The following is a 144,179-nucleotide window of genomic DNA, read 5'->3' on the forward strand; positions in this document are numbered from 1 at the left end:
TGTTCATTTGAAATCGATGCATTCACTCTATAATATTTTTGTTTGCCTGTCTGTCACGCGTAAGCTTAGAATACTATTTTCACTGTCAAACATGCATTTCAATAGATCTAAGCATAACTTTGAGCAGGCTTCTTCAAATGTTGTTGTGAGGTTGAAGGACTGATAATAAATAAAACAACACGGTTGTATATTTAGAAAATGAGTGTTTATAGAAGTACAAATTAGTATATTACAGAAAGATTTTTCTTGTTTATTATCCCCCCCCCCCAAAAAAGCAATATTAATTATGCCAAATTATTTAAATTGACTGAACAAAAGACTTTTTTCATTAAATTAATAGAATTGTCTACACACTACTGTATGTCAACAGAGGATAAAGATGGTCACCGGGAGGAATAGTGAAACTTAGAGTATAGACTCCGAGCCCAGTATTCTCAACCACTGCCTTGGACTTAGGATTCTGGCTCATGAAGTGCATGCTTTCATTCTCATAATCACCAAGTAAATTCCAGTTTTTACTAAGTTCACTAATTTTTGTCATTTTTCTTCTGAATTTCACACTAATTAGGAATTGAATTGTGTCAACAGTTTTCAAGGAAATTGACAGAATTATCTCCTTTTATGATATTGGCAGCCATTTTGTTGTGGCTTTATTAAACTGTCATTGTACCAATATCCTTCTGAACATTTGGTTCATTGAAATATGTTTCAGTTTAGTTTGTTAGTTGTGAATATAAAAACTGGAATACCTGTTCCAGAAAAATTAGAATACCTGTTCAAGGAAGGACAAAATTTGTAAACTTAAAATTAAGTGCAAGATTTATTAAGTTTGGATCCCCAAATAAAAGCATAAACATTCAACTATGGTGAAAAGTGTGTCCAAATAAAGCTTATCTGGCCGGAGTTATGTGATTAAACCTTTTTTAATTTTGTCAAGTTATCATTATGAGATGGCAAAAGAATGAAACTTTGATTAAATTTTGGGACGCTGTAAAAATATGTTTTTAGAGAGAAGTTCAAATTTCATTAAAATTAGTAATAATAATTAAAATACTGGGGCAGGTTTAGGCTTCTAAAGGGAACACAATATTAAAAAAAATGACCTATGTTACATGCATGGATACTATATCATACTCATGTTTTAAACCTCATAAGGATTGGTTCAATGGTTGTAGTGTTTACTTCAAATTTATATTTCTCTTTAAAAAGAAACAATGGTTATCTTCTGAAAAGTGCCTGCATAATGAGGAGTTTATAGTGAAGCAAAGATTTTACAATTTCCAACTGCACTTCTCCTAGCCTAACATTACTTGAGTCTGGTAACAGGGAAAAATTCAAAATGACTAGGTGCAAGATTTCCTTAGAAACCACTTCATAAGAACAAAGATAAATATATAAAATGCATGTTATCTGCATGAATTAAATTCCTATCCTAAGCCACATAAGGTAGTGAATTATTTGCTTACTGGATAATGCAAACGCCTATTAAATCGGCTGAGTTCAAAGCCTATATATTGTGGTTATTTATTCATCTTTAAGAAAGGTATGAACCCTTAATTTACTGTTAACTATGAGTATAATAAAAATTTTCAATTAATCACACACAGACTCAAAAACATATATATATATATATATATATATATATATATATATATATATATATATATATATATATGAGCAAACAGTTAATAAAATATGTTAAAAAACACTTTGAAATGAGTCAAAAACATATTTAATCTGAAAAGGAAACACTAGATAAATGGATAGTCCTTAATCCGCGGTGTTTCGAAGAAATACTTACCTTCTCATCAGAGGGTAGGAATTAGCAAAATGCGGGATCGGATTTTGCATGCAGAAGTATTTGATGAAACAACAAGTAAGTCAAAGATCTTACTTGAAAACAGAAAAAGTGAAGCAGAGGGAATATGGTGAAGAAAAAGGTGATTATACATGAATGGATAGTCTGGTGGAAGATAAAAAAATCCAGTGATGGTAAAATCCAAATGTAAAACTTCAAGAAAGTTAAAAGAATTTCCATTTGTACAAGTAAAATCCAGGGAAATCTCGTAATTAGAAGAAGATGGTCCATAATAATCCAAAGGCAGAAATCCATGGAATAATTCACAAAAATGTGTACACGGAAAAAAGAAAAGATTCCAATAATATTAATAAAAGAAAAATAAAATATGCTTTTCACTCTACTTCCGAGACATAAGAATATATAATCGAGCCAGAGATGTCTCGTGTCGCGGGGTTCGAATCGTTCGACTGGTAGTAATCGTGACACCCTGCACTGAAGAATCCCGAAAGGATGAAACACTAGTGTCTGTAGGTATTTAATTATTATAGTAAAAAAATAATTATGACAGCCCCTTTAAGAAATTCGTTTCTTATCGTTGAGCACTTTCAGTTGAATTAAAAAGTCGGTCAATTTAGCTCTTATGCGTAGATCATCGTATAACGATTTGATCACTGTCTGTCTGACGTAATGAACATTTAAATTAAAATGTTTAAAATTCAACGCTATTTCACACGGTTAATGGTAGCCGAATGGATATGGCCTCCGCTAATCGAGCCAGAGATGTCCGTGTCGCGGGGTTCGAATCGTTCGACTGGTAGTAATCGTGACACCCTGCACTGAAGAATCCCGAAAGGATGAAACACTAGTGTCTGTAGGTATTTAATTATTATAGTAAAAAAATAATTATATATATATATATATATATATATATATATATATATATATATATATATATATATATATAAAGGAGATTAGAACAATAGTCTAAAGAGCTGAGTGTATTTTAATGTAACAGTGAAATTACTAGTTTAATTAAAATACAGGAAATAGAAAGTGCTCGTTGTAATTTAGATATATAATAAGCTCGATAGTTAAATGTCCTAGAGCTAATTCAATATTAAGTAATGTGATTGATAATTTAAAATTTTAAAATCAAATTTTAATTAAATTAAAAATCCGTTTCATAAGAAGGAACAACAACAAAATCAATTATCTGTACGATCGTTTCGGAAAACAATGCTTTTTATTGTGGTATACATCAAGTTATGTATAATAATTATATATAGTTTTTTGATAAGCAAGGTCTCCTCATCAGCAAATTTTGAAGGGATTTTATTGAATTTAAAAGACACCATAAATAAACCTAGCATTAAAAGTAAGGCAGATGAATCTGAAAAATTGAAATAAAAGGTCTGGATTTAAAATTTATAAGAAAATTAATATGGGTAAGAGATAGAAATAAGTAGAGAAAAATATATTTTTGAATTTACATAATAAATTTGCTTTAAAAATATATAGAGATATTTACCTTTTAATTTTTCGTTTTTTGAAATCAGGAACTGTGGTTAAAATAGTCATTTAGATGTTTGCTATAGCTTTTTATCTTATTGAATGATGAATTTTAAAAGGGGGGGGGGCGCTCGTGCAATAAATTGTTTCCGTTAGCGTATTTTTGATTTAAAGACGCTACGGTTTATATATAGAGAATATTACTATTATATATTTTAAGGGGAGATAATTGTTATGTTTTCTTTACTTTATTTATTTGAAGGGTGTAAGGGAAATAATTAGTCTAACTTAATTTATTAAAAAAAAAAAAAAAATAATAATAATTGTAATCTATTTTTACTAATAAGTAATTTTTAATGATTTAAGGTGGTTTATATTTATTAAATTTAAACCAACGTTTATGACTACATGTCATAAGCTCCTGTCTTGAATTTAATAGTTTGGTTGTATTTTTTATATCTTCATATTTTAAAATTTTTAGGATCTCTTTTGTACATAGTGCACAAAATTTATCTCCTGGTTTATATGATTTGCAAGTCTCAATTATTTGCCATTTTAAGTTGAAAGAAATATTGCTGTTTTTTAGTTGCCAAATATAGTTGGATAGAGTAGTTTGGTTTGACAGAGAGTTATTTTTAAAAGAATGTTTGTGCGTTGAAATTCTATGTTTTATTAGGCCAGATGTGGAACCAAAATATATTACCTCTTGCTTGTTGTGATTATTTTCCGTTATATATATATATAATTTTATTACATAAACATTTAGGTATCACTACACAATCATGAGTATTTTTCAACCAATTAGTTATAGATAACTAGTGACTTCATCAGGAGATACTGATTTTCCAAAAGTTCAGTCCTAAATGAATTTTAGAGAAAAATCACAAAAGTGTTGCTCAAGAGAGCAATCACATGATGTTAAAAATCAAAATAAAATAAAATAACGACTCTTAGTGAGTGAAAAAGAAAAATATAAGACATTCCAATAAGACAAAAACAAAGTATAAAACACAAAAACAACCCTACAGTGGTTGACAGATAGACGAAGGTGGGGTGAAGAAAAAATGGAGAGAAGAAGAGAAAGAGAAAGGGGAATATGAGAGAGAAAGAGAGAGATGATATATTCAAAATCATGAGTACATGCAGAAGTGAGAGGGAGAATTATAATTAACATTAACCTTATCTAGTAGACAGATGGCATGTACAACCGAAGCTAGAGGGAGTAATTTATTTGTTTATTTATTAATTTAATTGTTATGTCTGGCTGGATTAGATTAAGGCTAGAGAAGAATTGGATCTAAAATCAACAAAAACTTGTGATGCGATTGTTTCTAAGATGATTTAGAATATTTTACTTTAAATTTTTGAGAATACAAAAATGTCTCTTCTTACGTGCCCCTAACAACATTACAAATAGAAGTCAAAAACATCAGCATTCTGCTACCTTAAAACATATATCTAATTAGTATAGGATAAAAAATAAGATAAAATATATATCTAATTAGTATAGGATAAAAAATAAGATAAAATATATATCTAATTAGTATAGGATAAAAAATAAGATAAAATATATTTCTAATTAGTATAGGATAAAAAATAAGATAAAACATATATCTAATAAGTATAGGATAAAAAATAAGATAAAATATATTTCTAATTAGTATAGGATAAAAAATAAGATAAAATATATTTCTAATAAGTATAGGATAAAAAATAAGATAAAACATATATCTAATTAGTATAGGATAAAAAATAAGATAAAATATATTTCTAATTAGTATAGGATAAAAAATAAGATAAAATATATATCTAATTAGTATAGGATAAAAAATAAGATAAAACATATATCTAATAAGTATAGGATAAAAAATAAGATAAAATATATTTCTAATTAGTATAGGATAAAAAATAAGTTAAAATATATTTCTAATTAGTATAGGATAAAAAATAAGATAAAATATATTTCTGATTAGTATAGGATAAAAAATAAGTTAAAATATATTTCTAATTTGTATAGGATAAAAAATAAGTTAAAATATATTTCTAATTTGTATAGGATAAAAAATAAGTTAAAATATATTTCTAATTAGTATAGGATAAAAAATAAGATAAAATATATTTCTAATTAGTATAGGATAAAAAATAAGATAAAATATATTTCTAATTAGTATAGGATAAAAAATAAGATAAAACATATATCTAATTAGTATAGGATAAAAAATAAGATAAAATATATTTCTAATTAGTATAGGATAAAAAATAAGATAAAATATATATCTAATTAGTATAGGATAAAAAATAAGATAAAACATATATCTAATAAGTATAGGATAAAAAATAAGATAAAATATATTTCTAATTAGTATAGGATAAAAAATAAGATAAAATATATATCTAATTAGTATAGGATAAAAAATAAGATAAAATATATTTCTAATAAGTATAGGATAAAAAATAAGATAAAATATATTTCTAATTAGTATAGGATAAAAAATAAGATAAAATATATTTCTTATTAGTATAGGATAAAAAATAAGATAAAATATATTTCTAATTAGTATAGGATAAAAAATAAGATAAAATATATTTCTAATTAGTATAGGATAAAAAATAAGATAAAATATATTTCTAATTAGTATAGGATAAAAAATAAGATAAAATATATATCTAATTAGTATAGGATAAAAAATAAGTTAAAATATATTTCTAATTAGTATAGGATAAAAAATAAGTTAAAATATATTTCTAATTTGTATAGGATAAAAAATAAGTTAAAATATATTTCTAATTAGTATAGGATAAAAAATAAGTTAAAATATATTTCTAATTAGTATAGGATAAAAAATAAGATAAAATATATTTCTAATTAGTATAGGATAAAAAATAAGATAAAATATATTTCTTATTAGTATAGGATAAAAAATAAGTTAAAATATATTTCTAATTTGTATAGGATAAAAAATAAGTTAAAATATATTTCTAATTAGTATAGGATAAAAAATAAGTTAAAATATATTTCTAATTAGTATAGGATAAAAAATAAGATAAAATATATTTCTAATTAGTATAGGATAAAAAATAAGATAAAATATATTTCTTATTAGTATAGGATAAAAAATAAGATAAAATATATTTCTAATTAGTATAGGATAAAAAATAAGATAAAATATATTTCTTATTAGTATAGGATAAAAAATAAGTTAAAATATATTTCTAATTAGTATAGGATAAAAAATAAGTTAAAATATATTTCTAATTAGTATAGGATAAAAAATAAGATAAAATATATTTCTAATTAGTATAGGATAAAAAATAAGTTAAAATATATTTCTAATTAGTATAGGATAAAAAATAAGATAAAATATTCTAAATCATTGAACTGATATTAATACATTTGGAGTATAAAAATGCTTGAATTTTGATTTTTTCTTCAGACTTAAAACTCTACTGGCAAGTAATTTAAGTTTTTTATGAATGTAGTAATTTCCATTTCTTGATGACTGACAATCATATTCTCCAACACTTTTCATTCACAAAGACTTTACTTATCCTATGCAAAAGTGTTATTTCCTGTTTCATGCTTATATCTTGACATTTTCAACTGATTTCACCCCTAAAACCTTTATTTATTCTAATCTAAAACATGATTGCTTTTTCCGCGTCAATATTTTGTTTATTTTCCCTTGCTCTTTTCATACTTGTTTTATTATCCTTGTCAGTAAATTATAGACTTTATACAATCTTCTACACCATTGTCGTCTTTTCAGCATATCAAAGCTATAATTCGTAACAATTACTGAAACAATTAAACAAAGCTATAATTCGTAACAATTACAGAAACAATTAAACAAAGCTATAATTCGTAACAAAGCTATAATTCATAACAATTACTGAAACAATTAAACAAAGCTATAATTCGTAACAATTACTGAAATAATTAAACAAAGCTATAATTCGTAACAATTACTGAAACAATTAAACAAAGCTATAATTCGTAACAATTACAGAAACCATTAAACAAAGCTATAATTCATAACAATTACTGAAACAATTAAACAAAGCTTCTATTGGTAACAATTACTGAAACAATTAAACAGAGCTATAAGAATTATTGAAACAATTAAACAAAGCTATTGTCCGATTATGTTTGTTTCATTATATGATATGGGATGAACCTTATTAAAAAAGACACCAGAAGACAAGATACATTTAAGCGTGATAAGCCATGGAGCAAGTCCATGTATTTTTTTTTACTAACCACAAGGGACGCAACTCTTGTATTGTTTTATATTATAGGACATAACTCATAATATGACATCCCTCTTTTTCAAAGAAAAATAAAACAAAAACAATAAAAATTACATAAGGAAGGAACCTTGACACTAGTACAATAGTGTGAGTGTCCAACTAAGGGCTGTTCTCATCATAAGAACATTTTTTGGGTAGTCTTATTATACGACTAGATCTGGATACTTTCTGAGTTCCAGGATGAGTGTTCAGTGTTTTGTGGGGTGCATTTGTACTGGGTCTGTCATTGGTTGTGTTGGGGCTGGTATGCTCCATGGGTATACAATCCGTTGACGAATCGTTCGATTCTGGGGTCATCATGGGTGTGGCTGCATACGTTTTGGAGTTCAGCCTTGTTGCAGACTTATCTGTTCTCAGATGTCTGCGGTTCCTGTGAAATGACTTCCCCGATGGAGTCTGCACCGCATATGATCTTGGTTTGACATATCTCTGTGTGACGACTGCTGGAGACCATTTGCTGGAGTCTGGATCATATACGCGGATGTGTTGTCCTTCCTGTATCTCTGGTAACTCTCAGGTGTGTTAGTCATAGTGAGACTTTTGGTAGGATTGCCTTTGATAAAGGCGAGTTGCTGTTTTTTCTTTTTGGGTCAAATTGTTGGGGCACTTCACTGGTAAGTTTCCCACCAGCTTTCAGTTCTATAGCAATTCACCCGGTGACGGAATTGCATGGTCGATTGGGGTTGACCATAAACACAGCAATACCATGTCTGCATCACGACTACTTGAGGCAGCCTTTTGCATCACTGATTTTATGGCTTGTATACAGCGCTCGGCCAGACCGTTTGATTGGGGGTATCTAGGGGATGATGTGACGTGGTCAAATCCCCATTCGCTTGCAAATTGTTTGAAAAGACTGGAGCTATAGTGAGGACCATTGTTGCTGATGACTCTTTCTGGGATCCCTTGTTCACCGAATATCTGCTTTATTAGTTTGACTACTTCCTGACTGTAAAATTCCTTTAATTTCCTCACAAAGGGAAACTGAGTAATAGTCCACCATCACCAGGTAATTGTGACCTTCACTGTGGAACAGTTTAGTGGCCACTACTTGCCAGGGCCTTACAGGAATCTCATGTGGCATCAGAGGTTCTGCACTCTGGGCTTTTTGGTGCTGTTGACATATGGTACATTGTTGTGTGATGCTGTCTATATCTTTATTAATGTTGTGCCAAAAGACACAACTTTTTGCCCGCAATTTGCATTTTTCCATACCCTGATGACCATAATGGATTTTTTGTAGGATTTCTTGCTGCATCACTTTGGGTATAATTATCCGATTACTCTTCATCAAAATTCCATTTTCGATGGCCAGTTCATCCCGATACGACCAATATGGCTGCACGTTTTTGCTTATTTCCCTGGATGTATTGGGCCAGCCATGCAGGATGGGTTCCTTAAGTTCACAGAGTATAGGGTCGGCTTTCGTTGCTAGCTTTATCTGTGTTACTTTTTTAGCAGAAAATTGGACAAAGTCAACTCGGATATTAAGGTCGATCTCCTCGTTACTCCTTCTGTTGGGTAGTCGCGAGAATCCATCCGCCAGAGTAATTTCCTTACCTGGGCGATACATGATGGCCATGTCATATCCTTGTAGGCGCAGCAGCATGTGTTGCAAATGAGGTGAAGCAGCAATTAGATTTTTTAAGCTGATCATTTCCAACGGCTTGTGATCGCTTTCTACTTGGAATTTGCTTCCATATAGATATGTTTTGAAGCACTCACAGCCAAAAACTACAGCTAAAAGCTCTCTCTCTCAATTTTGCATACCTTTGTTCTGTTGCTGTTAGAGCTTTTGATGCAAATGCAATGGGCTTTCCTTCTTGCAAGAGTATTGCACCTAGATCCTTGTTTGAGGCGTCTACCTGTAGGCTTGTCTCTTTCATTGGATCGAAGTAAGCGAGAGACATTTCTTTGCAGATCTCATCCTTTATTTTCTGCATAGCCTTCTGGTGACTGGCAGTCCACTGGTACTTTGCTTCTTTTTTTAACAGATCTCTCATGGGCGCAGTTAAGTCTGATAGGCGCGGAATGAATGGTGACAAGTAAGTGATGATTCCCAACACTTTTTGCAATTCTTTGACGTTGGTAGGGCTGGGAAGCTGCTTTATAGCTTCTACCTTACTAGGATCTGGTTTAATGCCGTTCTTGTCATAGATAGCCCCAAAAAAGCTTATCTGCTTTTGATCTATCTCACATTTATCACCATTAAAACACAATCCTTCCGTTTGTGCTACTTCCATAAGCCGGTGGAAGTTGTTGTCGTGCTCCACCTTAGTCTTTCCGAAGGCGATAACATCATCTATTAGTCCAATTGTACCAGGGCATTTTTCCAGTATCATGTCCATTCTCTGCATAAATACATCCTGTGACATTACCAGACCAAAGGGCATTCTTTGGAAACAGTATCTCCCAAACGGTGAATTGAAGGTCGTTAGTAATTGGGATTCTGCGTCAAGAGGTATGGACCAATATCCGTTTTTGGCATCTAGCTTGGAGAAGTGTTGAGCACCTGATAGCTTGTGTGCTAGCTCTTCCATGGTGGGAGTCTTGTAATGACATCTCATTATTGCCCGGTTCAGATCCTTTGGGTCAAGGCATAAGCGAAGTTGTCCATTCGTCTTTCGAACATATACTATGCTGCTGACCCATTCAGTCGGTTCGGTGACCTTTCTGATGATGCCTTGGGCTTCCATGGACTTCAACTCCTCTTCTATTTCTTCTCTAAGATGGATAGGGCATTTCCTCGGTGCATGTATTACTGGAGGATGATCAGGTTTTAGGACGATGTGGTAGTCACTTTTAAAATGTCCTATGTGATCGAACTGACTTGCATATGCATTTTTTAATTCGCTGACGGAGTTAATCGGATCTTTCTTTTGTTGAATGGTGCAGTGGAGGCTTATCAGCCCCAAGTCTCTGAGAGAAGGTAATCCTATGATTGTAGGCCTTTCTGTTGTGACAACAAAGAATTTTAAAGTCTTCCACTTGTCTTTGTGTCCGCATTGTATGTAGATCGATCCATCTATCATGTTTGAGCCGTTGTATGCCGTCAGAATCGTGTGCTCTTTCTTTGTGGAGCCTGGAATGGGTTGTCCTAAGTCATCAACTCTGTTGGGAAACATGTTTCGAAAAGTTCGTAGAGGAAGCGTATTCCCTTCTGCACCTGTGCCCACCTTTGCTTTGAGTATATGAGTGCCTGGTCTATTGAGAAGCTTTATTTTAAGTTCCGTTATTATTTCAGTACGATCGTCTTTTGGCTGATGAATCGCATTAAAGTTTAACTGCTCAAATTCTCTATACATCTCCTTGGGCTCAGATTTTACTGAGAGATTTTACTGTTCCGCTTTCTGTATCTGTTTTCTTGCGGCTGCTTTTGGCTGTTCATCGTTTTTGTTTGGCTGTATTTTCTTGTGCCCTCCTTTTTGTTAGTGCAGACTTTCAACAGTGGTTCTTTTTGCCACACGCTGGTCGCTGAGCATGTGGTGCCCCAGGCCGGACATTTTTCTTCTTCATGTTTATTTCCACAACGTCGACACTGGCTTGTTTTTATTGCACTAAAATAATTAAACAAAGCTATAATTCGTAACAATTACTGAAACAATTAAACAAGGCTATAATTCGTAACAATTACTGAAACAATTAAACAAAGCTATAATTCGTAACAATTACTGAAACAATTAAACAAAGCTATAATTCGTAACAATTACTGAAACAATTAAACAAAGCTATAATTCGTAACAATTACTGAAACAATTAAACAAAGCTATAATTCGTAACAATTACTGAAACAAACAAAGCTATAATTCGTAACCATTACTGAAACAATTAAACAAAGTTATAATTCGTAACAATTACTGAAACAATTAAACAAAGCTATAATTGGTAACAATTACTGAAACAATTAAACAAAGCTATAATTCGTAACAATTACAGAAACAATTATAATTGGTAAGAATTACTGAAACAATTAAACAAAGCTATAATTCGTAACAATTATTGAAACAATTAAACAGAGCTATAATTGGTAAGAATTACTGAAACAATTAAACAATGATATAATTCGTAACAATTACTGAAACAATTAAACAAAGCTATAATTCGTAACAATTACTCAAACAATTAAACAAAGTTATAATTCGTAACAATTGCTGAAACAATTAAACAAAGCTATAATTGGTAAGAATTACTGGAACAATTAAACAAAGCTATAATTTGTAACAATTATTGAAACAATTAAACAGAGCTATAATTCGTAACAATTACTGGAACAATTAAACAAAGCTATAATTCGTAACAATTACTGAACCAATTAAACAAAGCTATAATTCGTAACAATTACTGAAACAATTAAACAAAGCTATAATTCGTAACAATTACTGAAACAATTAAACAAAGCTATAATTCGTAACAATTACTGAAACAATTAAACAATGCTATAATTGGTAAGAATTATTGAAACAATTAAACAAAGCTATAATTCGTAACAATCACTGAAACAATTAAACAAAGCTATAATTCGTAACAATTACTGAAACAATTAAACAAAGCTATAATTCGTAACAATTACTGAAACAATTAAACAAAGCTATAATTCGTAACAATTACTGAAACAATTAAACAATGCTATAATTCGTAACAATTACTGAAACAATTAAACAATGCTATAATTCGTAACAATTACTGAAACAATTAAACAAAGCTATAATTCGTAACAATTACTCAAACAATTAAACAAAGTTATAATTCGTAACAATTGCTGAAACAATTAAACAAAGCTATAATTGGTAAGAATTACTGGAACAATTAAACAAAGCTATAATTCGTAACAATTATTGAAACAATTAAACAGAGCTATAATTCGTAACAATTACTGGAACAATTAAACAAAGCTATAATTCGTAACAATTACTGAACCAATTAAACAAAGCTATAATTCGTAACAATTACTGAAACAATTAAACAAAGCTATAATTCGTAACAATTACTGAAACAATTAAACAAAGCTATAATTCGTAACAATTACTGAAACAATTAAACAATGCTATAATTGGTAAGAATTATTGAAACAATTAAACAAAGCTATAATTCGTAACAATTACTGAAACAATTAAACAAAGCTATAATTCGTAACAATTACTGAAACAATTAAACAAAGCTATAATTCGTAACAATTACTGAAACAATTAAACAAAGCTATAATTCGTAACAATTACTGAAACAATTAAACAATGCTATAATTCGTAACAATTACTGAAACAATTAAACAATGCTATAATTCGTAACAATTACTGAAACAATTAAACAAAGCATCTTCATTTTAATGACGAAATCTAATTGACATAAAAATCACTTTTAGTCCACAGTCTTTTCAAATAAACATGTTAAGGAGTCAAATGAAAAAATAATGTGTTTTCACTTACTATTTTGGCATATTATTAAAATATTCATATAAAAGCATAGAATTATGTTGTAATTTCATTTTTCATATATTATCATTTCTGATGACCTAAAGAAAAAACATATTGTCATAATATAGGCTAAGAGACTATTAGTCGCCTAGAGTTATGCCCCTTGGCCCGTGACGTATGAATCTCGTCCGCCATTGTTTCTCAGTGCAACGTTTACTACTAGACAATAAAGAACGCATTTTACACCACCTTCGAGTCTGTTTATCAATGCTTCCAAAGTATGTATTATCACGACATGGTGTCTGAAGTGGGATCCTCTAAAGAATCAAAGGAATAGTAACAATATTACACCAAAAAAAAAAAAAAAAAAAAAAAAAACGAACATTTTCGGGATCAAAAAAAAAAATTAATACAAAACACACGTGGTGTCGGTATTTTTCTCGCAATCGACGATGAATACATATTCGCAACTACCACCTCCAACAATCGATTGGAACACTTCAAATTTGGCCAAATCAATGGACCGATTTATCAGGCAAGTTCATTTATATTTCGACGGCCCAATGAAAGACGTAGATTCAGACACAAAGTTAAATTACTTGCTAATATGGTCTGGTATCGAGGGCCAGGAAATAAGTGACACTTTTCCCTTTCGACAGGGAGAAGAAAGGACATTGGATAAATATATCCAATTTTTTAAGGAATATGCGAATCCGCGATCGAACTTTCGTGTAGCTAGACACAACCTACTAAAATGTAAACAAAACGCGGATAAATCGGCACACGCATTTCTAAGTCGGCTGCGTCAGACAGCCAAACAGTGTGAATACGGTCGGACGGTAGAAGAGACCATTGTGTTGGACCTATTCATATTCGGTATTTATTTACAGTCTGCACAAAAGTCCCTAATAAGAGAAGGAAGCGATCTCACGATCGAGAAAGCACTCGGAATCGTCGAGACAGAAGAAGCCACGTGTAAACAAATGGAAGCATTACGTACAACAGCAGTAGAAGACAGCTCTACACTCGCAGTTAGAGCCAGACAGCCCAGTGGACCTACCACATGTGGTAATTGTGGCACAAAACACCATCAATATAAATGCCCAGCTAAAGGCAAATACTGCCTAAAATGCAATAAAAAGGGACACTTTGCTAAAGTTTGCCACTCTAAAATGGGAGACGAGGGGCACACACACAGACAGTCATTCCAGCCACAGAGGAAATATAATAAGAATAAAATCCACATGGCAGCAGCACATATGGGTAGCAACGACGACAGTTCCACAGAGGAGCTGTACTTTCACACAGTAAAGGAATTACCGTTAGCGACCACAGAAGCTTTCACAAAACTGAAGATAGGCAACAGCAAAGCCCAAATAGAGGTTGACGCGAAAATCGACACAGGTGCAATGAGCAACCTGTTACCTAAACAGGTATTCAAGGAACTGAAAGGAGTACCACTGGAAAAATCAGCTATAAGGCTAATTGCGTTTGGAGGCTCAACGATAGACCAAGAAGGGACCTGTCGTTTAGGGGTCAGATCCCGCGACAAGTTCGTTAAAGCGACCTTTCACGTGGTGAAATCAAGAGACCCTATACTAATAGGACTCCAAACATCAAGAGAATTAGGGCTAGTCACCCTCAACTTGGCTATAAAAACGGACACAACTCATGTGACGGACAAAGCATCCCGGCCTACTCCCCCGCACGACATGAAACCGGTCCCCGTGCAGGAACCATGTACGATGGGAAACCTTGGAGAAAGGAGGAAAATCATTGAGGAATTTCCAGACGTATTCGACTCCATTGGTTGTCTGCCAGGTGAACACACCATCCATTTAAACCCCGAAGTACCACCAGTTGTCCACCCACCACGTCGAGTCCCAATATCCCTAAAAGGAAAGTTGAAATTGGAGTTGGACTCCTTAGAGGCCCAGGGAATAATTTCCCCTGTAAAGGACCCGACGCCCTGGGTAAACTCATTCGTCTGTACCACTAAAAGGAACGGATCGGTCAGGCTATGCCTCGACTCCCGAGACTTAAATAAAGCAGTGCACAGACCACACTATGCGACTCCGACATTCGAAGACATCACTGCGGAACTAGACAACGCTAGATGGTTCACAAAAGTTGATATCAAGTCCGGCTACTGGCATTTGAAACTGGACGAAAAGTCGAGACGTCTCACAACATTCATTACCCCACATGGCAGATACATGTACAACAGGTACCCCATGGGAGTCAAATCTGCCCAAGATGAGTTCCAAAGAGCCATGCAGGAAAACTTTGGAGACCTCGAAAATGTCCTATCCATATGCGACGACATAGTAGTGTACGGATTCGAGGAAGACGGCAGTGACCATGACAAGGCACTGAGGCAGCTAATGTTTAGAGCAAGGGAAAGAAACTGCAGGTTTAATTCAGAGAAATTTGTGGTGAAAACCTCCGAAATCCCTTTCTACGGCCACATAATCTCAAGAGACGGTGTCAAGCCAGATCCCCGGAAAATAGAGGCGATCACACAGATGCAACCCCCCCGAGGATGCAAAGCAGCTCACCAGCTTCCTAGGCCTGGTGAACTACTGGAACAAATTCTCTCCACGACTCGCGACACTGACAAAACCCCTACGTGAGTTAACATCGAAGAAGAATGACTTCACATGGTCTTCACAGGAGCAACAGGCATTCGAAGAAATCAAAAAAGAGATCGGAAATCATACGACACTCCGATACTTCGACCCTAAAGAACCAATAGTGCTACAGGTAGATGCGTCTTCAATGGGTATAGGCGCGGCTCTGCTACAAAACGACAGACCAGTAGCATTCGCGAGCAAAGCACTTTCCGGACCAGAAACACGCTACTCAAACATAGAGAGGGAGATGTTGGCTATCGTCTTTGGCCTGGAGAAATTTCACAGTTACGTTTGGGGCCACAAAACGACAATTCATATGGATCACAAGCCATTGGAGTCGATAGCATTGAAAAATCTAGCACAAGCACCCCCAAGACTAGCTAGAATGTTATTGAAGGTCGAGGGATATGACTTTACTGTAAAATATACCCCAGGAAAAACAGTTCCAATTGCAGACTGCTTGTCACGAGTAGCACCCAGACCCAGTGGGCACATTGAAGGGATCGATCTCAACGTCCATAGCATGATCTCATACCTCAACTTTGCGCCGACGAGAGTTGAAGATATAAGAGTGGAAACATCCCAGGATCCACTCCTAAAGCAACTTGTAAGCATGGTATTGACCGGCTGGCCTTCCAACCGGGCTGACTGCCCAGGAATTCTCCTGCCATTCTGGAATTTCAGAGATGAGATTGGGGTCCAGGATGGAATTCTACTCAAGAGCCAGAGAATCATTATCCCAGCCTCGTTGCAAAGAGGCATACTGGAAGAGCTGCATGCTTCACACCAAGGAGTAGAGAGAACGAGGTTACGAGCACGTTCAGCGGTGTACTGGATAGGGTTAAATAAGGACATAGAAGATATAGTCCGAGAGTGCCACACATGCCAGAAATACCAAGCCAGTATCCCGCCCGAATCAATACTCCAGCACGAAACCTCTACGTATCCCTGGCAGTACGTCAGCACAGACTTGTTCACATTGGCAGGGAAAGAATATCTGCTTGTGCCAGATCAGTACAGCCGAAACCCCTTCGTACGACGCCTTCCGTCCGCCTCATCAATATCCGTTATTAGAAGTATTAAGACGATATTTGAGGAACAAGGAGTGCCGGAAATCTTGTACTCGGACAATGGTCCACAATTTACAAGTAAAGATTTCAAGGTTTTCGCCAGGACGTACAGCTTCCAACACAGGACATCGTCCCCACATTACCCCAAGTCTAATGGATTCGCCGAAAGAATGGTGGGAACATGCAAGAAAATTTTGACGAAGGCAGGGGAAACTGGTCAAGACAGCTACCTAGCAATGATGGCTTACAGAGCCACGCCACTGTCATCAGACATTAAGTCCCCGGCAGAGTTACTCAACGGACGAAAAATACGGACACCCCTAGTATCCAAGCAACAACTTGGCGATGAGCAGACTAGGACAGCCATACAGAAACAGAAAGATCAGTCTAAGGTCTGCTATGACAGGAAACATAACAGACACCACTCCCACCTACATGCAGGACAGAATGTCTATGTCCAGCAGGAAAAAGCAAAGATATGGGAGCCTGGAAAAATTCAGCGCTCCAGCGTGACACCCAGATCCTACATAGTTGAATCTGAGAACGGTAACATCTATAGAAGGAACAGGCAGTTCCTCAGACCAGCTGGGAGGAGATCAACAACCGCAAATAGATCCGACCAACCTCGCCCCAGCGACTCTCCACCGGATCCCACCCAGAAGGAAGGTCCCCCCCCTAAACAAATCGAACAGCCGACCACCGAACAACACTCCAGCGGCACGCCTCACACCCGAACTGAGAAACTCACCCCCGAATTAAGAAGATCTCAGAGACGAGTGAATGCTCCTCAGAAACTGAACTTATAGGTTACACTATCCTAAAAAAAAAGAGACAATACCATTACCCTAGAACAATGGAGACAAGCTAAATAGTATATTAGAGACTATGTTATCCCTTAATCAGATAAAGGCTAAATATCGCCCTTGGACTATATACATATATATGGAAGGGAAGGGATGTCATAATATAGGCTAAGAGACTATTAGTCGCCTAGAGTTATGCCCCTTGGCCCGTGACGTATGAATCTCGTCCGCCATTGTTTCTCAGTGCAACGTTTACTACTAGACAATAAAGAACGCATTTTACACCACCTTCGAGTCTGTTTATCAATGCTTCCAAAGTATGTATTATCACGACACATATCTAGATCGACTTTTTATTATAATATGGATTAGTATTTATGCGTCGATATGACATATTTTGTTTTGATAAATTTGACTACAAGCAGAAGTTTGGTTTACCTATGGGAAACCCACTGAGTAGAGCTTTGTCATGTCTATTTTTGGAGTTTATGGAGACTGGGCTTCAAAAATATAGATTGCCTAAGGGTACTTTGTACTTTAGGTATATAGACGACATTTTAATTTTTCTCCCTAAATCATCCAAAATAGAATGTATTACTAAAAAATTAAACAAAATTGAACCCACCATCAATTACACATTTGAAACAGAAAACAACAAGTCCATACCTTTTCAATGTCTATTTAATAAATGATAACAATGAATTAAAGTACAAGATCAACCGTAAACAAACCAACAAAAATGTGTTGCGGACCAGGATATAAATATCCTAACTCGCTACAAAAGAAAATAATGAAACGAATGGAAAGAATGAAACAAAACTCAATTGCTGGATAAAATAAACGTGTCGTTTATTTACTGTTGAAGAATGACTGCTTTAGGTGTAACACGTGTTCATGTCTGCGCGTGGAAAAAGGAGTAAGCAATGTAATGGAAATGGGAATGACAGTCCAGCGTGTAGACAAATAAAAAGATAGAGGGTTGACATCAGTAAAGCTGCGTGCCATGTTCGCAGTCAGCTACGCAAAGGTATTCTCAGGCACAAGTTGTATATATATAGAGAGAAAGAGTGAGAATGTCAATCCAGTTCATGGAGAGAGAAAGCGTATAAGGTGTACGTACTGCCTGTTAACTCTTGTTCCACGCATAGTAGCGGGTGGCGTGAGGTGCGCGCCGAAAGGGCACGCTGTTGGTCCATAGACCGTTCAGCTCGGAAGCTGGTCCGAAAAGAAAGAAGCTGCTTATTGCTCTTGTTTTTATAGTTGTTTCTGGTGGTCTTTTGCGCATGTGTGGATTTCCTTTGAAAGGGGAAGTGACGTTGCCCATGTGTGCGTATGTGTGCACGTATGTGAGTACATGTGTGTATGTTAGCGTGTGTGTGTGTATACACGTGAATGTGAGTGTATATACGCGAATGTGAATATATGTACGTGTGTGGACGTGCGCGCGTATGTTTATGTGCGCGTATGTATATGACAAGTAATATAGCTTGAGATGTGAACGCGTGTTTTTGTGTGAGACTAGAAAAGGCTCGCACAAATGACTACTTATCTTTATTCACACCATAATGATAAAGTGAAAAAAGGCACAGTAATCGAATTCTACCTTAGAGCACTAAGAATATGCAGCAATGAACATTTAAAGGAAGAATTCCAATATATAGAATGTTCTTTTAAAGAGTTACAGTACCTGCCATATTTTTTATTTAATGCCAAAAGAAAACCTCTAACATTTTGTTTCTAAACACAGTCAAGACAGCCCCATAACAAACAAAACATTTAACAGAAGTCTAGCTCTAATACCCACTAATATTAAAAACAACTTGATCTGTAAAAGACTAAATAAAATGGGTCTTGAAATATCAGAAATAGCTTCTTTAACAATCAAAGACTTAATCCATAAACCTAAATCTAACACCAATTCCAAGATCAAAGCAGGTGTATATTCAATACCCTGTCGTGATTGTGGAAAAATATACATAGGCGAGACACAATATGACCTCAATAAAAGAATATATGAACACAAAGGAGATATAAAAACTTATAACACTTTAACGCCATTTTTGTTCACATTAGGGAGCATGATCACTAGTTTAATCTATGCTTACTTGAGTCATACCACATAGTGATTTCTAAAAAAGAAATTTTAAACAAAAAGTTTGATGTTATACAAAGCTTTCTTCATAGAAATAATTTCCTGTTATCATGCCTAAGACCTGATTAAAATAATATGTATAAAATATTAAGTAATATGTTGTGAGTGAAATGTATGTGTAGCAAGATAATTTTAAATTTTATATGAGGATTTTAGGATGTTGCAATAAATAAATCATTAGGTCATTAGCTTAACATATAGAAACTAAACTAACTATAACTTAAATAAGGGATATAGAATTAAATTTAAATTGAATAATTGTTATTACTAATGAACTAACACCTGAAACATTAAAAAAAAATAAGTAAATGCAAAATATTGAGATGAACAGAATATGATGGATTAAAAAAGACTAAATCAGAGTGAAGTAAACTAAGTGAGAAATTGAACCAAGATTGCTATAAAGAGAGTAATGTGAAAACTACAAGTTTAAAATTAAGCAGAGGAGAAAAAATAGGGTGTAGATTAGGATTTGGGGAGTAAATCAATTAAATAAATAAATCAGAGAGGAAAAAATAATTAGAAAAATTAGAAAAAACATTAAAAGATTAAATGAATATAAAAATAGGAAATTGTAGAATTATCATCTAACAATAAGAAATGCGAAAGTAGGATACTTACTCAATTCGAAGGTATTAAAAAAATAAATAAAAAACAGAGGAAGGAACTTTATCGCTAATTTTTTAATTTATTGGTAATTTGTTTACTTTCAGTATTTATTATATCTATGTAGTCAAATTCGTTTGTATCCAGTTTTTTATAGTTTTTTGTAATGTTTTCTATGATTAGTTTGTTATATCCTTGTTTATCTATTTTATAAAAGTTTCTAGTTTTATCTGCTTTTACAAAGATTTTATTAGAGTTGTTTATGTTTCTAACGATTTTGTGTAGTTTCCGTTGGAAATTGTTAGGCTGATTGTTGAATTCTAAGTTAATAATAAATACTGAAAGTAAAAAAATACCGATAAATTAAAAATTGGCGATAAAGTCGGCAAATTGAAACCTAGAGAGGCATGCATTCTGCTCAAAGACCACAAATGTGACTTCAATAATAATCCCAGCACCCGCTTGATAAACCCAACTAAACCAGAAATAGGTAGAATTAACAAAGCAATACTTTCTAGAGTAAACAAACAGATCAAAGAAGACCTAGAATTAAACTAGTGGGCAAATACTGCCGAAGCAATCACTTGGTTTAAAAATATAGAAAATAAAAATAAATGTGTGTTTATACAGTTCGACATCATAGATTTCTATTCCTCGATATCTGAAGAACTTTTGAACATTGCCCTAGAATTTGCCGAGGCATACACTGATATATCCTCGGAAGAAATCAACATCATTAAAAAATGTACAAAATCGGTTCTAATAAATAATAATAACCAATGGATAAAAACTAAAATGACAAATTAGTTTGATTTGGCGATTGGTGCCCGGGATTCTGCAGAGGCATCAGATCTTGTGGGATTATTCATTCTATATACCCTCACAAGCATATTTGATACTACGGATATCGGCCTATATAGAAATGATGGACTCTAACAAAGTCAAGGGAGATAACTTAAAGAAAATCATACATAAGGAAATGAAAAAATTAGGCCCAAAAGTAGACGTATTAGATAACATAAAAATAACAAACTTCCTGGACGTCATGTTAAATTTAAATAAAAACACATATGAACCCTACTTAAAAGATAACGCTAATCCAATATGCGTAAACCCTAAGTCCAATCACCCACCATCAATTATAAAACAGATTCCTAACTCAATCATAAGTAGACTCAGCAATAACTCAAGTGATGAAAATGTATTTAACAGGTCAAGCAATATCTATGAAACAGCCCTAAAAATAGTGGATACAAAAATATTGATATCAAATATAAGCAACAAAACACCAATAACTATAATAAAATTAAAAATAGAAGAAAAAGAAATATAATCTGGTATACAGCGCCATATAATCAAATATTAAAAACAAAGCTTGGCAAGAAATATCGAAATCTTATCGAAAAGCACTTTCCTGCAACCAATCCCTTACACAAAATTTTCAGTAAAAATACCCTAAAGTTATCCTACAGCTGCTTCGAAAATTTAGAGATTATAATTAAAGCACATAATAACAAAATATTAAATCAAAGCAATGAAAACAACAACAAAATAAACAATAAAAAAGTGGACATCATGACAAAAATAAAACTAACACAAAAGACACATATGTAATTAGTAGAAATAATAATAATAATAATAATGATAATAATAATAATAATAATAATAATAATAATAAAACAACTCCAAACAACAACAAACATACTAGAAATAAAAATAAAAATGCTAATAACAAACAAGATAAATGAAACTGCAGATACTGCACACTCTGCCCACTTCAAAGTAAATGTCTAACCAAAAGCATAGTTTATCAGGCCACAATATTTGTGAAAGAAAACCCGAATAACAAGAAATATTATGTAGGTATGATTCCTTAGATTTCAAAACTCGATATTACGACCACAAAAATACATTCAATAATAAAAAAAAACACTGTATGAAAACAACTCTAGCAAGCAAATACTGGGAACTCAAGGAAAGCGGACATTCGCCGGTAGTTGAATGGAAAATAGTAAGACAAGCAAACACATGTATAGACCTAGACGATCTATGTAGATTATGCCTTCATAAAAAATTTGCTATCGTATACTTTAAAGAACCCCAACATCTATTAAACTGTAGGAGAGAAATAGCAAACAACTGTGCTCACAGGATAAAATTTACTCTAGGATAGAGATACAAAATAATTTTAAAACTAACAATAACAATAGAAAATAAACAAATAAAAAAATGAATAAATAAATAAACATGCATATACATAAACTATCACACATATGTATGTATATATATATATATATATATATATATATACATATATATATATATATATATATATATAAACTAACATATATAAAAAAAAATTTAACTTATATTTAAAACAGGTCAAGACACTAGATATCTATGCTAAATAGCACACACAAAGGAACAGGTCAACTGCAGGTCAACTGGGTGTTTGTCCTGTAAGTGCCTGCTCATTGACTGATTATGAAGGGTGGAGTGGATACTAGAAAGCTGATTGGCTAACTAAAAACTCAATAAAAGGTGCATATATAAAAACGTGAGACAAACACAAAATCCTCCCATAAGTCTGAAGAATCCTAGCGTGGATGAAACGCGGAATATTCAATGTAGCTTAATCGCCATATGTATTTTATAACTTACTAACTAGCTCTAGCTATGTATTGAGCACTGTTGAAGTAAAGACTTAAAGTTTACGCATAAATTTATACTTTTATGTATTAATTTATGTGAATAAATGAAGTAGTTATATATATATATATATATATATATATATATATATATATATATATATATATATATTATAATTTAGGAATTTAAAATTTATGATTTGAAAAAGTTAATTTTCAAATATAGAAATTTTATTGCATGCAAGACAAAGAATACAGTATAGTAAAATATATTTCCTTAACCCATTAGTTTTCGATGTTTATACATCTCCTCGGAGGAAAAATATTAGCAAATATTATAAAAGGTTTGCACCTGATTTTCTAAAGGTAATAAACATAGAAAATTAAATAAAATGTTTTTAAAGTTTTTAAATCATTTTAGCTACATAGAATAAGGGAAATTGGATATTGATGGAGCAAAAAAAAAAAAGGATATTGAACTTCAACTCGAGAGTGTATGCTAAATCCTGTAATGGAAGCTCTTCATATTCGGCAGGTAAAAAGATCCAACACGTATTGTAATAAATCCAAGGAAGCTGGTAACAATCCAATATATACATATTTCCACAGTTTTTTGATTGGATATCCGGCAAACCTTTGATTATATCAATCCGGTAAAAAATTGTTTAATTTATCAGTTTCAAAATTCAGTTTAAGTTTTCAATCAATTTGTGAATAAAAACCAAAAAATATCTGTAGACAGGCAAATAAAATTCAATTAAAATTAAATGAAAATGAAAATAATTAAATAAAAGAATTGCTTATCAAAGCAAAATACTCTTTAAAAATTAGATGCAGTTTTTATTATCAAGGTTTTATTTGTAAGCCAGTACAAGTAAAAATGTTATAATGTTATAATATTATTATTAAAATCGCAAAATTTAAATTCTCTCTTCTAAAAATAAGGAAGTGGTAGGAGAATTTAACTTGGAGAGAGGGGGAGAAAGAAAAATAAAATAAAAATAAAAGTAAAATAAAATAAAGGGAGCGTCTAACTTATTAATCTTGAATATGAAATGTCTAGACAGGATTTGACATGATTCAAAAAATGGATCAAGGTTCATGCTAAGAGTTAAAAGGCGAGAAAGAAAAGAAAAGAAAAGAAAAAGAAAAGGAAAGAAAAAGCCTAGTAATGTTAAAGAAAGAAATGGAGAAAAAGGAAAAATAAAAGCCCTACTTGTTTGCTTGCTCTTAACATATAATGCTGAAATTTATAATTCTAATATCTAAAGTAAACTCCAACATGATAATAATTTAATCGAAATCTTAGAGTTCAATTAATCTGTGAAAATATTGCATATATTAACAAGGTGTATAACATAAAAAGATATAATAATAATAATAATAATAATAATAATAATAATAATAATAATAATAATAATAATAATAGCATTAATAATAACAATAATAATAATGATTATTTTAATAATGATATTAAAAAACGATGGTAATAATATCAATGAATATGATGATAATAATATTAATGACAATATAATTAATAATAATGATAATAATAATAATAATCATTACAATAAGTATTACGTCTGTATAATAGCACCACTACTACCAATAACAATAATAAAATAATAATAACAATAATAATAAGAAGATATAATAGTATTAATAATAATAATGGTAAAAAACAATAACGATAATGATGATAATAATATTAATGATAATATAAATAATAATAATAATAATAATAATAATAATAATAATAATAATAATAATAATAATTACTAGCGGGATCTGTGGAAATTCCACAGTGGACTCTTTCATATGTAATATATTGATGTTGGCATTTTTATGGATGTTCAGCGTAAATGGAGACACGCTGATATTATTGTAGTTCTTTTGTTAAAACAGCAAAAGTATATATCTAAGCTAGCAGGGACGCCCGGCATAGCCTGGTCGTAAAATATGCTTAAATATGATATTTTAATTTATGCAGATTCCGTATATATTACTATAAGAGTCAATTTTCGATCCATTCTTATATATTATAAAGCTGTGATTTAAAAAATAAAAAAATATATCCACATGGCTTGGGTGCATCAGCTTAAACCGAAATCAAAACTTATGAAGAGAAAAAGAATGTATGTATGTATAACTTGAGTTCTTTCAGCTCTAATCGAAACCAAAACCAAAACTGATGAAGAATTCTTGGTAAAATTATTTATTACAAGAAATGGAAAGCATAACAATTAAATGACAGACACTCGGAAGAAAAAAAATAAATGTGATATAGAAAATAACACACACACTATCGTATTAATATATAGATTAAAATATGGTAGTCATGCAGAGAGTGATCCAGACATAACTCAGCGCACGCGCATGCCCGGCTTTCCTCGGAACATGACATCAACAGCCGGAGTAAGCTGAGCGTCGCTGAGGAAATTAAGCTGTCTGACGTAACATAAAGCTGAGCCAATGACAATGTAGCACGAGGGTTTTCAACGCGAGGCGCGTTTGCGCAAGTTGAAAATTCAAAGCAGCAGACGACAATTTGGAAGAGGAAGAAAAGAAAACAAATAAATAAATAAAAATTTAAAAAAAAAGCTCACCATTTCGTACTTTCACGTCAGGAAAAAAAAAAAAAAAACAGAAAAAAAAAACATGAATTTTACAGCCTTAAGTGGCACAGACGAAAACATGTGCACCATGTGAACACAGGTGCATTGTGCAATCTTACTATAAGAGGAAAGGTAAGCGATGGCTATGCCTGAAGGTGTCAGGCTACCAAATGTCGAACCTTTACATCATCCCGACTGGTAACTCTTTTGGCAAGTCTAGGCTGACAATTGCATCATAATTAAAATCATCCACTTGTGGGCGTTCGAGCGAGCAACACAATAAGACCTCCAGCGCAAATGCGGAGTACAATCTACGCACACACACACACCATTAATAAAACAACGGTCTGAGGTAACAACAACATCTGTTTTAATATGGAAAAAAAAACAAAAAAAAAAAAAAACATCCCACCCAGTTTTGTTTCAACTTTTCTAGTTCTCATGTTTTTCTTGGAAAAAAAAAAATAAATAAATAAATAAAAAATAATAACACCCAAAAAAACAAAAATAAAAAAAATGTTTTAAATTTTCCTTGAAAAAAAAAAAAATCCTTGAAAGTATTTATTTTACTTACCTCTAAACCTTTTCTTGAACAAAAAAATCTTTGACATTATTTATTTTAAAATATATATACATAGCAAAAAAAAAAAAAAAAAAGAAAAAATATTGTTATAATACTTTTCTTTACAGTTAATAAAACTTAAAATTTAAGGTAAGTTTTCTTTTCTTGTTATGCTTTCATTGGCGACGCTCGGCTTAATTTCCTCGGCCACGCTTGGCTTACTTCGGCTGTTGACGTCATGTTCCGGAGCAGGTGGACTCTGAGTTACGTCTGGATCACTCTCTGCATGAGTACCTAAAATATTTTATGTACCAAAACCAGTTTTTCATGAAACTATTTTAGTTAAAACAATGTTGTAATAAAAAATAATTGGGTTTGTATTACTGTACACATAGATTCGAAAAAGTTGTCAAAAAACAAATATATAACAAATAAATGTTTTCAAAGGCAAGATAAGTTACTTTTCTACCAAACTGGATATATTTTTTGTGTTTTTATTCAATGTAACATGTTTATTCAGCTCGAAAAACATGCAGTGTTTACCGATGTATTGGAAAATTCAAAATGGTGCCCGATTCTCTCTTTAACACGGCAAGTTTGGGAAAAGGTGTTATAAATAATAAACTAGATAAAATACTGTTAGAAATTCACTCAATACACACAAAAGAACACACATGCTATCATATTAATATATAGATAATAATAATAATAATAATAATAATAATAATAATAATAATAATAATAATAGCAATAATTAAAGTCATGACGATAAGGATTATATCTGTATAATGCTCCTACTACCACCATCATCAATGCCACCATTAAAACAATCATAAGATAATTATAATATATATACACATATATGCACACACACATACACACACATGTATATACATACACACATACATATATATATACACATATATACCCATATACACACACACACACACACATATATATATATATATATATATATATATATATATATATATATATATATATAGTGCCGGCAAAAAAAAAGTCTGCACTTGTGATTTTTTCAAAAGCTGCAAATTTAAGCTAAATTTAATGTAACTGTTTAAACAAACTATACCTCATTTTATTCGCCTTTTATTCCTCTATAATTTAACCAGTTCATATTTGTCTTTTAATTGAAGTATTCTAGTGTTCACGTCAATTAAAAAAAAATAACTTCAAATTGAGGACCAGTTTAAATTATTGGCCCTAAATTAGTTTAAAATATCCACCAACAGGTAACAAATCATCTCTAATCGTAATTGTTGTTGTTTCAGGTTATACAACATAACATTTAGTCCATATGCCATGACTTCCTCTTAGTGATCGTCAGGAGCTCATTAATCTCCACCTTTCTGGTTTATCCAGTCAAGAAATCAGCCGCAGATTGAAATGTGATGAAAAAACGGTACGAAAGATTGTGAAAAAGCACCAAAACACTGGCAGTGTTCGTGATGCCCCTAAATCTAGTCATACTAGAGTTACTTTTAACAGGGAAGACAATGTTATCAAGATCCGCAGCCTAAGAAACAGATTTGAAACGGCTCCCCAAATCCAACAACAGTGCAATCTTGTTAAAAAGTGCTCTCTTTCTACTGTCAAGAACAGATTAGAGGAATTTAATTTGATGAGCCTCCTTCAAAGAAGAAAACCTGGCAAGAAATTAATACCCGGCTGTGACGAGACAGACTTCTGAAAATTAACTATGTGACTACGGTTTTGCGTGTATTATAGAGGGAGTGAAATTGTTTTAAAGAAAATACCTTTTTACGTGACAAGGAATTTTGGAATCTCCTATCCGGACAAGCAACGAGGTCTTGCTTCTGAAATTCATCTGTGTGTCTACGGTTTCCACACAACATGGAGGGAGAGAAAATTCTAAAAGGACTTTAAACAAAAAAAAAGAAAAAGGCACACGCCTGACTGGCTTTCAATTGTGAGTACGATCCTAAATTTAATTTCATATGCAAGTGTGATTAGGAGATACTATTTTGAATACTATTATTGTATTCATTAATGGATGCACACGACATCTTATAAGAACCAGTGTTATTATTTTTCATAATATGTTACCTTGGCGTTTCTTAAATTTAATGCCCGCAAAGGGAAAAATTTGCAACTTATTGTAAATAAAATTTCTTCTTCATTTCAAATCAAGACCTTTATATTTCATTCTTTACCCCTCCCCTCTTTTATTCCATGCTGTCATTTTTTTTTTTCAGCTTAGTTACTTTAGTGTCGAATTTATCTGGAAGCAGGATAAATTCCGACAATTGTGAAAATAATAGAATTTATTCTAAATAAAATAAGAAATTCAAAAAAATTATTCTGAATGTTGAAAATAAGTACGATAACTCTTATCATAGACCCTTTTATGATTACCTCCCTTTTACGTTGTAATCCCATAATCCTTTTTTTCACTTCCCCGCTTCCTCTTCCTGTCTCAATAAAATATACTTCTCTCTACCCGTCACACACGTGTTCGTGTCCTCTTTCAAATCTTCGTTCCAGTTCCTTTTCTCTTTCCACTGAAGAAAATAAAAGAAACAATTTTGAAATTATGATTATATAGAATAATTCTGTTTAATCATAATTTCAAAATTGTTTCTCTTCTATTGTTTCTAAAAATGGCATTACAACTGAAATATATAATACCACAAATTTATTGTTGGTTTAAAAAAAATATCAGAAAACAAAACAGTTTCAGTTTAGTTTTTTGTAACCAGTATAGATTTCCATAGTTTTAAAAAGCTTGCACTTCAACATGACATTATTACGTTATCGATTCATCTTAAAAAATGGAATTATTTGAAATTATTTAAAATTCAGGTATTAATAGTCTGTAGAAGACCAGGATATATAAATCCTTATCCTGTTACAAAAGAAAATAATGAAACGAATGGAATGAAGGAAACAAAAACTCAATTGCTGATTAAGATAAACGTGTCGTTTATTTACTGTTGAAAGAATGAATATTTTAGATATAACACGTGTTCATGTCCGTGCGGGTGTAACCATCGTTTGTTGCGGGACTGGTAGTATAGAAGGAAAAAGGAAATGTGTGTTCATCTCACGTTCGGGTCATTATCGTTTGTTCGCGCGTGGGAAGATAAGTGAGTAATGTAGTGTAAAATAGGAATGATAGTCCAGCGTGTAGACAAAGAAAAAGATAGAGGGTTGACATCAGTTAAACTGTGTGCCATGTTAGCCGTCAGCTATGTGAAGGTATTCTCAGGGACAAGTTGTATATATAGAGAGAGAAAGAGTGAGAATGTCAATCCAGTTCATGGAAAGAGAAAGCGTATAAAGTGTACATACTGTATGTTAGCTTTTGGCCCCACATACAGTAGGAGGGGACGTGACGTGCACGGGCGCGCGCCTCCCAAAAGGTTTGTCAAACCTCTCAGCTCGAGAGCTGGTCTGAAAAGAAAGATGCTGCTTATTGCTTTTATGATTGTTTCTGATGGTCTTTTGCGCATGTGTGGATTTCCTTTGAAAGGGGAAGTGACGTGGCCAATGTGTGTGTACGTGTGCGCGTATGTGAGTACATTAACGTGTGTGTATACATGTGAATGTGAGTGTATATATGCGAACGTGAATATATGTACGTGTGGACGTGCACGAGTATGTATATGACAAGTAATATAGCTTGAGATGTGAACGCGTGTTTTTGTGTGCGACTAGAAAAGGCTCGCGCAAGTCTAATATTTTTGCATATTCTTAAAGCAAATCATCCTAAATCTTATTTAGACGAATAAAAAATTAAATTGATTCAAAAACATTTTTTTAAATGTTTAGGTTTTGCTTAAAGTTTTGACAAAAAATTGGTACTTGACTATTTTTTGGGAAAAATAAAATTTAAACTTCTATTTAAAACTAGCGGGGGGTACCCGGCGATGCCCGGGTGTCTTGAGGTAAATCAAAACTCGGGGGGTGGGGGTTAAATAATAAAAAAAATGTTTTGGTAGGTAAGTATGAGAATCGAACCCGTACCCTTGAGTTGGAAATTAATGTGTGAAAAAAAAACCCTGCTACGTTAACCATTGACCCACGGCGACGACAGACAATGTTAAGCAGGTTATTTAACTATAAAAAGAGGCCTGCGCAATAAAAGTTAACTCTGCTGCTTCCATTTGACCTAATTAAGAAGGTCAAATAAAAGTCACACAGCGTTTGGGTTTGTTTACCCAAATTTAACTGTTTCTTTCCCCAACAGATGTTGGGGAGGGATGTCTGATCAAAGCTGATTGCTTGTGGATGTTTTTCCCAGCGCAATGCCGAGAAGGTATTTATTTGCTCCCCCACCGAGCAAATTAGGCACAAGGCCGATTTTTAATGTGAGGAGTGAAGGGGAAATGGGGACCAATTCCCCGGGGAGTAGGGGAGCTGGATAGTGACAATTGGTATGAAGGGTTGCCCCTACATTGACCAAGGTCTTATATGTGGGGTCGCCCCCACATATGGTTTTTGCTTGCAGTATCTGCTTAGTTTCACATATTTATACTAAAAAGCCCAATCAACACGCGAGAAGCCAAAATAGCAATAATTTTGTAAAAATCGACGTAAATAAATCTATACGCTACGCGCTTTTCTAATTCCTAGATATTATTATATAGGACCTATATACACAGTTTTAAGCGATAGTAACAACCCCGGGAGCGTGTGCGAAAGAAGCCTTTTGAAGACATACACGAAATGATCACACACATTTTGCCTTTTATATATAATTTTATATATAATTTTATATTATAATTGAAAAATATTATATTATTCTGGATTTTAATAGAGTTTAATTAGTTTAAAAAAAACATCAACTTGATGTTTCTCAGTGTTTTGGCCGTGTCTAGACAATAGAAACGTACTCCTTGTATGAAGTGTTTATATAACAGATGTGAGCAACAAATTGCTACACATTAATTCAAAATAAAAAAGAAAAGATTAAATGAATGTAGAAAGGAATGTTAGATTTGACAAGTCCAGTTTATCTAAATGAAAGGATAATTAAAGGATACTCTAACTTAACATCAAAATGAAAGGATACTCTAACTTAACATCAAAATGAAAAGATACTCTAACTTAACATCAAAATGAAAGGATACTCTAACTTAACATTAAAATGAAAGGATACTCTAACTTAACATCAAAATGAAAGAATACTCTAACTTAACATCAAAATGAAAGGATACTCTTACTTAACATTAAAATGAAAGGATGCTCTAACTTAACATCAAAATGAAAAGATACTCTAACTTAACATCAAAATGAAAGGATACTCTAACTTAACATCAAAATGAAAAGATACTCTAACTTAACATCAAAATGAAAGGATACTCTAACTTAACATCAAAATGAAAAGATACTCTAACTTAACATCAAAATGAAAGGATACTCTAACTTAACATCAAAATCTAAATGAAAAGATACTCTAACTTAACATCAAAATGAAAGGATACTCTAACTTAACATCAAAATCTAAATGAAAGGATACTCTAACTTAACATCTAAATGAAAGGATACTCTAACTTAACATCAAAATGAAAGGATGCTCTAACTTAACATCAAAATGAAAGGATACTCTAACTTAACATCAAAATGAAAGGATACTCTAACTTAACATCAAAATGAAAGGATACTCTAACTTAACATCAAAATGAAAAGATACTCTAACTTAACATGAAAATGAAAGGATACTCTAACTTAACATCAAAATCTGAACCCCAAGATAGCCATGGCATGGAATATGTGCTTACATTAGAGATGGCTTTCCATGTGGTAGAAACATCTCCAGAGAAGACTCTAAATTACCCTATATATTCTTCTAAGTTGCACTTTTTCGCACCACTGGATTTATATTTACCCTATAACGCCCCTACAACAGCAGAGTTACTTAATGAATCTTGCTTTCCTGCCTGCTGGAAAACTGCTTCTGTGGTACCAGTTTTCAAGAATTCTGGTGAAAGAACTGACCCAGTAAATTATCACCCCATTAGTCTCCTCCCACTTTACGCCAAAATATTTGAGTCCTAACCAAGCTCTAGTCCATCACCTTACAGATGCTAAACTTCTGACCGACCAACAATATGGATTTAAGCAAGCCCGTTCCACGACAGACATCATAACTGTAATCTCTGAGCGTATATACCATTCACTTGAAAAAGCAGGGGAGGGTAGAGCGGTAGCTCTAGATATATCTAAGGATTTTGACAGGGTATGGCATGAAGGTCTTCTATGGAAAATCAGATCATACGGTATCACTGGAAGAATCTTTAGCATAATAAAATCCTTCTTAGATAAGAGAAAAATCCAGGTTGTCATTGATGGTTGTACATCTAAACAATATGATGTAAATACGGGAGTGCCCCAGGGGTCTATCCTTGGACCTCTATTATTCTTAATATTCATAAATGATCTCCCTGACAAAATTGTCTGTGAGATGGGTATATATGCTGATGACACCACTCTCTATAACTGACATGACAGGAAAACAAATGAACACGTATCTAGAGAAATGGCAAAAACACTAGCGGATGACCTCTAATCTGTAGTAGAATGGGGACAAAAATGGATGGTCACATTCAATGCTGCTCACACTAAACTTGTTTCCTTCAATAACTACAAGAAACCTTCTCTACCACCAATAGAATCTTTATCTGAAAGTACATCTTTTAAACTCCTCGTTCACAGGAAACATGAGTTGGAAAAATTACATTGAGTGTATTGCCAGATTGCCAGAAACGCTGCGAAAAAGGTAGGTTCTCTCTACTGTGCTAGAAAGCTACTAATGCCCGAAAGTATTCTGTACCTCTATAAGGCCACCATTCACCCATGTATGGAGTATTGTTGCATCTGCTACTAGTCTCTCGCTCCTAGACAAGGTTCAAAAGAGTCGCCAACCTAATAGGTCCTGAACTGTCATCTAAGCTTCAGCCTCTGTCCCATCAACCAAATGTAGCATCCCTCTGTCTGTTCTACAAGTATTTCAATGGGGAACGCTCTGACGAACTGCAAGCACTTGTGCCCCCTCGACGTAAGTACCCCCCGACAAACCCGACAAGCAGCAAAATCCCACCCCTTCACAGTTGTAGTTTCTTCTCCAGAACCGCTGGGCTTTGGAATTCCCTTCCGAGTTCCTACTCCCCCAACTGTACTGACATGCAGTTCAAGTGTAATGTGAACCGACATCTTGCTGCCCAACTCCCTACATAGTACCCCTGTAGATTATGTCCCTGATAATAGCCCCCTACAGCAAAGTGGCAATGTGCCTTGTTTGGGGTGAAATTGCAATTAAAAAAAAACCAAAAAACAACATCCTGTCAAATAGCAAAAAGAGTCCTGAATAGAAGTGTGCGTTCTATCCCAACCATCATCAATGGACCTGAGGTTATCTTGTCATCATCAGACAAAGCCAAACTCTTTGCCAAGAGCTTTGCAGCTAGTTCTACCCTATGCAACCAAGGCTGCCAACCCCTCTGTATTTCCTCCTGTATCTGAAAACGCGGTATATGACATACAAATATCTGTGCATGATGTCGCCAAGCTAATCAAAAATCTTTATTCCAGTAAAGCAACTGGTCGTGACAGCATTCCAATTATAGTGTTGAAAAAGCTTTAATCAGAACTTGCTCCCATACTTACAAAGCTGTTTCAGCATTGTCTTAAGTAGAATTGCTTCCCAACACCCTAGAAAACCTCACCAGTATGCCCTGTATTTAAGAATTCAGGTGATAAGTCATCTCTCTCTCTCAATACAGGCCAATAAATCTGTGCATCATGAGTAAGTTGCTTGAATCTGTGTTAAATAGAGAAGCAGTCAACCACCTCAGCAAAAATAACCTTCTTAGTGACATGCAATATGGTTTCCGTTCTGCTAGATCTACAGCAGATGTGCTAACAGTTATATCTCATAGGATTAGCGAATCTCTCGATGGAGGCTTCCTTTCTAGGGCAATTGCTCTTGACAGATCAAAGCCCATTGATAGAATATGGCATAAATATCTACTTCACAAGATCTCCAGCTATAATATAGCTGGAAAAGTCTTCTCAATTATTAAATTATTTCTCTCTGATAGATTCATAAGAGTAGTAGTTGATGAGCAGAAATCAGAAGCTCACAGTATTAATGCTGGAGTCCCTCAGCTCATCATGGGCCCAACTCTCTTCCTGATCTACATCAATGATCTCTCAAGTCACATCCTAAAATCATTCATAGACATTTATGCTGACGACACTACCATCTTTGGCTACACATCAAAGGCTGTAAACGACCAAGTTCTCTCTGATTTTCTCTCCTCTGATCTTGAGCATGTGGTATAATGGGGGAAAAAGGTGGCTGGTTGATTTTAATGCATCTAGAACTAAGTTTTTATCTTTACATCATCAATGCTCTGATCCCCGTCTAACATCTATTGAAATGAATGGCTCTTGTCTTGGTGAGGCTCCATGTTTTGACAAGCTTTTGGGTCTGACCTTTACTCTTGATCTGAAATGGAACACGTAAATCAAATTGGTTGCCATGGTTGCTGGAAAAATGGTTGGATCCTTCTACTGCTCAAGTAGATATCTCACTGCTAATGCAATTCTCTACCTATATAAGAGTCGGGTACAATTCAAGGATAGAGTACTGTTGCCACATCTGGGCCTTAACAGAGTTTAAAACAGACTTCATAGCCTAGTGAGAAATGCCCTTTCCCTCTTCTCTGCAACTTCTTCACCGCAGAAGAGACATTGTGAGCTTGTCTCTGCTTTATCATTATTTTCATGGCAAGTGCTCATCTGGACTCCAATCTATGGTATTCACTCGCCAAACTTTCATGGAAAACACTTGTCTATCTGAAACCACTGTAGCAGTCACAGAGAACTATTTTCTCTGGTGAATCAATGCCTCCCTCTGAGTTCTCCGGCCACAGGCTGACCAGTCAACTAACAGGGCGCATTGATTCATCTGCTCCCTAAAAGTCTTAAGGGAACATAAGCAGTCCTATCTGGATTGCCAGTGTAGCAACATCGATCCGCTTTTGTTTCCTGTCCACCAGACATCCCACTATAGCATTGACGGTCTATTTGAGACAACTGCTATCCCGCCAGGGACGACACGGTACTGACCAGCCTTAAAAGAACTTTCTTTTTATGCTTCCCTTTTTGCAGCCTGACCTGCCAGTTTCTGCTACAAATAAAATATTCTTCATTGTTATTGTTCAAAAAGGAAGTTTGTGTTTCTTTTGTGCCTTGTTCTTTGCTTTCATTTATTAGAAAGGTAAAACAACTCACGTCTTCCCAAACCACTATCAATAATTTCCCCCACTTTTTATCTGTTCCTAAACCTGAACATAAATTTCATGAACAAAGCTTCTTTCTTAGAACTGCACGCCTGTGGAACTCTGTTCCGTTCCAGCTGACTACATTAGGGTCATCTTCAAGTCCAATGTAAACAAGTACTTGATGAGTCGTCCCTTGAAGTAATTCAATTTACCAAGTTTCCACTGCTAACAAGTACTACGATATTGTCCTAGTGACTGTTGTACACTCATCAACCTTTATCCTCAAGTGGCCTCAGGGCCTTGATAAGTGGTGACTTCTATGTAAAAAAAAAATGTGGAAAGAGCATATTCACTTAAAATAGAATGAATATTAATAAATTCTGAGGAAGAAAACAAATTTGTGGCTGGATGTTTATGAATTTAAGTGCATTTTACCAAATGAACAAGGTTATTTGCTATGATAGTCATCTGTTTCCTCATATCATGGTAGATAAATCTGATTGGTTAGTTTTAAGCATGTTGTGGAACAAATTTTGAAGTTTGGTATTTTAGTTGTTGAGGACGTTTTAGTGGATAAGCATTTAAAATAACACCCGGTTTTCAGCCTGTGTGATATGATTATTAGCATATATGATATCGTTATCTGCTTGGGTGGGTGAAGCCGGCTTTTTCCGATGACTCAAACACATCATGAAATAATCCATCCCAGCCTGATTGATTTCATAACACTCTGTGTGAAGATGTTGAGCGATACTCTCCTTCAACATCTGATTCCATAAATTGTTCATCCACAGATTCTTTTTAGGTCAGTGTTATGTTATTGTGTTGAGTCTAGAGGTAAAACACAGTAACCATATATATTCAAAATAAAAAAAAGAGTACAAGAAAAAGAAAGTGAAGAAAAAATATTATTGAAAACAGAAAAAAAAACTAACAAAAAAACTATTTACAGACATAAATTGGTCAAAGGGAAATAATTCAGTTTTAGATTCTAATCTTGCTTTGAGTCTAATATTTATAATTAACTAGCCTGGGTGCCCGGCGTTGCCCGGGTGTTTGGAGGTGTGTGAAGGTGGGGAAAAAACTTGAAAAAAAGTGACGTCTTTGCCGTTGTATCCATCACCAAAACGAAAGTCGCGATGGTTTACATTAAGGCTAGTCAATTGAAAAGAGGGGATGACTTTCAAAAATATTGGTAAAAAAGCGACCCCTCATTGTAGAAAAGTGTTCAGTTGAGGGTGAAGGAATTAATGTTTTTAGCCAATTTTTCGATATTTGTCGTCCGAAGGGTTGAGCTTCAAAACAATACCGATTTTGTGAGAATTTGTCGCCTCTGTCAAAGTTTTAGGCATGCATGCATACATACATACATACATACATACATACATACATACATATCTCACAAATTGATAAAAGTTCATTATTGGATTTTAATTATAAGGTGAAGCTCGAAGATTCAAACCCGATAGATAAAGCAAAAAAATAAAAAAATAAAATAAAATAAAAATAGACAAAGAAATAAAAATAAATAAATAAAAGCATTATCCCTCCCTCTCCCCAACATACACACACAAGTGCTAGCTTCCCATTTTCGATATGACCTGAAGAAGGGTAGATTGCATTTTCCAGGCTCTTAAGCTAAGGTTCAAAAATGTTTCTATCTAACTTTTTGAAATCTATTTTGTGCTAATTACCGCTAACCGTTTTCTTATTGCAGCTTTAACTTTAAAAACTCGTAACTTAATTTTACCTATCTTGTCTTGCTTTTTTTTTTTTGTTCTGAAATCTTTTTTTGTCAAATATGCTATTAACTAATATTGTCTTGTTACATGTAAAACGAACAGAAAAAAAAAAAGTTACCCATGAAAACGAGAACCTTCCAAATTAAAACCTTGAACTATTATCTAAACTCAAATATAAATTAATACAAAATTAAGCCGATTTCACAAATTGATAAAAGTTTATTATTGGATTTTAATAATAAGGTGAAGCTCGAGTGATTCAAAAACATCCCCACATTAATATGGGAGGGGAGATTATCTTCAAACAGCGTCCTGAATTGATAATTGAGCACCAGACTTATACTAAGTAGATATTAATAAGTCCCTCGTATCTATTCCCCCTTTTTTTTTAATGGAGAGTAGATAATGCAGTGGATGTGTTATCGACAGCTCCAGTAACTCTCGCTTCTCCTTTTTTGTCCCTCAGTCCTCATTCATATGAGTGATTTTTCTAACAAAGGGTGAAGAAAAAGCTGCTTTCCAAGTCGGTAGTACTTGGTGAACAGTAGTCTGAGATGTCTGAAATTTTTCTGTCTCTATGTCTATCCTTGTGGCCATGTCACTAGTAAGGGTGCTTGAGGTAAACGTTTCATCTGGGCTGACGTTATCTGCCTGATAGTCAGGGACCCAAACCTTGGATTAAACACTAAGGAGGCTGTCCTATCAGCAGATGCAAAGTACTGGGACTGCTGTATTGCGATTTTGTGAATGGATTCTGGACCATGCAGTAGTCTCTGATGGGGCCTCTCAATGCCATACTAGTGGGTAATTGCTACGGCTTTACCTTATCATGTGCTACATAAAAAAAAAAATTTCCTGTCCTTTTCTCTCTTACTTTCCCTCTCTATCCTGCTCTAACCAAGTATGCTGACCTGTTCCACAAATCCCAAAACCCCAACATGAAATATCTCCAGAAAAAAAACTTGAATAAACCTAGAATCCCATCCTCCTACGTAGACCCCTACTAACATGTCTCCTTCTCCAACATCAGGGGTATACGTTCCAACCTTCCACAGGTTGAAACCCAATTACAGGAGACGAAACTGGACATATTCTTTCTAAGCGAAACTGGAATAGGGCCAACCACTTCCCTAGATGAGTTCAGAATTAACGGATACTCTAACTTAACATCTAAATCTGACCCCCAAGATCGTCATGGACATGGAATATGTACTTACCTTAAAGATGGCTTCCCGTGTGGCAGGGATATCTCTAGAGAAGATCCTAATTTATCTTATATGTGCTTCCGGGTTGCATTTGCTTACACCACTGCATTTATATTTGCCCTCCTATCGCCCCCACAACAGCGCAGTTACTATCTTTAAGAGTATATCTGAGAAAATAGATCACATCCTGTCTGCACATCCCTCAGCTAACATTCATATCTGTGGTGACTTCAACATCCATAACGTGGAATGGCTGACCCACTCAAATAAGACAGAAGATGAGGGGAGGTTCTGTCATGATTTTGCCATTGCTTATGATCTCACTCAGATTGTTCGCGAGCCCACCCATGTGCCCTATACTACAGGTCAGTATGCAAGCCTTCTAGACCTTTTTCTCTCAACTTCCCCTGAGCTATGTTCATGTTCCGTTCTTTCTCTTCTAGGATCCTCTGACCACTGCGTTGTATCAGTTAAGATAAAAATGAAATGTAATAAGTCCCCAGACGTACCCCTCGACTGTACTGTATACCGATACTCCATGGCTGACTAGGATAGCTTCCGTACATTCATATCTGATCTTCCTCTGCATTCCATGTTTAAAAATTATGTGTTCTCTATAGTATCAGACCTGACTGAATGGTTAATTGTAGGCATAGACCGATTCATACCATCTAAAAAATTCCAACTAAAACCTAACAACCAGCCATGGTTTTCCCCAGAATGTGCTGCTGCCATCATGCACAGAAATCACTTTTTCCATAGCTACCAACGTAATAGATGCACTAAGACTAAAGCTGCTTTCAGGTCTGCCAGAAACCACTGTAAAAGAGTAATAAAAAATGCAAGAGAGCTATATGCTCAGTCCGTTAAATCCAAAGTAGCTGATCAGCGGCTTGGTTTCCACCAGTTTTGGCAAATAACAAATAGGATCCTGAACAGATGTGCGCGTTCTATCCCAACCATTATCGATGGTCCAGAGGTCATCTCGTCAGCTTCAGACAAGGCCAAACTATTTGCCAAGAACTTTGCAGCTAATTCTACCCTATGCGACGAAGGCCATTAACTCCCCATATTTCCTCCTATAACACAGAACACGCTAGGTAACATACAAATATCTGTGCATGAGGTCGCCAAGCTAATAAAGAACCTTGATTCCAGTAAAGCAACTGGCCCTGACGGCATCCCAATTATAGTGTTAAAAAAGCTTCAACCAGAACTTGCTCCCATACTTACAAAACTGTTTAAGCATTGTGTTGCCTTAAGGAGAAGTGCTTTCCTACACCCTGGAAAACCTCATCAGTATGCCCTGTATTTCAGAATTCAGGTGATAAGTCATCTCCCTCTCAGTACAGACCAATAAGTTTCCTGTGTGTCATGAGTAAGTTGCTGGAATCCTTATATATTAGAGAAATAGTCAATCACCTTAGCAGAAATAACCTTCTTAGTGACACGCAATATGGTTTCCGTTCTGCAAGATCTACAGCAGATGTGCTAACGGTTATATCTCATAGGATTAGTGAATCTCTTGACAAAGGCTTCCTTTCTAGGGCAATTGCTCTTGACATATCAAAGGCCTTTGACAAGGTATGGCATAAAGGCCTACTTCACAAGATTTCCAGCTATGGTATAACTGGAAATGTTTTCTCTATCATTAAATCATTTCTCTCTGATAGGCTCATAAGAGTAGTGGTTGATGGACAAAAATCAGAAGCCTGCAGTATTGGAGTCCCTCAGAGGTTCATCGTGGGCCCAACTCTCTTCCTGATCTACATCAATGATCTCCATAAACACATACTTAAATCATTCGTTGACATCTATGCTGATGACACGACCATCTATGGCAACACATCAAAGGCTGTAAATGACAAAGTTCTCTCTGATTCTCTCTCCTCTGATCTCGAGCGCCTGGTTCAGTGGGGGAAGACGTGGCTGGTCCTTTAATGTATCTAAAACCAAACTGCTATCTTTACATCATCAACGCTCTGATCCCCATCTGGCATCAATTGAAATGGATGGCTCTCGTCTAGGAGAAGCCCCGTGTTTTGACAAGCTTCTGGACTTGACCTTCACTCCTAATCTGAAATGGAACACGTACATCAAGTCTGTTGCTAAGGTCGCTGGAAAGATGGTGGGATCCTTCTACCACTCCAGAAGATATCTCACTACTGATGCAATTCTCTATCTATATGAAAGCCAAGTAGGTCCAAGGATGGAATACTGCTGCCATATCTGGACAAGAGCTGCTAAAAACAGCCTATCCTGCCTTAACAGAGTACAAAATAGACTTTGTGGCTTAGTAGGGGATGCCCTTTTCTCTTCCCTGCAACCTCTCTCCCACAGAAGAGACGTTGCGAGTCTATCTTTGTTTTATCGTTATTTCCATGGCAGGTGCTCGTCTGAGCTCCAATCTCTATTCTCCCCTCGCCAATCTTTTACAAAAAACACTCGTCTAGCTGAAACCACTGTCAAAAATTTTCCCCACTCTTTATCTGTGCCTAAATCAAAACGAAGATTCCATGAATAAAGCTTCTTTCTTAGAACTGCACGCCTGTAGAACTCTGTTCTGTCTGCCTGTTTCCCACCTGACTACAACTTGGATGTCTTCAAGTCCAACATAAACAAATTCCTGATGAACCACCACCTTAAGTAGATTCTTTATTAAATCTCCATACTTACTGTACATGCAATGACCTTTATCCATGAGTGGCATCTGGGCCTTTATAAGTGGTGACCACTTTGTAAAAAAAAAAAAAAAAAAATTAAAAAAAAAAAAAGATTTATATAATAGATAATATTTGAAGATATAATGCCTTTAGTCAAACTAAGATTCAGAAAATCTGTATTTACTATGAATTGTCAATTTTCTTGGTGAAGAAGGTTTACATAGGCTTGTGATTTCAGATTTTCTTGGGAGTTTTTATTTTGCTTTTGCCTTCGGTTGGAGTTACGACTGTGTTTTAAGGTCGCCCAGATTTGCGTGCCTTCTCACAGCAATTCCTGTATATAACTGAGAAACAGAAGTATTTGACAATTATCTATAACTGTCGCTGAAGAAGGTTCCAGAAACCAACAAAAAAGAATACTTTGTCTGTTCTATTTTTAGACATCTCCAAAAATGCTTAAAACCACATTTTTATATTAAAATTTCAAAGTAATATTTTTGTATTGTATTATATATTTTATTATTTTAATTTATTAGATTATTAATTATTTTTATTATATTTTATATTATTATATATTTTAAGTACTATTATAATATTTTATTATATTAATAAATATTTTTATTATATTTTATATTTATTTGGATAACCATATTATTTGTGTAAGAAATCATAATTTCTTATTTTAAGTGGAAAATATGTCCTCATATGACAGCTATCGCAGGGATTAGCCACATTTTCACCTAGTCATCAGTTTTGCTAAAAAGGACAATGCTGTACTTTATCCAGATTTTGTTAGGCAATGTGTGTTGTGTCTAAATCAGGTGTTTATTAATAAATATTGCCTCTTCTTTCGTGGCTTTCTATTAAGTTGGTGTAAAAATAATGTCATTTTTTGACATTCAACTTCATGTAAAACAAAAAAAAAAAATTTTTGCACAAAACTAATAGATGGAATGGGTTGTATGGTGATGGTTTTGGAAAACTAATCAATTGGCTGAACTACATGACATAAGAAAGGTTTCAAGTTGGATACAATTGTTGCTAGAATTTTAGCATAACTAGATTATCAATTAAATCTCTGTGGTGGGTGGAAGTAAGAATTGATCCAAAAAGAACTAATTAACTAATATTGAACCTCAATTACATGAAGCTATTTTCAAGTTAAAATAGTTGTTTTTTTATGTATATACTGACCTTCCAAGAAAAGGATCAAGAAAATATTTACAGCCCTGGCAATACCAGCCAACTTCCTGAACATTTTTTTTCTTTTTACAATCCGAATATTTGAGTTCTACCACAGACAACTAAATTTACGAGACAGAAACATTTTATTTGTTAATAATTTCCTGTTCCTATGAGTGATAACTTAAATGTGATAAGTCTCATAATTTTTTTTTTTTTTTTTTTTTTTCTATTCAGTTTTACAATTCATCTTTACGAAAGAATTTTCTTTTCTTAAATTATTGTCTGAAGCAAATGATAGTTTTTGTTAAGTTTGAGAACTCTTTATGAAATCATCTAAGGATCAGTAAGGGATCTACATTGGAAGTTAGAGTTCTGGGTTTACTTCTGTGTAGTTTGTTGAAACTTTTCATGTTGACTTTGAAGAATTTGTGGATTAGGTCAACAGAATTGTTTAGAGCAGGGCAAAGAGAGATAGAGAGAGAGAGAGAGAGAGAGAGAGAGAATGAGTAAAGATTTTATTTAGGACCAAGAAACCATAACAGTTCCCACTAATATGGCATTGAGCGGACCCACCAAAAGTTACTACATGGTCCATCCTTCATTCATAAAATGGCAATACAGTAGCCACAAATTGGTTTAAAAATTTAAACTTATGTTCACTAGTCAAGGGAAATATATACAGAGTCCTTACAGCAGAGTGGGATGTATCCAGTCATGTCAAAGCGATTAGAGGAGATTAGAGAGTGTTGATTAATTTCACTTACTGCTAAGATATCCAGAGTAGTTTACGAAAAGAAATGATTCTATCATAATCAAAGTTAATTCAAAACCTTCAGATATTTGTAAATGTGAGCATCAAGGAGGCAAATTGGTTGCTTTTAAGTAGGCATCTGGGTTAAAATTATTTTTGGTTTGAAACATCATTTTGTTATGTTTTTGGATAGAGTGGGTTTGTTTGATGCTAGTAAGCTCACACAAGTAAAGAGTCTTCATCTATAAGGTCGTGACTTTTTGGAAAGTCAACCCAAGATAAGTACAATGTCCTTTTCTGTGTACCATATGGCACTGCAGTCATTCCAATATAATAAAGTTAATAGAGAAGCTGCTCTTAGTGCTACCTAAGAGTTAGGGCTTCTGTACTACCAGTCAGAAACAGTAAACAGAAATTCTCAAACCTGTAAAAACAAGAGTGACCAAAACTAGTCATGTAAAACTGAGTGAAATGAAATTCTACTCAAGTTGACCATTTAGATAAATAGAGTTGAATGAGATGGCATTTATTGTTTTAATAAAGAAACAAGCACAAGAACTAGGTGCCTTGATATGTCCCTGTGAATAAATTTTGGCACCTGATAAAGGAATAAAAAGCTGGGTGGTAGGGAGGGCCTCATACTCTTTAAGCAATTAGTACCCCTTCTCTCTATAACAACGTCCTCCAGTGAGTGACATCCGTTGGTCACTTTGTATCTGGCGGTCATTTTGGCAAAGGCCCTGGTTATTGAAAGTTTCTGTCGAATGAATTACTACTTCCTCCACATTATGAAAAGATTGAAGAGTAAATTGTGTCGCACGGGTCACCAAAGTCGGTATCACAGGTCATTTCAAGCCAAAAAAGAAAGAATAACAATTAAACAACTTTTGGGATAAAGTAACAATATTTAGTCATTGAAAGATTGTACACCGATTCTTTGCAAGTTTCTGACTTAACCTCTTAATATTTGTGTCTGGCTGACTTTTTTAATTTAGCCATGTCAACCATAAGACCGAAGGTAGAGTCTATTAACAGCATGGAGTCAGCGAGTGTGTAGAGCAGACTCACTGAAGTTTACTTATGCACCGACTTATATTAAGAATCAAAGGGGTATAACTCCCCCTTTGATTCTCAATAGACCCTAATTCATAATAATACATTATCAGTAGTATTCTACAATTCCTAACTCGAGAGAATACATTATCAGACCATGGATCAAGACTTAGGTTCATGCCTTTCTTTTCTTCTCCATCGATTTTTCATCTCCCTGCTACCATGAATGGGAGATTCTTCCTCCCCTAAAATCACAAATGCATTTCCTTAATTTGCATTTAACATAATCTTCCTTTGTTTAATTTGTCAACTTCAATCACAGGCAAAGATCCTTTGGCAGACAATTTAATTATCAATGACAAGCAATTCACCACTTTACATATTTCAGGAAACTCGGTCATCAGTGTCTTGTTTCAGATATTGGTCAAAATCCTAATATTCTGAATATGACAATAAATTAAAAAAAGCCAAATCTTCCCCTGCTGTCATGATAGGACTACCTTAATTGGAAGATGTTTAATGCAACTGAATAAAGGGCCATTACTTTTTTATCAAAACATCAGTCAATTTTTATTTTACAAATCCTTGGAGACTTGAATCCTTTCATTATCAAATCATTTCCCATTTATTACCCCCAAATAATTAAAAAATTTTCTTTGAAAAAATTCTCTATCAATCCTTTTTATGACCCTTATTAGCATTTGACACAGTTACAATTTTTCTTTCTTTCCCTGTCTGTTTTTTTTTTTTTTTTCAACCATCTGAATTTCAACATATGTCTATGGCATATCAACCCTTTTTAAGCTGACAACATTGTCAAAAATTATAGGTTTGCAAAACAGATATTTTATTCAAGTCTCTAGCTCTAGGAAGGTTTTTTTGATCAGGACTGAGGAAATCTCCCTACAGCAGATGGTTTTATCCACAAAATAATTTAAATTTGAACAAAAAGATTTTAAAATTGACTTATTGAATGGAGGTCTGTGTTCTAAAAGTGTTGGTTTTAAAATTTTATAATTTTTTAGTCCAGATCTTTTTCCATGAAATGTGGCTCCAACGTTTCCTTATATTTGTAATATCACAGATCATCAAATAACTTTGAAAAGATTATGCAAAAAGAATGCAAGAGTCCCCAAAAATTAATTGTTCTAAAGTCAGAATTGAACCTGTCAAAATTTCAAAAGTTTGAATCAAAGCCATTGGGGATACAAATTTCAAAGCCTTGTGTCCATCATAAAACAATTGAATCTACAGATTACATTAATTCAAAACAAACATTAATTTCTGGGTCAAAAGAAAATTTCTCATCCCCTTTAAATTCAAAATAACATAGAATTAAACATATACACACAAGAAGTTATGAAAGTCAATCTCCACCTAGGACGAGCAAAATAAATTCTTCAAACTGAACAGTTTTGCATCATTTTTATGCCCCCTAACAAAAATTTTAACATCAAGATATGATATTCATGTCTGGAATCCTTATTCCAATTTTGATCAAAAGTCATATGATTCTGATTCTAGAAAATCTAAAATTTAAGGTTCAAGCTTAAGAAACCTTAAGAAAGTGAAATTCAGAAAATCTATTTTTATTGATGCCTAATGACTATGGATTAAATTCAATGCAAATTTGAATATTCAAAATGGGAGATTAGACTCATTATGCTGCTAAAAACAATTTTAAAAATCTCTAAAGAAACTGAAAATTTGGAAATATTTATTAATTGATGTCCATATATATATATATATATATATATATATATATATATATATCTTCTCTATATAAATAAAATGAACTCATTTTTTCCCGTCGGATTTTGACCTTAATAGGATTAAAAATCAAGATATTTCATGCAAATATAATATGCATAAACGGCAAAACAATATCTGAGGTGTGTTATAGGCTTATTATTTCTCAAATTCCTCGATAATCTTAGATTTCTATACTTTTTCTGCTGAGAAGTCACGGCCAAAATCGGTTAAGATCAATGGAAGTGGTAAAATATTTTCTCTCTAATAAATTCCTCCTCCCCCTGCCACCACTTAACACCGTTTGGGGATCGTTCACAAGGAACAGTTGAGAAGAGAACACCGGTTTGGCTTCGTAGTTCTTTCATGTGAAGTTATTTAAAATCACTAAACTAAGCTGCAGTGCTCTGTGGCGTAGTGGTTAGCGTGCTGGACAATTCACATTATATTTTCACGTTCGCGCCGACCTACCGTAGTCGTTTTTTTTTTTTTTTTTTTTTCCTAAACAACTGGAATGGACTTTTCTTGGTGGCCGAACTGTTAACGTTGCAGATGTTTTTTTTGTTTTTTTTTCACACACTTTATTTTCCAACTTTTACTCATGACTCCGGGTTTGATCCTTCCTACTTACCTACCATAACATTTTTTAAAACTCCCCCCCCCCCCGTCCCGGAAACAAACACTCGGGCAACGCCGGGTACCCCCGCTAGTATATATATATATTAATAAAATTTCATTAAAAGGTATCTGAATTACTACGGAAGGGCTGCCATCTCCTCTTTGCCTTATTTGCATAAGACTAAATACCCTTATTATAACTAGTAGCTATGTTCGAAAATTCATAATCAGTTAATTACATGAGGGAATTCTGTACATACAAATATGTAAACATTTCTAATTTTATATATAGATAGAGATAAAATATTATTATTGCTAACGGAAAACCATTCATTCATTAGTCAAGAGTCAGAAGAAATAAGGGTTGAAGTATGAAGTACCAAACAATTTATTGCAGTTTCAGTTGTTGACTACAGAGTCCTGCATAGAATACATTTATTTTTGCAAAATTCATATACTAACAAGAAAATATTAATAAATAACTCAAAAAGCCTGTATAAGGTATGTAGCTATTTTGATTTTATTTTGATAAATATTTATTTAGAAAAGAGTTATGATTAGTGTCAGGTCAGTGGCGTCCATGTTGGATGCTGGTAAAGAGATGGTAATGTGGACAAAATTTTAAGAATTTTTCTTTGTTGTCTTTTAGAGTCTTAAAAGAGTTTACAAATAAGCAAGCATCTTGTTTCATCTTATTACAGAAGAAAAAAAAGAAGCTACTTGATATTATCATCAGAGTATAAAAACATTGTTAATTTGACTTTTGGTCATGATTCTTAGCGGAGACAAAAAGTCTCAGAATTTGAAGACAACAGTTTAAAAAAAGAAAAAAAAAGAGGGGGGGGGGGTGAATAAAAGAAAGAAAAATTTCTTAAGGAAGCATCTGACATAAGGCCTCCAAATCCGATCCAATATTACAATAGTTAACTATTGGAGATAGATTCACTGTAGCCACAAAAAACCTTTTTGATTTTGTGCAGGTGATTATATATATAAAAAAAAAATCTAGTGAATAAAAATAGATGTTACTTATAAAACTCTACGGTTAAACTTATTCTTGTACACCATTGTTTATTAATAAAACAAGCATTAGAAAACTTTGTCAAAACAAAACAATAGAATTGACTGTGCTGAGCAGGAATCAAATGAAAAGTAGTAATCGAAGACAATTTTTGTCAAATTTAATTATAGAACAGAAAATACAACAAATGTTTTTCCACAAAAAAACTGCATTTACTGCAGTTCAAGTAAATTAAAAATGATTATTGCACTTTTTGTATTTAATAACATAAAAATTAACTTTTTAAACAGCGCAAACATTACATGTGCAATATTTCCTAACAATGTCTACATGTGGTGGCAGATGTAAAAACGATGAGAGTAGGTGAGTGTTTTTTTCTTTAATGTACTTATAAATTGTATATATCTATGAAAAAAGCTTAAAAGAAAAACACTAGCACCAAACACTCAGTTACATATGTTCAAACATGGTTTCATAAAACAAAAAGAATAAACAAAACTCGCGCTTGAGAAGTTCGGCTGACTTTCAAACCGGTTATAAAATTAGTTTTCTCAATAATAAAGTTTACTATTCTCTATTTCCCAATTACAGTGAAGATTTACAAATTCAAATAGTAAAATAGAAAGTGAGATATTAAACTTTTTATGTAATAACTTAAAAACATATATATATGTATATAGTGACAGCCTAACCCTTTTTCTTTTTCTACAAATTTAACATATAACACAAATGCTTCTAAAAGCATTTTAAACAAAACTTTCAATGGAGAACTCTTAATTGTATTAACAATCAAGAAAACCTCTTAAAGATAAAGTATTTTCTTCCATACTATGTAATCTTGCTGGTAATATTTAAATTATGGAAATAAACTGAAAAAAGAAACTAAAGAGTATGGGTGAGGATAGGGGTTATAAAATTTACACCCTTTTAAAATTCACTGTTGATATATTCTTTTTTAAAACGAAATCTGAAAGCAGTCTCTTTAAGTACAATATTTTTAGAAACGTTTTAATGCAAAACAAAATGTCAGAATTTCAAGACAAAAATTCGATAGAAAATCATATTAACAAAAAACATTTTTATAATTTTCTATAGAATTTGCAAAATAATCCAAAAAAATTCCAACTATATTCCTGTCTAAAACAAAATCTCTTTAATTTAATCAGAAAAACTCAAACCTCAAAAAGGCAGATTAATCTTAGGAGGATTAACGATTACTAAACGTAATCATGAAAGATTTTAAAAAACAATGTCTCCAGCACAAAATCAAAGATTAAGTGAATGAAATTTGAGATATTTTCATTTTGTTTTAGAATGAGTATATAGTCAGAATATGTAAATGAATTTCAACGTTCAAGAACGATAACTCATCAAATAAGTCCTTCTTTCAGTTACTTTAAGTGGTAACAAAATCAGACCTCAAGAAAAAAATAGTTATCTCCCTGAAATATATTAGGTAAAAAAAAAAAAAAAAAAATATAAGGTCCAAAGTAATTTTTGATTTTAATTGTTAAAGCTTAGCTCAAGTCATTTTATTATTTATGTTGATACCAACTTTTTTTTCTTTTTTGCACAAGAAGGACATTTGAAACCTGAAGCATTTTGTTTGAAGTTGCACAAAAATGGGTGTGTAAGGTAGTGGGGATAAAACTTATGATAATATTTTTTAAAGTGTCATGAAAATTTTGCCACTGGACCCCAAAGTTTTAAAAAAATTATAAAAAGGCACTGGAAAAAAGATTTTTGTTCTAGACAAAAAAAAAAAAAAAAAAAAAAATGATGAAACGAAGGTGAAAGATTAAAACGAAAAAAAAAAAAAAAAAAAAAAAAAATCAAAATGGCTGCTCATTCAAACTTTAAAGTGATTTCACTAAATCCCACATAAAAAAACCTATACTTATTCTCAAGGTCCACTTAAAGAGTGAAGTTGTGATTACAAAATGGAATATAAATTATTATCAGGGTTTCATCATCTGTTCTCATGTTAATGTGGGGAATATTATTACAAATCAAAATAAAATTATTTTAAGATTACATATAGATGTAGAGATCTGTGGGGAATCAAAAGAAAAAGTAACTTCTCCTGGTTACCAAATAATATAGCTACAGACGAAAGATTTCTACGGGATATATACAGCCAAACACATCAGTTGGCAGGGTTTGAGAGAACCCTTTAAAATGTGTATGCACACAGTGGATATCCACATCAAAAAAGATCCACTTTTTAAAAATATAACAAATAGATATTGCTTTATTTGTCATGTATACGTTTCATTAAGTTCATAAAATTATAGTCTTATACAAATGTCAAGCCAGCATCATCATAGACTTTAAAGATTTTCTCCATTGAAGTAATGTAAGCGGCTGTCCTCAAATCCAGTCCCAAGTTATACTGCTTGGCTGCACGCATTATGTTCTGAAAAAGAAACAAAAGTCAATTTTTTAAAAGAAATACAAAATATTGGCAAACAAATTATTACAAAAAATTAATATAAATTATACATCTGAGATACAAAATTATCTTGTCAAATTTTTCAATTTAGATTAATATAACAAAACATCTAAGAGATAGATATTTGCTTCTGACTAGCCAATCTGCTTTTTGTTGTAGCATGTTATTTAAACTAATAAATAAATAAAAAGTATTGTAGAAAGGTAAGAAGTTTGTTACATAAAAGAAAGGGTTGCTGCATATATATTCATCCTTCTGACTGTGTTGGATATAAAGAAAAACAGGTTGGTAAGTTTTGGTTAAAAAGACAAACTTCTACAATCTAAATCAATTTTATTCATGCACTTTCATCAATATAACAAAATATGGTCCAACAAGTAATCACAAAGAAAAATATGAGAAATCCAAACCATATCTGACATCTTATGCCGGTTTATTTTTACAAAGATGAAGTAGAAATTTATTTGTGAAGAGAAAAAGAGGAATTAGTGAACTGAGTTGATTGTAGGAGGAGTATATTTTTACTTCTTTCCTTTTTTCAATATCTATTAATTCCAAAAAATTAAATGTTTTTATAGTTTTTCTTTGAACTCTTGTTCTCATCAATGATATCTTCTTATAATTGACGTTGAGTTTTTCTGTAATCAAAACTCAATGTTTTCTTTGCCGCTTCAGATGATTTTATTTTAAAAGTTCAATCAAGAAATAATCTATCTGCTATATTTCAATACGCAAATTGAATTTATATAAACAGGAAAATCATGGTTAAAGAATGAATAGCATGGCTCATTAAGATATTGATTTTTAAAACTGATTTCCCTCATATTAAAAACAAAAATAAACAAAAATCTGTCTGATGATACCTGTCACTAAACAAAAATATCATATTCCAAAAATTATGTAAATTGATCAAATATTTTTTTTTTATGAAGAAAATCATTTTTAAGTGATTAATAGGAATTCGTAGGCAATTTTTTTTGGATTGTTTTCAAAATAATGGACAAAATGGTTGCTCTTGTGTTATTCATAAAATTTGAATTTTTTATTTAAAACTACTACAGTGAAGAACTTTCATCCTTTTCATGTTAACATGCAAATCTTTGGATTCAATCTTTTTTTTTCACATGGCAAGGTTCACAAGAAGTTCCTTCAGAGAGTCGGTAATGGTTACAAGATGGTCAGCATAAAGTTATAAACTTTGTCTTATCCGCATTAACGTAAAGACAAATGTCATTTGCAGACTTGTTTAGCTCACGTAACAGCGTTTACGCATCAACAGTGTTATTCGCAAACACCAATATTGTCTGCATAATCTGTGTCATTTATGTGTGGCGTCTGCTTCTGGATTCATTTAAGGTGAAACCCAGTGTGCTGCGTATATCAATAGATGTGCGAAGAACACAAGACAGACAATGAAAAGAAAAGTGGCTTGCTGGTGTGAATGTCAAAGAATGCTAATAGTGGTTGTTTATTTCTGTCATCTCACATCTATATACTACTAAACTAAAAATTCAGTGAATGAATATTTTCTATATTGTGCAGAAATAGTTAGCATTTTGGGTGAAAAAAAAATTTCTTTTTTGCCCTTTCTGGTCAATTTACTCATGGTAATTGTAATTCTTAGTTTACTCAATTTTCCTGAGAAATACTGAACATAGGTCCACTAGTGTATATAAAAGACATTGCTTTAAAAAGTTTTCTCCCCTCTGAAATTTTCTGTTATTTTGGCATTATATTGTCTGGCATTTAGAATTCCAAAGAAATAGAAATTATTGTTTTTGTTATACTTACTCTTGCTGATCTCTCCATAGTGTACTCCAAACCTGAATGTACAATGTCCTTTTCAGAGGCACCCTGCAAAACAAGATGAGAACTTTATAACAAAAATTAAAAAAAAAAAACTTTAAAAGGAATACAATCCATCAAGAACAATAAAAAAAATTCAAGATATAAAATTATTGCAGCTACAAATAAAAAAATAAAATTAACCTTTAAAATAGGAGATAACCCCCCCCCAAAACCAAAACCAAAAAAAAAGTCAATTGATAGGGTGCATTAGTTTTCAGATGAAGAAAAAATCCTTCTAAATGGAATCAATTTTAACTTGTTGACCCAATCCAGACATTGAAATTTATGCTCTCAGTCAGCTTTAACTTCAACACAGATCAATGATTTTAAGGATGTAATAAAAAACATGTTTATTTTTGTAAGATGGAATCTCAGCGATTCTTTCACTGGATGAAAAGGCAATATTCAATAAATGAAACTGAAAAGAAGGCCGCTTATAATTGATCCTCCAGATAAGCAACGAGGATATCATGTTAAAAGTGTTAATTATTAGTTTTCTCGAAGTGTACGGTTCAATCCTTACTGCAAGCAATAAGTAAGAATAACATAATTAACATGTCTAGTTACTCATGGCTGACAGAACAAGAACAATTTACTCTTTTAGACTAGATAAAAAGTTCAGTTTGAAACTTTGTATAGGTTCCCAAGATTGAAATAAAGATTAAGAATTTTTGTTACAACAGAAACACAATTATTCTTTTACTCTAATTCTATTTTTTTTTTAATTCTGTTTTAAATTAATATTTTGCTTCAAAAGGAGGGAGCAGGGGATAAAAGGAAGTCATATTGAATGAAAATATATTCGCAAGGTACTTAAAAGTTTTGTATTAATGAAGGACTATTTTACAATGTATAGCAAACTGAGCACATTTTGTAAAATTTAAACTAAATTTTACACTATTTTTGGGATATGATTATAATTTTGCAGGTCTAATAGTAAAATTAATTTCCTTTTTCAAAAATAAAAAATAAAAAAAATAAAATAACAAACTTTATTCTTTAGTTCATTTTATTTAAAAATTGTTTTGGGCTTCAACAATAATTATCTTTCAGTATTGTGTTAGACAAAACACATTTCTTTGGATCCTGCTGTATTTCATGACACGTTGCTACTCCCCCTCCCCCTATTATGGGCAACACCAGTAAACCTGCTAATGTTTATTATATTGTAATCCCATAAAGTTAATTAAACTCCTCTTTAACAATACCACAATGAACAAGAACAAATCTCAACTTCAATGTTCTCTCTCAGCTGTCAAAAATGTAACCACCCATGTAGTTCTTCTTAAATGCAAATGAATGCTACGTCTAAAAAAAAAAAAAAAATCCAACTATAAACACAAGCTCTTTTTTTCTACTAAAAATTGAGTGCCCAATGTGCAAAACAGTTTGCACATTTCAAATCTGGTAACCTATTATTTTCTTCTCCATTGTTACGGTAGGTAACATTTAATCCCCTTTTATATTTTAAACCATACATATTATAAATCTTATCAGCAGTTCTAGTATTCTGATAAATAAGTTATTTACTTTTGGTGTCTTAAGAAAAAAGGGGGGAGAGGGATGAGAGTTGTTCAAAATATTTGTTATTGCTTAGTTGTATGTGTGAAATTGTTGAATCAAGAAATTAATTTTCAGTTTAAAGACAAAAACTGCAAGAGAAAAAAATACATACAGCGATTCTTGCTTCAAAAGCAGAGGATGGTACAATAGGAATTTTGCCTCCATTTTTGCCAAATTTGCTTTCCAGGGAATTCTGTACACTCTCTGAAAAACAAAAGTCAATACTGAATTATTATACATCATTTTTTTGTTTTTAAAAATTCTTTTTAAAAAGATCATTGCTTTAATCAGTGAGTTTGCATATGAGATTATCATTTCATTATCAACTCATCATTTTTAAAGTATTTTTCTTCCACTTGAAAATAAGTGATCAACAAGCAATCCAAAGACATGTTCAAAGAAAAATTAAGAGAAAATTAATCTTTAAAATGAAAGCATTCCTACTTTCAAATTATTTGTCATACAATTTGATTTTAAGCTTAATGATAAGAACTTTTATTCATTTATTTTTTACTTTGATCTAATTTCTATATTTGTATTATGAAAAGAAATTTACCAAGGAGATGGTAGTTTGAATCTTTTTCATATTTGAATGTTAATCGTCCATAGCTGACATGGTTCAGATTTTTCAACCATTCAAAATAAGATACCGTCACACCACCAGCGTTTACATACATATCCTGGGTAAAAAAAAAAAAAAAAAAAAAAAAAACATTATCAAAAACAAAACATCTTTACACAACGATCTAAGGCAGCACAAAACAAATAAAATCACAAAAATAGGAGACTGTTTGGTGATTAACGCCATGATAATTGCGATTAAACTGTTTATAATACTCACTTATAGATGTTAAGACAACGTTCTATTTTAATGTTCAATAATTATAAAAATAACACAAAACAAAGTCCAAAAACTGTTTTTATGCTAAATGAATAAATGTAAACATATTTGTATCACTACTTTTTTAAACTGTTTATAATAAAATTAATATTTGGAGTTACTCATTTGTAATTTTATTGTCCTATTTATGTGAAATAGTTTGTCGATATTAACAATAATAAAAGTTATTTAAAAAAAAAATATTTTCAATGAAGGTAATTTAAATGAAAATTATTAGTTTTTAAAATCACAATAAATTTATATTAAAAATATTGGTGCTTGTTAAGATATATTCGACAAATCGATTTTTAAAAATATTGTTTCAAGCAAAAACAATATTACGTACTTAATTGTCATGTCGAAAATAGTAATACATCTAAAAATTAGGAAAATTCATCGAGTAGACATGCTATTGTTTTTTTAGTAAAAAAAAACAAAACAAAACCTAAAAGAAACAAAAACAAAAAAATAAAAATAAACGCCTAATCCACTATAGACAACAAATATTGTCGCGCCATGACACAAATAATCTAAAATATTTCTTTCGGAATTATGCACAGTGTTTAGCCTCCTACTGTCAACTTTATAATGTCTAAGAAAAATACAATTTTACACAATTTTTCATAAAAATTACTTTAACTATTAATAAATTTTTACTCGATTGTTTATAATTTTTGGATATATTACTATTTTCGACAACAATTAAGTATGTAATATTGTTTTTGCTTAAAATGACATATTTAAAAAAATCGATCTGTCAACTGTATCTTATACATTTAAAAAGAACATAAAGAGTAAGATTAATAGCCACTGGATGACGAGTAATTCTTTATGCATGTGTGTGTTTGCTTAACCAAATTAACTTGAATCCAATGAAGTGATAACAAAATTGTGATATTTAATGTAATTAGCAAAAAATTACCTCCAAAATAGTCTTTAAACCGGATCAAACAAACAAGTCTTTTACAAAAATGTTGTTTGTAAAAACCTTTGTAAAAATCATCACACAATATAAAATCAATAATTAAAAGGTCAACATTTTCAATTCTGATTAATGAAATTTTTACACCCATAAATTTACCTAACACTTCCACATCACTTATTTCAAGTAATTAAAATAAATTTTTTTCTTATAATTCTAAGGACTTTTATTTGATGTCGTTATTGAAAAAAAAATTAATTTTTATTATGTTGTCTAAAGAATTCAAATTGGTAGTTATTGAACTCATTTCCTAGACAAAGTTTGCTTGATTTCAGGGTTACAATTTTAGTGCCTCAGTTAACTTTGTGCTATATAATTCAATAAGTATTTAGGAGTTTAACTGCCATCAATAAAATCTTTGTCTCACTTATAATTGCTTTCATTGTTTTCTCTAATGTAACAATTTATTAAAAAAACAAATATTGTAGCTAATGTGAAAAAATTAAATTCATTCTTAGTATTAACAAAAATGCTATTATATCAAATATAACTTCTCCATAAATAAATGATTTTAGTCTTATTTATTTTGAAAATTACCTTTTTCTTTTTTTTTTCCAGGCACTTCTAAAAACTTATATGTGGATTTCTCTATCTCTATAAAAACTGGACACAATTGCGAAAAAGATGAGTAAAATATATAAAATAATATTTTCAATGAGAAATAAATATTAATTTTATTCACTAATTTTGTTGCATAATAGTTCTTCATGTAAAAATAGATAAAGCTGGCAGACAATACTGTTATAGATTGTCAAGAAATTGCATTGACAATGGCTTTGTTTTTACAACATTCAAAGTTTATTTTAAATGCACACATATAAAAAGAAATCTTACTGGAATGACAAGTTTTTTAGCTTCCAAGAATTTCTCATAGGCACCAAGTGTGGTGGGTCCATTGGCAGCTTCTGCAATGATCTGAAATTAATAAAAAATAGACAAGATTAGGATTTTTTTTGTGGCACATCAACCCTTTTGGAATCATTTTATGACATACAAAATATTTATAAAATAGTTATTCGATAAGTTCTGGAAAATTGTTTAATTGTATCTATGTTCTATTGGAGATGACAATTTTTTTTTTCTCCAGTAGTCTATTATTCAAGGGGTAGACACATTTTTGCATAACATGCTGAAATTTGGCACGTGATACTTTTTGCAAATATTCCTGTTTTTTTAATCATCAATTCGAATCATCAATATACTTTGTTTAATGTCCATTTTATATACTGGCATGTGTTGGATGGTTTTTAGAAATTGACTTCTAAACTAATTGAACTCTGGCCAAGTTTTTATTAATCCCTCTTTCCATCAAGTTCATCCTATGTTTTCCTTAGTCTTCTCCTACGAACTGACCATGCTACCTCAATGCTAACCTAATCTAAAAACACCGACCTTTCAACATGACTATACCATTGAAGTTTCCTGTTCTGCACACACCTCTCTATACTGTCCAAACGTATGAATCTTTTGGAGTTGTCATCAAATCTAAACTCATATTTAAAACTCATGTTACGCATCCAGTGTATCATTCTCATCATTTCTCTTCATGTAACGCATTTCCTCAATTCTCACTGTCCAGATTTCATTTTCTGTATATCATACTTCGTACACATGCCTGATAGATGCTTTCGTTGACAGTGATAATGCTTTGCTGGTAAATTTGAATGTTTTAAAAATTCTTTTTACCTTGATTTTTGAGGTATGTATGTTTGTGTGTTAGATATCTTTCAATTGGGTAGCTGTTCCATATGTTCTCTTCCAACTGTTGACTGATATTCCAATAATTTGTTTGGAAACATACCATATCGTTTGCCATTTTCTTTTCATGTATTGTACGATTTCAGTTTTGTAGTTTGTATTATGAAGCTTAAAAGTTATTGCTATTTTAGTAGTTTTTATTCGGCCATAACTAGATTTTTTTCTCTAAAGAAAATTCTCCATCAAAATTTGTACTGGAAGTGTAAATAAAGTAAAATAAAACTTTTTTTAAATTTTATTTTTACCTTAGCTTTGATTTTGTGAGCATTTTCTTTTGTAAGTTGTTTCTCCCCAGCAGCAGGGACAAGAATGTCACATTCTTCAAACATGATGGACTCTCCAGTGTAGGCGGATGCCTCAGGGAACCCAACAATCGTTCCATGTTCCTATAAATACAAAAACAGAAGCATGAATTTCAAACATCAAAATGAAAGTCAGTACTTTATATTTTAACCTTCAACATTAGAATATTTTTTTAAAAATCAGCATTTTTAAATATTCCTTTGTTATAAATATTGAGAATTTTAATATGAATAATAAAAACTGGTAATATACATCTAAATGTGCAGATGAGTGCAAACTTTGCATCGATGACAGAAAATAGTGAAAAATCCTCTGTAACATTCAAAAGATTAAATAAAATTTCTATAAAAGTTATTTGGACATAAAAGTTGTATTAATTGAAGAACAAAACTTAATTTTTGATTTCCTTCCAACCTAAAAAACAAGGGGCACCCTTTGAATGATTGTTTTTGCAATAAGTTGTGTAAAGCAAGGGTTACATAATCTTGCAACTCTGATATTATTTTATAACAATTTGGTTCAATTAATTTAGTAGCCCAACAATACCATAAGAATAAAATTTAATTTTCAAAATCTTATTTAATAAAAATAATTTGGTAAAAACAAAAAACTGCATAGTAAAAAAAAAGAAAAATTGAAAGTATTTAAAAGCACTAAGAAAACGATGTCTATGACCTACCAATTTGTAGTCCTCTAGTTTTCTTGGATCAATTCCATTGCCATTATAGATGGCGCCATCAATTTCCATAATGCCAATGCATTTGGCTCCTGCTCTGTGTAAGTATCTCATTGTGTGCAAGCCGACATTACCAAAGCCCTGAAAGAAATCACAGATTGGATAAATGAAACTCATGCAATACTAAAAAATGATAGTCATCAACTTAAAGAATATCTTTAAGTTTCTTTTTGAAAGGAAAGCATCAATAGAATGCTTATGAAATATGAATACTAGCGAAACCCATGAAAGATATGATTGCATCATCACATCGTTATCCATTATGCCATTTCTCTTCCTCCACTTATGTAAGAGGAGATAATCTAATTCTGATTTCATTATCGTAAAACAATTGAGGCAAGGTTATGTTTATGTGCATATTTAAATGCTGCAGTTGTATGCAAGGATTTAACCCCCTCCGCCTTCAATATTTAAGATTCTTTGGTAAATGTCATGCAGAAGCAATACTCATGAAAATAGCTGAAATTGAGATGTATCTCCTCCCTCTCTCCCATGAGCATGGAGAGAGGGAAGCTCAAAAAACAATTTTTTTTCCAAACATAGAACTAAGAAAAATCAAAATTAAGAAAAAGACATCGAGTGTATATGGGTTGGAAAGAAAACAATTATACTTTGATGAAACTAACTCATCTAAGTCCTTTATCTCTATCATGAACCATTTGAAGTCTTAAACTTCATGGCAAAATTAACATTTTCAGTTTTCAAAGAGAACTGCCACAAGAGGGAAAAGGAAAGGAAGGCAAAGAGATAAAGAGAGAAAAAATAGGGAAAGAGAAAGAAAAAGATTCATAGAAAACTTCAGTGATTAAGCAGAAGCTGCTTTTATCTGAATTAAAAAAAAAAAAAAAAAAAAAAACAAACAAAAAAAAAAAAAAACAGAATTCTGCAAAAAAGCAGAAAACTCCAATTCCTGTTGGAGCAACCACTAGGAAATGAGACTGGACTCTTTCTAAGAAGAATAATGGCTAAAATACAATTTAATTTTGTTTTCCTGTAAAATGTCAGTTTGAATTTCATAAAAGACTGGAGATTTATGGTGTGATAACTGGACTTCAGAAAATGGAGAGAATCTAGGTAACTACTAGAAGAGAAGTTTTAGCTGCTGGACTGGACAGGCAATGGAACTCTGAGCAGGAATGAAGATAGTCACTGTTAGAAAAACTATGCTTTGTTTTTTTACTGCTAACCAAATGAGGCAGATTAATATTTTACTAGTATTTTTGAATGTTACAAAATATGAACCAATAGATTGCACCAAGAAATGTCAAAACAAATAATAAAAATTATCATTATGACAACAGTGTTGTCTCTCCATTTGGATAAGAGTTCTTTTGTTGTAGCAGTGGCCTGCACTAAGAGAAAAAAAAAAAGCACTTATTGATCACACATAGGACATATAACAAACACAGTGATCGCAATCAGATACTTGGCAATGGTGCATAGGATATCCTACCTGGATAATGAAAGTCTTGTCTCCCAAACCTGGTGTGCAACCAATCATTCCCATATAAGTTGCATCTTCTGTGAAATTCTGGATGCCATGGAAAACACCCTAAAAGAAAGAAAAAAAAAAAAAAAAAAAAAAAAGATTCAATTTTAATTTAAACCTCAAATTTAAGACAAATATATATTATTTTCTGCTAATAATACACTTCTGTAAAAAACAAATTTTGCAATAAGAATATGAGAGAGAGAGAGAGAGAGAGAGAGAGAGAGAGAGAGAGAGAGAGAGAGAGAGAGAGAGAATGTGAATTCTGGCTCAACGATTATTACATCTTTGAAATGTACCAAGAGGCATGCTGACAGTTAAAACGTAATGCTGAAACTGGATAAAAACATGGATGTTGAATTAAAGAAAAACATAATGAATACTACATAGAAGATTGAAACTTATTTTTGGGAGCAAATTGTCCATTAAAAAGTTGAATCCTTGCTGTAGAAGTTTTAAAGAAGTTAACGAAAGTTATAAGTGTATGCATCTATGTTTTCTGTCACTGTATATTTGTGACTGTGTGCGAAAATGTGTGAGTGACTTCAGTAGACATTGCATGTGTACTGCATCCATTTTTATCTTTATTTCAGTCAATTCAAAGAGATTAAGAGACTCCCTTCTGAAGCTGAAGGGTGAGAGACAGGAATGGGGGCAAAAAGGGGCGAGAGACGGGGGGGAGATGGAAGGGAAGGGTGGGAGACATGGGGGGAGGCGAGTCGGGGAAGAAAGAGAGAGAAAGAAAGAGATTACAAAGAAAAAGACAAAAAAAAAAAGATAAAAAAAAGGTACTTAAAGAGGGAAAGGCAAAATATAAGCAAAGTTTTTCAAACACTGAAGGTCATCAAATGGATTTAAATTTTTCAATTTTCGGACAAACAAATTTGATGCGAAAGAGAAAAACATCTCATATTTCATGGTTTGAAAATTGTTTTGGAAAAATCAGATTCAGCGGAGAGAAACCAAAAAGATGATTGTACGAGGTTAGAAGCAAAAGTTTCTACTAATATAAACGTGAAACCGAATTTTATAGATGGAAATAAATTAAGCGGCTAATGCAGAAACGTTTGTGAAAAGAAAATGAAAAACATTAACAAAACTTACGCGTCCGGTTGCAGATGTTCGGCCGTGGATGCCACCTTGAGTGATTGGTTTACCAGTGACGCATGCATTGGCATTAATGTCATAATGACCTGAAAAGAGAAAAATCAAAAAAGAAATTCAACATACAAATGTTAATATTGGGATATTCCAGTGTCACACATATGACTAATTGACACGGAATAATCTGGGAGCAAGTAAAATTTAATTTTATAAAAAACAAACCACAAGCAAAACACCTTGTTATCTATTTTTCCTTCTTACAACCAAATTTACCTTCTGCTAATTAGCTATATAGATATATTATTATATAGCTATAAATTAGCTATATAGATATATTATTATCTACCTATAAGTTAGCTATATAGATATATTATTATATAGTTATAAATTAGCTATATAGATATATATATCATCTATCTATATAAAAGGCAAAAGTGGCGCGCATGTTTTTATACATCCAGCAAAGGCTTTTTTCACAAAGGTTCTTGGGGGGGGGGTTACTATGTTTTAGAACTTTTTATATACTCCCTAAATTCTAATATCTACGACTTGTGAATGGACATCGTCTGTATATTTATCTTGATCAACCTTTATAAAATTCCTGCTATTCCGTCCTCTCGCATGTTTGTGTTTTTTGTATAAAAGCAAAACTGAATCAAAATAAACGTGATTCGCTCACCTTTATGGCCAGCACGTCTTGAAAGGCAATCAGCTTTGATTTGATCACTGTGGAGAATACCCTTCATATCAGACAATTGCGATTCATTAAGATGCTGCCAGAGCCACCCCGCCCTCTTGGAGGGGGAAGGGAGGAGCTGGTGTGGGAAACAAATACGGCAGAAAACTGAAAACTTAACTGACTTACAGCCAAACTTAAGTGCGCGATTTCATTTCTTTGCCTGCGTGAATTCATTCACTTTCTGCAGGTCAACCTTTTGATCGCTAAATTAGAACGCTTTCCAATCCTTTCCCTTCCTGGCCGAGCGGTAAAATGCCACGTTTTCTTTCACTTTCTTTTCCACCTTCGTGTCAAGGTTTTGGGTTCAAGCCTACTACAACTTTTTTTTTTTTTTTTTACTCAACACACATGTCCAAACACCCCAGCAACACCAGGCACCCCTGCTAGTTTTATTATATAGGAGATAATAACTTAAGACAAAGTTAACCATAATTCAAATGTGAATCTGCATTTGAGTGTATTCACAATCACAGACCATGATCGTCCATTCAACAGAATTTGGTGCTTGATCCAGACACCAGTCACAGGGTCAACTATGTGGTCCCTGTAACAAAAGGATTTTCGTTCTAAACAAATCCACAACTCCAGTTTAAAAACAAGGATGTTTCACATTAATAAGTTACAATGATACTTAGTTTCTTCTATTAAATGACAGATCTGCAAATTAAGGCAGACATATTATTTTCCAGCTGAATACAAGCAGTCCATCCATCTCCGAGATCCTACAGAAATGCAACTAATCCTTCAACTCTGCTAGAATTTCTATAGATACTGGTGTCATTTGAAGTAGATCACACAGTCAGCCCACTTGAAAAGGCTAAGCTCTTTTAAACTCAACATAAAGCATACTGATCGGGGTGGGGAATTATATCTAGGCAGGCATTAATTTTTCTAGGTCTTACATTGCTTATAATCACAGCATGGAACCTTGTATCCAAGAAATCATTACTATTTCAAAGATGTCAACAGATTCCTGCTGTGGGCCTTTCTCTTTGCTAAATACTTTCCACATGCAGGTCTGATTTCTGCGGCTCACTAAACATGCAACATTGCGCATGTTTACAGAAAGAAAAATTGATACTCATAAAAATAAATGAAAAAAAACAATACCCATTTCACTTTATTAGCCTTTCTATTTGTTTCAGCCTGTTCTGAACAAAATTCAATTCTAAGCAAAAGTAGCAAAATAAAACAGTAAATTTGAATGAATCAGGTTGATTCTGTTATTGGCATCGGTTCCTCAGATTCATTCTAGAAAGAATCATCTACTTACAGGACGGACCACATGGAGATTGCCGGCATTGCTAATTGAATTCAAATTTTTCATATTCAGATCGTCAATTTGTGTTGTTAATCACGTGTTAAATTGTTTTGTTGGTTAACTTAAAGTCAGAATATTTGGAAAATGAATTGTGAATTATGCATTGATAGGGAAACAGTAAATGGTTAAGTTTTAAATTCCATGACATTTTTAAAGTTTGACATAAGGCACATAAAGTGGGATAAAAATCGATAGAAACAAGAAACTAGTTGGAAAATTACAAAATCTGAAATTGTAATTGTATCTTTAGTATTGTAACATAAAATCCCCAAAAGATTGTTATTTCTTAGCAATCACATGACCACATAAAACACACTTTTTATCCAGCGATGTCTGATAGAACACAAGCAAGCTACACTCATGGATTAAATAAAGGGTTCTATTTGAAAATTCCATACTGATTCAGGAGGTCTACCAAACGCACATAAAGGTTGGCGGTTAAATTGGCTGAAACGTTGTTAGAATAATATCCAAAACGAGACCAGTAGTTCAAACAACCCAAATTATCAATTCTTATTTAAAAAATTCTGAAAACAAAGATTTTACGTAGCAAAAACTTGTAAGACTGCAATAAATAAGTTTTGAAATCAATAAAATATATTGTTTTTAAGTATAAAGAAAGGTTCTAAATAAAGAAAAGCATGTTTATATTATTTCACTGCTTTTCATTTTGGACGTTATTCTTACAAAGTTTCAGCTGATTTAACCTCTGACCTTTTTCAAGTGCATCTTGTTGAACTTTGGAATCTGTATGAAATTTCGAATGAAACCCTTTATTTAACCCATGAGTTTGCTTTTGTTCCATCAACTGTGACCGTGTAGAAGTCTTAGTAATTCATAACTGTAGTCTCAGTATTGCTCGCTCTCAAGATTGAACCTTCAAACTCCAGAAGATTGTCACTTAGTACTGTCTATTACTTAGCACTTATATCCATTACACCACTGGACAAAGGCTACATCGCCCGAAAAATTGAGAATAACATCCAAGATAAAAACAGTATTTACGAATCATACGAAAAGCATTTTGTTTTCAATGAACACACATTTGGATGTTATATGACAAACTTTTATCTCGGCTGCAAGTATACTTGCATACCCGACTTTTGGAAGCAATCATTTAAATACAATGAAAACAAAAAATTTTTTTTACTTACCTAAAGTTTGGGAGTAAGTGTCAGCAATCCAGCTCATTTCCCTCTCACCAGTTCCCATGTCAGGGGCAGGAACATCAATACCAGGCCCTGAAGAAGAAAAGACAATAAATTTATATATATATATATATATATATATATATATATATATATATATATATATATATATATATATATATATATATCCATCAAAATGTATGGTTATTAAAAGTGAAATGAACATATTAATATATATTAAAAAGGTCCCTTTGACACTTGTTTTAATTTCCCATTTGGTTAATCAGCTCTGAAACTTCTGATCTGCATTTCAGATCAAATTTAGTGCAAATCTGAATCATTTGAATTTTCAAATGAGAGGTTGTACCAATATGCTCCCTAAAATTTTATCATACCCCAAAGAAACAGAGCTGGGGAATATTTATTAATTGATGTCTAATACCTATTGTAAAAATTTGCAAAAATTGAAGGAATTTGAATTTAAAAAAAATATAACCAACATTACGATCCTTTAACCCTAGCAGTTGTGTTCCTGAGTTCATAATGAATGATTATATCAGTTGATGAGTAAGTGTATATAAAGCAAACATATAAGCATATGCCTAGCCCTACACAAAGGTATACATTGTAATCATGTAACAATGAGTTAATTTTACATTTTTTTTTTATTTTCATCAGCAGGAAACAATACTTGCTTTATTGCCAAAACTCACGTATTTCCATTAATTATATCTTTATGATTAGTTGATAAAAGTATTTCACGATTTTTTCAAGGGCATTTTTCACTTTTACTTTTATAGTTACTTAATGAAATGCATTGTTATTTGATTAAGATTAAATAAACAATATGAATAATAAATTTCTATTTTGTTTGCATAACTGTTGAGAAACTACAATAAATAAAATAAGTTTATTGCTATTTGTTTTCTCACTTGTTCGGTTTGGACATGTTTATATAACAATTTGTCAAGATTTTATCAAAACAGAAATTATGAACTAAACTGAACAACTGAAACTCTGTTCAAACTAAGCTGCACACAAGGTTGTGAAAAAAATTAATACAGAAACAAAAAATTAACATAATTAAATCATGAGATTATATACTTCTGATAAAGACAATGTCAAATACGATGCAGGACTTCATTGATCACAATATGAGCCTAGTAGTGAGTCTCTAAACATGTAATAAGCTCAAAAATAAACGTGACTGATATTTTGACCAGGTTTAGTGACAATTGATCAAGTGATGTGAATAAACAGTGACAAACCAACAAGCAAACTGGACAAAAAACATAACCTCCTTGGAAGGAGTTAAATTTTAACATCAGTGAAAGGCTTGAATAGTTACTGACTGGCTGCATTATGTCTAAAGAGACACCCTGAGAGAGAACCTGCACAATCAATCAATCAATAGTAAAGCAAGGATTGCACATTCTCCAACTGTAATTTTCCTGGTCTAGAATTGCTCAAATCCAACAGAAAGGAAAGATCCAAAACAATTGAAAACAATGAGGTAAGTGAGAATATGTTTTGTAGATGCATATTTTGTAAACAAATAGATTCTATTTAATCTAAAGATAGATTCCTAACAAGAACTACCCCTACTAGTAAGAATGGACCTGAAAATAATAGCAACTAAAGAGTGAATCTATATTCACTGAAGCTGTGAAATTGGACCTCACCGCCAGGTAAAATTTAGGTCATATGGAGAGAGAGAGAGAGAGAGAGAGAGAAGTAGTTAATAGGGTTAGGAATTAGGGCAAGCAGAAAAAGAAAACATAGAAAAAGGTGAAGTTGGGGTGATGTGGTGTGGTGGTGAACGTCTTGCCAGAGGTAGATTTTTGTTTCCTTTGGCAGAGAATCTAACTCATAATTGAGACCCTGACAAGCACTATCTCTCCAGGTCAAAGTAAATATAGTAGTAATGGCAACAAGGCTGACCTCGCATTCCCCAAAGCTCCCAAATTGGGAGTCACCATCCAATACACTTTTTAAATCATATTCAAGACCCCATCAAACAAGGGTCAAGACTTAATAAACAGACAGAAAGACAAGTTTTCTGTCCATGAACATGGAAATGAAGATGGTGTGTGGTCAGTTCAATGTTCTAAGAAGATAAATAATTATGATGAACACATGAAAACTGAACATTACAAAACATTGCAATAACAACCATGAAGACGACACCAGTGTGACTGAATAATAATTGAAATATTCAAAAACAAATGTATCATCAATTGCTAAAAGTATCTATTTAGGAAAAGGTAATCAGGCATTTATAGTTATATTTGGCCCAAATAATTCTTGTTCATCTCTCCTGGACACTAGCCTATTATAACAATATTAAACCAGCAGTTACAATGTACAAGATATCAAGTGGAAATTTAACTAATGTTAAGCAGGGCTGTAGACAAGAAAAAAAAACAATGAGCATCAAGAAAAATCTAGCAGAAGAAGGAATGAAGAGAAAAGCTGAATGAAAAGGAATGAGTGAAAGAGACTAGAATATGATATGGAGAATATATGGATTGTTAGTGTTGGTTTGAGCTTCAATCTATGGTACCCCCCCCCCTCGCCAAACTTTCACAAGAAACACTCGTCTAGCTGTAACCACTATCAATAATTTCCCCCACTCTTTATCTGTGCCTACACCTAAACATAGATTCCATGAACAAAACTTCTTTCTTAGAACTGCACGCCTGTGGAACTATCTTCCGTTTTCCTGCTTTCCAGCTGTCTATAATATGGTTGTCTTCAAGTCCAACGTGAACAAGTTTCTGATGAGCCGTTCCACTTAAGTTAACAAATTTACTGAACTTACATTACTATCGATTACTATATTGTCCTTTTGACTGCTGTACATTCTTTAACCCTTATCCTTGAGTGGCCTATCGGCCTTGATAAGTGGCGACGCCTATGTAAAAAAAAAAAAAAAAAAAAAAAAAAAAAATCTATATATTTTATTTACTAAAGAATCACCATCTCTAATCAAGGCTAAAAATTCACTGCTGGACAAGTGTCAACAATATAAATTTTCAGCTGGACAATGAAGAATTTTATGAGAAGATTGAAAATGAATAAATGAAATGAACAAAATTTTATTACTTATGAAAACAGGTTATGATAAGTAGTTTGGTTTTTTTTTTCTAAGTGTTTAAAATTTTCTCATCTTTTGAAGTGTAGTAATGGCCAGTAGTAATCTGAGTGATCTGCAAGAGAAGATAACTGGAATTTACTTGGAGTAATAAGGATGAAAACATGCTCTTCATTATCCCGCACAAAACACCAAGTCTAGGATCAGGATCAATATTCTAAATTTGACCTTGTTTCATGCACAAAACGATGAAGCAAACAAAATGGTAGCCATTTATGGTTTCCTTTGGAAACAAATTCATAAAAAGATCAAATGTGAAAATCCTAGAAAAAAAAGCAAACTTTGTAATATTATTTGGATAAGAAATGTGCATTATAAGTTATTAGGACCTTCTGTTAATAAAAAGGTCTTATTTGCATAAATATAGGGCGTTTTTTTCTTTAAGGTGACGGACTTTAAATTTACAACTATTTTCTTTCAATTGCAACTATTGGTTATTTTGAGTTCAGTTTGGTAATTCATCACAAAGGGTCTGACACTTGAGCAGTATTTGCAAATTGCAAATGATACGATCAATTTAGCCAGAGAAACATTTCATAAATGGATAATTCCATGAAATGGCCCTACCAACTAGCCATCTCATTTGTGTGATTTAACTCTATTAGATTATTTTCCTTGGGAATATCTAAAGTCACATGTTTATGCTGATAAACTAGACGCAATAGATCACTTGGAATACAACATTTGCTACATTATTGCTGAAATACAGCCTAATTTAATGCATAAAGTTTGAAAATTGAACCTCCAGATTACACCATATATATGCACGCCATACAGGCCATATACCTGAAATTGTATTTAATTAAATTATAAATGTCAAAATTAATCTTTGGAATAAACCACATATTTGTATAATAAAAATATTTTTCTGTCATTTATTTGAATTTAAAGCTAAAAAAACTTTACATGCTCACAGAGATGATTCATCTGTAAAGTGTCATCCATGTAAGGAGAAAAATTTTGATGGCAATGAGATATGCATAAAAAACAAAATGTCAAACATTTCTTGATTAGCAAAAAGTGCACCTCTAATATTAATAAGCCTTCTTCACACTACTTGTTTAAACTTCAAGTCATAAATGTTGAAAACAAATGAGGTCAAGATTATGCAACTATTCGCAATAGAGAAGACCGTTTCAAACCCCAGGCACACTTTATTAACCACCACCATACCTATTTTTCGAGACGAATTTTCACATTACAAGTAGTCATATAACCAAGCAATGTTTGAATTATTTATTAGATAACACCCTAAAGTGTCTGGAGTCTCTGTACAAGGATTTGTCAGGACAAACTAGCATGAAGTTACTTCCCCCACTCTGATCTTGAGCACGTGCTACAATGGGGAAAGGAGTGGCTGGTTACTTTTAATGCATCTAAAACCAAACTTTTCTCTTTACATCATCAACGTTCTGATCCACATCTGGCATCAATTGAAATGAATGGCTCTCATCTTGAGGAGGCCTTAAGTTTTGACAAGCTTCTGGGCTTGACCTTTACCCTTGATCTTAAATGGAACATGTACATTAAATCTGTTGCCAAGGCCGCTGGAAAAATGGTGGGATCCTTCTATCGATTCAGTAGATATCTCACTGCTAATGCAATTCTCTATCTATATAAGAGCTAGGTACGTCCAAGGATGGAATACTGTTGCCACATCTGGGCAGGAGCTGCTAGAAAGGACTTGTCCTGCTTTGATAGAGTTCAAAATAGACTTCGTAGCCTCGTAGGAGATGTCCTTTTCTCTTCCCTGCAACCTCACAGAAGAGATGTTGCGAGTTTGTCTCTGCTGTGTCATTATTTTCATGGAAAGTGTTCACCTGAGCTTCAACTTATGGTACCCCCTCGCCAAACTTTCACAAGAAACACTCGTCTAGCTGAAAATACTATCAATAATTCCCCTCACTCTTTATCTGTGCCTAAACCTAAACGTAGATTCCATGAACAAAGCTTCTTTCTTAGAACTGCATGCCTGTGGAATTGTCTTCCGTTTTCCTGCTTTCCAGCTGACTACAATATGGTTGTCTTCAAGTCTAACGTAAACAAATCCTTGATGAGCCGTTCCACTTGTTAACAAATTTACCGAATTTCCATTACTAACGATTACTATATTGTCCAATTTCTACTGTACACTCTTTAACCCTTATCCTCGAGTGGCCTCTTGGCCTTGATAAGTGGTGATGCCTATGTAAAAAAATGAAATAAAAAATAAACCTTGACTGAATATTTAAAATAGCATAGCATTTGAAGCCCAAATGAGATCCTGTTGGTATGGATACCATACATAGGTACATACAAGGAATGGCAGTTTCTTCTAATGATGTTACCACAAGTAACAACACTAAGCTTGATACTACACCAGACTAGATGAATTCTTGTTCTGGAATCCGGTAAGATCAAGAGATTACAAGTAGGATATACTATAACATAATTAACTAGTAAATTGAGAGAAAAATTAATATTCTTCACTAACTCAATATTTGAGAGTTAAAAATAAACATACGGATATCTATGTATCTCATTAAATTCAAGTGTTAGTCTTAAGAATAGACCAACTGGATTTCTGATACTTTATGCTGAAGTAAAAAAAAAAAAAAAAAAAAGAGTACTGATCGTGGCCATCATAAATAGAAGGCAGTTGCACTAAAGTAATGTGACCTGCTGATGTCACAGAATAAAGTATTAAGCTATAGATGATCATTACTGAAGGATGGTCACTATCTGTTTCAATTCTCCATGGAATTGCTAAGGAATTTATAAAACTGGCTCAAAAATGACTAATATCATTTTCCAAAAGATAAATTACTTAAAATTTGGACATGTGCAATTAAAAGGGAGAATTTTTTGCTGGGCAAATACTGTAAAATTTTATATCTTTTAGAAGTGTTAATTATTAAGTCAGACTTTCATGTTAGGTTAAAAATGCACCAGTTTTCATATAATTTTTAAACAAGATATTTAAAAAAATCCTTTTTTGTTGGATTATTTTTTTTTATTAAATAAGGATCTAAAAATGAACTTTTAGTCAGAAAGTTGAAGATTTAAATTCATTTTTTTTAGTTTTTAAACCTGTTAAATAATTCTTACATAATTTTTTTTTTCAATCTGTTCTCTTAATACATTTTTTTATAGAGTACCATTCAAGAACCCCATTTCCATCAATAAGTTTTATAATACTTACAAAATTCATTAACCCTATAGACCCTAATCCAATAAAGTAATAATTAGCAAAGGACAATAGACGATTAGCAAAATTATTTGATAAAGTATTATTAGAAAGCTGAAATATCGGCAGTGTCGTCTTTTTAGCTATGTTGCTAGGGCTGATATATTGACCATGCAGGATTAGGGTTAATTAATCAGTTTTTGATACTTATGCAGAATATGGACTGTACTGAAATAATATTAATTTAGTAGACCCACTCTAAACTAAATTATTCAACATATTTGTCTATATGTTCGATTTCAAAAGAAATATTTGTTTGCATTTAAATTGTTTTACTTTTGCAATTTATCTCTTTTTTAATTTTAAAAAATTATTTATGCTCGACTTTAATTTAGCTTGATTATTGCTTGTTTATTCTAATTCAGTTTTTGTCTCCCGTTTCAAACATATGCAATTTTACATACATAATTCTTGTTTTTTTTTAATTCAATTCAGTTTCAATATAAATCGAATCAGGTTTCTTTTTTGTTTTTTAAAGTAAATAATAATCAAATTTTAGTTTTTAAAATCCGTGAAACAACGAAATGTTTTACTTTTAACGCACAACTTTTCCTTTTGAATTATTTTTCTTTTTGTTAATATCGGATAACTTCAAATTCAATATAAATCGTGTCCCTTATTTTTTTTTTTTTTGCGATGCTTTTTTAAAGTTTTCTTTCATAAAAAGCTCTCATTATCAAAAGTATGACTGTTTGACAAGTTTTGCTTGCTCGCACCTTGTGCATAACATCATTTTTTAGTGGCTAGACTTGTTTTATATTATCCTGGCCACGGTACTGATGTAGGTCAGAACAGTTGCAGAACAAACTGATCTTTCTGCTCAAACTTCTAACAGGATTGGTCTAAACTTGTCGCTTGACTTAGTTAACGGTGTCAAAATATTAAGATCTGTGGGTGGTAATGGAAACACACTTGTATTGTTTGAGAAAAGAAAATGAGGGCAACTCTTACTAAATACTAGATGTATCCAGGAACATTCAATAAAGTTAAGACATCATAATAGGTATCATAAGTAGGGTGTTCAAAGTATTGATATTTAGACAATTTAGAAGAGCGTGTAATATATTTTTGGAGGACAAATCTTTATTTACAGAGACTAGAAAATATGTCATCATTAATAAAAAATGATATATCTAGAATATATAATTATCACGGTTCTAGGAGATTTATTGATGACCTTTAAATCTGCTGAGAACAGCAGGAAACGATGATGTAACAAAATATAAAAAAGTTTTCAAAGTTCATAGCGAAGTGCTAACGTAAGTAAAAATGGGGATATCCGTTTCTCGAGACACCAGTAAAATATAACTAAAACAGAGGAACACACAGAAAAACAAGACGAAGATAGGTGGAAAACTAATAAAACTTTATTCATAAAAAATAAATAAAATTTAGTTGTAACAAAAAAAAAAAAAAAAAAAAAAAAAAAAATTATGCAAGTAAAACAATCTTATATCATTTTCGTTTACCAAGTAAAAAATATCCAACATGCAACAATATACACAAAAAGTCAATATACCCCAAAAGAAATATCAGTCTGATGATATGCGGGGAACATGTAAGAGAGAGATAAAAATTATGAGAACTCCTTTTTTTTTTTTTTTTTTTTAAATGTTTTTTATTCTTTTTTTGTTTGTTTACATGTCCACTCTTCCTTCAATACCATACATAATTTGTGATGATAATTTATTTCATTCTTGTTGTATTTCGTAACATTCGCAGCGATTCACGATGCAGGGTTTTTGTTTCAATGTATTATTCCAAATTATTGTCTGCCTGTATCATCAAGATATAAAATTTCTTCCTTGTCTCTTAAAGTTTAGTTCTTCGTCATTTGCCGAGAAACATTTGTGAAGCTTCTTTTCTTTCATCCATTTTCCTTTTCATCACGAACAGATTTGTTCTTTTGCCATTTTTTCATCTTTTTGTTTTTCTTAACTCGACGGTTTCATATTTCCCTCCACGTTTTCCTAGCAGTTTTTCATAGGTGCGCACCGCTGCTACACCTTCGGCTACTTAGCCGTTTCTGTCTGCTGCTATGCGTCCTGGCTAACTCCCACTCTCTCCATAAGCTCGTTCTCTCCTCCCATTCATAGGTTCTCTCTTTCTCTCTCCTGTTTATCCTTTTTTCTTTAGGCAGACAATCTTTTGTTTACATCTCTTGATTACGCAGAAAATGAATAAATAAAAATAAAACAAGAAACTGGATATATTTTCTTCTCGGTTTAAAATTCAAATAGAAGAACTTATTAATATTATTTTTAAAATATATAACACCTCATCACCAAAAAGAATGAAAAGGATTGGGGGAAGCAATACTTTTCAATACAGGTCGGGGGAGGAGTCATCTCAAATATTTATGTCCTCTTTTATTTGTTTCATTAACTCTTTGATTTATATCTTTTAGAGAAGCAAAGATTTCCAATATTATCCCAATGGATACTATTTATTAAATTTTTATTTGTCTTCCATCAATAAATGAACTGTACAATCTACAGATAATGCCAGATAAAATTAACTTTATTTTTTAATAAATTTGTAATCTTGGGATACTTGAATGACATTGAATTATTTTTTGCAGAAAGAACATTCTTAACTGCCTGTTTGTATTTACCAGACTGACACAATTTACAAAAGGTAGCAACAGCACACAAAGGTTCACTTGCTATATCAATTCATTATAACCAAATCTTAAATGACAGCATCTGTGAGATCTCAAATTTCTAATAGAAACAAACTCAACAAATATTATTCCATATTTCTTGACCATGTCTAGGCAAAAGTTCATAAATATTCTCTCTACTTAAATTATTGATTACTTTATCATCCCACTATAATTAGTGGGAAGAGAGGCTAAATTATTTTTCCAAGGAAGATTCATCTAATAATATTTACTTCAATACAATATTGAATCCCAAAATGTTGTCACTTTATTCAAATCAAAATCCTCTGCAGGATTTTGATTTGAATTTCAAGTTCTCAACACGAGGCACTTTCTTCAAAGTTCCATTAACCGAAGAGTTGTCTAAACTTTAAATAGGATTAAAAAAATGTGAATTTTAGATTTCTTTTTTTTTTTCTTTTGTTTTGTTTTTTACAAGGTTGTCACCACTTATCAAGGCCCGGAAACCACTCGGGGATAAGGGTTATTGTGTGTACAGTACGTTAATGTTGAGATTTGATAAAGTGTCTTAAGTGGGCGGTTCACCAGGAATTTGTTTATGTTGGACTTGAAGACATCCAAATTGTAGACAGGTGGGAAACAGGCAGACGGAACAGAGATCCAACACATAATGTATCACGAGACATTCGCTATAATTTGTTTGACTATAATTTTACCTATGTGATTTATCACTAAAACAATTTACACTATTTAACTTAAAACTTGAAATGTCACCAAAAGGTACTAATCCTTTCGATAACTGGTACACATTCCCTTGAGAACAATTCACTGAACTCATGGGATGTAAAACTTTTAAAGCATCCACACCCAACAATCCATGTACTGGTGTGTTATTATGTATATCAAAATGGTTACCTTGTGTTTGTTCTTAATTAAATTCTTAAAACGAAGATTCAATGTGAAATTTTTTCAAAATTGATGCATTTTTATTTTCACTACTACTCTGCAATTTAGCAGGAAAAACTGTTTTCTTAAAAAGAATAACTATTTTACTAACAGGGAAATGTTTGGTAGTGCATTATTTGGGGGAACTGGTCTTATTTTAGTGTTTGCCGAGAGGTTTGGCTCAATTACCACTCTCGGATGTGACACAAACTTTTTGCCGGTCAAATCATTTCCGAGTAACATCAAGGTGTTTTTCATCGGCAGATTGGCTACTACTCCAACTTTGACTAAACTGCATACTGTGATTGAATCAAGGAAGATTCAGTGGAGAGGGACATTGATAAAATTTCCACCAATTCCCTGAATGATGACAGATTCACCAGTGGCTATTTTTGGTCAGTCTGGCATCTCACTTTCCAAAATCAGAGATTGGGTTGCTACCGTGTCTCTCAGAATATTTATTAGCCACTGGTTTAACAACTACCCACCGGATATACTAGACCAATTGATACAAATGATCTATTCCTTTCTGACATCATTATTGTCATCTCCTGTAGCAAGCTTGTAAGAGGTGACGAAGCCTTGTGGCTTGTAAATTATCTCCTTTTTAGATTTGGGATTTTTCTTTGCCGGGCAGTTCATCATGATGTGCAGCAGTGGCACGTTATGCGTCTCCACCTGTCTGTCTATTGGTAGGTGGGTGGTCGAGTTAAATAGTTCGAGGACCTATTTCTTGGGCTGGGAGGTCGTTTCTTGTTTGGGCCAGTGCCAGCAATTTTCTGAGCATTTATGAAAGTTTCACCCTTGGATGGATTTATGCGTCTGTTTTTGCCTCGCTTATGCCTTAGGGCATACTTATCGGCCAGGGTCACCATTTCATATGCTGTGGCAATCTGACGTTCATCTAGAAGGCTTTCAGGTTGTCAGGGATGCATCTTTTAAAATCTTCCATTAAGGTCATCTGCCAGAGCTTATAATCTGAATTGGCACCTTTAGCTGAACTCCACCTATTAAAAAATAAGTCCCTTTTTGGTGGAAGAATTCTACATAAGTTTGTTTTTCTTCCTTTTGGTGTGATCTAAACCTTTGTCGGTATGCCTCAGGTACTAACTCATAACATTTTAGGATGGCTGATTTTACAGTTATAATCAGAACAATCCCTGATTGAGAGGGAGGCATATATCTACTGTGCTCTCCCTCTCAATGCTGTTTGTAAAAGCATTGCCCATACTTTCTTGGGCCATTTCGCATTTACAGCTATTTTCTCAAAATACTGAAAGTACCCATCAACATTTGCCTCGTGGAACACTGGTACAAGGCAGGCATGTTTAGTGATATCAAACACTTCCTTTCTTTCCTGATGGGGTTCAGGCATACCTTCCGACAACGTCAGTAATACAGCTTCGTCGATCAAGAAATTGTCAATGAGAGGCTCCGTCACTGTTTTGACTAACAGAGCTCTCCATATACCTGGCCTAACATCTAATTCATAGTGTCTTCCTATTGCCAGTATGCTATCCTTCCTAAATTTACACAGGTCCTCGAAAGCAAGAGATTCTAGGAATGCTTGTACTCTTGACATTTTAAAATAGTCTTTGTTATTTAAATGTACTCAACTGTCCAGAATGTCTTTGGAGAAGAATATTCCCAGAACAAGCCCCCAGATCTGTCACGCCCTTGAAATCTGCTGGGAACAGCAGGAAATGATAACAAAAAAAAAGTTCCCAAGGTTTGTAGTGAAGTGCTAATGTAGGAAAGGAAAAAAAAAAAAAAAAAAAAAAAAAAAAAAATGGGGATATCCGTTTCTCGAGACACCAGTAATATATATATATATATATATATATATATATATACACAACAGTGGAACACACAGAAACAAGACAAAGATAGGTGGAAAGCTAATAAAATTTTCTTTATATAAAAAAAAAAAATTCAGTTGAATATATATATATATATATATATATATATATATGCAAGTAAAACAATCTTATATCATTTGTGTTTATTGAGTGAAAAATATCCAACATGCAAGAAAGTCAATATGCATCCAAAGAAATATCAGTCTGATGATATGAGAGGAACATGAAAGAGATAAAAATTATGAGAAATTATGTTTTTTTGTTTTTTTTTGTTTGTTTACATGTCCACTCTTCCTTCAATAATTTGTGATGATTATTTCATTCTTGTTGTATTTCGCAGCAATTCGCGATGCAGGGTTTTGTTTCAATGGATTATTCCAAATTATCATTTGCTCTGACATCAAGATACAAAATTCCTTTTTTTGTCCCTTAAAGTTGACTGTTGAGAAACATTTGTGAAGTTTCTTTTCTTTAATCCATTTTCCTTTTCATCATGAACAGATCTGTTCTTTTGCCGGTTTTTTTATCTTTTTGTTTTCCTTAATAATTTGACTATTTCATATTTCCCTCCAGAATGGGTTTTATTTGGTATAATATGCTATTTGTGTTTTGCATTGTTGTTGCTATTTTACATAAAATAGTTGATTGATTTTGGGTTTAAAGTCAGTGTGTGGAATTATTTCAGGGTTCAGATTTAATTCATCATTCGAACCTGGAATCCGTCTAGTACAAGGAAAAGAGAAAAAGAGAAGAAAGATATGCAAATCATAGTACTGTCGCAATTAAAAGTTTGAATATAAAGACAGTGGTTCTTGTCACATTATTTTGTAACCTCAGTGCTGTTCAGTTCTGCTACAATCTAAGCACAAAGAAATAATTATATGCTGTATCCCAAGTTATATTGGAATAAAAGAACAGACTTAGCAGCCAAATCAGCTCTAAATCTGAACCCTGAAATAATAAACATTCCACATACTTACTTTAAACCCAAAATCAATCAACTATTTCATGCCAAATAGCAACAATGGAACAACATAACAAATTATACCAAATTAAACCCATTCTCGAAGAATGGAAACCAACTTCTATTTACATCTTAGTGGGAGAGTATGCTGATGATTATACCTCGCACACCTTGTTCAATTTCCCGAACTGTCCTGGGCCCACTGTCCAACCTTGCTGCATCGGTAATAATGTGTTTCACGTCTTTGGCAATTTCTTGCTATGTGACTCTTGCAGCCGCATTTGAAGCAATTTACTCCTGTGCCTGAGCTATCCGCGGCAGGAACAGCAGAGTTACAGTTTGATGGACTCACGGCTGCAACTACATGAAGGCTTTCGTTCCTGGTTGACGTCAACACCCTTGCTCTTAAGTCTCCCATGGTTAGGTTTCAATTTTTGGTGCCTGCTGGAGTTCAATGAATATGGCATCAGGGAATCCTGTGACAAACGCCAGTTTGGCAAGTTGTTCTAGTCCGACTCCCTCAAAACCAGCCAGTCCAATTAATCGTCTGATATTGTTCGCATACACGTCTACCTGCTCGCCAACCCATTTCACCATGGTTAACTTTCTGTAAGCTGTGAACACACCATCCATGAATGCCTCCTTCAATAAAGTCTATCTGCTCGACGTCCAGTTGGTCAATCTCGTTCATTTCTAAGAAGGCCAATACATCCCCCTCCAGATACAATGGCAACAGGCTTGCCACATAGCCTATTTTTTGGAGTTTCGCGACCAACCTTAACATTATTAACCATGCTACTATGTCTCCCTCGCCAGTAAATAGCTTCACCATGTCATTGCTTAGTCATATTTTTGCCATGATAATGACCGGAATAGCTTGAAGTGTTGAAATTAATGTTTTAACTCGGCAAATATAAAAAAAAAAAAAATCTGTTGCTCGTACCAACGCGTGCAAAAAATAACTCAGATTGCTTTACGCAATCTTCTTTTGATTTCTCAACTCTTCGTCGTCGTCACAAAATCATGATTACATTCCAACTCTCTCGCAAAAAAAAAAAAAGATCTTTATATACACACTTTTAATTACGACAGTATTACTATTTGCATATACTTTCTTCCCTTCTCCTCTTTTCCTCGTACTAGACGGATTCCAAGTTCGAATTACGGTGGTTCTTGTGCTCATCATTTTGTAACCTCAGTTTTGTTCAGTTCCACTACATAAACAATGAGTCAATTCTGTTTAGTAGTTTGATGATTAGAGGGTTTTCAAGTTTTGTTATTCAGTGATGTTAGAACAGAAAGTGAATCTGAGAGTATTAGGAATTTCTTATGTTTATTTTTTTCTAAAATGTTGAGAGCTAGGTCAATGGCACATGCTTCAGTAGGAAAAACAGAGCTTTCTGGTTGGAAGGGCCTTTTTTTTTTTTTAGGGTTGTTTCATTCAATATGGCAGCACATGCCACTCTACTGTGGTCTTTGAAGCCGTCAGTAAAAATGTGTAAATGGTTATGGTATTTCAGGAGGATATCTCAGGCTTTCTCTTGGTAGGTATTAGGGTGGGTGTTTGCTTTTGGGAGTTCATTTAATCTTACTATTACTTTGGTTTTTTTGAGAATCCAAGGTAAGGTTTCAGTCAGTTTGTATTCTTGGATATTTTCTACAGCCATTTCTGATTCCTGTAGTATCGTTTCCATTCTAAGACTAAAAGGCTTTTCTTTTTGCTTCAAATGACTCTATATCTTGGATTGAATGTACCTTAATATGCTGGATTACTTTGATGGGCTTTTAATTTAGTGTAGTATTGGACACCCAGTTTGTGACTCCTTATATTTGCAAGAATTTTGTTAGCCTTTCAGCTAGGGACATTCTAAAAGCACCAAGTGCTAATCTTAGACCTCCATGGCAGATTGGGTCCAAAGTCTTTAGGTAGGATTTTCTGGCTGATTAGTATATAAAACTACCGCAGTCTAGTTTTGATCTAATCAAAGCCCTTAAAACTTCATTAGTTTCTTGATCGCCCCCACTCCACTCAGTGTGAGCTATTACACGTAGTAGTTGCAGTCTTTTATTGCAACTATTTCTTAGGTTCTTCAGGTGGGGGATGAATGTCAGTTTTTTATCAAATATTACTCCCAGAAATGTGTGTTCTACAGTGGGGATTACTGTTCTTCCGAGTTTCAATTTTGATTAAATGAGTTTTGGGAAAAAGTTTCAGCTAGTAAGTTTGCTATGTTCTTTTTATCAGTTACTCTGGAGTTATTTTTAAGAAGATGATTAATTGGTGTTGTTTGATGTTTACCTGCTATGTTTTTAATCATCTCCTATATTGCTCTCAGATCTATGGAGGAATTTAATTTGCTGACAATTTTTCTAACATTGTTGTTTTAACTGCCTTTGTTTTTGTTACTTTACGAGCTTTAGCTCTGTTTAATTTGTATTTCATCAGATTTGTAGTTGTGGGCTGTTTCTGAAATTTATTCTTGCTTTTTGCAATTTGATGGATTCCCAACATTTATTGTCAAATCAGGATCTGCTGTGTCTGTTAGATGCTGAGGTTTTAGGAATGCATTCATTTGCAATTTCTATGAAAAATTTCTGTGAAAAATTTTATTGAGTCATTGTTTGACTCTTTGTGATTCAACCTATACCTACATTCTTCTTTGTATAGTTGCCAGTTGGCCTTATTTAGTTTCTATCGGAAGTTTTTGACTTTCTATCAATATTGGAAAATGATTACTGCAACAAGTGTCATCATATACTTGAAGCCCATATACAGTGATGAGTCACATCAGCTTAAGTCGATGGCTGAATGATTTGATGTGTATAGGTGCACCATCATTAAGGAAGCATATATCATTTTCATTGATAAACTCTAACCCGTTTTGCCCTTTTTATTAGTGTCAAAGGATGTTATGACTATTGAAGTTTCCTAATAGAATGAAAGGTTTAGGTAATTTTTTAAATTTTTTTCCAATTCGTTTTTATCTATGTCATCATTTGGTGGGATATATAGAAAGCATACCATCATTGTTTTATGTAGAATGGTGTTAATGGCAATTGCTTGGTTATCAGTTATGTTTATTTTGTTATGGAGTATATCATTTCTGAATAGATTAGTTACTCCCCAGGAGGTCCTGCCCTGGGTTACAAGTGTAATTAAATATTTGGTAGTTCTTACTATTGATGCTGTCTTGTTTCAGGGAAATTTCTTGAAGGCAGATTATGGCCGGGTTGAATAGTGAAAGAAGTATAAGGAGTTCGGTATAATTTGATTTTATTCTATGACAATTCCATTGGATGATTTGTTGTTTTTTATTTCTATCCATGAATTGATTATTATTCCTCTACATATTTTGGTGCTTCGATTATCTTTCTTGCTTCTGGGAAGGTTTTGTAGGTGCTTGCGAATGTTCATCCACTTCCATTTTTTGTATTATTTTAGGTTTTTGGTTTGGTACTTTATTTGGTGTTATTTCTGGTTTAGATCTTGATTGAGAGCCTTGACGGCTGGGGGGGGGGCAGATTGAAGCTCAGACGAGTACTTGCCATAAAAATAATGATAGAGCAGAGACAGGCTTGCAATGTCTCTTCTGTAGGAAAGCCGTTGCAGGTAAAAGAAAAGGGCATCTCCTACTAGGCTACAAAGTCTATTTTGAACTCTGTCAAGGCAGGATAGGGTGCTTCGAACATTTTTTTCCTACAGTAAAAGCAGACCTTGTGTTTAACTCTGCTTTCATGGAGAGGTAACTAAATATGGACTTTCTATATAATTTGAATATTTACATATATAAATGCATAAAAGTTTTGACTTTTATTGTAATTGTTATAAATTAACTTTTTTCTCAACAACCATCCACATAAAAAAGTAAATTCTGGAAGCAGCTTTTGGTTAGTAAATATGTTTGTTTTTTAAATGCTTTAATAACAAAATAACTTACCAATAAATCCCTTTTTGGACAGCTCCACAGCAAATCTTCTGGTGATTTTTTCGAGTTCATTTTCACTATATTTGCTTGGATCAATTTTGACACCAGCTTTTGCTCCCCCAAATGGAACATCAACACAAGCACATTTGTAGGTCATTAGAGCGGCTAAGGCCTTCACTTCATCCAAGTTGACATCCATACTGAAACGGATACCTAAAAAGAAACAAAAGAAAAAATATCACATTAAATAAATCAACTTTATGAAGAGCAAGATATTTTGAAAAAGCTTCATTTAATATGAAGTTGCATACTAGTTTAAGTACCTGTTCAATGCATGCAAATTAAAAGGTTTAACCTTACGAATTTAAATAGAGATAAAATTGTTGATTTGATTAGCAATTTGGTCAGGTCTGTAACTGTTGCTTAGGATTCAGATTTATCATATTTGGTTGAACATCTATTTTTCATACTGGCATGTGTTGAACAACTTTTAGCAATTGACTTTTAAACCAACCAGGTCTTGATTTATCTTTCTCTCAAGTTTTACTTGGCTTACCTCTGGCAAATGACTTTACTACCATAATTGTTCTAGATCAACTTAGGAAAGAACTCTCGTTCATTCTTTCAAGGTTACAAAATTAACAAAGTTCCCCGTTCTGCACACATCTCTTTCTATTGTCTAGATTTGGTTATCTTCTGAGCTTATCTGATCTTTAACACTCACATTACACATCCATCATATCATTTTTCTTCAGGCAATGCATATAGCAATCATCTCCTGTCAGGTTTCACTTCCATATATGATCACACTGTATATATATATATGCCTTTGTCAACAATGGTAATGCTCTGCTGATAAATAATGTTAGATAAAAATATATATATATATATATATATATATATATTTCTTCTATTGTGGACACATTTATTTATTTTTTTACTTTAGTGGCAAAGGAGACTTCTGGAGTTGAATTCCATTTTTTCAAAAATTTAACAAGATTGTGTACTGATTTCAATGGATAAAGCCAACCCCCCCCCCCCAAAAAAAAAACTGGCTTTTGAAGCATATTTCAGTAGCAATTGGAATGTTTTTTTGGGGTTTTTTTTTGCAGTTGGGAGGGATTGTTAAAAAAAAAAAAAAAAAAAAAAAAAAAAAAATTAAATTCATCCTGTCTTTAAGAAACTATTCAATAAAATTGATGATTTTTTTTTTAAGTCTTAACCTTTATATTGCTTTTATCACATGAGTGCATTTCTTTACTTTAACGATTAAACTTTGGTTGTTTGAAATCTAAATAGTAAACTATGTAATACAGTAATATATTTTATGGTTAGAAAAGCTCATAAGTTTCACACGATTATAGTAATGAGCATTTTAATACACTTGCAATCAGGTTTTTTTTTTTTTTTTTTAATTTTCTTCAATTTAAATTTTTTTTCTTATTTCTAAACAAAATGACATTCAATATGAAAAAAGACTTATGTTTAGCAGTGGTAATATCACCATAACAACACTTCACTAACAAAAGCAGTTGTTAAGGTAAATGGCTTAATTGCTACTCACTCAACAAATCATGCCTACACACTGCGAAATGTATGCGCAGAAAATAATTATTACCACTACAATGGTCTTGGTTCATAACTAATAAAGCCTATTATTACATCTTTTGACTAAATTTTATATATATATATATATATATATATATTGTATAAATGAATATATATGCATTGGGTTTGCAGGAGAAATTAAAATTGAAGTAAACACACCATAAGAATAAACATATTTACAAATCTGATTCTAACATTACATTAAAAAGATTTTAGAAATTAATATATTCAAGTAATCATAAGTAATATCTAGATTAATACATATTTAAAATTCCTTATATGAAAGCTGGTATAGATAAAAAAAATCGATTTTTTTCTTTTGTATTAATGGCCTAAGCAATCTATGTTGTTAAAATGATTAGAGAAAAATGGCTGCAATTTAACAATGTTCCAAGCCAGAATAAGTATATTTTGAAAGAAATATATTTTATTTAATTGGAATTCATTATTGAGATGAGTATTGTTTATTAATTTTTATTTATTGTTGACTATTATCCTCATCCTATCCTGTCGCGTTTACCACCTGATGAAGGCCAAAGGAATAGTTGGCCGAAACGTTGTGAATGAACTAAGAAAAAGATGAGGATAATAGTCCGCAATAAATAAAAATTAATATAATATTGTTGGACAGATGCTTAGTTGTATTTTTTCTATGATATGGATATAAAAAAACTGAAAATCTGACATAGTAACTTATGTACACCCACAAGATAAATTATAATCATTTTTGATATTGATGATGACGATCAAAAATAAAAATTCTTAAAAATAAAAAATGTCCCCAAAAGCAGAAGAATGTCATGCTAGAAGAAATCAAACTATGAAATGGAATATTTTAGAATTGTGGTCAGTCTCATCCTTAGTAAGTGCAATTCTATACCAAAAGTTGGTTTCATTTTACAAATATTGAATCACAAATTGAAATAAAAACCGCTTACGTTATCATTTCTTACTGTATAATCAATAAGAAAAAGTAATTGTTGTATGATACATTGCAATCTGATATTTTTAATATTCGTGTGGCAGCTGGCTATAAATATAAATCATCATTTTATTTGTTGCTGATCCAATGATCTCTCTTGAAAAACAGACAAGTAAATGGGTGGGTGTAAATAAGAAAGAATACATAAATTAACCCCAAGCTGATTTAAAAAATTTTTTTTTTATTACATTTTCACACCAAACAAGGCACATTGCCACTTTGATGTAGGGGGCTACTATCAATAACATAATCTACAGGGGTACTATGTAGGGAGTTGGGCAGCAAGATGTCAGTTCATGTTACACTTGAACTTCTGCATGTCAGTACAGTTGGGAAAGCAGGAATGAATTCAGAAGGGAATTCCAAAGTCTAGCGGTTCTTGGGAAGAAATTACTGGAGTAGAAGACTCTCTTACATCTAGGGATCTCTACCGTGAAGGGGTGGGATTTAGTTGCTTGTCGGGTTTGTCGGAGGTATTTACGTCGAGGGGGTACGAGTGCTTGCAGTTCGTTGGAGCATTCACCGTTAAAGTACTTGTAGAATAGGCAGAGGGATGCTACATTTCGTCGATGGGACAGAAGCTGAAGCTTAGATGACAGTTCAGGACCTATCAGGTTGGCGACTCTATTTTGAACCTTGTCTAGAAGTGAGAGACTAGTAGATGGACGAATGATGGCCTTATAGAGGTACAGGATACTTTCAGGCATTAGTAGCTTTCTAGCACAGTAGAGAGAACCTACTTTCCTCGTAGCAGTCCTGGCAATGCTCTCAATGTAATTGTTCCAACTCATGTTTCCTGTGAACGTTAGGCCGAGGAGTTTAAAAGATGTACTTTCAGATAAAGAGCCTTTGGCCATTACTATTGGTGGCAGAGAAGGTTTCTTGTAATTATTGAAGGAAACAAGTTTAGTCTTGGCAGCATTCAATGTGACCATCCATTTTTGTCCCCATTCCACTACAGATTGGAGGTCATCCTCTAGTGTTTCTGCCATTTCTTTAGATATGTGTCCATTTGTTTTCCTGTCGTGTCTGTTATAGAGTATGGTGTCATCAGCATATATACCCATCTCAGAGGCAACTTTGTCTGGGAGGTCATTTATGAATATTAGGAACAATAGAGGTCCAAGGATAGACCCTTGAGGCACTCCCGCATTTATATCATATTGTTTAGATGCATGACCGTCGAGGACAACCTGGATTTTTTCTCTTATCTAAAAAGGATTTAATTATGTTAAATATTCTTCCAGTGATACCATATGATCTGATTTTCTTAAGAAGCCCTTCATGCCGTACCCTGTCAAAATATATCAAATAATGGTTTAGACACCAGTCAAAATACATTTTTTTAAAAATAAATATTCATTTAAATTCTAGTTTTCAATCCATGTAAGAGTCCTCATCATGAAATTACAAACAATATATATATATATATATATATATATATATATATATATATATATATATATATATATAAAGTGCCGGCAAAACGAAAGTCTGCACTTGTAATTTTTTAAAAAACTGCAAATTTAAACTAAATTTAATGTAACTGTTAAAACAACCTATACCTCATTTGATTAGCTTTTTATTTCTCTATAATTTACCTGTTCATATTTGACTTTTAGTTGAAATATTCTAGTGTTCACGTCAATTTAAAAAAATAACTTCAAATTGAGGAGGCAAAAAGAAAGTCCGCAGCAACAAATTCGCTTAAAACCAGTTTAAATTATCGGCCCTAAATTAGTTTAAAATATCCACCAACAGGTAACAAATCATCTCTAATCGTAATTGTTGTTCCAGGTTATACAACGTAACATTTAGTCCATATGCCATGACTTTCTCTTAGTGATCATCAGGAGCTCATTAATCTCCATCTTTCTGGTTTATCCAGTCAAGAAATCAGCCGCAGATTGAAATGTGATGAGAAAACGGTACGAAAGACTGTGAAAAAGCACCAAAACACCGGCAGTGCTCGTGATGCCCCGAAATCTGGTCATACTAGAGTTACTTTTAACAGAGAAGACAATGTTATCAAGATCCGCAGCCTAAGAAACAGATTTGAAACGGCTCCCCAAATCCAACAACAGTGCAATCTTGTTAAAAAGTGCTCTCTTTCTACTGTCAAGAACAGATTAGAGGAATTTAATTTGAGAGGATATGTTGCAAGATGCAAGCCAATGATTTTTGTAAAGAACAGAAAGCACCGTCTGGACTTCGTCAGATGCAATGCAGATCATGACTCTTCATATTGTTCAAAAGTGCTTTTTAGCGCCAAAAGCAAGTTCAATAGGGTAGGCAATACATCCATCGGAGGAAAGACAAAGAATTTAATTCTAGGTGCTCAGTTTCAACACTGCAAGGTGGTGGAGGTTTAGTTTTGGTGTGGGGCATTATTAGTACCAATGGTCCAGGGCCTATAGTTTGCTTGCAAGGTCAAATTAATTCGACCAAGTACATTAATATGTTGACTGAGCATTTTCTACCCTACTTTGGTTGGAATTTAGATTATAATCCCATCTTCATGCAGGATAATGCTCCCATTCACACAGCTGGCAATGTCAAGAGGTTCCTGGAAGAGTATGATATTCCGTGTTTGGATTGGCCTGCACAATCTCCAGACCTCAATTCTATCGAAAACGTATGGCATTACATCAAGCAACAGCTATGCAATGATAAAATTTCACATTTGGAAGAACTTTGGACAAAAATTAAAGAAAAGTGGGATGCCCTTTCACCGGAGTATTGCTGCAGTCTAATTCAAGCAATTCCCAAAAGATTGCAGGCTGTCAAATTGCAAAAGGGCTATGCTATTAAATATTAACTAGTCCATTGTGTTCCTGTTGTATTTGTGTTGCATTAATGTAAAAGTTACATTTAAATAACAATTTTCCATTGTGCAGACTTTTTTTTTGCCTCCTCAATTTGAAGTTATTTTTTAAATTAAAGTGAACACTAGAATATTTTAATTAAAAGTCAAATATGAACAGGTAAAATTATAGAAGAATAAAAGGCTAATCAAATGAGTTTTTTTTTTACATAGTAGTCACCACTTATCAAGGCCCAGAGGCCACTCGGGGATAAGGGTTATTGCGTGTACAGTAATCAATGGGATAATATCGTAGTAATCGTTAGGAATGGAGATTTGATAAAGTGTCTTACTTAAGGGAGTGCTTTATCAGGAATTTGTTTATGTTGAGAAAACAGTACGAAAGACTGTGAAAAAGCACCAAAACACCGGCAGTGTTCGTGATGCCGCTAAATCTGGTTGTATAGGTTGCTTAAACAGTTACATTAAATTTAGCTTAAATTTTCAGTTTTGGAAAAAAATTACAAGTGCAGACTTTCTTTTTTGCCACCTGTGTATATATATATATTTTTACACAGAATGCTGTCAGCAATAGTCTTATCAAACACTGAGTACAGACTAGCCTGGGTGCCCAGCATTGCTCGGGTGTTTGGAGGTGTGTGTTGAGAAAAAAAGAGGGGGGGGTAGTAGGCAGGCAGGCAGGCTCGAACCCGAACAGCGAATGAGGAAAAGAAAGTGAAAAAAAATAAAAAAAATAGAACTCGAAAACGTAAGGTAATTAGTTTTCCTCGTTAACCATTAGGCCAAAGAGGATAGTGAATTCAATGAGTTGGTCATTAACTTTTAAGAATCAAAGGAGTCACCACACATCTGCAGAAATGAACGTTGCTGTAAAACCTGGCTTGGGGCCAGTTAAGCTTGGTATTTATTTGCTTCCCCACGAAAGCAAATTAAACATAAGGTCATTTTTAATGTGGGGGAAGATCAGCTCCCTCAAAAAGAGGCACTCTGGCAGTATCTAAATAAATAGTAATTGTCTCAGTATGAAAGGTTTCCCCTACATTGACCACGGACCAATTATAGAACAGGTACTACCCGACACGAAGGCCAGGCGTTTGCGTTTGATTAGTTTTGCTTTATTTATACAAAAACGACAAATAAATACTCAAAACAAGGGAATTTTTTAAAACTTAATCAAAAACAAAACAAAAAAACAAAAAAAAAAGATAGAGACAATGTCCGTTTGCAAATCTGAGATATGATCTAGCAAGTATAAGAAAACTTCTTCCGAAATCTAACCGACGTGAGAACCCCAGCACGAAAAGCCTTTCGTGGGCATACACAAACGCTCGCACTCATTTTGCCTTTTGCATAATAGATTCCAGTGGTTTCTTGCTCTGATGTGCACGTGAGTTATGAATGAAAGCATTTCCACTGTTTGAATGCATTTAAAATTAAAAAATATATAACAGTTTAGAGACCAGTCAAATTTTGAATGCATCCAAACAGTAAAAATACTTTCACATATATAAATATGAGATACATAAATACATACATTTGTTTACTAATTCTATTACAAATAATGGAAAGAAATGTTTCATTTTTCAAACAAGTCATTCAAACACTGATAAAAATAAAGGTGCTGTTGAGAAATAAGTATCCATGGTTTTGCAGTTATGACATAAGCTGTTCTGACTATGGATAGAGAAAGCCAAATCAAGTTCCTATCTTTTCCAGTTATTACATTTTGGCAGACGACTATTTCTCAATCAATTAGAAAGAGTTATCTTTTCATTTGGAATTAGAAAACGATCTTACAGAAGTTTTTTGATACCTTTTGGTTTTATTACTCATATTTATTGATTTAAAAGATGAACCTTGCATTTTTATATGCAACAATTTGGAAAACATGACACTTCTGAACATATTAACTTAAGCAAATTGCTGAATTGTACCTGGTTTCAAAAATCTTCACTTTCACCTACATAGCTCCCTTCTATTTTTCTTCTGATATTACTTAAGTATGCCTCTAACAAAAATGGCATATGCCATAACAAAAATGGCAAAAATATAGTTTGCTTAAAAAATGTTTCAAGAAAAGAAAAATCGTCTGCACACAAGAAAACAGAAAAAGAAAAAAATGCAAAGAAATGTTTGTAACATACTTTGCATTAATTAAAAAATATTTTTATATCCAAAATAACACAAAAACGATCTCCCAACCCCCAAAAACATTAAATACACTTAAATACCAGATAAAAATCAAGTTTCTTTCATTAATTAACATTCCCCCCAAATGCTAATAGTACATTTAATTTGTCCACTGAAGTACTGAAATGTTTTACACACCTACTAACTAAAGCAGAAAACTTTACATGTCCAAGGCCTTTGATAGGGTATAGCATAAAGGTCACACCACAAAATTTCCAGCTACATCGTAGCTGGAAATGTCTTTTCAATTATTAAATTATTTCTCTCTGATAGGTTCATAAGAGTAGTGGTTGATGAGCAGAAATCAGCTCACAGTGTTAATGCTGGAGTCCTTCAGAGTTCCATCCTGGACCCAACTCTCTTCTTGATCTACATCAATGATCTCCCAAATCATATCCTAAGATCATTTGTAGACTTGCTGATGCCACTACCATCTATGACAACATTTGAAAGGCCGTAAATGACCAAGTTCTGATTCTCTCTCCTCTGATCTTAAGCACATGGTGTAATGGAGAAAGAGCTGGCTGGTTAATTTTAATGCATCTAAAACCTTTCCATCATCAACTCTCCGATCCCCATTGTTCATCAATTGAAGTGAATGGCTTGTCTTGGGGAGGATCCATGTTTTGACAAGCTTCTGGGTCTGACCTTTTGTCCTGATCTGAGATGGAACATGTACATCAAATCCATTGCCAAGACTGCTGGAAAAATGGTGTGATCGTTCTACTGCTCTAGTAGATATCTCATTGGTGATGCAATTCTCTACCAAGTACATCCAAGGATGGTGTACTATTGCTACATCTGGGCAGGAGCTGCTAGAAGCACCTTATTTTGCCTTGACAGAGTTCAAAATAAAGTTTGTAGCCTAGTGGGGGATGACCTTTTCTCTTCCCTGTAACCTTTTTCTCCACAGAAGAGACATTGCAAGCACATCTCTGCTCTATCATTATTTTCATAGCAAGTGCTTGTTGAGCTTCAATTTATGATCCCCTCTTGCCTGACTTTCACCCCTCCCCCCAAAAATAAACACTAGCTGAAACATTATTAATAATTTCCTCCACTATTTATATGTGCCTAAACCTAAACATAGATTCCACAAAGCTTCTTTCTTAGAACTGCATGCCTGTGGAACTTTGTTCCATTTTCCTGCTTTCCAACTGATTACAATATGATCATCTTCAAGTCCAACGTAAACAAGTTCTTGATGAGCCATCCCCTTAAGGAATTCAATTATCAAATATCCACTACTAACAATTCTTACGATATTTTCCCATTGACTTCCGTAACCCTTATCCTTGAGTGGCCTCCAGGCCTTGATAAGTGATGACTCCTTTGTATAAAAAAAAAACAAACAAAAAACTGTTTCATGTTAGAATATATTCAAACATCACCCTTTTTTCTTGGATACTTTCTAATGTAACTTGTTTTTGAGTTTGATTGCAGTGAAAATGTACAGAGCCTTTACAAGAGTTGAGCTTAATAATACACTCCTCATCCATCCTCCCTTCATTGTTACACAAACAGAAAGACGCAGACATATGCTCATCTCATCCTTATTTAGGAATTAATATTATATATTGATTTTCAGTATTTACTTTAACAGTGCTCAATATGTGAGTAGAGCTATATAGTAAGTATTGGCAATTAGCAATCAAGCTACACAGAAATTTACACATTTCTTCCTTGTGAGGATTAGTCAGGCTATATATTTTCATTGCTTACTATATATATTACATAAATAGCCAGAAAATGCTGATATACCGATACACAAAGTTGAAATATTTTTCCAATATAAATTTGCTGCTATATAATTACGTTTATTTTCATAAATATAGAAAAAAATAGTATTCAATTAAGCTTTATAATAAAATGTAAGGATGAAATTTTCACGTAAACTGCCAACAAATGTAGACAGATACTTCAGCTAGTAAACAAAAACTGAAGAATTTCTGTTCTAGTTGATTATAAAAGCAGTATAAAAAGAAAAAAAAAAAGAAAACATAAATAACTAACAATGTAACAATCTCAGTGATAAGAAAGAATTCAGTTCACACTCAACTTTGAACAATAAATCTGGAAAAGTAAATAAGTCCAAACCAGTTTTGCAAATTATTTTTGTCAAACTTCATAATAGTAACCATAAAAAGATTTAAGCAACACAAGAAAATCATAGTAAAAAAAAAAAAGCCTCAAAAGTGATGAAAACAATAGAAAATGAAGATTATAGTGATTTTCATGCGTTTCAACTAGAAACTTAGAAAGATACTTTCCATCCTACATTTTATGGCTTCTGAACACAAACATTAATCAAAATGAACCGAAAGTTGAAAGTTTACCACCACCTTTTTAAAAAATTTTCTTATTTTATTCTAGATGCGTATACCAGACATTCATCCATATATATTCCAACTGAGAGTTTTTCTTTTTAAGATTGTACTCGTAGTGAAATTGTTTGTATCTCTCCTGCACTTGGTTCCATTCACGGTACATATTTGTTAGGTAATTTTTAAAATTCTATTTCATGAGTCCGATTGCTCTTATTACTGAAATCTTCCTAAGATTCCAGTTTCTTTTCATGTCATACATAAGACCATGATATTTAGTTATTTTTTTCCATTTCAGCGATGTTTAACACTGCATCATTGGGGAGACTAATTTTTACTAAAGTTGCTTCTTTCTTCTGATCCCATATCACTATTTTAGGTTTAATAGCTCGGTTTTCTGGGTACATAACCATAGGAATTACATAGTGGATGGTATATGACATTTCCGACTGCACTTTCTGGTAGGACTTGTTGCTACATTTGATATTCAAATGTTTTAAATTATAAAATCTTCAAAACTTCAAATTTACTCAGAAAGAGGTCTTCTATATTAAAACTTTTCAAGTAGAGTTTTTGTTTAAGTGTTTCTAGGATTCGAACCTCAGACCATATGTATTATAGTTGGGTGCGTTAACTGTTATGCCATGAAATCTTAAATCACTTTACATGTTATTTTTATGGATTTTAAACTTATGTAAATTTTTGGTTGAAAAACAAAAATATCTACATAAGTTTAAAAGTGATAAAAATAACATGTAAAGTGATCTAAGACTGTGGCGTAACAGTTAATGCACCACACCATAATACATATGGTCTGAGGTTCGAACCCTAAAAACAGTAAAGCTATGCTGACGAGAGGTAGGACCTTGAAACATGTATGTTCGTAAATTACTGTTTTATAAGACTTTCCAAGTCATATTATCTTTTTATATAAAGATGTTTGTGAAAGTTCAGGAAAAAAAAAAAAAAAAAAAAAAATGAAAAAAAATAATCTTATTTCTGATTTTAATAAAACTTAATGTATACATTACACAAAATTAGGCTAATTCTCAAAATTAGATAATTTTTTTAAAATCCTTTCAAACCCAATAGGGACTTCACAGCATTAAAATTGTCCATGAGGACACTATTTTATATAGTTTTTTAAAAATGAGATTGATGCATTTTATTGTCACCTCTGGCACTTTTAAAACAAAAGCCAAATGTTTTTAATGAGATTAACTAACAAATAATTGGATAGATTCATAAAATTGGGGCAATTTTGCTCCTGAAAAAACTCCTTAATGAGAGCTTAACTCTACAGTCAATATATTTAATTGGATGATCTTCATTTTCCCATGTTTTAACCATATCAATGTTTTGATTGTTTTAAAATAATCGAAGCTGTGGTCACTTGGATTATTATAATTCTAAATAATCCTCACCGTAACAGACAGTGATATTAAGACTTTTTAACAATAAGACCCAGCCATAGGTTTCTTTATCAACCAATTCTGAGAAGTTATGTGTACAGTCGAGTCATTGATGAAACAACATGAACAAACAAAAGTGCTACAGATCATTATGTTCTCATTTGATCCATTCTGACCTCCATTTCCTTACAATCCATTCTTTTGTCATATCTCTTTCACCCTCAATTGCCATGCCTATTCCTGCCTATACTCTGGGCTAAATTATCTGGTTTTTCTCCTTGATCATTCCAACTCAGACAAAGCGTGAAATAGCAAAATTATCTAATTCCAATGCTGACAAACATAACGTGATTGTCAAGAGACGCTCTCTTTTAAATAGTTTAGATCACGAAACATCATATCTACATATAAATATTTATAAAAAAGTCAAATAAATTTTAATTTTAACTGAGAGAAAGTACACAGAATAAACTTTTAAAAACTTTTTTTCTAATCAAAAGACCTTTTGATTGGCCTAAACAGGATGGGTATTTAAACTAATGGTTAAAAAAAAGAAATGTTTTACACAAGTTTAAAAAACAATCACATAATACTGATTTATCAAGTATGCATGAATAGAATAGTTTCATTGACTTAATAAATTACACTTTGTTACACTAGATTCCAGGTTTCTAAAACCTTCAACAACTTTTAGATACTTGGCGCAACCGTCAGAAAGTTTCCCTTACCTTATTGCACTAAAAGGTCAACTCTTGATATCCAAGACTCTGAAGTATTTGAAATATCAAATGAATGACTTTAGACCTCCCCTCCACCCTCGTTCAATTTCTGATGTCTGATGCACTCCCCAATAAGAGAACAGAGAAAGACTGCCATTTCTATCTCTGCTTACACTACACACATCCATGTCATATCATTATGACGAGGTGGATATATTATTCCTTACTTAGAATAGTTAGACTTTTAAGAAAAGCCAAACATGCATTGACCAAAGAATAGTAATAAAAATTAGGACGTTTTTGCTGACTCATCTAAACAAAATATTAACAGAATGTGTGTTGCTAGTATCAAAGACAAGGCAGCACTCCTTATAATTTCAAACTCATTAATTCTATCAGCCCAAAACTGAAACTGGTTCAATCAATCTTAAAATTGATATGTGTTTATTGATTACTATCAGAAAAGTGCCAGTCATGAAATTAGAATAAATTTCACTTTAATTCATTTAAAACCATCTGCGTTTTCATTACTGTAAATTTATACAATGGCAATAGTGAAATCTACATTAAAATCTTAACTGACAATTTATTTTCTGGTTACTTGTCATTGTTGACACATTGCTCATCTTTCATAGGTTTTGCTTAGTTTGAGATTTGAGCAACTTATTCACCAAGCAATAAATCGGTTTTGAATCTTCCACTGAATAAAACAATTTCAATATTTTACCTACATGTTAACTTAATATTAAGCTACACCCCTTTGATCCTAATTTGCAATTTTAATGGATTACCATGTATGTATGACCATGTAAATCATCTGTTGAATAATAATAATAATAATCTTCTCTCAATTATTAAATCCTTTCTCTCTGATAGGCTTATAAGAGTAATTGTTAATGGGCAGAAATCAGAAACTCATTGTATTAACACTGGCGTCACTCGGTTTATACTGGGCCCAACTCTTTTCCTGATCTTCACTAATGATCTCCCAAAACACATTCTTAGATCATTCGTAGACATTCATGCAGATGACACCACAATCTATAACAACACTTCAAAGGCTAGCAATGACCAAGATCTTTCTGATTCCTACTCTTTTGATTTTGAGAACGCGGTGCAATGGGGAAAATGGGGGTTGCTTAATTTTAATTTAATTTATTGCAAACCAAGCTTCTCTTTCATCATAATTGCTCTGATCCCCACCAAACCTCAACTGAAATGAATGGTTCTCATCTTGAGGAAGCTCCATGTCTTGACAAGCTTCTGCGACTGATCTTCACTCCTGATCTGAAATGCAGCACATACATCAAATCTGTCCAAAAGTCGTTGAGAAAAATTGTTGGATCACTATCGCGCCAGTAGGTATCTCACTGCTGATGCAATCCTCTATCTGTATAAAAGCCAGGTACGACCTAAAATGGAGTACTGTTGCCATATCTGGACAGGAGCTTCTTGGTGCCATATCCTGCCTTGATAGAGTTCAAGGTTGTCTTCAAAACATAGTAGGTGATGTCCTTTTCTCTTCCCTGCAACCTCTTTCCCACAGAAGATATGTTGTGAACCTGTCTCTGTTTTATCATTATTTTCATGGCAAGTGCTCAACTGAACTCCAATCTATACCCCCCCCCGGCCAAACTTTCACAAAAATCACACAACTAGCTACAACCACAATAAACGTTTTCCCCCACTTTCTATCTGTGCATAAATCTAAACGCAGATTTTATGAACAAAGCTTCCTTCTTAGAACTGCCTGGCTTTGGAACACTGTTCTACTGGTTTGCTTCTTGGTTGAATACAACATGGTAGCCTTCAAATCCAATGTAAACAAATTGTTAAGCTGTCCCCATAAATAATTCAAATTCCATCCAATTTACACTATTAGTGATTATTACACTATCACCTTACATTCATTAACCCTTATCCTCGGGTAGGTTTCAGGCCTTGATAAGCGGCGACTCCCAAGTAATAAAACTTTTCACAAAGAAAGGGAATGAGAGGGAGAAAAGAAAATGTAATTTTGCAAGAAAGCTATCAGATAAACAGGCTTCAAATTTCCACCATGAAAAGGATGGTCTGATTTTTACTCAAGGATTTTGATAACAAAAGCGGATTCATCCAGATGGACAGAATACAAAAGTACAAAGAAGCATAATTATCTTTCAAGTTGAAAATTTACTCAGCACTTGAGATAAGATTTTAGAGAAAAGGATTCCTTCTTTCAAATTTTATAATTTATAACAAACTTGAGGTATAAGAGGAAAATCTACATACTACTAAAAAAATTACGGTGTTTTTCGAGTTTGTTTGAATGCAAACAGAAACATGTGATTGGTTGACAAAAAAAGAATAGGCAGAGTACACATTTCTAAAGCAGTAGTGTTTACAATGTCAATATCAGAGTTCGAATCACATGTAAATCTAATGTATACTTTTTAAAACTGAATACGTTTTATAAATTTAACGAAATTATTATAACATGACAAAAAACACTACATAAATATATATTTTTTGTTGATAAAAACAACAAAGAATAGTCGACATTAGTTCAAAGTAAATTAGTTTTGTTTAAAAACAATTTCTAAAATTCTTTTGCTAATAAAAACATGTAAATACATTCATCATAGTTACTTACTCTCTTATACAAATACTAAGTAGTATATTTATTCCACAAAATTTCAAATATTTTTGTTCGTACTCTCTATAAAGTGATAGAAGCTAGGTAATGATAAAAATCAACATACCCAGGTACCAACACTGTTCAAAGAGCAGACGTAAATTTATTATCAGGTTAAAGTCTGCAATCAGAATCTGAGTTCTATTCAAGGTTTTACAAGGTTGAACAACTTGATAACGGTATGAATCTTATCCTTTTCTCCAAGGTTTTCAAGCTTTGTTAGGACATCTAGTTTAAAAGGAAAAATACAACACTAGTGATTGCAGATGTCACAGAAATTAATCTCAGGTAAAGTTTAGAAGAGAATTGGATCTGCCAAACAATACTTTGTCTAAATACGCATGGGACCAACATTTGTCCTGGTGACAAACAAAAGTAGGCGATAAATAACAAAATAAGTAGAATAATTTATATTCTTGCCACAGAAATTATTTATATTTCATTGAGTTCAACAAGAATCCAGTTTCCTCTTGACATGGATTAAATAGGAAAGTAAAACCCAATCTATGAAATTATTTAAAAATAAATAAATAAATACAGCTTTCAATAATTTTAGCTTAGGAAGCTAAAATTATTGAAAGCCGTATTTATTTATTTATTGCCACCCTTCTTCATAATGTACAAACTAATTACAATTGTGTAATTTAATACTTAAATCATTGTACAGATTAATGTTTCGTTTGTAAAAGAAAAAGAAATTAAAATGGTTGAATTGATTTTACTCTACAGTCATAAACATTGACATTTATTTTTTCTTGTGGAGAGCAGTCCCTGGGAGGTGGTTGTGTTACACGATAGCCAATCAGTCTCCAGAGAACATTAACTTCAACCATCCCTTGAAAGACTACTGAGCCTCTTTGGAAATTGTGGACAGTAGTTTCAGAGTTTTCTGGAATCAACAAAGAAGAATGTCCCTCTCTTTCGCACCTTCATCAATAACAATTGAGCACCAGCGTTCTTCACTTTAAGACAAACTGTTTGGAGACTTTTGGCAACCAATGAACTTTATATTCGCCAACCTACAGTGCAGGTAACTTAAATATATTTCATTTTATGCTCTTATAACTCTCTACCACAATTATTCAAAGAAATGCTTTGAACTTGTGTTCAGTCTGCCAAGCCAGCAGGATATTTGATGAAACTTACTGATGTGTTGAATATAGACTTTAAATTTGGTGACTGAAAAAGATTTTCATGACCTTTTAAATTTAAATCATATTTTGCTAAAGCTAATTTAGAAAATTCACTAGGTCTGTCTCCATTTTTTCGGATTGAATCTCCTCTGAAACACAAGGCCGCAGAGAGGCATATGATGGGTCAAATAATTGCATTTTTTGTAGACCGTTGTTCTCCCCCCCCTCTCTCTCTCTCTCTATATATATATATATATATATATATATATATATATATATGCCAGAAAAACTTGGAATTTGGCATGTGTAAGTAAACTTAAAGTGCTCTTATACACAAAAATATGTTTCTATGTTAACGTTGGTTCATTTTTAATTATATTTTATCCACCTGACAATTTAAGCAGCAATTACTAAGGTTGAAACGCTAAATATTTTGCTTTTGATTCTAGCTGATGGCACCAAGGTCATATATATATTTTTTAATTTGAAATTATTAATATATGCTGCATAGATTATAATAATCAAGAGAGAATTGACTCTGTAATAATATATACAAAACTTGCATCAATTGAAATATATTTAAGCATATTTTCCGACCAGACAATGCTGGGTTCCTTGCTAGTATTTAAACAAATAAATCTTTTAATTAACAAGTTAACACAGTTCACAAAACAAGATGACAACAGCTTTTTGTTGTTTAATAAATTGTGACCATAAAAATAACAAATGCATACCAACAGGTGCAATTATTTTTACATCTCAAATTTTATTTGAAAGTTGAAAGAAATATATTTTATTAGCATACCATTTCATATAAAAATTTATATTTTTTAGTGATTTAAATTTTGGCAGAGATTTTGAAATCGTTTGCATCGTTTGTTGAAAAGATACTTTATAGTTATAAAAAAATAAAATGCAGTTTACCACATTTATAAGACAATTATTGAAAAAAAAAAAAACCCCCAAAAAAACATTAAAACAAATTATCTATTTTATGCACTTCATATCTGCATTGTAAAACAGGCACCAATTTTATAATAGTTGTAATGGAAATCTTATTTCTACATGAAATGCAGCAAAAACAATGTTTAAACATTAAAGAATTTCAGTTACACCGACTATAAAATCAGTGTCCATTGTTTTAACACCAAAGTGAATCTCCCTTGGTGCATGAAAACGAATGAAAAATTTGAGATTTATTTTAAATCATTGTTGTCTAAATATGATGAGCAACAATAATTTGCATTTTTGCGGAAAGGGTAGAAAAAATATACAAAAACAAATAGAAAATGAGGTGACCTCTCTTCCAAACCATCACCTTTAAATCAAATTACTTGTCTTTAAACAACTTTAATTTTAAGGCACTTGACTACCCTCGTCCGAAACGTAAAGCTGCATAAACTATCATTCCTCTAAAAAGAAAATCACTAAAAACGAAATGAATCTTGGACATGGAATAAATATCAAGTTACCTTTGAAGTTAATGCAACATAAAACATAAATAAATTAGTCCCACAGAAAACTAATTAGAAATTTATTATTGTGTCATCGATCAGAGGTAGAGAGATCCTTCTCAACTTGGGCAATTTAAATTTTTGTCACATCCAGAGTGCCCCTTTTGGGGGCCATCTAAATACCCCCCCCCCATAAAATAAGACCTGGTGTCTAACTTGACTCTAGGGGAAGGCAAATAAATAGACACTGTTTTTTTTTTTTTTTACCTAGTACATTATCCTCTTAGATGTATTGCCAACCATCCAAGGTATCCCCGCCATGGAATATTGACAAGGTCAATCATAGCAAATTCTACATCCAATAAGTGCTCCAGTTTAAGTCTTATTACTATCTGACAAGCAAGGAAACAATTTTAGTCAATAACAAACAAAACAAAAACCACCCATCATTTACCGGCTATCTAACTCTAAGCATTTTTATTTTTCAATTGTATAACCTAATATAACAGGCTCCTTCAGTCTTTGAAAAACTATAGATACCCACGAAGGGGTACCTGCACATGAAATATTTATGGCGGGAGATGCACAATCTCCAACCACACCTCTCCTGAGTCGACAATGTTAAATACCAGTGGCTATGTTCAGGACGCCTGGAAACAAATGCCGAGATAAACCATATATATATATATATATATATATATATATATATAAATTGTATATTTTAATTGGTATTCATTATTGAGATGAGTATTATTTATATTAATTTATTTATTGCAAACTATTATTCTCATCTTTATTAGTTTATTAGTTAATAAAGATGAGAATAATAGTCCGCAATAAATAAATTAATATAAATAATGCTCATCTCAATAATGAATTCCAATTACAATAATATATATACCATTTGGTACAGACCCGACCATGGAAGATCAGATAATAAATAAAAAAACGTGGATTTATAAGATCAAACAAATCCAACCTTGATTGCCCTTCGGGACTCGTAGCGCAGTTGATAGAATCTTTATGGTTCCAGATGATGATTGGATGAAGATAGCGGTTTCAATCCTACCCAAAGCCGGCCAGAGGCTTACTTGGCCAAAAACGTGGTGAGACAACTACGGATGGCAGTTGTTGCTGAGAATGCAGTTAGGAGATTCGCAGTTCCTATCTGTCACGGTTACCACCTGACGAAGGCCAGAGAAATAGTTGGCCGAAACGTCGTGAAACAACAACTAATAAAGATGAGAATAATAGTCCGCAATAAATAAATATATTTAAATTGTAATTTGGAAAACATAATTTTCATGTAAATTACCTCCCTTGAAAATGAATGAACATATTTTATAGAAGCTTTTAATAACTATTTTATTATTAAATCACTTTAATTGTTAATATCCACAATATATATATATATATATATATATATATATATATATATATATATATATATATATATATATGAACAAATGATTAATAAAACATGTTAAAAGACATTATAAGCTCTATTTCCTTTTCGGTTTTATTGAGCTTTTACATCTGGTTGAGATTACTTGTAAATTTTAACACTTTAATATTTACAATATATTTTAAGTTTACCATTTTGATTACCTTGGTAAACTTATTGTAATTTTTATTATATATATATATATATATATATATATATATATATATATATATATATATCGTAAAAGATTCATTTCGTTTTTAATGATTTATCGTTTTAGAGGAATGATAGTTTATCGGGGCGGGGGCGAGGTAATTGAACGCCTTAAAATTAAAATAAATATATAAAAATAATATAACAAATGAATAGCATGGATCATTAATTTATTATAAGTCGTTTAAAAATAGTTATACAAATTAAGTAAGTAGAAAAATACACTACACTACTTCAAAAGAGTGTGAGCAGTTTTTATGCTAATATAGGTGTGATTATTTTTTTTTTTTTTAATCCGCATTGATTCATTTAGATACTCACATGTAAAAGAAGAATCAGTAAAATTGTTTAAAATAAATAAATTAATGAAAAGCCTATTTATTTATATTCTATAGATATGTAAATAAAATGAAAACAACCCAACAAGTTGTTAGAGCCGCAGCCGCAGTGGGCGCAGGAACGCCGCACGCAGTGCACCATTTTTTTTTTTTTTTCGATTAAAAAAAGAAGGAAAAGAAATAATGAATAATTGGTTAATTAAAATAATTTTGAATTTTGGAGATTGAGAAATGAAAAAAATTGAATGTATTCAAAAGAAAAAAAATGAACACAAACTCTAGATTAAGCTGGATTTTTTTTTTTTTTTTCGTTTTTAATAAGAGATGTGCGTTACATAGGGGTCACAGGGTCATTAGAGACGAGAAAGGGTGGGGTGTTAAAAGAAAGAAGTGAAGGTTATTTGTTGCAAGACGAAAAATCAATGACTTATTTTGACAAATTAACGTCGCACAGGATATAAAAACAAAGGGAAAATAGGTTGTGTCTCGCAATTTTGTTTCGTAACCAAATCGAGTGAATTTGGGTTTTAGCGCAAGAAAACAGCTGTAGTAGTAAAATGATAGTAGACAAGGGCGCACGATTGACCGTACGAAACGTGAAATAAAAGTACGGATTTTGAAAATAGGGACTCGACTGAATACTCTCATAGTAGATGCTTGTGTAAATAAATAAAAATAATGATAGCTGACATTCATTGAATGAATGAGATTGGTGCTATTTTAACGTAAACTTCGCTCTAGTTGTCATAAGTGTATTTAGTGCAAACGCACGCGTCTTGATTAGTGGGTCGATCATTTCCCTTTTTTTTTCTTTCTCTCAAAACACCTGCCTTTATGAAAGGTGCTGCTTCTGAATTATATAGATTGTTAAATGCCTACTTGAACTAAAATTACAATGATTATAACAATAACACGACAATGAAAAGTTACAGGAACGAATGGAAATAAAATATAAGATTTATTATTTGATTATTGTTCATTATTTGGTTTTGAAGATTACACTTTACAATCACACTAATTTATCATTAATACTAGTTTATGTATTAATCATCATCTGGTGTTTTAAGCATTAAAATGTTTGACACGATTTGTCAAAACCTTAGATCTTGAGAAAAAAAAAAGATAAAAACATTAACATTAAATAGATCTCCATTTACTTGTCTCTCTACGAGGACAGAGTTAGACACAAGGTCAGTTTTTAATATGGCGAAAATCCAGCTTCTCAAAAAGCTCTGGATTGGGATTCCTCTGGATTGTGACCAAAATAATAACTGTCTCAATCTAGAAGGATTTCTCTGCCAATGACTAAGAACAGAAAAAAATGAAATGCAGATACGTCACTTTGCCCATAGTCAAATGAAATAGGTCACCTTTTTCCATTAGTCAGAAATTGTATTTAAAAACAATTTGTTTAAATATATAATTTATCATAATTGTATTTTTTTTTATCCAGTTTCGAGAAATTTATTTATTAGTAAATTTTATATCAATAGTCATTATTAGAAGTATATTATACTCGTTTAAAGCGGCGAGATAAGACACAATGCAAACGAGAAATCACAATATCGCAGTTACCTTCAGCGGTAAGGGTCAATAAATCAAAGTTTAAAATATCCCTCCACCAAATGTCAAAATAAAAATAATTTTACTATAAATATTAATTTCTATGGATAACTTATAAAAACAAAAATAGAATATGAAAATAACAGTAAAGTTAACAAAATATAATAAGATAAAATAATGCATAAATTGAGGTGCGAAAAGAAATACACGAAAAAAAAAAAAGAAAAAAAAAAGAAAAAAAAAAAAAGAAAAATCTTTTTTTCAAGCCATTTAAAAGACGTGGATTAAAAAGATGAAATATCGTTTTAAGGTCATTCATTGAAAGCAATCATTGCGAAGTTCACGTTCCTACTACATAAACAATCTTTCCAGAAGAAGAGATTAGTGTGTTACTAATTTTAATATCACGTTGGGAATAATTTTAAGAATATTAAAAAAAAAAAAAAAAAAATAGCGGGCGTCACATTTATAAGCGTATCGTAGGATCAACAATTTTTTTTCTTTTTTACATTGGCATGGACTAATAATGACTAGGACAACAGAATATTCTTTTCATTCTTTTGACGCTCGAGTATATATCCGACACAGACACAATCAACCGAGAACCACACATCAGTATATATAAAAACATATAAGATATTAACGGAAGAGTCAAAACAATGAAAAGAATATTCTGTTGTCACAGGCCTTATAATGACCAATAATGGTCAGTGTACTATTCTGTGTCAAGAGTGATAAAATATCTTATTGATATTTAAAAAGTTCAGTTTTTGTCATTTAAGAGAGGTTTGTTTATTCAACGCTGTCAGAGTTCTTATCAGAAAATAATTAAAAATAGATCTGTTTACATTTTTGCAAAATTTATTAGTTTTCCCATAACTTATTTATTTTAAATAATATTCAATTAAATCTGTAAACGACTAAGCAAAAATAACGATAAATTTAAATAGATTTGATGACATAAATGTGATAATTTGAAAGACCCTTTTCAGACATAATATAAGACATATATATATATATATATATATATATGCCTTTTGGCAACGAGCAAAATGTATAATCTATTCTGATACAAAACTTCATCTTTTCTGTCCACGACCAATGAAAAGTGAATCTTTCTAGACCGAGGAAAATTTAATTTTTGTCCCAATAGGGGAGGTGGATTATCTTACATTGAAAATCGTGTCCAACTATTTTCGTGGGGAGGCAAATAAGTAAACAGGTACTGTAATTCATACTTAGTGTTTTGAACTAGCACATGTGACTTTAGGTCGGATCCGTTCTGGTTAGTTTCATGCTGTCACCTTCCCAGGCGTTATCTCCGGGAGTAATAACGATTAATGAAATTTTTCTTGGTTCATTAGATTCTTTTCTTTAAACGACATTATTTTTATTTTACAGTAAACTCAAACATAGTCGAGTAAAAATTTGACAGGGGTCATTTAAGAAAAATGAACTTTTTGTGTTAATATCGAAAGTAACTCTTTACGGAAAATTAATAGAATTGGAGAGGAACCAGAAAATAGAAACGATGAACAACAAAATAATAAAAAAAAAAAACAGGGTGAGGGGATGAATGAAAACTCGTGTAGTTTACCTCCTTTGCATGGTGTTCTGTGGTGGCTGTGCTGGGCTCGATACGCTTCGATCATCTCAACCGTGCCATTGTCACGTCTCACTGGAAAGTTCAAAGCCACGACGGCATTACAAGGTTTGATGATACGAAGGATGCCGCGGACCTTGGCGAGTTTCTGTTCAGGGCTAAGCTTACCCTTCATATCCTTGGCAAATTTATCTTCAACGCAAAGAGCTGCCCGGTCGAAAAACTTTTCAACCATTTCGAAAAAGCTTGGTTCGTCATCATCAATCGCGGCCGATGAACTGTTTCGAGTTGAAATAAAGGCGTTCGAAGTGGATTTATTTAGAAATCCCACCGATGTCGCGGCGGCGCCATCACAAGATTGTCGACTAACAACGTTACGACAGTTGTTCAAAAAAGCCTTGGACAACATTTTGTTTTTGTCGTTTCTTCAGAGCCTGCTTAAGCTAAGTAAGTGGTGGCGCTTTTAGAAAATGGACGGAATGTGCAGCCAGCAAAAACAGTGGTGATAAAAGTGGAAGAAGAAAAGAGAAGATATGACGACGGCGATAGTGGCCGTCCTTGAAACGACCCAACTTTGGGGGGAGTGGTCGACTCAATCAGGTTTTAGCCAATAAGATCAAAGGAAAAAGCCCATCCCACTGACAACATAACCCAGAGTTACCTAATCCTGTTTGCCTCACCTCTCCTTTCTACGGAGGACAAATTACGATCATTTTAGTTTCCGCCTCTGGAAGACTATCTGTGCATAGCGCGTTTATACGTTTATAACACAATTCCTAGAAAAATAATGTTTCTTCTGTTAACAACTCACGCCCAAACGTGCAAATGCGATTCAATTTCTTGCTATGCAGAGTGTAGAAAAAGGTATTGTTAAATTCTTATTTCTGTCACCCAAATTATTTAGAGTGACATGTTTCTTATCATCATTTGATTTCAATTCATTGTAAATAATTTCGGTGACTGAAATAGGATTTAGTGCGTGTTAAGATAGAGTTGATAGAGCGATTTTTTTTTAATATGTCGTTTTAAGCAAAGAAATACTTACTTAATTGTCGAAAATAGTAATATATCCAAAAATTACGAAAATCCATCGAGTAGAAAATTATTTATAGTTAAAAATAATTTTTACGGAAAATTGGAGGAAATGCATTTTCCCTAGACATAAAAGCCTTAAAGGTTGCGAAGACAGCGAACATAATTATCTCCTTTTTCAACACTCCAATGGCGGACTTTTTTGGAGACCAGAGCGATGGACATTTTTTTTTTTTTTTTTTACTAAAAACACAATAGCAGTTTTTGTAAGTCTTAGATATATTACGATTTGCGACATTCTAATTAAGTAAGTTTTGCTTAAAACGACATATTTAAAAATATCGATCTGTCAACTCTATATTAACAAGCACCTAGGATTTAACTTAATGTTTTAATTCAAGTGTTTTAATTTCTTATCGTGTTAAGTAGAATCACATGGACATTGGACAAATATATGAAGATGGGGAAGAGGATTAAGTATTAGTCTTCCTGCTTTTTAATCGATCTTTAATAAGAAAAGCTATGGAAGACTTCGCTTTTTGTGTGTGGGGAGATACTTTATAGGTGATATGTATAGTTTATGGGAGGGGCTGCCACTTGAACTTAAGGTTAAGAATGTTTTTTTTTTGTTTTGTTCGAGGAGGAGGAGGAGGAGGAGGAGGAGCTGGAATTTAAAAGTAATGGTAGGTTTAAGAGTAGGTTCTTTTTAGTAAGAGACGCTTTGACACTTGAACTTAAGATAATCATAGGGTTAAGAGAGTTTTTCTTTTTTTCCTTTTTTAATAGGATGGGGCTTTCCACTGGGACACCGCAGCAAAAAGTAATTTAATTAACTGCCCTAAAAAGCTAGAATGACTTAGTAATTGGAAGATCATTTTACATTAAATGTGAAACTGATCCCTAATCTAAATTCTAAAATATATTTTCTTTCAGTAAAGTTTTTTAAGGTATTAACCCATAGTTCCCTGAAAAAATAGAATATTAATAGGATGTAGGGATTTAGTGGGCAATGTTAAGCTAAAAATTTACCTAAAGAAATTTCTTTAAAAAAATATGGCACCTTTTCTATAATTTCTTTTTAATCAAAAATAAAAGCATTTCTTTTGAACTATATATAAAAAAAAAAATAAAAATAAACGCTCATAAGGAGGATTCTGTTTGCCATGAAAATGTTTTGTAAAATAGAACGGTATTTATTAAAAAAGCAACACTTAACATTAATGAAAATGTTTGAACAATTAAAAAAAAATCTTGAATTTAAAAATTATTAAAATCACGTTCAGACAATCATCATCTATATCTATCTATCTATCTTCTATATATCTATAAAAACAGATGTGTGTGCCACAGACGGTTTCTGATTGGTTAATCCAATAATCACATCTCCTAAAAAACTATGGTTCCTACGTTCTTAACTTTACCATAAAATATTATGCCCTTATTTATTGTCCATCTTGGGGGGGGGGTCTATTTTTTCCCTAACTTGCCATTTACAAATTACAAAATTACGAAACTTACACCAGCCATCACAATCCAACCTCCGACACCACGTCTGCCATTACAACCAGCCACACACACGTACACACAACACGAAAACAAACGCTGTCCTCCAAAGGACAGACTATTAGTACTACTACCTTTCCCAGCACACGTGCACACACGCACACACACACACACGTTCACTACCGTCCTAGACACACAGTATACCATTAACTTTTTAAAAAATGACATGTTTTATTTATTTTTTTATTTATTAAAGGTAAGAGAGTAATTCGGGTATGCATACTAAACTGTTAACCGTTAGTTTGCGTGTTCGATCCTGATCGATTCTACTTTTTTTTTTAATTCTATTTGTTTATTAAATCCTATCCGAAGTGGGGAGGGGCTATACCCTTTCCTTCCACCTCCCCCCAAGGGTGGGTTCCTAATGGAAGGGCGTCCGATCCTCCACCCACCTACGGGCAAGCAGGGGGAGCTGGCCACCATCCCCCCACCAAAAGGGGAAGCCTGGCATTTTCTCACCCGAAAGGGGGGAGCTTGGCAGTTTCTCCCCCCAAAGGAGGGAGCCGGTGTCCCCCCAAGGGTGGGGGGGGGCGAAGAGGCCACGAGGAGGTGACTTTTTTCCTGGGGGGGGGATTATCTCTCCCTGAAGGGGGGGAGGCCGGCACCAAGCATGTAAATTCAGAGGGGTGATTTTCTTTGTTACCCCTCGGAGTGGGAAGGGGGCCGATCACCCAGGCAACACCGGGTAACCCCTGCTAGTCTTATGATATTTTAATAATCATGATTAACAGTTTTCAAGAATTTTTTGGCAGAAATGAGGATGGAAACATGTCTTTTGTTAACTTTGCTCCTGTTTTTGTGGTGGCAGTCAATAATTTTGCCTTATAATTCGTCAGTCAAAATTAAATGCAATTTCGCCTCATGTATTGTAAGGCTGTCAAAATGGCTACAAATCATGTGTTCAAAAGTTGTAATATTTTGTATATGTAAACACCATTCAGAATGAGTATATTGTAGCAGAAACAAATTGTCGACTGATACCATGTTCTATTCACAACATATGGGCAAATTGAACTGAATCCTTGAAAATGACCTCCAGTCTGTAGTAGAATGGGGCCAAAAATGAATTCTTATATTCAATGCTTTCAAGACCAAGCTTCTTTCCTTTAATAATTATAAGAAATCATTCCAGCCACCAATTGCCATGGCTAATTGCACCCTTCTCAAGCATCAAGTGTTCAAATTCCTGCCTCACATTCACATGCAACATGAATTGGAATAAATACATAGAATATGCTGCCAAATCTGCCGCCAAAACATGAGTTCTCTCTACTAGACTAGAGAACTTCTCACACCTGCCAGTATCCTGGACCTCAACAAAATCACCATTCATCCATTCATGGAGTATTGTTGCTAAATCTGGGCTGGTGCACCAACCGCTAGTCCCTCTTGAAAAGAGAGTCTCTAACCTTATGAGTACCAATCTTCAACTCCTGTCCGATCACTGCAATATTGCATCTCTGTGCTTGTTTTACTATGCTCAAACGAACTGCACTTGTACCCCCCCCCCCAAATCTCTACCATCAGTTATAAAGAAGTTTAGCATTTATGATGTGTTAGACTATTGCCAGATTAATGATTCAAAAATTTTAGTGATAAGAGGCAGGAGACTGATGAGGCAATAATTAAGCATGTCAGTTCTTGAATACTGGTACTACAGAGGCAATTTTCCAGCTATCTAGTAAGCAAGATTCGGCAAGGCATTTGCTGTAGAGTTTGGAAAGAACGGGGGCTAGCTCAATGTTACATTTCTTTATGAAACAGGTTAAAATCAGGCCCACACACCTTGAAAATGTCCAAGTTTTTTTTATGAAATCCAGAATATGAGAAAAGATGATGATCAGGTCACTGAATGTGGCTTCTGCACGCAGTTGAAAATTTGGGAGGGAATGTTTTGTGGTGTTGAAGGAGGAGTTCAAGGTGAACTGCTGGGCAAGCAGTTCAGCCTTATCAGTTGCCGTTCAAGCAACATCAAGGTGGTTGGATAGTGGAGAAATTGTTGACTGCTCATTATTCACCACAATATTATGAATTGTCTAGAAGCCATGAGTTCTTAATTTTTGAGACTCCATGCATTTTCTGGAGATTTCAGTATGCCTTCTCTTGAATGTGGCCATTTCACTCTTACAATGTTGTACTAAAATACTAGAACTATTTTAGTACAACATTTTATACAAAATGCTGTTACGAAAATATCAAGCACATTTTACAAAAAAAAAGAAACAAAATGCAACATTTGAAGTGAAATATTGAAGCGATATATGGTGTAAAATAGAAACTATTTAAAAAATAACATTTTGCCATTCCGTGCTTGAAATTTGCAATCTTGGTATCGAATATGTTTTCTATGCCTGAGAAAATACAGTAGCTAGAGGAATGGGAGGAGGTAGACACTGCATGCTTATTCCATGCAGGTTCGTTTATTTATGATACCAACTGCATTTCTGAGAGAAAAAAAAAATCTCAGTTGGATCCTTCTCAGGAAGAAAATGCAGTATGGCACTAAGAGAAGTTTATAGCAGTGTGCCAGTGCACAGGTCAACAAGTGTAAGGAGGGTGAGACTCAGCCTACTTTTAGTTGTTCCAAGTTTTTACTATGTTTGATGAAGAGAATAAAATCAAAGGCCAATAAAAGCAGAAATAAAATGATTCAACATCAATATGAGAGAAAAAATTGACAGAATACATGTTAGAAAAATTTGTAGAATAGAATTTATAAACAAAAACAAAATAACAAAAACAAAATAACTGCCATTAACCAACTTTCAATGGCAGTGATAGACTGGCTACCAAATGGCATTAACAGACTGGACACAAAAACAAGGAAAATGTTGACACTAGAACATAAACAAGTGTCTACCAACATTCTATCTGCCCAGAAGAGTTGGAGGTATGGGACTCTCAGAAAGTAATTATAGACAATATTGAACCACTATGTGAGCACTGGCCAATATCTGATTGGCTTCCAGAACCCAAAACCTTATTATGGTATATCACTATTAAGAAAAAAAATCCAATAGAACAACCTGCATCACAAAACTGACCAAAAATTTTGAACAAGACTGTTTTAAAAATGAGATAGAAACATGAAAATAACACAGAAATATATCAAGACATTTTATAGTAGAAAACTACAAAAGTGGGGCAACCAACAATGTGCCAAATATTTTTGGTCAATGTAACCTCTGACCTTCTTCAGGTGTATCTTGTCGAACTCGAGAATGTTTCTATTGAACTCGGAAATTTTGACCAAATTTTGAACAGAACCCTTTATTTACTTCACGGGGGTAGCATACTCTCATTCTATCAGCCATGAAGGAATAGAGGTCCTAAGTAATTCGCAATTGTAGTTTTTAGTCGCTCACACTAGGAATTGAACCTTCAACCTTCAGGAGTATATCACTTTTACAATTGATTTTTTCCAAGTACTCTAGTCACCGCACCAAGGATCCTTGTGGACAAGATGAGAACAGTAATACGAAGAATCCAAATAATATGAATAACCAATCCTCATCTCAAAAATTCAGAAGTGAGTGGCCTCACAATAACAAGTTTAGGTTCGTCCACACAGAAGTAGAGATTGTGAACCACCTGAGATCCAGTTGCGAAGTTTTGCTGGGGTTGGGAAGTGGGTGACTGCTATACAATACATCACAATGAAGTGTGTAAATATCTTCACTGAATCACATATAAAAAATTGAATATCCAGTGCAGCAGCAAGTCCTAGGAATGTATACCAGAAAGAACAGTTGGAAATAAGTCATACACCATCCATTATGAATATGATATTTCTACAGCTACATATTTAGAAAACAAAGCTATTAAACTTGACAGAGTGATATGGTACAAGAAAAAGAGAGTAACAACCATAGTTGGAGTTAGTCTCCCTAATAATACTTGCTTAAAGAGAGTTGATGGAGAAGATAATGAAATACCAAGGTAAAGAAATATAACATGAAAATAAACTAGATTTTTAGGAAAATCTCTGTCATTCCAATAATAGTAGGAGCTACTGGGCTCATAAAAAAGAATTTCAAAAGCATCTGGTGAATATAGCCATGAACCAAATGCAAGACTGATACAAACCAATGCAGTTAAAAGAACAGTTGGAATTCTAAAAAACGTATCTCAATTGGAGTCTCTAAAATATCAGGTAAATGTCTGGCATCCATTAATATACTTCAGCAAAAACAAAAAGATAAGAAATTAGAAGAAAAAACAAAATACAGAAGTATATATTAATATGCCAAAGTTTGTTGATTTGATTGGGCCTCTTCAACCAATCATCTTGTTCAAGTAAAGAAACAAAGTAACATTTCAATCACAAGAATATATATTGGCCAATTTTTAACCTTCATCAGCATTCGGTCCTCAGGCATCATGGGTTACCACATATAGGCCAACAGATTCCCCATCAAGAAGGGAGAGGAGTTTATCCCACTGTAGCAGCCAGCATATTATACAACCTCTGTCAGAATAGTTTTGCTATGAAGCCTAGGATTAATGGGAGACTAACTCCTAACTGGTCCAAACTTGAAATAATCAAAGCAATGGTTAGAATTATCGCTTATCAGTAAGCCAACTTTATCTGACATCTGAGTTTGATGCAGATACCATTTCCAATCCATAATTAAATATTCATACAATCATAGCCATAAAGGAAGGATGACACATACTTAAGTCAATTGTTTATTAGAATTGATCCTGATAAAATTGTGCAGGAAACTGCACACAAAAAAATTGTGATTTACTTGCGACTTATGATTCCATGTTCAACATCAAATTTTAAAGTTATAACATGGTAGTCAATGAAATCAAAGTACACATCAACATGAACTAGTATTCCGTCCATAAAGAAAAGGTAAAATTCTATGTATTTATAAGCAAATGTAGGATTGGTATTCCACACGGTGCTTTAAGCAAGAAGAAACTAATTTTAGTTCCAAACTAAAGAAACAGCTATTAAAAAATAAAATAACTACTATGTGAAATTGAAGTTTTGTGTATTGCAATTTCAACAAAATATGAATGTAGTCATTTGAAAAATTGAAACTGATTGAGCAAGATTCTCATAAATCCCAAGGTTAGCAACAAATAATTTGAGTAGACCCAAACCATTGTATTAATGGATGATGGCATACTACATAGGTTTTGATTATGATTAGAAATTATGTAAAAATGCTAATAAAAATACAATTGTAGAGAAAGCCATTAGAAAACTGGAAGAAGAACTAGGAACTCAGTAAAGTTAAGGTGTTCAGCTTTCACTAATTGAGACAACATTGCATCTAAACTACTGCATCTGTTCCACTAGTTCTTCTACCTGCAAACTATGAATCCAAAGAAAGCTAATTTACTAATGAACAGATATTTTGAAGTGATCACACCTTTTGTGAAACCAATCACTCTACTAGCTTATTTTCAAAATGAAAAGAAAACGACCATGTGAACAGGCACTACATGCTGGCAATGCCTACCTATACTGTGATTGGGATAAGTCAAAAATGTTACCTTATAATATCAATGGAGGACAAGTGATGTTAAATTAAAAAGTTTACTGACAGGAGAGCTACATTTAAAATGAAGAAAATAGAATGCATTTTACAAATATCACTCCATTTTACAAATCAGAAATGAAAATAACAACTGCTCAAAAGGTTTTGATGAAAATAGAAAGGATACGATTAGCGTTGTTAATCCTGTTGACCTATCACCAATATTGTTCAATTCTGCCAATTTTTATCACAACTGGATAAACCTAGTTTACACCTCAGTGGTAATCATAATCTAGATTGTGCTGAAGACGCATCACAAAGAATTTTCCCAACATCAATCTGAGACACAGAATCAACCCACAGATCTTGTTCATGATTGCCATGGCCAAAATAAATTCAGGATTATATACTGTTATAATATTATTAATTATTTGTTTCTTTATTCGCTCTTGAAAAAAGGATTAAGAAAAGAAAACATCATTATCGCTTATACCAGAGCTTTTATCTGTGTTGATAAAGAGTTGTGCAATACAGTCTACTAAGAGTCATGTATTTCTTCAAAACTATTCTCATAGCAACACTTTAAATGCCAGAAATGACCAAGACCTCTCTGACTCTCTCTCTTTTGATCTTGAGCACATGGTGGAATGGAGTAAAAGATGTCTGGTTAATTTTAATGCATCTAAAATTAAGCTTCTTTCTTTCTATCATCAACGCTCTGATTCACATCTGGCTCTAATTGAAATGATCGGTTCTCGTGTTGAGGACACTCCATGTTTAGACAAGTTTCTTTGTCTGTCCTTTACTCTTGATCTGAAATGGAGCACATACAAGTTCGCTGGAAAAATGGTTGGATCCTTCTACCATTCCAGTTGATATCTGACTACCGATACAATCTTCTACCTGTATAAAAACCAAGTACATCTTAGGATGGAGTACTTTCGCCATATCTGGATAGGAGCTGCCTCAACAAAGTTCAAAACTGACTTTGTAATCTAGTGGATAATGCCCTTTTTTTTTCTTCTCTGCAACCTCTTTCGCACAGAAGAGACATTATGAGCTTGTCTCTGCTCCAATCTATGCCTCACCCCCTTTGCCAATCTTTCACGAAAAACACTAGCCAAAATCACTATAAAATTTCCCCCACACTCTATCAGTGCCTAAACCTAAATATGGATTCCATGAAAAAAAGCTTCTTTCCTAGAACTGCCTGCCTGGGGAACTCTGTTCTGCTGGTCTGCTTTCTAGCTGACTACAATATTGTCATCTTCAAGTACAATGTAAACAAGTTCTTATTGAACTGTCCTCTTAAATAATCTAATTATACCAAATTTCCACTATCAATGCAACCATACACATTAACCATTATCCTTGGATGGCCTCCAGGCCTTGGTATGTGATGACCCCTTTGTAAAAAGAAATGTCTTACACTGTAACTAAAACTAGATAAAAACATGGTTCACAACTACTACTACTGCTGCTGCTACTACTACTACTACTACTACTACTACAATATATTTTTGCACGTCACTGGTCAGTCAATCAAGTCATTAGCAAATAAGATTTGACTCTTTCTAATTGACTGCAGCATAACACTTCTTTTTCCACAACTATTATTATTATTATTATTATTATTATTATTAAATAATAATAATAATTGTGGAAAAAGAAGTGTTATGCTGGAGTCGATTAGAGAGAGTCAAATCTTATTTGCTAATGACTTGATTGACTGACCAGTGACGTGCAAAAATCTAGTGATGCCTTAATGATAACCAAGTTCTTGATTATATGTACCAGAGACTCATGTATAAGTTCTAATACTAAAAATACTATGAGAAGGGGAGATAGTTTGAATATGATTAGATGCCTTCTCAATTTGGAAGCCTGGAGTCATTAGTTCCTCCCTCTGCATGTCATTGTGATGGACAAATAACATTTACAGATAACGGTTACTCCAAAATCTCTGCTAGAGATTCAAATTTTATGCATTTTCACCGTAACTAAAATTATTTAAGTCATACTTTTTTTTTTATATTATCCACTTACATATCATAGGAATATTAGTTTATGATGAGGTTTCTTTTATTTATGTACTAGCCTGGGTGCCTGGCGTTGCCCGGGTGTTTGGCGGTGCGTGTTGAGCAAAAATTTTTTAAAAAGTGGTAACAAGCAGGCAGGCAGACTCGAACCCATACCGCAAAGGAGGAAAAGAATGTGAAAAAAAGTGATGTCTTTGCTGTTGCTTCCATCGCCAAACTGGAAGTGGCAAAGGTTTAAATTAAGGCTAGTCAATCGAAAAGAGGGGATGACTTTCGAAAATATCGAAATGAGAATATGAGAGGAAGTGATAAGGAAGAAATTAAGAGAAAGAGAGATAAATAAAGACTAGTCAAAGATAGTTTTTTTTATGGTGATGATGGTGGTGGTGGTGTTGGTGATTTGTAAGTATCGATTATATTTTATTTATAAAAATATGAATAAACTTTCTATATTTTAATGAATTAATTAATGTCTTAAAATATCAAAATTAATCTGCATGAGATAAGTTAAGTTAATCTAATTTTTTTTTTATTAAATTTAAATTTTATTTTCCATTTATCTGATTCATTTGGCAAAAATGTCTTTCTCTAAAAATGTCTGTAGGCAGAAATACTCAGGCTCAAACAGATGCCCATTTTCCAAAACGTCTTAAATTAAATATGTGTCAAATATACACCTGTGATTTTGCAGGATTTACTATGAGAAAATAAATATAAAATACTTTTTAAACTTTTTGTGATTCATCCTTTTTTGTATTTACCAGATTTACCCATATAGCCTTTCGTTTGAAGTAAAAGTAGTTTTACAAGCTGCATCATTCATCTATGATTTGACACGTCTTATCATGCTTTAGATTATGATTGCTTCACTACTATTAGCTTAAGTAGAAAAAATCTTTCTCCATTTTGTCTTTTTACTTCCAAATTTTATTTTATTTCCATGTCATACAGTAGTCAGTAGGCTGAAGAGACATAGATAGATAAATAGAGAGAGAGAGAGAGAGAGAGAGAGAGAGAGAGAGAGAGAGAGAGTGATAGCAACTTTATTCAAGAGAAAGCACTAGACCGGTAAGGGTTACATCCGATCCCAGGCAATCAGAGGTGAATAGTATCTACTAGTGTTGGGATGATTAATTAAAATCGGAAGTCAAAAAAAATCAGAACTTTTTCGGGTATCAGAATCAGTATCGGAATTGGAAAAATTTGTGCCTATTTTTCGTTACCGAAAACGATTCTTTTAATTATTTTTTTTATTTGATTTTGTTTAAAACAAAGTCTTCCACTGCTTCCATAATAAAATAATAACTATTTATTGATTTTAAACTACCAGTAAAATTGGAATCTATAGATTCCCCTCCCCCACAATATGTTTTTATTTTTGAAAAAATATCTACACATTTAACATGTGTTTTTAAATTAATTGGGGAAAAAGTAACAATTCTATAATATAATATATAGAGATTTATAAAGAATCGGAATCAGAATCGGTAATTGTATCGGAATCATGAATTTAGTACAGAATTGATAATTATATCAGAATCGGGAAAAATATTGGAAACGTCCATCACTAATATCTACTGTACTATAACATCCCCTGTTTTAGTTGTATGTGCATATTTGCTGTCTGCTTTATCTTTAATTTATAGCATGTGATGATGTTATGATCTATGGGATAAGATCAGTCTTTGTACCATCAACGTGTTGTTATAGTTCTGCTCAATTTTATTTGAAGTGGAACATATTTGTTTTTGTTTAGTGTAGTCCTGGTGATATTAGGTTTGTTGATTTCGTCTCCAACATCAATCTCCCTTGGTTTTGTCATATCCTGTATGGTGTCAGGTTCAGGTATATCAAAGTGAACCTTTTGTCATTGGAATTGTTATGGGTGCGATTGTAATGGAGTCTAGTTCCATTGGGCGACTCTACTATGTAGCTTCTAGGCCCTCCATCATTCTTGACGATGGTTCCAGAGTGCCATATGTTGTTGAGTTTATTTAGTATTCGTACACATTGACCTGCAAATAATCACAGTAATTTTCTTGTTCTACTATTAGTGGGGCAGATTGCTGAAACAATCTTTCACGTGGTGATACAAGCACCAAAATTGGCACACAGGTGCTTCAGAACTCCCTCTTTCAGAAAAGCATGTTAGCCAACTTCAAAAACAAAATGGTCACCATTTTTCAAGATGACCACAATTCGTACCAGTACGAAACAGTATTTGCACTAAATATTGTCAAAGTAATGACATTTTGATGATCTGTACATCTATATATATAAAAATGTAACTCTTGGTTTGTTCCTAATTAATAATCTAAATAACCACTGGACGGATGACTTCCACATTTTGGTATAATATGTTTACTGTACCCATGCGTGTTTCTATATATCTCTTTTTAATTATAACATTATACTTAATTTTTCTATAATAAATAGGTGGTTTTCTTTGTACGGATGGGCCATTTTATTTTTATTTGGGGACAATTATTTCACACCGCGTGACATCACTAAACGGAACTTTTATATACCGAATTGACTTTTTTCGTTTAAAAATGGAATTATTTCTCTTTCATTAATATATATATATTTTTTTGATATTTCGTGTTTTATATATATAAAGTACAATTGTTGAATGTTATTCTCTTGATTATGTTTGTTTTGGAGAAGCACAATTAAAAAAAAAAAAAGATTAAAACGGAGCGAAATTTCGATTTCCATTCCATTTTTACAACAATCCAGCACGTACTTCGCAAGTTTTATCGTGAGTTAATGAGCAACCCATAAAAATCTGGTAACTGAGTGTCAAATCTGCTTTAAATATTGTAAAAAAAAAAAAAAAAAAAAAAAATAGAACCTCACCCTAACATACTGGCAATAATTTGGTTCCGTCCTTCCCTTGAGTGTTCTAATAAGAGGGATTGATTTATTAGGATCTGTATTAGAAGCTGAGCAAAATTATTTAATTGTTGAATGTTTGCATTTTGATTAAATTTATTAGTTTGGAATCGCTAAAAGCCCACACAAAAATTGAACAAAAGATAAAATTAAAAAGAATGGTACTCATGCAGAATTTACCCCCCCCCACACACACACACACACCGGATTACAATTAATTTAAGGTTCGACCGGCCATCGTGGTGACCGAATTCAGCCGAGCGTTATCCAAATGTTTAAACACTAAACCAACACTTTATTTATTTTTTTGCAGAATTAATTAATGATGGGAGTATATTTTCGGTTTATTTTCTTAACATCTGTTGACCAAGAAAATAATTTGTACAGTCTTTGGAAAAAAAAAAATCTAACTTTTCTCTATTTTCACTTAACTATTTTTACAGTGTTCATATAAAGCATTCATCTTTTCTTTTTATAATAAAAATTCGGGGATACTCCTTGGGCGTTGAGTTCCATGGCGACCAGCATAAAAAACACGCGTTGCTCCCTTCCTGACGCAAGCGCACGTAACACTTTTTTTTTTTATTTACTAACGCTGTCATAGTAACTAAACGATTATCTGTCACATTATTTTAAAAAAAAAGTTTTACACTTTATGAATATTAAAAGAAAAATTACTAAAAATTTATTAATAATGCCTCACTTTTACAGACATTTGTTTTTAAATTTCTTAAATGACGACTTTTATCGACTTTTTTTTAATAGCATTTGCGGATGAGTATGCTGACATTTGCTTTAATTTCTTTTTAAATGACTTTTTATCGGCTTTCTTTTTTTTTAATAGCATTTGCGGATGGGTAAAAAACGAAAATAAATAAATAAATAAATGAACCATTTACTGATAATTCTCACATTTACAGATATTTTTAACAAATAAATGTTATCAAAGTCAAGATACCGAGAAATTGTCAGTAAATGGCTTAGTTATTTTTTTCGTTCTTTACCCATCCGCAAATGCTATTAAAATAGAAGTCGATAAAAAGTCATTTAAAAAGAAATTTAAAAACAAATGTCTGTAAAAGTGAGGCATTATTAATAAATGTTTAGTAATTTTTCTGGATCAAGTAAAGAATAGATACCCCGTATCAGACGACACCGCCTGGCAGTGCCAGGCGCACAATTCAACTAACACCGGTGATTCGACCTTGACATTGGCACAAGCACATGGCGTCGGTTGTTTTTAAACACGTCAAATAGCAAACATGCTCGAATATTCACCAGCATTTTTTAAAAAATATATTTACAAAACCTTTGAAGATTTAAAAGAAAAAGTATATATTTACAAAACATTTTTTGAAAATAAGTAACAAAACGAACGTATTTAAATAAAAGATATTTAAATAAACGGGTGTCTCTTTCTGTTTTGGAATTTTGCGACCAAGATTGATTTTTATGTACCGTGTTTTGGGGGGTTCTGTGCTGTGTGCGTTTTTAAGACAATTCAATATTTATTCTTTAAAACATTAACTTCAGCGACAATTAATATATTTTCAAAATAATATTTTAAATTTTTTTAATACAATTCAATATTTATTTACAGTGTGATGTATGTCGGTGGTCAGTGAAGGAGAAATCCTTTTAGGCCGAGGCAATTTTTTATGCATAATAAAATCACAAGTATTTGGGATTTCCCCATTACAATGTAAACCATTCACAGCATTTTGTGAACCCAAACAACCAAGTCCATACACAGACAATAGAAAACTATTAGAATCGCCATAAACGATTTATTAAATCAATGCTCGGCTGTAGAAGATCTCACTTAGATTCCTATCTGAAGGAATTTATGTGGCATGAAAGAAATTCAGAAAATACATTTTTCAAATTGTGTGATATCATTTCTGTACAACATCCATTTATTTAAATGTATTTTGTTTAAATGTTATGTTTCGTTACATTAAAAACTTGTATTTAATTTGCTTTTGTGGATAAGTAAACAAATAGGAAGTTTTTTTTAATAAAAATAAAAATTATAAAAAGATTTCTATCTTGTGATACTACATTTCATCTTTATTATGCATAAAAAATTGCCTCGGCCTAAAAGGATTTCTCCTTCACTGACCACCGACATACATCGCACTGTAAATAAATATTGAATTGTATTAAAAACGCACAAAAAAGAAATGGCCAAAACCGTATAGAATGAACCTTTTTTTATAAGTTTTATTCAAACAGTCTTTATTTGAACTTAATGGACTGTTGTTTTTTTTATTATTTATTAACTGTTTTATTCTTTTTATCAAACAAAAATAGAACTTTTATAATGAAATATATATTATGGACTGTTTTTCAAACATCGAAATTTTAAAATTAAAGTTTTATTTAAAACAAAAAAAAGACGAGGTGTTTTTTCTTTTCGAGATATTTTTTTTCGCCATTTATTACTTTGAAATTTTATTCAACAATGAAATGATAAAAAAAAACTTTTCGTTAAATATATTTTTAAAAATTATTATAAAATATCTATAAAGTCTATTTTTATGTCTGTAAAAGTTTGTTGAAAGTTCAAATAAAGTTTATAATTTAATTGAAAAAAAAAACACCTCGTCTTTTTTTTTTTTTTTTTTTTTTAAATAAAACTAACTTTAATTTTAAAATTTCGAAACAGTCCATAATATATATGTCATTATAAAAGTTCTATTTTTGTTTGATAAAAAGAATAAAATAGTTATTAAAAAGTTCTGTAAATATATTAAACACGCACTCAGAAAGACACCCATTTATTGAAATATCTTTTATTTAAAAAAAAAATCTTGCTCGCGAATATTCGTAAAAATGTAATATTTAAAAATATTATTTTGAAAATATATTAATTGTCGCTGAAGTTAATGTTTTAAAGAATAAATATTGAATTGTCTTAAAAACGCACACAGCACAGAACCCCCAAAACACGGTACATAAAAATCAATCTTGGTCGCAAAAATCCAAAACAGAAAGAGACACCCGTTTATTTAAATATCTTTTATTTAAATACGTTCGTTTTGTTACTTATTTAAAAAAAATGTTTTGTAAATACATACTTTTTCTTTTAAATCTTCAAAGGTTTTGTAAATATATTTTTAAAAAAATGCTGGTGAATATTCGAGCATGTTTGCTATTTGACGTGTTTAAAAACAACCGACGCCATGTGCTTGTGCCAATGTCAAGGTCGAATCACCGGTGTTAGTTGAATTGTGCGCCTGGCACCGCCAGGCGGTGTCGTCTGATACGGGGTATCTATTCTTTACTTGATCCATTTTTCTTTTAATATTCATAAAGAGTAAAACTTTTTTCAAAATAAATAATGTGACAAATAATCGTTTAGTTACTACGACAGCGTCAGTAAATTAAAAAAAGTGTTACGTGCGCTTGCGTCAGAAAGGGAGCGATGCGTGTTTTTTTTTTATGCTAGTCGCCATGGAACTCAACGCCCAAGGAGTACCAAATTCTGTTTTCAAAAATAAACGTTTTCTACCAACTTTCTAAAAAAAAAAAAAGTGCAAGTTTTCCTGAAAAAAAAAACAAAAAAACTTTCACCTAACAATTTATGGCAAAAATAGCGACCCATAAAAATCTGGGGTGCTTCTACACTTTATTGCCGAAATTGGAGACGCCATTTTTTTTTCACGCACTTGCTATCCAAATCTAGGGGAGACATCATTATATGGGCGAACGATTGCTTCCGGAAAGGGAAAGAATAAATTTACCAAAATTAACATATATCAATCAAAAACTCGTGTATTTTATTAAAAGAATGTTTTAAAAATCGATGAAGCGGATTTTTTGTTCTAGGGGAAAACTTATAAATGAATGTGCGTTTCTTTTTTAACTACGGAGGATGAAAAATACTAATTTTGGTTAACACACGCAATAAAAAAAGAGACATTATTTATGTCCTTGAACGAAACCATACTTCATAAATTTCATTTTAGCAGCAGCAGCTTTTTAAATAAAAGGATTTTTTAAAGCGAGGGTCCTAGAAAATCGCATTTTCTAGGACCCTCACTTTAAAAAATCCTTTTATTTAAAAAATACATGGAATTTAAAATATAAATATGGATAAATTCTTAACAATAAAGAATGGAACTACCCATTTAATAATATTTTTTTAGATAAGTGATTTTTTGGCATTTATATATACATATATTTATAAGCAAGTCAAAATATATTGATTTTCTTTATATATTTTTAAAAAGAAACCGCTTTAAAGAAACAAATATTGCATAATTTGCTATTAAACCTGTTATTTTTTTTAAATTTGGTCTTTGCTCCATTAATTGAAAAAAAATAGGGTTTGAATTATATTTTCAAGTAGTTATAAGCTTAAAAAAAATAGTAAGTTGAATTATTAAGGTTCTGATCATCATTTTTAATGGCCACTTTATGATACACCTATAGAACCTCTCCCAAATATACTGGCAATAATTTGGTTTCGTCCTTCCTTTCAGTGTTTCCAATAAGGGGGATTGATTTACTAGGATTTGTCTTAGGAGCTGGGCCCTTATTAAAATTATTTAATTGTTAAATTTTTTGCATTTTGGTTAAATTTGTTAGTTTGCTGGCGCTAAAAGCCCACACAAAAAATTGAACAAAAGACAACATTAAAAAGAATGGTACTCATGCAGAATTTACCCCCCCCCTCCCCACACCAGATTCCAATTAGTTTAGGGTTCGGCCGGCAATCACCGGATTCAGTCGAGCGTTGTTCAAATGTTGAAACACTAAACCAACATTTTATTTATTTTTTTGCAGAATTAATGATGGGAGTATTTTTTCCGTTTATTTTCTTAACATCTATTGACAAAAAAAATTTGTATATTCTCTTGAAAAAAATCTAACTTTTCTCTACTTTCACCTAACTATTTACAGTGTTCATATAAAACATTCATCTTTTCTTTTTATAATAAAAATTCTGTTTTCAAAAAGAAATGTTTACTGCCAACTTTCTTTTAAAAAAAAGTGCAAGTTTTCCTGAAAAAAAACCCTCAAAAAACTTTCACCTAACAATTTATGGTAATAAATTCACCTTTTCTTGGGGAAAAAAAACAACTTTTATTGATAAAAAAATATTGCAAAAATAATAAAATAAATAAACAATACAAAATGCAATTTTTTATGAGGAAGTGTTCCATTTTAACAAACTGAGCCACAGCAACATGTGACTGGGTACAGCTAGTCAATATATATGTTTCTTGACATAAGGAATCGAATTCTGCAATCTAAATTTCAATATCATTAAGCATTATAGTGATATGATGACAATTATATGAAATAGTGTTGTCTCAGTAAAGTTACTTGTAAAATGTTTTTGACTCCTAATATGGGTATGAGACGAATGGATGCGCCAATCATTTTTATAACCAACGACTGTGCTAAACAACCAATGAAAACATTTCAAAATTATTATAAAAATTGTCGAATTTTGGATTCAATCAGTTCGCCGTTTACTACGTCACGGACCACATTTAATTCTTGGTCGCCATCTTGGTTACTGATCTGAACTACACCGCCATCTTGATTACTGATCTGAACTACGCCGTCATCTTTGTTCAACACAATATCTCAGAACTTAACAGGTTAACTACGCCACAAACTGCATTTGATTCTTGGTTGCCATCTTGGTTACTGATCTGAACTACGCCGCCATCTTTGTTCAACACAATATCTCAACATTACTGTATCTCAAATTGTTGTGACAGAAGCACAATATACTATAACAGACTAAAGTGACTTGTTTGAATTTAACCTGGATTATTGTTTTACTCTTTGCATTTACATCTACACATAAGGTGTAGCGATAACATTTGCATGGTCCCCGACATTCACCCGTGCAACAACATTTTGTCAGCTGCTGGCAGGACTGAGCAATGGGTGGAAGGAATGCCCAGAGAACTTCCCAGGCTTCACCTTTTTTTTTTGCCAATCCTAGTTGCCAACACTTTCAGGTTGCATTGTAGATTCTGTTGACTGGCCCCATATGCAAGAAACTTGGAATGCATATCATCTAACATGCTGAACAAGAAATGCACTAGTTGGTGGAATGGAGTCGTAGGGTCTTTGCTTCCAAGCAAACAAGTGTAGTCTTGCTTTATCAACCTTGGTAGTGTTGCTGTTTTTGCCATACATAATGACAACAATTTCTCAAGAATGTTGAGATCAGCATCTTCTATGATAGGTGGGTACTGACTCAGTTTGCTGAACACTGGGCCGACTTCAGGACAAACTATCCATGTTTGCAATGCAGTTGTCTTCCCTCTACCTCGGAAGGCGAGACCACGTCACAACCAGTGATTGCATAAAAGAAGAGCGTGCCACCACATTACCCTTGGCTGAGGTTCATGGCCAAGTGATGAATTGGGAACACTCTAATGGACTGTCCCTGGCTGAATTCTAGCCAAAGCACTTTTAAACCAACATTCTGAAGACTTACAAAGACACCAACTACTATGACAATGATGTCTGTGTTACCTTGATCAATACAGATTTTGTTTTCTGTTTGGCTGCATGAACTGTGTGTGTGAAAGGTTGTAGATCTTCAAAGTTGATGGATTTGTTTGACAAAACCTTCACTCCTTTGGTCACAACTATGACATTGTCGGGACACATGGATACAATCTTGTCTGCTAGATATCCAAACAGTTCTGCCTTATTGTCACTGTCTTTCAGAAAACTGGATCAGATGGGTGGCAGCTTAGTTTTGTCTGTCACTCTACGCCAACTTCCTTTGCCTCGCTTTAATCTCGTTTTAGCCTTGATGCTTGAAGTCTTGTAGACATCAAACACAATGCCTGTTTGCTCATACTTCGATGAGTAACTCCGAATCTTTGGCACTACATCACGGACAGCATATTCCTCAAATGTCTTTGAGGTCTTTGGCGAGAGAGAGTGTACAAGAGCTGCACCATCAATAATGATGACATCATATTCTGGCTGAGAATCAAGAAGAGCAATGATATCTTCCAGAATGCCAACAAAGTCAAACTTCTTTCCAGAATAGAGATTCTTTCTGTCACTCAGTACTGCAGGAAAAGACTGATTCTCATGCCTGAAGAATTCTAACAGATCACGTTCTCGTGCTTGACAGGACATGAAAAGCTGTGAGAACAGATTGCAGTCACTTTTCAGTACCTGTTTCTTTTTATCATTGGAAGCTACAGTTACTTGCTGGTGGAAGAAGTCTGTTTTGTTCTTTTGGATGGGCTTGTAGAAGGAAGCCTCATCATCAAGATTATTAAAAGAGTTTTTGACCTTTATCAATGTGAGTTCTGACAAGCTCTGCAGCACTGTGATATGCAAAGATATTTGTGTCCAGTGTGAGAAGTTCTCTGGACTTTTCATGGAAAAGATTGCCTAGATCCTTCATATTGCTAAACAACTTTTTGACCTTGTCAGTGAAGGGCTTCTGAGACAATACAAACTGAAGTTAACCTCTCTGGAAGACCTAACCAACGAGAACACAACCAACTCCATTGATAGAACTGAAACTGAGGACTCTCTTTCCTCTGTGTCTCACGGACTCTGTTTTATTCTGCAGATTGGTAGTCATATGCTTCCTTTTGGAGCATATAGAGACAGCATGCTGTGACCTTATGCATATGGCATGTTTTTGTGATACTGGATGCTGAGAGGAACGAGTCTGCAGTTCCAGAGGAAGCCACCCCAACCTCCATGAGAATATATCCATCCGCTATTCTGGAGCAAGGTTCCAAGTGATCTGAATGTAACCATCTCTATGTGGAGGCCACCAAACATTATCACAAACCTGCCCTTGCTATACCGGTCAGGCCAATCCCACTTGACTTGTTTAGCAAGAGCATAGATTGGCTGGTCTGTAGTTATCACAGGAACCTGGTTTGGATTGAGATGAGAAATAGCATCTTTGACTTTGTCCATATAATGTGTTACCATAGCAACAGAATGAGCCTCATCACATAGAAGGGGCAACAGTGATGTTATGCTCACTTCAAACTCAAGTACTCACTTCTTCTCTGCATGGTGGGCTGACCAATTGATGTTAACTTCATCACCTACTTCCTGTGTGAGACTGACCTTCTGCAGCCATTCATATTCATATTTTAGAGTAAGACTTGGCAAAGATGTCTATATCACATTGCTCTTGGGAAGAAATGGATTCTTTTAAGCAAAGAAATCAGGATGAAAATTTGCGTAGAAATCAGGAAGTTCTGAGACTTTCTTCACATTGCTGCTCTTGATAGAAACTGGTTCTCGGACTTCTCTTTTGTCAGCTGGTGTTGTATGTTGAATGATTGAGATGCTGGTACCATGGAATAACGATGTCGCAGTGGGAGATAATGGATTGTGATCTATATTGTTCATCGCACTCGTACAGAAGAGACGTTTCCTCAACTTGAGGGGACAAACCATACCTTCCTTAACATATCTACTTACAACTGCATCTCCCAGCTGGGCTGATATGTCAATCACCCGATCATATGGGACATGAAGACCATGATCATGCAGCATTTCCATGAGATGTTTTTTCTGGTCTTAGCATGAACAGACAATGTAGACTGGAAGTGGAGTCTCTCTATCTCTAGAATGCCTTTGTGTGGTAGGACCTTCTTTGTACTTGGCAAAGCAGTTGTATTGAAGGAGTTGAGTCATTGCCCGGTCAGTTGTAGTTGCTCCAAACCTGAGCTGTGACTTGATATCCGCTCCATGCTCAATCATACAGATGAATTGAAGCAAAGCTCGGGGTAAGGAATCGTACACTGAATTCTCATACAGACTGCCTTCAAACTTACACTTGTGTTCCACCATGTTCCTATGCAGTATCTTAGTAGCTTTGGCAAGGATGATTGCATTAGTGTAGGAAGATGCTTCTGACAACACTGGGCCAATGTCTGTCAAATGCTAAGAGTACATCTCAACCTTTCTTGTAGGCTACAAGTCCAGGTATCTCTGACAGCAGCCTTTCTTTCAACCTGGTCGAGTTCACATCAGGTATGTCTGTCCCAAATTGCTCAAGTCACTCCTTGTATAGACTAACCAGTTCAGCAAGTCGAAATGTGGCTGGTTCATCAGTGCTGTATCTTTTCTCAATAACATTGGTCAGGAGTTCCAAGAATACCAAAGGAATAAAATCCTTTTCTTGGGATGACTCAAGTGTTTCTTTGTTCTTTTGGGCAATGTGTGTTCGCTTTCTGTTATACAGAATAATCAAGCAAAAGCAATGGTATTTCAGTTCTAGGGCCATAATGTCTCCACCACTTAACAGCCAGTAGTCTACCATCATTGAGATTACAGGCATATTAGTTGAGCCTCTCATTCAGTTGCATGGTCATGGCTTTTTACAACACTGTTCCATCTCCATACTAGTTCTTTGCATTTTTGTGCGAGTTTCATCAGGACTGTTCTGAATTTCACCTGCTCTTTTAGTTGCATGTACAAGCTTGCTGTTGTTGAACATTAGATGACATGTTTGGTGGTACTTTGCACTGTTTTGTCTCAATGTGTCCTCAATGCAACTTCCATCATCTAGTCAAGATGTGTCTACTTTTATTGGTAACAGGTTGATTGCCTGAAATTGTGGTATGTTTGTGGCTAGCATAGAATAGCCATGAGAACTACACTCATGACGTGTAGGAGGAGACTTCAACTCTTCAACTGACAGAGGCAACACTTCCCCCAATCAGTTTTCGCTCCGCTACTCAATGGGTTGTTTGCAGACATTTTGCGTATACAGTTGAAGGCTGAGGGGCTATCCTTTTTTCGCCTGTACAAAACATCAAAGCATATTGAAGTATGGGATACAACTACGCTCAGGCATCTGTTGCCCTACACCTAATCCAATCATTCTTCCAACACCGTTTAGATCCCATGCGATCTATACACCTTCCATGTAACTAAAGCCCCGTTACTCTTGGCTCGGCTCTCCTGCACTGGCACATGCTGTCAATTCAGGTGTGACTATCTACACTACAACTAACTACAATTCTAACTGCGATGCATATAGTGCTAATTAGATGGCATTTGCGATACTTATAGATACTACTGTCTAAAATTAGTTTACCACCATACAGTTAGTAACTACAACAACAGTTAGTAAACTACAAGCAAATGCTGAACCGCTTGCTGAGTTTCACAGCAGTGATGCCACCAGTGTACCCTGGTTGTGCTTTGACATCACTTTTAAAGTATCACAAGTCGAAAACTTTAATATAAACTACATTAGTGTAACAAATAATTGGCAGTGAACCTTTTCACCACAGACTTGGCACAGAGCATAGAAACAGGCAAGGTTATAGTTGAAAATATCACTGCATACAGTAATCTATAAGCCACCATTTTGAAAAATGGTAGCCATAATGAAATTTTCAAGGCATAATTGCCTTTATTATATGAGAATACATTCATTTCATTTTTGGACCATAAAGAAATTGTGTTAATCAGAGTTCCTCTTCAAAAATTTAAATTTGTCAGGTTTGCTTCTGCAGCCATCTTGAAAACTGGCAGCCATCTTGAATTTTCTGATGGCTAACATCGTTTCCTTAAAATGTATGTTCTGAACGTCATTTGTGCCAAATTTGGTGCTTGTATCCCTAAGTGAAAGATTCTTATGGAATATTGAGATAACCTGCCCCACTATATAATGATATTAATAATGGTCATGATGTGTTTTCATGCTTGCTGATCTCATGTAACTGTTCATGATGTTCTTTCTTTCCTGGTTCTGATGGATTGGGTAAGGTGGTTTGTATAGGTCTTCCAAAAAGTATTTCAGCTGGTGATCGTAATTTGCTGTTTATTGGTATTACCCTAATATGTAGCAAAGCAAAGTGGATGTTAGTTCTCTCTTTTTTGTATTTTTTTTTTATTGTTGATTTAATATGTGTCACATGCCTTTCTATGGAGCCATTGTTTCTGGCATAGTCAGGTGATCTTGTGATGTGCCTGATGCCCCAGGAATTAATGAAGCTTTGGAAAGCTTGTCCAGTGTGTTGTGGACCATTGTCCATCATGATTTTGTTTGGATGACCAAAAAGCGAGCTATAATATTTCACTTTATCTCCTCCTGCTTTGCTGATTACTGGTGTTGGCATTTCATCGACAATTGTATGCTTTGAGTACCTGTCGATGGTGAGTGCAAGAATTGTTGTCCATCAATCTTGACTAGGTCTGATGTGATAAACTTTGAAGGCTGAGATGGAATATTGTGTGGGTGCAGCAGCATATGCCTGTGCACATCTTTATGTTACTGGCAAAATGTGCACGACTTGTACATCATTTCAATATCAGCACACGCTTTCTCTTGCAAGTTGATGTGTTTTTTTTATGCTTTGATGGGCTTTGATGAGCTGCTATAGAATGTTTTCCTTCATGGAGTTCAGAATGAGTACTTATTTGCCCTTGAATAAGATTTCAGATTTGATGGCAGGTAATTCATGGATATTATCTGGCCATTCCTGGTATATGGGCTCCTTAACGAGATTCATGGTTGGGTTCTTTGCAGTTTCATTTGGAAGCATTTTCTACTTTTTGAATGAAAAGTTGATGGTTGAGATGGTCTCATCCTCATCGACTTTAATGTTTATACCAACCACCCTCTCATCTAACTCAATTGGTTTGTTGTTTCTGGAGTTAAACAATCGCCTTAGGATGTTGCCAAGGAGCATTTTGCTACCTGGTCTGTATATTACTCATTATAGATAACCCTGGGTCTGTAATAGCATTCACTGTAGCCAGTGTGATGCTGAATGCAATGGTCTAGCACATACTGTAACCAGTGACATGGTTTGTAATGATGAAAAAAGCTTTCCATTAGAGGTAGGTATGGTATCGTTGAATACCATACACCATTGCCAACATCTCTCGTTTAATGTTGCTGTATCTGATTTTTGTATTAGTTAATGTTTTGGATCCAAATGCAACTAGTTTGCCATCTTGGATCGGTACCACTCCCAGGTCCTTCTGCAAGGCATCCACCTTCAGTGGTGGGTTTAGTCTGATCATAGTATTAAAAGCATATGTCATCGATAATCATTTCCTCCAGCTGGTTGTAGCATTTTTGATGGTCAGGGTCTCAAATCCATGGTGATTTGGATTTAAGAAGACCGTTAAATGGGTGAACCTTTTTGGCAAAGTTTGTAATATATAGTACAAGGTAATTTAGTATACTTAGAAAATGTTGTAGTTCCCCTTTGTTTTGTGTGGCATTTGCTTGATGTTGCGCATCTTATCCGATTCTGGTTTAATTCCAGTAGGGTTGTATATGTTTCCATTAAAGATATATACTGAGCTACTTTATGAAACACTTTCAATATGAAACACTATTCAATACAAGTTCAGTTTTGGTTGTTTGAGTCACGAGGTTGTGCAAGTTCTTGTCATAGTCCTCATTGTTTTGACTAAATATGGCTACATCATTGGCTATGCTGGCCTTCTAGGATTTGGTCTATTTTTGCTTGGAAGATATCTTGTGAGACATTGATACTAAACGGCAGATGTTTTCAGTATACTCATCCAAATGGAGTTCTGCAGGTTGTCAACAGTTGTGATTCTTCATCCGGATGGACTGACCAGTATCCCACCCTGGCATTAAGTTTACTGAACACCTTGGCTTTTTCTAGTATTTTGTATGGACATATTTGGAGGTTGGTGTTGAGTTTCTGTGGAGTTTCTTTGTGCTGTATACCAAACTGGAGCACCAATTTGTGTGTTCCTCAACTTTCCAGGGCACAACTTCCTCAAGGAGCCTGTTAATTTCTTCCTTCAATTTGTCTTTTGCATGGAGGGTTGATGAAAGGTTCTGCATCTTCCTTTAGTAGGAGTTTGGTGGTTCTACTAAAATTTCAAATCCTATCAAACTGTTTGGGATATTGTGACATAAATTTGCTGATAGAAAAGATAAACGTATTTAAACGCTTTTAAAAAGTGTCCATATGCATTTTTTTCAGCTTTTCTGTGTTTTATTTGTCCATTCTGAGTTCCTATATTGACATGGAAAGCTGATGGTTCCAAGACATTGAATTCGATCGCCTCTGTACGAGGTGAGTTTCACATGTGGCCAGGGTCATAGAAGAGAAAGGGCTTTTAGTGATGTTGAAAAGTTTTCGGTGGGAGAAATTACTGTTCTTTTCCAGAGAAATTCTGTCCTCATGACAACAATTAATTACAAATATTTCTATCCTTTTACAAGCAAATTCTATTTTTTCACAACAAATCCAACAAGAGGCCCAATTAACAAACTGGTTATTTCACACTTTGGCATACTCATATATACTTCTGAATTTTTTTTTCTAATTTCTTATCTTTTTGTTTTTGCTGAAGTATATTAATGGATGTCAGACATTTACCTGATATTTTAGAGACTCCAATATAGGCCGACAGGTTCCCCATTCAGGAAGGAGAGGGGTTTATATTCTTGGGTTCGAACATGTTACTTTGTTTATTTACTTGAACTTGAACAAATCCTATACTTTTAAGAAAAAATCTTTTTTTTTTCAGAACAAATCTTTATTTTTTACGACAAATTTTATCATTTTCACTAAAAATCATTTGCTTTTCCAAACAAATTCTATATTTTTAGAATAAATCTGATACTTTTGCAGACTAAATTCTATACTTTTCAGGAATAATTTTTTTTTTTTTTTGGACAAATCCTATTATTTTCAGCAGAAATTCTGTTTCTCAACAGATCTTATGCTTTTCAGGAAAAATCATACCATTCTCAAGACAAATCATGTAGTTTTCAGAAAACAATCATATACTTTGCAAAATAAATGTTATACTTTGCAAAACAAATCATACACTTTTCAGAACCAATCCTATATTTTCAGAACAAGTCTTATATATTCAGAGCAAATTATACTCATTTTCAGAAAAATTCCTATACTTTTTTATAACAAGTCATAACCATTATCAATAAAAATTATTTACATTTAAGAACAAATCATATACTTTTCATAAAAAATTCTATATTTTTCAGAATTGCTTATGTCAGTGATGTGTTAATCGCCTGTGTATCAATATGCCAACCGAACTATAACTCGACATAACACAAGATATTGCACAGACATATAAACAAAATAGATCTCTCATGCAACGTCTACAACTGTTTGCGATGATACTGGATAGAGAAAAACCTTCTTCACTCAATGGTTGGTGCATGAACGTATATAAATAGGTATAAGGTTCATAAAATTCACAGTCAAACTTATATAGTGATAAGTAGTAAGATTACACATATAAAAAAAAACAAGAAAAGGTTTAAGGTTCATAAAATTCACATTAGAATAGTCTGCCAGAACACGTGGCACAACGGATATAAGTGCTAAGTAAAATCAGTTCTAAGCAACACTCTTCTGGGGTTAAAGATTCAATCCTTGGTGTGGCAGATACTAAGAATACAATTACGAATTACTTAAAACTTCTATCTGGTCATGGCTGATGAAACGAGAGCAAGTTACCCTTTGGATTAAATAAAAGGTTTTGTTCAAAATTCTGTATAGATACTTAAGTTCAACAAGATGTGCCTGATAAAGGGCGGCAGTTACATCAACTGAAACATTATGAGAATAGCATCCAAGATGAGAACAATAGTCCAAATTATAATCCCCATCTCCAAAATTCCCAAAATTGATTTTTTTCAACAATTGTAAGCACTTTTTTTTTTTTTTAACAAGGTGGACACCACTTATCAAGGCACAGAAGCCACTCGGGGATAAGAGTTATTGCGTGAATAGTACGTTAGGGTTGAGATTTGATAAAGTGTCTTACTTAAGAGGTGGTTCATCAGGAATTTGTTTATGTTGGACTTGAAGACATCCAGGTTGTAGTCAGGTGGGAAACAGGCAAATGGAACAGAGTTCCACAGGTGTGCACTTCTAAGAAAGAAGCTTTGTTCATGGAATCTACATTTTGATTTAGGCACAGATAAAGATTGGGGAAAATTAATGACAGTAGTTTCAGCTAGACGGGTGTTTATTGTGAAAGATTGGCGAGGGGAGACCAGAGATTGGAGCTCAGACGAGCACTTGCCATGGAAGTAACAATAAAACAAAGACAAGCTCGCAAAGTCTCTTCTGTGGGAGAGAGGTTGCAAGGAAGAGAAAAGGTCATCCCCCATTAAGCCTATTTTGTACTCTGTCAAGGAAGGATAGAGTGTTTTTAGCAGCTCCTGCCCAGATGTGGCAGCAGTACTTCATCCTTGGACGTACTTGATTTTTATATAGTTAGAGAATTGCATCAGCAGTGAGATATTTTCTGGAGCGGAAGAAGGATCCTGCCATTTTTCCAGCGACCTTGGCAACAGACTTGATGTACATGTTTCATTTCAGGTCAGGAGTAAAGGTCAAGCCCAGAAGCTTATCAAAACATGGACGAGAGCCATCCATTTCAATTGATGCCAGATGGGGATCAGAGCATTGATGATGTAAAGATAGGAGCTTGGTTTTAGATGCATTAAAAGTAACCAGCCACCTGTTCCCCCACTGTACCACATGCTCGAGATCAGAGGAGAAAAAATCAGAGAGAACTTTGTCATTTATTCATCAGGAATTTGTTTATGTTGGACTTGGAGACATCCAGGTTGTAGTCAGGTAGGAAACAGAGTTCCACAGGTGTGCATTTCTAAGAAAGAAGCTTTGTTCATGGAATCTACATTTTGTTTTTGGCACAGATAAAGACTGGGGGAAATTTTTGACAGTGGTTTCAGCTAGATGGGTGTTTATCATGAAAAATTTGGCGAGGGGGAACCAGAGATTGGAGCTCAGACAAGCACTTGCCATGCAAGTAATGATAAAAGAAAGACAGGCTTGCAACGTCTCTCCTATGGGAGAGAGGTTGCAGGGAAGAGAAAAGGGCATCACCCACTAAGCCACAAAGCCTATTTTGTACTCTGTCAAGGCACGATAGGCTGTTTTTAGCAGCTCCTGCCCAGATGTGGCAGCAGTACTCCATCCTTGGACGTACTTGGCTTTTATATAGATAGAGAATTGCATCAGGGGTGAGATATCTTCTGGAGTGGTAGAAGGATCCTACCATTTTTCCGGTGACCTTGGCAACTGACTTGATGTATGTGTTCCATTTCAGATCAGGAGTAAAGGTCAAGCCCAGAAGCTAATCAAAACATGGACCTTCCCCTAGACGAGAGCCAACCATTTCAATTGATGCCAGATGGGAATCAGAGCATTGATGATGTAAAGATAGGAGCTTTGTTTTAGATGCATTAAAGGTAACCATCCACCTCTTCCCCCACTGTACGACGTGCTCAAGATCAAAGAAGAGAGAATCAAAGAGAACTTTTTCATTTAGGGCCTTTGATGTGTTGCCATAGATTGTCATGTCATCATCATAGATGTCAACGAATGATTTAAGTATGTGTTTTGACTGATCATTGATGAAGATCAGGAAGAGAGTTGGGCCCAGGATGTACCCCTGAGGAACTCCAGCATTAATACTTCAGGCGTCTGATTTTTGCCCATCAACCACTACTCTTATGAGGCTATCAGAGAGAAAAGATTTAATGATTGAGAAAACATTTCCAGTTATACCGTAGCTGGAAATCTTGTGAAGTAGGCCCTTATGCCATACCTTATCGAAGGCTTTTGATATGTCAAGAGCAATTGCCCTAGAGAGGAAGCCTTTGTCAAGAGATTCACTAATCCTATGAGATATAACCGTTAGCACATCTGCTGTAGATCTGGCAGAACAGAAACCATATTGCATGTCACTAAAAAGGTTATTTCTGCTGAGGTGGTTGACTATTTCTCTATTTAATATGGATTCCAGCAACTTACTCATGACACACAGAAGACTTATTGGTCTGTACTGAGAGGGAGACGACTTATCACCTGAATTCTTAAATACAGGGCATACTGGTGAGGTTTTCCAGGGTGTTGGAAAGCACTTCTCCTTAAACGCTTAAACAGTTTTGTAAGTATGGGGGCAAGTTCTGAGCTTTTTTCAGCACTATAATTGGAATGCCATCAGGGCCAGTTGCTTTATTGGAATCAAGGTTATTGATTAGCTTGGCGACCTCATGCACAGATATTTGTATGTTGCATAACGTGTTGTCTGTTATAGGAGGAAATACGGAGAGTTGATGGCCTTCGTTGCATAGGGTTGAATTAGCTGCAAAGTTCTTGGCAAATAGTTTGGCCTTGTCTGATGCTGACGAGATGACCTCAGGTCCATTGATGATAGTTGGGATAGAACACACGCTTCTGTTTAAGATCCTGTTTGCTATTTGCCAGAACTGGTGGGAACCAAGCTGCTGCTCAGCAACTTTGGATTTAACGGACTGAGCATATAGCTCTCTTGCATTTTTTATTACTCTTTTACAGTGGTTGCTGGCAGTCCTGAAAGCAGCTTTAGTCTCAATACATCTATTACATGGAAAAAGTGATTTCTGTGTGTGATGACAGCAGCACATTCTAGGGAGAACCATGTCTGGCTGTTAGGTTTTTGTTGGAATTTTCTGGATGGAATGAATTGGTCTATGCCTACAATTAACCATTCGATCAGGTCTGATACTATAGAGGACACATCCTTTTTAAACATGGAATGCAGGAGTAGATCAGATATAAATGTACGGAAGCTATTCCAGTCAGCCGTAGAGTATCGATATATATATATATATATATATATATATATCAGTGGAAAGGTATGTCTGAAGACTTATTGTATTTCGTTTTTATCTTGACTGATACAACTGAGTGGTTGGAAGACCCCATAGGAGACAGAACGGAACATGAACATAGTTCAGGGGAAGTTGTGAGAAAAATGTCTAGAAGGCTAGCATACTGACCGGAAGTATCAGGCACACGGGTGGGTTCGTGAACAATCTGGGTGAGGTCATAGGCAATGGCGAAATCATGACAGAACTTCCCCTCATCTTGTCTTGTTCGAGTGGGTCAGCCATTCCACATTGTGGACATTGAAGTCACCACAAATGTGGATGTTAGCCGAAGGATGAGCAGACAGGATGTGGTCAATTTTCTCAGATATGCTCTTAAAGAGAGCAACTCTGCTGTTGTGGGGGCAATAGAGGGCAAATATAAATGCAGTGGTGTAAGCAAGTGCAACCCAAAAGTACATATAAGGTAAATTAGGGTCTTCACTGGCGATATCCCTACCACACAGAAAGCTATCTTTAATGTAGGCATATATTCCATGCCCATGGCGATGTTAAGTTAGAGTATCCTTTAATTATGAACTCGTCTAGGGAAGTGGTTGGCCCAATGCCAGTTTCGCTTTTTTTTAAAGTTGAGATTTCTATAAAGTTTAGTAAAAAAAAAATTACATTAAAAATCTTTTTATCATTATTTATTATTACTATATTTATTTGTTTATTGAAAGTGCTTTCATTTTTGAACGAACTACAACACACTTTTAATAAAAAATATTTAATAAAAATATTTAGCAAAAATACATATAATTATGAGTAAAAATACAAATCTAGAAAAAGAGAGCCATTTTGAATTTAATATTGTATAAAGGTATCTCTAGAACTGACATATTTTCGTGTATGCTTTCTTCTACAATGAATGTTTAACTACGTGCCGAATGAAAAAAAATGTTACACTGAGGCCTGGTATTATTGCTGCCTGACGAATGGAATTTTGATGCATAAAAACTATTGACGTTGATTCAAGACAGACGTGCAAAACCTTTGTTCTTATTGTGTATAATAGATTTATGTTTGACCTTTTATACCAATGTAAAATAAGAAATTGAATACAAAGAAAAGAAGAAGAATATTAAAATATTAATTCTCTACTTTTTAGTCGGAAATAAGATAAGAAAAGCTTCCCTTTAAAGGTTACTGGTAAGACAAAACATGTTAAACATGTCAATTTAGTTTAACGTTTCTTAACCTTTTGAACTTGGGAAATTAGGTTGGTTAATAACATTGGGCCGCCAACTTAATATAATAAAATAACACATATAAATATACATATAAATAAACATATAAATAAACAAATGTTATAATACTTTTTACTTATTTTAATTATTAATAATTAGTACAACTAATAATTATTTTATATAAATAGAGAGTCTGCCTGTCTGTCCGTCCATATATAAATTTCGATATATCTAACATATAAAGCCATCATTTTGTATTTTTTATTTGTAACAAATGCAACGTTTTCAATTAATAATCATCTTTGTTAATTATCCAATGAAAATTAATGGTGTATAAGTTTCTATTATTGAAAGAATTTTCGGATCAAATAGAATATATAATCGTTTAGATTTTTTTGTTTGTCTAAAAACTGAAAATTTCCTTATTTTACTAGTTAAACAGAATCACATATCAATCTATGATAGGCAATGTTATTTAGGTCTAACTTCGAAAATTTTCTTGATATTTGTTTATATATTTGATATATCTTTTCACAAACAAATGTGAGAGTAAGCGTTTTGAAAATATATTTCTCTCTAAGAATATTAATTCTAAATACTATTATTGATTGAAGTTCGATTAGTTTAAAGAAATTCCATTTAAATTTTGAAGGTGATGCTTCTGATAAAATAAGAGAAAAAAATTAAAAAATTCACTGTTGTAACTTTTTTCAATTTTTTTGTACATCTTCCTTTAGATGTGTTGTTTTTCAAGTTCATTCTTAACATTGAAATGTGGCTAACCTTGGTGAACTAATGATAACTGACATCAAATTTGACTGTGAGTTAATGTCAGCTTCCACTGCTTTTAAACTGTAAAGTGTCTGAGAGCAGTTTGTGCATTCTTTTTATTGGTAAGTGGTCTGTTGGCACAACATATATTTGAGCTCAGGTTGATTCGACATTTTTCAAATACTGTACATATGTATGCGACCATTAAACAAAAATACATCACAATATAAGAACAGAAAACACAATAAATCTTTGGAGAAAAGTAAATTTTGAAATTCAATTAACTTTTCTACACAAAACAGTGTGTGTTTTTTAATTTCTACCTGCTAGATTGCTTAAAAAGTTATGAAATATAAAAAGTTATGAATATATTGCAGCATTCAATATTCATATTTAGTATATTAGTAAACGATTAGCACAGGGATGTAAAAGGAAGATGAAGCCTGAATGTCATATTCCAGAATTGATTATCTGAGAGGACGGCTCATCAAATATTTATTTACATAAAACGTGAAAATGACCATGCTGTAGTCGATTGGGAAGTACACTAGTGATATCTTGTTCCACATATTGAATGTTCTAAGAAAGAAACTTTATTCGTGGAAGTTTCGTTTGATATTATTTTTGTAAAGAGTGAACGAGAGAAAGAAAATTCTTTGCTGTGGTTGTAACTAAACAATTTCTTTCTGCGAATGTTTTACAGAAGAGGAGGACCAGGGATTAGAGCCCAGTCGAGCACTTACCATGAACATAATGATATAGGAGAGAGAGGCTAGTAACATCTGTGTGTTATCAAATAAACTTACCTACACCAAAAAAGATTATTATTTTTTTTTAGTTTTACCTTCTAGATTGCTCAAAACGTTATAAACATTATAATATTCGATATTTATATTCACTATATTAGCAAAAGATTAGCACAGTCATGTATAAGCGATTTATGAAAATAGGGGAGGAGTTATGTACAGAGATAATCGTCCAAAGATCGATGACCATGGTGCCTCCAATGCCACCTTGAACTGTTTGGGCATCTGCAGGATGACCATGTCTTTTTGCAGGTTGTTACAAAGCCCAGCCACCTGAACCATAAAGAAACCTTCTGACAATTCAACCTAAGTTGTCTCCGATACAGCTTTTGTAAGTTTCCACAAAGCCCTCTATGTGCATCCAGTGTGAAGAAAGAGTCATTATAGTCGCCACACATGATGTTAAATGCGAGGAGGAAATCGTCTCTTAGTTGCTTACGCTCAGGCAAGTACAAGTTAAAGGTTTCTAGTTATTATTCAGAGGACTTTATGTGAAGCACATGGAACATCTGCATCGCTTACCTCCAAACTTGTTCCAGGTGTTTGATATCCTGAACGAGATTGGGGAATGGAGCCCACAGAATCGGTAACACTAGAGACAAGCAGGAAAAAGATGTTGACTATCATGATGGCAAAGAAGCAGCAGATAAGAAAGAGCACCGCTGGCCTTGTTTGCTGAATGCACTGAGCAGTAGAAATAAATAAGTAAAATTCAAGTTCTTGGATTGCTTTGTTCATAATCAATTGAACAAGTTCAAAACAAGTGGATGAAAAACTGACAGGGAGATGTTTGCATTTGTTGACATTGAGAGACAAATTCCATAAGTTTGATTATTTCAAGACTTTGAATTTTTTTAATGGATTGAGTGTGACATAAGGAAATATGTATTTGATTTTATCAAACTGGATTGAAGACATTTTTAAAAAATTATGTCAAGAATTTGGATCTAAATAAAGAGAAGGTTGATATTTAATTGATCGAAACTATATCAACCAATCAAAACTTCAGTTTATAGAATCAACAGCAGACTTACCTTCCGACCTCATTAACTTGTTATCCATTCCAATCATTCCATTATTCTCACTACTATCTCCTGTGCCTGGGGTGGGTATATTGTGTGTCTACTGCCTTTATTGAATTTGGGAATTGGGATTCCATTATGAAGAAGAAACAGAAAACACAGTTAATACCAGTGCTTCATGTTTCCTTTTCAAAATGAAACCCCAATTTCCAAATGCAAATAGTAACCATGGTCATTTAGACCTCAATCGAGCACCTACCAGGAACATAATAATACAGTAGAGAGAGGTTAGCATCTTTTCTGTATGAACGAGGTTGTAGGGATGAGAAGAAATCATGGAGTCAATTTTGTATTTTATCAAGACAGTAAGCAGCACTATCTTAGGACGTATTTTATTACAGAAGTAGAGGATTGTGTCGGGGCTGAGGTACATTCTGGAGGGGTAGAATTACTCTAGCAACCAACAATTGTTTACTTTTTAAATGTTTTCTAGATTTCTACAACTGATTTTTTGCTGAATCAAAAAATGGTATCTGTTTCTCTCAATCAGATTCAGGTTTTTGTGCAAAGTTGATTTGAAAAACATAATTCTTAAATGTTTTTAAGGGAAAAGATGGTTTGCCAACAACATATATTGATTACCTGATAGAAACATTGATTACTTAAATTAAACTTAATGCTGAGCATTGATAAAGGTAGTACATGTAAATTGCATGTTGCTTCACCATTGTTCAAACTTCAGGGTTTGAACTCCTGGAATGCTCAGTGGCAACGAGGTTTCTCTTCAGATTTCAGCAGTAGTCAACCATCATGACTGCATCCCAGCGACTCTGATACCTGGTCTCCATCTCTTTTAGATCCTGATGGAATCTCTTTCCCTTTTCATCACTCCTTGAACCCAGTTCTCAGGAAACCAGTCAATATGTGAAAATAGTGCATCTTGACACTGCTGTTGCGGCACAGGTTTCTGAAAGCAATCGGCATGTTGTGGACAAGTTCTGCATAGTTTCTTATTTTTGGCCAAAAAGTTCTTATCTACCAAAACAAATGCCTTTCACGCTCCCAGTTCAACTTCATTCATTCTCTGAATCTCTGGTTAGCTTCTGGATCTGAGAACCATCAAAGATGCCAGCTTTCAACTTCTTCATGGTCAATCCTGGAATCAAAATCCTGGAAAGTGAAGCAGTCACCATCCTTGGTGAACTGCTTGATTAAGTCATGCTTGATGTGCAGTAGTAGGAAGAGCATTCTATCTCTGTCCACCAGAGAGTCGTTGATGACATTCTTTTTTTTTTGCAAGACACCAATTCCTCCTGCACAGACCAGTCTTCCTTCGTGTATGCTGAGCACCAATTCTTGCAAGATTTTGAGGGTTTATAACTTCAAACTAATCCCTCTGCGATATAATCACCCATAACTATCAGACTTAAATATTTGTTGTCATTAAAATAATCATTAAAAATCAAAACATGGCATTTTACCTCTATAAACTTAATGTAAAAATCAACATACAACCATAGCTCAAAAACTTGACCTGATTAACCAAAATCAATGTGATTTTTTAATTTGGTGCCTCAGATTCGTCCTAAATCAACTGACAAAACGCAGATAACAAATTTGTTGTTGACCAGTGTTATCCAACTATTTTTTCCAGCAAACTTAGCAACAAATTTATGTAAATTTTCCACTTTGGGTCTGGAGTGAAAGTCAGTCCTGGAAGCTTATCAAAGAACGGGTCTTCTTTGAGGAAAGAGCTGTTCATATGGCCTGGGCAGAAATGAGGAACCAAACATTATTGGAGATAGAAGCTCAGTTTTAGAGATAATAAAAGTAAGAGGAAACTTTTTCTGAATTTATTATAAACGTTTCTGAGACTATTAATCGATTCAAATTAGGAAATGCTAATTTTTTCACCAATTAAAGCCAGGTTACATAAGGAAACAGCAATTTAATAATTAGAATTTGCTTCAATCAGTTCAACTTCTTATACAAAAGGATTGTACTTATTGTTCTACAAATAGTTTCTCTTAAAGACTTTTTCAGAAATTATCAACCTCAAAGTAACAGGTTTCACAGATTTAAGAAAACATTGGTTTATAAGGATCACAATTCGTGGCTGTACACAGCATTGAACGAAATGAGTGGAAAATGATGCACAAGTAAACTTCCCGATTTTAATACCAAGTTTATCGTCTTCCATAAAGTTCAGTTCAGGTCTTTTGACTTGAAGGTTTCCCCATCGGTTGTATGCAATAGATCTAGTAGTAGCTATTCCTTTCTTTTGAAAAAAATCTTAATTCCTTAAACCTATCACATATGCAAATAAATTTATTTAATCCTTTGGCTACGATGGTATTTTTAAACACATTTTTGCCTACAATGGGTGTGAATTTTTTCACATCACATAAAATCAAGTCTAAGATCTTTGAAAAAGAATTTTTTTGTCAAAAAAGAATACAAACATTCAAACATGGGTTTCAAGCATTGATAAATTGCAGTTAGGACAAAGAAACATTCCATGGTTCTTGCAGACACCATTGTTGCAGTTGTGGCAATGCAATGTTGTCTGGCGTCTCTTGTCACAAAAACCACATCTGGTCAAGGCATTTGGAGCATGTGCAACATGCTGTGCATTGACCTGCAGATAGCCATTAGCAATTGTTTTGTTGCATGGTGCACTCCAGTGAATCAATTCTGCTGCCATTCAGCGATTCTGTTTGTGATGCATGGAGTAGTTAGTTGTTTCGCCAATTTTTCAATTTCCTTTCTTCTTTTTCGTCCGTCAAATACTTTGTTCAACTTCAAACTTCTTAAAATGACACTGTTATGCATCACTAGATCAAGGATGTAGAAGAGTAAATTGACCATCCATCGCTGAATCCTTCTACAAACAGTAAATTTTCCCATATTTTGGGAAAAGACGTCTACTGAACCTTTAGTTTCGTTATACATGAGTATGATAGCAGGCTTGTCATCGGCATTAGGTTTCAATTTTTTTGTCATGGTGTTCGATAGAAAGTAGGATAACAGCCTTTCCTTTCTTTGGAACATAGCTCACAAGTGTGAGAGGGCCAGCAAAGCCAAATAGAGAAGAGTGAATGTCACATCCTGATTTTGGAAGAAAGCATTGAAAAATATCTGGTTTGTTCTTCCTCAATGTTCCTGTCAAAATGAGACCATTTTTCCACAGACTTTCAGCCAATGTGAAAAAATTGTCAGTAGTTACACCTCTACCTGTCTTAAACAGAGATTTGCATATTTTAATAACTACCAACATTTTTGTTGTTTGCATCTTGTTGATTTTCTTTTCCTAAATAAATATGTGTCGAAAACATAACCCAGATCACAATCGACTAAATTCCAATATTTGAGCTCATATTTTGATGGTTTGCTGGGCATGTATTGCCTAAATCTGCAATGTCCTCTGAATGGGTACAGAGTTTCATCCACACACACATTGGCTGTTGGCTCCATTTCCTGCACAAGCTTCTCCTTTATGTGTTTGAATATTTCACAGCTTTGAAGAACTTCTCATCAGTAGTCTTCCTATCATTTCGAATTTAAATGTCATCCAAAGTTAGATGACTACTGATCTTTTGGAATCTTTCTCTGGACATAGCTTAGATTAGCCTCAGGTGAAAAATGGTACAACTCACTATTCCAATTATCACTAATATCAACACCGTGTTTCTTTGTTACACCGAATAGTATTAGTAATCCTAGAAATGCAATCATTTCGTTTTCAGTGATTTCTTTTTCATTTTCTCCAAGTCTCTTGCTTGTGTTTACTCGGTTTTTTTATCATTACTGGCATGAAATAGTAGAAGAAAAAATCCTCAATTTCACTGCAGTTGCGTATCTGATATGTGAGACCCATTGGAATTGGAATTCTGACAGGGTTGTTCAATCGATAAGATGCTCCATTTGAAGCCATTCCTTCCCTTGTAGATATTTCCTTCATTTTCAGCTGCACCTTGAATGTCATCATCAGAAGAATCATCTATATCATTACTCTGCACCATAATATTTTCTTCTACGAAACCTTCCTCATCACTGCTAAGTAAACCAAAATCATTATCATTATCAGAGTCCTCCAATTGAATGTTCTGCAGCACTTCATAAGCATTGTAACTTTTTTTCATAATTTGACCTGAAACAAAAATGTTATATTGACTACATAGGTTGTGAAAATATTCACAAAGATGTAAAAATAAAGACTTACAGGCAAAATTGGCAGTGTATTCATGATTCAAATTATGTGTTCATTCATTCCTACAGACAATATCAGAAAAATGGTTTGTAATAGAAAACTAGATGTTAAAAAATTAACAGCCAGCATAGCCGAAGGGTTAAGCAAGTTAATATAGTTGTAGCAATCATAGTTTTCAAAGAAAATTTGAAAGGGAAACGACTATACTAACCAATGGTAGTCCATAGATATATATATGCTTCTCAATTTGAAGAAAGCTGACCTTAAACTCTATCTTCAAATTTTCTGAAGACTGAGTTTTTTTTTTTTGTTAATTAACCTTCCTATTTTATAAATGTTAGCTCTTTGATAGTGCTCAAAATTTTCTGTCATTCTCATTACTTCTTTCATCAAGTAAGATAATTTTATGACCTACAAATGTATCATTCTTGATACCTTATAATGACATAGATTACCATGTAATATATTAGATCGATATTCATTCGGGTCGATAATATTGATGCCATGTTGTGATCTGATGCCAAAGTTGTAAGTAGAAATTTCAATTCACACATTATGGATTTTGTCAGTATTAGTCTTATGCTTGTCAAAAATTTGTGATGACAATGAAATATTAACCTTTCAGATAATGATTTCATTCTCTGGTTGCTTTCATGATAATATTAACCGTTTTTCTTTTTTTCTTATTGAAGAATGGTTTCATTCCGAGGTGCATAAATTTCTGGATGAGAATGCAGCAGTCAGTCCTGCTCTTTGATTTCGTGTTGCAGCTTAGGTGACGTAGATAACATCAGTTTCAATTTCAAAAGGTCATTTGTAGCAGGCAGTACAGATTTTTCAGCTTTCCTTTTCAAATACTCTAAGGAATGTTTCTTTTAATTATGTTAAAATGTTGTTATTTACTTTATAGCAACATAATTTAAGATCAAATAACTCTTGTAATCGAACATTTGGATGATTCTCCTCTGAGATTTTATAATTAATATCAGATCCTCTTTCATTCATACCACAAATGGTGATATCATATATGCAAGTGATTGTTCCGTTTAGGTTTTCTTTTTTGATTTTTTGATTATTTTATCCAATAGTTTTGGAAAATCTGCTATTCAATTGATAATCCTAAAGATCTCTCTGTTTCTCTCTCTTCCAACTTAGTGTATTTCATGCAATGGGATAAAACGTGGCTGATTGCTTTTAATGCATCTAAAACTGAGCTTTTCTCTTTTTACCAATGCCACTCGGATCCTCACTTTGACTAAATTGAAATGAATTGCTCCCTCCCTCCTTTGATAAGATTCTTGGACTGAATTTCACTTCAGACCTAAAATGGAAGACTTACATCAAATTTAAAAAGAAAACCTGGAAAAATAGTAGGATCATTCCACCGCTCCAGAAAGTATCTAACTCCTGACACAATCTTCTGCCTGTATAAGAATTTAAAATGTCCTTAGATGGAGTACTGTTGTTACATCTTGAAATGTGCTGTCCAAAGTAAACAACCGAATTCGAAATCTAATGGAGGACATACACAGGAGATAGGCTGTTAGTCTTCCTCAATTCTATCGTTATTTTCATCGTAGGTGCCAATCTGTGTTTCTCTTGTAAAACATTCAAAACAAACACTCGTCTAGCTACAACATCTGTAAATAATTTTCATTTTTTTCGCTGTGTATCTGAAACTAAACAGAACTTCCATAAGCAAAGTTTCCTTTCAAAAACTATACATCTGACTATAGAATGGTCGCTTTCAAATCCAATGTTAACAAATTCTTGTTTTGTCATTATAAATAATCTAACTCTGGCCAGTCTCAACCATTGTTATCAATTCTTATACTGTTGCATCACTGTTCTCCTGATAAACTCATTAACACTTATCCTTGAACGGCTTTTGAGCTTTGATAAGCGGTGACTAGTCAGTGCATAAAAAACAGCAACGTTTTGAAATTATTGAATTTACCATCAATTTTAAAATACAGTCTGCTTTACATGAGGAATCGTGGTAAAAATTATAAGAGATGCGCTGTAATTGAATATTGATAGAAAAGAATAAGACTTAATGGAATTTCCCCCAGCTACACACACACACACACACATGTATATATATATATATATATATATATATATATATATATATATATATATATATATATATACTTAATTATTATGAATAAAATAGTTATTGACAGACATGTGTTTCTTCATATCTAGAACTTACCAGCGTGGCTGACTATACCATTCAACAAAATTCAACAGTAAACTTTATATATATATATATATATATATATATATATATATATATATATATATATAACTACTTCATTTACTCACACAAATTTAATATACGAAAGTATAGATTTATGCGTAAACTTTAAGTATTTACTTCAAAAGTGCTCAATACGTAGGTAGAGCTAGTTAGTAATTTATAAAATATATATGGCGATTAAGCTACACTGAATATTCTGCGTTTCATCCACTGTAGGATTCGTCAGGCTTATGCGCATAAGCCTGACGAATCCTACAGTGGATGAAACGCAGAATATTCAGTGTAGCTTAATCGCCATGTATATTTTATAAATTACTATATATATATATATATATATA

At 33.3% G+C, this 144,179-nt stretch overlaps 1 protein-coding gene across 1 annotated transcript; it reads right to left on the reverse strand.

Moving 5' to 3' along the window:
- Positions 1-49,598: 49,598 nt before the first annotated feature.
- On the reverse strand, positions 49,599-103,569 carry LOC145252684 (glutamate dehydrogenase, mitochondrial-like). Its single transcript, XM_080112506.1, has 12 exons — positions 102,873-103,569; positions 80,410-80,610; positions 63,707-63,793; positions 60,493-60,581; positions 59,353-59,451; positions 57,843-57,980; positions 57,106-57,246; positions 55,937-56,017; positions 53,797-53,920; positions 53,353-53,444; positions 51,621-51,683; positions 49,599-49,793 (listed from the first exon to the last, which is right to left on the reverse strand). Exons 1-12 carry the CDS (start codon positions 103,285-103,287, stop codon positions 49,674-49,676), a joined length of 1,650 nt encoding a protein of 549 aa, XP_079968632.1. The 5' UTR covers positions 103,288-103,569; the 3' UTR covers positions 49,599-49,673.
- Positions 103,570-144,179: the final 40,610 nt, after the last annotated feature.

Source organism: Euprymna scolopes, chromosome 29, assembly GCF_053919585.1.
Source record: "Euprymna scolopes isolate OS-2025 chromosome 29, ASM5391958v1, whole genome shotgun sequence".
NCBI lineage: Eukaryota > Metazoa > Mollusca > Cephalopoda > Sepiida > Sepiolidae > Euprymna > Euprymna scolopes.

Excerpts from the sequence above, each read along its gene's own strand:
- LOC145252684 (XM_080112506.1), bottom strand. The coding sequence starts at position 103,287 with ATGTTGTCCAAGGCTTTTTTGAACAACTGTCGTAACGTTGTTAGTCGA. Across the intron at positions 57,981-59,352 it reads ACAAGACTTTCATTATCCAG|GGCTTTGGTAATGTCGGCTT; the intron begins GTAGGATATCCT and ends GATTTCTTTCAG. Across the intron at positions 53,445-53,796 it reads TTCAAACTACCATCTCCTTG|AGAGTGTACAGAATTCCCTG; the intron begins GTAAATTTCTTT and ends TTTGTTTTTCAG.